This window comes from Esox lucius, chromosome 14 (assembly GCF_011004845.1).
Source record: "Esox lucius isolate fEsoLuc1 chromosome 14, fEsoLuc1.pri, whole genome shotgun sequence".
Classification (NCBI taxonomy): domain Eukaryota; kingdom Metazoa; phylum Chordata; class Actinopteri; order Esociformes; family Esocidae; genus Esox; species Esox lucius.
In genome coordinates, this window is record NC_047582.1 from 27907261 (window position 1) to 28034927 (window position 127667).

General features: G+C 43.5%; 2 protein-coding genes and 2 long non-coding RNA genes across 7 annotated transcripts; 2 read left to right on the plus strand and 2 right to left on the minus strand.

The window, feature by feature from the left end:
* Positions 1 to 543: 543 nt before the first annotated feature.
* Positions 544 to 28364, plus strand: LOC105010158 (probable helicase senataxin). Its single transcript, XM_029124906.2, has 25 exons — positions 544 to 768; positions 2969 to 3145; positions 3482 to 3692; positions 3775 to 3881; positions 4027 to 4246; positions 7387 to 7506; positions 9447 to 9615; positions 12151 to 12238; positions 12655 to 15831; positions 18225 to 18333; positions 18444 to 18596; positions 19788 to 20011; positions 20302 to 20454; positions 20584 to 20710; positions 22437 to 22538; positions 22629 to 22741; positions 23115 to 23186; positions 23393 to 23542; positions 24575 to 24682; positions 24973 to 25157; positions 25307 to 25399; positions 25771 to 25917; positions 26037 to 26147; positions 26279 to 26366; positions 26557 to 28364. The coding sequence occupies exons 1-25, from the start codon at positions 700 to 702 to the stop codon at positions 27238 to 27240; spliced, it is 6957 nt and encodes a 2318-aa protein (XP_028980739.2). The 5' UTR covers positions 544 to 699; the 3' UTR covers positions 27241 to 28364.
* Positions 28365 to 29893: 1529 nt separating this feature from the next.
* Positions 29894 to 46471, plus strand: LOC109616557. Its single transcript, XR_002197750.2, has 4 exons — positions 29894 to 29974; positions 30780 to 30846; positions 31483 to 31559; positions 46387 to 46471. It is a non-coding gene; the product is annotated as an uncharacterized LOC109616557 (long non-coding RNA).
* On the minus strand, positions 32303 to 91345 carry LOC105028392 (netrin-G2). 4 transcript variants are annotated; one of them, XM_029124908.2, is made up of 17 exons: positions 90890 to 91345; positions 88798 to 89605; positions 78145 to 78788; positions 53277 to 53449; positions 50217 to 50252; positions 45424 to 45501; positions 44338 to 44688; positions 41525 to 41656; positions 41280 to 41408; positions 39889 to 40014; positions 39653 to 39739; positions 39278 to 39370; positions 38951 to 39073; positions 38504 to 38581; positions 36301 to 36468; positions 34570 to 34704; positions 32303 to 33155 (listed from the first exon to the last, which is right to left on the minus strand). In XM_029124908.2, exons 2-17 carry the CDS (start codon positions 89014 to 89016, stop codon positions 32929 to 32931), a joined length of 2799 nt encoding a protein of 932 aa, XP_028980741.2. In that variant the 5' UTR covers positions 89017 to 89605; positions 90890 to 91345; the 3' UTR covers positions 32303 to 32928. The 4 variants fall into 4 exon arrangements, with proteins under 4 accessions (XP_028980741.2, XP_010899409.2, XP_010899408.2 ...); XM_010901107.4 differs by having other exon boundaries at positions 41280 to 41399; positions 41525 to 41659; XM_010901106.4 differs by having other exon boundaries at positions 41525 to 41659.
* Positions 91346 to 116726: 25381 nt separating this feature from the next.
* LOC105028394 lies at positions 116727 to 118220 on the minus strand. The gene is made up of 3 exons (XR_829383.4): positions 117925 to 118220; positions 117488 to 117619; positions 116727 to 117026 (listed from the first exon to the last, which is right to left on the minus strand). It is a non-coding gene; the product is annotated as an uncharacterized LOC105028394 (long non-coding RNA).
* Between the last annotated feature and the right edge of the window lie 9447 nt (positions 118221 to 127667).

Below are 127667 nucleotides of genomic sequence, written 5' to 3' on the forward strand. Positions count from 1 at the left end.
GGTCCAAAACTCAGCAGCCAGACTTCTCACCCAGACCAAGTCCTGGCAGCACATCACACCTATCCTCCCGGAACTCCACTGGTTCCCTGTCCCTCAGCGCACTGAATACAAAATTATTCTGCTCACCTATAAAGCCCTTCATTTGCTTGCTCAAATGTACCTATCCAATCTTATTCCCCAATACCAAACCTCTCAGTCACTCCACTATATAAGTTTAATGTAATATTATTATTATTATTTTAGCTTTCAGGGAAGCACTTCTGTTGTTGTGTTATAGCCTACAACAGAGTATAGCCAGAAGTTGAAGCTTGCATTTTTCTGCGTTGGTTAAGCCTCTGTCGGGGTGGCAAGGTAACATTTTTTTAAGCGGCATGGTTGATGCTTAGATTCATACGAATATCTATGATGTAATTATTTTCAGCATTTTTTGTCTTGGGGCGGCAGAACGTCCTGGGCCAGCCCTGCACACCTGCACACACACTCACTAATGAAAATATTGGAGGAGGGGTTTAGTGCGTAGAAAAATAACAACAAAAACAGTAGCTAGATTAAACAAACGCACGAGACGAAAGGAACGCGACCCTAAACGTCACCTGTTTGCGACTGTCTGGCTCAAGTAGTTCGGAGAGGACGTTTGCGGTGTTAACTTTCTAGCTAGCTTGCTTACATGGAAACAAGCAACATGGTTACGATACATTTATGTATGTGATTGTCTATCAGGATGAATTAACTTACCGCGCCGTTTGGATCAAGCACTTGTGTGACACGGTGAGTTTTCGGTAGACGCAAACTGGTAATGTATGTACCCTGATTGACTTCTACTCATGCCACCGCGTTTACATTATTTCACGAGCCAAGATAATGAACGTCTTCGTGTAATTAATTTTAATTGGCTAAAGTACCTACGTATCTACTGTTGCATATGTTTGATTTCAAATGTGAGGGGACAAATAGTTTTAGCAAATGACCATGGTTTTGGAATGGGATGGCCAACAAGCTCATATAGGTGTGATGATCTAGGGTCCACATACTTTTGGCCATATGGGGAATGTTCACTGGTGGACACCATACATCTTTGATTCTGCTAGAATAAACATGAAAAATACTGCTTTCAGCCATTTGAGGTAAACAACTTAGTTAAGATATTGTCTGTGGTGTGGGCTCTTAGTGAAGAGCTACTATAAACCACTGTGTTTCAATGAGTGTGGCTGATATGTGATTTACTTGTACATTTTGTCTGTACTGTACTTGAATTTCACAAATTACTCTGGCATGACTAGACTGCACATCCTTCAGGTTCTGCTAAGGGATGTGAACATTTAAGGTATGGGCTACACATTTTAAACAAATAATTTTAAGATATCCACTTGTTTGAAAGACAATTGCTATGCAGCAATATTTCACCTTAGCCTCACAGTTGGCTTTTCCTCCCTGGCTGTCTGATCCTGCTGTCACTGTCCGATCCTGATAAAATTCTGGACAGAATATGACATGAACAGCTTGATCTCCATTGACCCCTGCAGAACCTGATGGTAGTGTTTGAGCTATAAGTTTGAAATGTCAAATGCCGTTACCTATGTAGGGAATTACATGTAATTTGGGGTTGGGAATGCATGCGTATAATGTGAATATTATCAGCGAAGTGAGCTCCTTTACGTTGGCGATATTACGACATCGTAGTGGGCTTTTCTGTGGAGCGGATAGGCCATTTATAGTAAGTGAGTCTGATGCAATGTGAGTAGTGGGTACAGAAGAAGTTAATGTTATCTGTCAGCGATGTGGTAGCAGCATGCAGTGCTCCTTGGTCACGATGACCGAAGTCTAATGATCTTTGTTGCTGTTCTGTGGCACTGTGTGAATAAGTTCCTGCAGGACAGCCAGTGTAATCTCGTTACAAGCCACTCCCACCGCAATTAGCTGAAGGTTTGGATGGAACATGTTCACCAACTTGGCCTTCCTTTTCCATAACAAAGCAGTGAAAAATTCTCTGTGGCGATAGGCTTTACTTTTATCAGATAAGTCTACCGAACAATCATCTCCCTCAACACATTACCCAGTGGTTTTGGTGCACCAAAGGGCGTAGGAGCCGCGGGGACAGAGGGGGCATGCCCTCCCCTATGTTAGAATCAATCAATCAAATGTATTTACAAAGCCCTTTTTACATCAGCTGTTGTTACAAAGTGCTTTCACAAATCACCCTGCCTGAAACCTCAAGAGGCAAACAACAACAGTGTTGAATTTCAGTGGCTAGGAAAAACTCCCTAAGAAGGCTGAAATTTAGGAAGGAACCTGGAGAAGAACCAGGCTAAGAGGGATGACCAGTCCTCTTCTGGCTGTGCCGGGTGAACATTAAGCGCACAAGTTATAATAATTAAATGTAGGCTGAGTCCAGAGTCTATTAAACCTAGTCCAGGTCCGAAGCAAGACCAGATGGACAGGGACAAAACCTGGGGGGCGGGGTCAACAGAGTGGCAGCTGGAATAGTCGGGTATCATCTTGATCTGCAACACAACCAGGAGGACTCTGGACAGGGATAGCGATGCGTCTTTCAAGCCTGGTACTCCGGAGGTGTGGGCCAAGGCCTGATGTCCTCCTAAATTTAAACAAGACGAGACAGTGTATGCCTTAGATCTACAGGGATATACAGTGGAGACGGAGAACTGAGTGGAGAAGGAGAACTGACCCCACCCCTTCCCCGGCACAATAATAGAGCAATGTAAAACCTTGGGGCTAAAAAACATTGTAGAGAATGTAAATCCCCCCCATATCAAACACAAGGCTTCTATGTGTACCCAAGGCCAAACTGCCACATTGTAATGTTAGTGCAGGAAAGCTGTTATTAAATACAGCTCGGCTGTCGTGATAGCGCCGACTTGCAGGCATAACAAGGCAGTTCTTGCTCTGTTTAAAAAGCAGTGTAGGCTGTTGGCCGGTATTTTGTCGCCATATTGACCTGTACCTTTTTTAGATGAGCACCTGCCGTTGGTGCCTATCGGTGAATGGTGGTGTTCCAGAGCTGCTCCAGGAATACTGTGCGGGGTCACGGTCAGCAAAGGATGAAAAAGTCACTGCGGACTTCAAGTTGTGTACGGATTGTGTGGAGGCATACCACAGGGAAAAGGAAAACGTACCTGGACTGCACAGGGTAAATGGGAACCATTCAGTTTCTGGTGTAGTATCCCACATTGCTGAGTTGAGCTCAGCAATATGACAGAAGAAAACTGTTTATTCCCAAAATGTCAGTGAATCAAACTATATACTCAAAATTTGCATTTCCAGTGAATTCTAGTAGAATTAGATATATTTTTTTATATATTTAAATATAATCCACGTCAGGAGGTCATTATTTAGGTCTAGGAAATGAACACATGCCTGTCATTTAATTAGTGTGTGTGGAAAAAAAATTCACTTAAATTGTAATCACTGCAATCGCTTGCCCTGTCTTATCCAACCCGTCCTGCTACCCATCCCCTCCACACAGAGACTATGGAAGTTAGACACATCAAGGCTTTTGAGAGCCTTCTCTGAGGCAGAGAAGGGTGCACTGCCAGCTAACGACCTTTTCTGTGTGGAAAAAGACGGCCGTGAGGCTGGTGTGCCTGATCTCAATCCTGCCCAGTATGCATACGAACTGAAGGTTCCCATGTTTGAGGTCCTCAAATTCCCCTACCTCCTCGCACACCCCAAATTAAGTGAGTGCTGAATATTTCTTTTTAAATGACATGTAATGAGCTCTTGTTGGGTTTAAATTGATCAGATTTCTTGTTTTTCTAGGTGAAATGTGTGTTCGGGCTATCTGTATGATGGCGGAATATGACTCCTTTGAGGTTTATGAAAAATCTGCAGGGATTTATCTCCTGCTTGTTCACCCTAATGAGACGGTACTACCATACATCTAGGCTTGTTACCAAAACAATCAAAATTTTGGTTTGATGGTGTAAATTTTTATCTCAAATGTTTATGTTGGTTAATAAAAGTGTTAAGGCTGATGTCTGTCTGGTGTGTCTCCTGTTACTCCTCTCTCAGGTAAGGCGGTGGGCAATTGAAGCTGCTAAGTCTTTAGGGAAGGTGGACCGAGATGACTTTTATGATTTTCAGGACATCTTCTCCTGTATGTTCTACATTGTTGAACTGGGAATCCCCCAGAACTTGGCAGACATGGATATGCCCTATAATCCCATGACCAAGATGACATGGCTGCCACCGCACCTTTACGATTCCAGTAATGCTAAACACTACTGGCTGGGTACGTTTAATGGCACTGTAATGCATTTTTTGACCATTTACCAAGGGAACTTAATTTGAATTGGCACCCCTCTGCTACAAATGCTTTACCTGTTATCTGAACCAGGGCTACATTTATCAGATTTTTTAATTCTCAAACTGCTAAAATACAAATTAGTATAAAAATATCTGGAGGAAAACTGGGAGGTGATTAATGGGACATTTTTCCATATCCAATTACTCAACCTGCAGACATTCTGTAGGTTATTTTAATTGAAAATCAAATACAGAATTATTCAGTGCTTTTTAATTTAGTCCTGGAAATACAATGGCTGTTTTCACTTTTTACAGTTTTACTTTTTGCAGGTGATTTGTTAGCTAAACAAAGAGTATGTAGGGCTAGCATGCTAGCATGCGGTTGCTCTATGCTAGTAACAAACTGTACGCCTTCTAAACATACTGTGTATCTCAGTGGTTGGACATAACACAGCTCTGTGGTGCAATCTTTAAGATCATTAGGTCCATGAACTAACACAGGTGGAAATGAATCATTGTTATGACATTTTACAAGGTGCTTTGTGCATCAACGATCACTATTCAGGAAGTTTGGCTACATCACGAAAGCCAGCATAATAAATGTTACGTTTGCTAGCATATTACAGGGATTGTGTCCGCCTTCCCAAAATCTCCCACCACCTCGGTGTCTGCATGGTAAAACATAATCTTGCGTTCATACGCTTAGATAGCTGAAATGAAACACTGCAGCGAATGTGACCGTAGGAGGACACCTTTTTCATATTGGCCGTGTTGCCAGATGGGTAGATTTCCCCCTTAACTGTGCCATTTATTTATAGATATATTGCTTGTACTTTGGTTGCTACTTGGGGGGATTTTGTAGCGTGCATTAACTGCTCAAATTGACATGGACAACAGGGCATATTTACACTATAATAGTTAAATTTTTTCAAGCTTGTTGCCAGCCATCACAGAGGGGCGTCCGGTGGAGCACGGGGTTGCGGGGGTTGGTGTAGCACCTTTGCCTTATTTTGTGCCAGGACAAACCCTGGTGTTAGCTATGCCTGCAACTTATTCATAGCTCCTTCATATAAAATGAAAGGGATTCAGCTAACAGTTGCAGCACATGCAAAGACAAACATTCCGCCATAGCTAGTTGGCTGCTATTTATAAGTACCTCTTAGCTGACTGTGTTTTCTTGAAGCCAACTTTCTGCAACACTTTCAATACGACTGTAATGCCGGTAGACTCCTGTGTCTGTTGCTGGTATAAACAGCTGATCGAATGCATTGCAGATATGTTGATCTACAAACTGATTTGCAATAATACTAGCTCTATATTGAGGGGCAACATATCAAAAATGTTATGGTGATAAAAAATAGCTAAGCATAATAAGAATTAGCTAACCAGGTGGTCTCTCCGGTAGCTCGTTTTGTCAGTAACATCATTATCTTCAGATGGCTCGCTAGGGAGGGAATGCCTTCTTACAAAAGAGGCTGGCAAATCATGCTGGGACCGGGATATTGTTAACTGTTAGCTGTTGCACTAGCAAGGTAGCAAGTTTATTTACATAAAGAATAGAAGCAATTCAATGTGCTTTACAAATGAAAATACAATATAAACCAATACTGTAATAATAACATCAAACAGGCAATTCAATGTGCTTTACATAGTATAGGAAAATAGAAATAGAATAAAAGCAATAAAATCTAATAAATACAATAACTAGTAGATTCCATGAGGAAGCTATAAAAGCTGTAAGGCTAACACTCTGGTTAAGTTTAAGTGCTTAGTCACAGGTGTGTGAAAAATGTTTTTAACCTGGATTTAAAAATACATTTGCGGCACATCTAAGATCTTCTGGTAGTTTATTCCAGTGGTATGCTAAATGCAGCTTCGCCCTGTTTAGTTTGTACTCTGTTCTCTACTAGCTGCCCTAGTGGGTTTATAATTTTCAAACATATCAGCAATGTATTTGGGGCCTTAATCATTCAGTGATTTATAGACTAAAAGCACCACTTTAAAATCGATTCTGGAAATGACTGGAAGCAAGTGCAAAGATTTAAGAACTGGAGTGATGTGCTCTGTTTACCCTATTGGAGATAAAAGCATGGATGAGCTTCTCCTGGTCTTTTTGGCCCTTGATTCTGGTTATATTTTTAAGATGATAGTATGCTGTTTTGGTGACCGCTTTCATGACTGGTGAATGTGGGAACTGAGTCTATCAAAACACCAGTATTATGTACTTCGTCCCTGGTTTGAGGCCCAAAAATTTAGAACAGTGTTTCAAGGATAACCTCGATGCCAATATGTTTGATGTAACACATTCGGCTGATTTTTTTTTTTAACGTAAAAGCCCTAGGTATGTTGTTGTTTTTTTAAATGGTGGTCCCATTTAGATGGCGTAGTAAATGTTTGTTTGTGGGCTGTTAATAATGGCTCTGTCACCAATCCTTCCTTTTAATTAATAAATATGTCGCTTTATTTTGTGTGAAAAGGGCATGTGATGGAAATTCCATGTATCGACACTCTTAAAGGAGTAAGAAACAGAGACAAAGTTCTCTTGGCACATTCTAACAGTTTTATTAACTATTATGCAAATATGAGAGACGCGTCAACCGCTTACCAACATAATCGTCTGAGGAGTCTCATACATGAACAATCCGTATTTATTACATAGAAAAAGGGGTGTGGTAAGTCGTCGCCCATCGGTCTCATGTCAATCAAACACATGCCCTTTGTTCTATCACATGTCCTGGGCTTGACACAAGGGACATGGTGTCTTCCCCCATCTGGTTAACTTTCTCAATCCTTGAGGGAAATTTAAAGCATCTAGACAACCTACAGGTCGGCAGATGATTAACCCTACAACCTACTGTGACCAATCAAGAATGACCCCTAAGACATATACCAGATTCCCTCTCCTACATTCCTAAGGAACAGAAAGGACTGACACCTTCTTTGTCTAGGCAGGAGGACATGGCCCAAATACCTAATAATCCTCTGATATTATGCAGACATGTGTGTCACAATCAAAGTAAAGATTTACATACCAGCCAATAGAAAGACAGACATTTCTCAAATGTACCTTAGTTCAAAATTTCCATAACCGGCAACACTTACTAAATGTGCCCTCTCCCCCGACAGGAATCTGTATGCTCCTCACTCAGTTTGACGCCCAGGCTATGGACTCCCTGTTCCTTGGGCCAAACAAACAAGCCAACATACTAAACTGCATTCTGAACACCATAGAGAAAGGCACGGAAGGTAATACAATAGATACATCTGTCTCTGTTTTTCTATTTCTGTCATGTAAGCTGAATATCATGCAATTCACAAGTATTAAGTTTAGTGTATGTTATAAGTGGAATGTATAGATGTGCAATGAAGGAAAATACAGTGCAAATGGCAATTCTAAATGAGCAATGAAAGCAAATGGGGAGGACAGAAAATGTACAAGTATTAAGTATATGTATGTTACAAGTGGGAAATAGTTGTGAGATGAGACAAATGCAAGTACAAATGGCAATTCTGACTGCAATTGAGCAAGTTGGAGGTGTTCGTCAGAATTCATGATCGGAGGTCATGTTCAGCAGTTCTTGTCGGATGTATAGAGTGTATACTAGGCTGTACTGAGTGAATAAACTAAGAACTATTTATATTACTGCTAATTTGCAAAAGCTGTATAGACGCTGGGCCTCACAAAGTACACAAGCTGCCATCTTGGTCTAAGAGTGTAGAATAGGAATATGTACAATATGGGTAGAAGTATTGAAAATTATAAATGTAGTAAGTGTAATATGCCTATGAATGGTACATAAGAAATGTTCTAATGTACTTTGAATGTACATAGAAAGATATCAGAGCATTTGGCATGTTCATGTGATCAATATGATCATCAATGTTGCTGGCTGAAATGCCTTATGGCCTGAGAGAACTTTTTATATGTGTGGAAGTGTGTGCCCTGATGCTCCGGTCGTGTCTAAAAGACAGCAACAGTGTGAACAGACCATAGCCTGAGTGGATGTAGTCTTTAATGATGTTCCGTGCTTTCCTAAGGCATTATGAATGGTATATGCCTTGCACGGAGAGGAGATGGCAGTCGATGACACGCTCCGCAGACTTCACTACCCTCTGGAGGGCCTTGCAATCTGCAGCGAAGGAGCTGCCGTACCAGGCAGTAATGCAACCTCAGAGGATGCTGTCAATGATGCACCTGTAGAAGTTTATGAGAGTTTTTGCAGACATGCCAAACTTCTTGGGATGCTGCAGATATGGTTGTCCTTCTGGCAGGTTCTCCCATCTTTGCAGATAATATCTGAAGTTCTGATTGAGTAATCATTGCGTTCTTGGTCATGTCCCTGACCAATGCCCATTTTGCTTTGTTACTTAATTAAGCCAGACAGTTTGCTCTAGGAAGAGAGTGGAAACCTTTTCCATTTCAAAATGATGGAGCCCACTCTAGTCCTTTATATATTTTTAGAAAGAAAATGTACATCCTTTGCCAGATTTATGCTGTAACAAAATTCTTTGAGGTCTGTGGAAAGTTCCTTGGACATCATGGCTTGGTTTTTGCTTTGATATCCACTGTGAATTGTAAGACCTTATATAGACAAGGGTGTGCCTCTAAATCATGGGCAATCAACTGGGCTCATTGCAAAAGATTTTACTTTTATATTTTCAATATGAATTGGCATAAGTTACTAGAAATGTGTTTTTTTTTATTGTTATTGTTTTGTGTGTGTAGATTGATGGCAAAATAGTAATACATTCTAAAGTTAGTGTATAACACAACAGAATGTGGAGAAAATTAATGGTACACATTCTGTACTAAGTCCTTGAATGTGTACCACAGGCAGCAGTTTAGGCTGTTGGACCACCATAGGTCACTAGAGCCTTGGCTCTTCTTAATCCTACACCATGCTCTCCATCTGGGAACACTTCAACATTATAGCTTGTGCCTTTCCTTTATACAGCTCCGGAAACAATTAAGAGACCACTGCACCTTTTTTTGAGTGAGGAACAGAAGGAACAGAAGTGTACTGTTCTCCTAATTTTAACCCTTCTGTTCCTCACTCAAAACTTTCCTTTTCGTGTTTTTTGGAAAGGAAGGAAAAGGTGCAGCGGCCTCTTAATTTTTTTCTGGAGCTGTATCTGTATGATGTTAAAATGTAATGTGTGAAACACGTCTTCATCACACTCCCCAGACGAAGAGATGGATCCCTTTTGGCCAGCCTTACGGTGTTTCATGGTGATCTTGGATTGTTTGGGCTCCAGGATCTGGGGTCAGATTGAACCATCCCAAGCCTTCCAGGCCATCACAGGAAGTCCGTCCTACATTGCAGCGATTGAGAGAATCAAAGAGCAAACCAGGATGTATGTGTTGTTCTACTTGCATCATTCTTAATTCCTAACTTAGTAACTTAAACTACTTGTTTAATGAAGTTAGAAATACAGTTGTGCTCCTAAGTTTGCATGCCCTGGCAGAAATTGTAACATTCTGACATTGATTTTGAAAATATGACTGATCATGCAAAGAAATATTTTATTTAGTGATCATATGAAGACATTTATTATCACATAGTTGTGTGGCTCCTTTTTAAATCATAATGATAACAGAAATCACCCAAATGGCCCTGATCAAAAGTTTACATACCCTTGAATTTTTGGCCGTGTTACAGACTCACAAGGTGACACACACAGGTGAAAGTGGCAATTAAAGGTGAATTTCCCACACTTGTGGCTTTTTAAATGGCAATTAGTGTTTATGTATGAATAGTCAATGAGTTTCTCTCACATGGATGCACTGTGCAGGCAAGATACTGAGCAATGGGGAGCAGGAAATAACTGTCAAAAGACCTGCGTAACAAGGTAATGGAACTTTATAAAGTTATAAAGGATACAAAAATATATCCAAAGCCTTGCAAATGCCAGACAGCACTGTTCAATCACTTATTAAGAAGTGGAAAATATGGGGTCAGGTAGGCCAAGATAGATTTCAGCCAAAACTGACAGAAGAATTGTTCAGGATACAAAGAAAAACCCACAGGCTGTTCTGGAAAAAAGACGGTGTGGTTGTTTCAAGGAGCACAATACCCACGATACTTGAACAAAAATGAGCTGCATGGTCGAGTTGCCAGAAAGAAGCCTTTACTGCACCAATGCCACAAAAAAGCCTGGTTACATTATGCCTGACAACACCTTGACACGCATCACAGCTTCTGGCACACTGCAGTTTGGAGTAACGAGATCAAAATAGAGTTTATGGTCACAGCCATGAGCGCTATGTTTGGAGAGAGGTCAACAAGACCTATAGTGAACATAATACCATCCCCAATGTGAAGCATGGTGCTGGCTCACTGATGTTTTGGGAGTGTGTGAGCTCTAAAAGCACGGGAATATTGTGAAAATTGATGGCAAGATGAATGCAGCATGTTATCAGAAAATACTGGCAGACAATTTGCATTCTTCTGCACATGGGACGCTCTTGGACATTCCAGCATGACAATGACCCCAAGCACCAAGTTGACAAGTTGACCCTACATTGGTTACAGCAGAAAAAGGTGAAGGTTCTGGAGTGGCCATTACAGTCTTCTGACCTTAATGTCATCGAGCCACTCTGAGGGGATCTCAAACGTGCGGTTCATGCAAGACGACCAGAGACTTTGCATGACCTGTAAGAATTTTGCCAGGACAAATGGACAGCTATAACACCTGCAACCAATCACATGGCAGTTGCTTCAATGCATTTAGGGCTGTGGTCCTGGTCAAGACAATCTCCTGAACTCCAAACTGAATTTCAGAACGGGGAAAGAAAGGTGATTTAAGCAATTTTGTGCGTGGCATGGTTGTTGGTGCCAAACGGGCCGGTCTGAGTATTTCACAATCTGCTCAGTTACTGGGATTTCTAGGGTTTCCAAAGAATGGTGTGAAAAGGGAAAAACATCCAGTATGCGGCAGTCCTGTGGGCGAAAATGCCTTGTTGATGCTAGAGGTCAGAGGAGAATGGGCCGACTGATTCAAGCTGATAGAAGAGCAACTTTGACTGAAATAACCACTCGTTACAACCGAGGTATGCAGCAAAGCATTTGTGAAGCCACAATACGCACAATCTTGAGGCGGATGGGCTACAACAGCAGAAGACCCCACCGGGTACCACTCATCTCCACTACAAATAGGAAAAAGAGGCTACAATTTGCACAAGCTCACCAAAATTGGACAGTTGAAGACTGGAAGAATGTTGCCTGGTCTGATGAGTCTCGATTTCTGAGACATTCAGATGGTAGATTCAGAATTTGGCGTAAACAGAATGAGAACATGGATCCATCATGCCTTGTTACCACTGTGCAGGCTGGTGGTGGTGGTGGAATGGTGTGGGGGATGTTTTCTAGGCCCCTTAGTGCCAATTGGGCATCGTTTAAATGCCCAACCTACCTGAGCATTGTTTCTGACCATGTCCATCCCTTTATGACCAGCATGTACCCATCCTCTGATGGCTACTTCCAGCAGGATAATACACCATGTCACAAAGCTCGAATCATTTCAAATTGGTTTCTTGAACATGACAATGAGTTCACTGTACTGAAATGGCCCCCACAGTCACCAGATCTCAACCCAATAGAGCATCTTTGAGATGTGGTGGAACGGGAGCTTCGTGCCTTGGATGTGCATCCCACAAATCTCCATCAACTGCAAGATGCTATCCTATCAATATGGGCCAACATTTCTAAAGAATGCTTTCAGCACCTTGTTGAATCAATGCCATGTAGAATTAAGGCAGTTCTGAAGGCAAAAGGGGGTCAAACACAGTATTAGTATGGTGTTCCTAATCATCCTTTAGGTGAGTGTATATTACTTATTTTCCAAGGGTGTGCAAACCTTTGAGCACAACTGTGTTTGTTTTCTCTATAGACCACAGATTAAAACCGAATCTGTGAATGATGACGACATGGTGACCTGCAGTCAGATGGTTTACAACAGTAGCACCAACGTCAGCCAGGTAATAATTAGTAACCCTGTGCATTTTAAGTGCACTCTTAAAGCTTTCTGAAACAGGCCCTTGAGTGTAAACAACACAGTTTACAGTGTTTATGAAAGTCTGCACAAACGTTTTCATATTGTGTAGTTTCAGTTAAACACACCAGATTACATCCTTGCCGCTAGCATGAAAGCAATGTCACAATGAAATATTGCTATCCCCTCCGATAGAACTTTGTTGAATAATGAAAAACATTTAGTTATACATTTCTATTACTTGGTAGCGGAGTAGTGTGAGCATATCTCAAACATCACAAAGTGAGACAATAAGATGATTTTGCCCTGAAACCAGCTGATTAGTTTAGTTTTAACTCTGAATTCTAACTAGCAACCTTTCTAGTACTGACCGTTCTACTATTGCTGTTTTTTTTCTTATAGGACAAGCGAAGCAAAAGCTCACGTAGTATAGATAGCAGTGTGGTGTATGAAGAAATGAATTCTCTGGTCAACATCATGAATTCAGATATAGGCCAGCCATTCTCTGTGAAAGAAAGCACATTCCTCTGGTTAATCCCCTTTGTGAAATCCGTTATGGATCTCGATGACCGCAGCGTCATCTACATTGGTGAGGTTGTCCACTTCCTGTGTGGGGAGATCAGCACAGATATCCTGAATCGCAATGTTTGCATATCTGACAAGGTCACGGAGTTCTTCGCCCTTATACTCGTCCATGTCATTGAGTTGCACCTGGTGAGTGGCCGCATGAATATGCTCTATTACTGTGCTCCCAAGTGGGTGGGTGTTTTGGTGAAATGTGCCACATTGCCTGTTGAGGCTTTTGTCCACACCTCTGAAGGTTCAGCCTCTCACACTGTGTCTTCCACAACCTCAAGAGTTAGGGCACCCCGAAAGGTGTCTACCAGTGGGACTGTCCCACAGGCATGCATGAAAATCATCCGGTCTCTGCTCAAGGAAGGAAGTAGGATCAACCCCAACAGCAAGTGCAACGGGTTCCTGAATCTTGTGAACAAGCAGCTCAGGGAAGGTCCCCAGAAGGAGTGGAGGCTTAAGAGGTCTGAAATTCTGGAGCTGCAGATCTGTCTTAAGAACTATGTCAAGATGATAATTAACAGGCCAACCACAAATACCCCTCCACCTGTACCTCTAAAGATTGAGGTGGGACCAACAACCACACCACTTCAGTCAAGCGATGAAGACTCAGGATCTAGTGGCATAGCAGAATTGAAACATACTTTGAAACATGAAGGTCCCTGGGATTACAATGGAGGTATAACTTCAAGTCTTATGGATTCTAATGGAGTATGGACAGGAAGGGACCTGAAAGATGAGCCCGAAACGGAGGGGTTTGTTGAGCTGAACAGTGATCCAAGACCAACTCAGGCAATAGTATCTTCCTTAGTGGAAGATCTGTGTAAAATCCAGGAGATTAAATCCATACTTGGGTCACCAATGATCAAGAAGTCTAACTCTGAGAGAGATGGGCCTGGTACTACATTTGCTCAAGATAAACCTCAAAGTGTTTTGAGCAGTGGTAGAGATGAGGTTGAAATGCCTGCAGACCCTTCATGCGCTCAAGAAGAATCTTTTGACAATGAGGAGCTGGATGATGTGCCCCGTTCTATTTTAAGAAATCAATTCATAAGAAACAAAGTTTCCAAATCTGGTATAAGGCACACAGAACACATTGACCAATCACCACCACAGTCTCCCTCTGGCATTATTGTTATATCTGATGAGGACGATGATGCTGTTCAAACAGGATTGTGTTTTTCTGATACTTCCAAAATAAAAGATGAACATGAACCTATTGATGCCTCTGGCCAGAATCACAGTCCCTTGCGTGATTATGATGGAGATATGAGTGAATCTCAGGTGTTTGAGTTTGAAAAACCGGAAGATATGGTTCCTGCCTGGTGTGTCCAAGGTATGGAAAGTAAAATCCTTCCAGAAAGACCCCAAAAAGATAGCCCTGTCAGACCTACCGTTTCAATAGTAAGTACAACTTCAGGAGAGCTTGATACCGAACCAGTCTCTGATAAAGAAATTGAAAGAGTCTGTGTTTTGGATTGTGTTGATGCAAAACCATTGCACTCAAAGTTCCTGAGCAAAAAGTCTAAACTAGTAAACAAACAAGCTGGAGAGGTTGGGAAAGACGCTGTCCAACCTGTCATACCAGAATTGAGAAAAAGCAATTCAAGTTTAAATAGACTGGAAACCAAGATGCCATCTTCCTTAACCACATCATTGCCATCAGCCATCTCACACAAAACATCAACTCCGGTCATTGTCCCTCCTAAAAAAGTCAGAAAAGCCATAGAGCATGCATCAACAGCAGAGAGACTTGGCTTAAACAAAGTGAAAAAAGCCTTTGATCTCTCCATGCAATCGCTTGACCCTGTTGATGCTTCAGTCAATGTCCCACAGACCAAGACGTCTACCAGACAGACCAAGAGCTCAAAGGTGACCTCACCTCAAAAGAGAGTTGTCAGTGTGAGTAACAAGAAGCTCCTAGCCTCCCAGGAATGTCAGTTTTTTAGACAGAGCAAACAGGCATCCGGGGGAAGATCCTCTGTGAAGGTTCCAAAAAAGAGAGATCCTATAAACAGTGAGGAGAATTTGAGGCCCAGTTTTGTTACAGCAGAGGAGGATGAAGATGAGGACCTGCCTTGTTCCCATCCAGATCCGGTGTGCCAGGTAGAACAGCTGAATGCCATTTGCAGATTGCCAATAAATGACCAACCAGCAGATTTTCCTCGAGTGAGTAGTGTGTCATCTAGCATGAACAGCTGTGTGTCTCCATACTTTCAGAGAAGTGAAATAGAAGGGCTTTCAGACTGGACACGTCCTGTACAGGCAGACAACGGGCCAGAAACTCCACTTGTCCCACAGAGTTTTAAGAAACCTACTACATCGCCACCGTCAGTCACCAGGTTTGATCCGGGGGATGATCACTTGTTCCTGAAACCGGGAATGTCCTCTATATCACTTAAAAAGGCCAAGCCCTCCACCACCAAGATCTATGCAACCTCAAAATCGAGGAATGCCTCCTTGGCCCAAGAGATGGAGAACACTGCAAATGCAAAATGTTTGTCTGCTTCCACTCCTGCTGGAAGAGGCAGGCCTGCTCGGTCAGTTGGGTGTGCACAAAATGTACCCGAACCATCCAAAGAACGTTTATATAAACCGATTGCTCCCCAAAAACCACTGCCTATAAACATTCCACCCCCACCACAACAACCACCCCGCAGACCCCCACAAAACGTACCCCATCCACCTGGCCAGCCCATCCTCCCTATCCAGCACTGCACCATCGGTTCCACCCCCCAACCCTCCACCTCTAAGACTTGCCCCAGGCCTGATGCACTTGTCCATAGACAGATACCCAACCAAGATGTTGGCTTCAGATATGATCCCAACTACCTGATTCAAGGCATTCTGAGTTGGACCTTTGATATGTTCAGCAACTACAAGGAGTTTGGTTTGCCCTCTGAGATATGCGAGTTACAGTTGGAAACCGTAGGCCTCAACTTCAACTCCTACGATGAATACTACAATACGTTTTACCCCGTACTTCTCACCAACGCTTTTGAGGAGGTGAGTGTTCCATTTGTTTTACAAAATTTATTGTGAAACTTTTTGGCGTAAATGTACTTATTAGGGTGCATCAACTGTTGGCGACTGAATAATATGATACAGGGGTTAAAAGAACAGCTGAGTATATTGTTTGTTTTTGGTTCATATTGATTTAAGTAAGGATATGTGTAAGCAGGATTTGCTAGCAACACCAAAAGCCGCTACTTAAAGTTGCATTTATAAGATTTCCACCATTCTAAAGCATAAACATGCTAATTTATATGTAAATGTTATCAATGAATTATCATTTTTAAATGGAGTACTTCGTAAGTGTTTTGTTATAGTTTATATCTTGTGCGCAGTAAGTTAGTCATCTTCCCAATTATATTGTCTTGTTTTGGTCAGGTCGTTGTTGCCAGTCCAAAGAAATGGGGACATGTAACCTATACATCAAAACCGCACGAGGACTTTAATTTAGAAAGCAAAACTAGAATTTCACTATTCTGGCTAGCACCTATTGTAGCTAGTTTCTTAAACTTGTCCTACACCACTAGCCGAGGACATGTAAACAAAAAAACATTTAGTTATAGTTACACCACGGACAGGGTATGCTTTAAAAATGGTGTGTAGAATGTTAGAATCCCAATCCATCTAACTGATACCTAGTTAGGTGCTAAGGATAAACTGAGGAACTTTCTCTGTCATCACCACTAGCCCAGGACACGTATGCAAAGTGTTTGCTCGCTTGGTTAAACAGTGCCTATATCACTCTCCCTATATTTTGTTGTATATTTTTCACAGTTTTTAGACATTTATGCCATGTTATTTAATATAAATAACTGAATTATCTGTGTCCTCTGATCACCATTGAGATGTATGTAGAACTTGACATGAGTTAGAAAGGCACACACAAAGTCCAAGGAACTCTCCATAGTCCCGAGATTCTGTTGAGACTTAACACACTTATTTGTTATAGTTGCACTTTTTTTGTGTATAGGCTATCCTTTTTTTTCTATATTATCTTTTGTGTGAAAATACAAGGAACACACCGTAGACTTCTGAGATTCTGTCATGGCATTGATCTGGGGAAGGTTATAAAACCTTGTTAAAGCATTGAAAGTGTCCAGGAGCACAGTGGACTCTATCATTGTTGAAAGGAAGGAGTTTGGTTAAATGTAAATTGTTAAATGGAACCACCAAGACTCTTCCAAACTAAGTAACCTGGCAAGGGCCTTGTTCAGGTATATGACCAAGAATCTCATGGCCTCAAACAGAGCTTCAGCACTTCATCAAACCGGCCTTCCTTCTGTCTAGCCAAGCTACTGTGAACTCCTGAGTAAAGGGTAATGACATGACATGAGATTAAGGAAGATTCTCAGACTGGCGTGAGATTGTCTTTCAGTACAACAACGACCAAAGTCACACAGCCAATACCAATTCTTGAATGGCTTTAGAATACATCTTTGAATGTCCTTGAGTAGCCCAGACTTGGACCCCTTTGAGCATCTTTGGGTTGACCTGAAGATGGCAGCACCGAATAACACAGCATCATCCTGCTCAATGAAATTCTTATGACATGGCACATGACATCTACATAGTAAGAAATATATAAAGCAAAAATATAGCAATTATATACATAAGTGTAAACTAGCTATGTATTGTGTCTATAGGAAATAGTTTGCTAGTGCCAGTTTGAATTCAGCCAATTCCACTGGCCGTTTCATCAGTGAACAGTTTAAAAAATCGATTATACCGCAACAGATTACTGAATGTTGTTTGAAGTGTTTTGGAGTAGATTTCCGATTACAATGCGGCTTTGCGGTAAGAAACGTTTCCTTTTATGAATTTGGACGATGCTAATAATGCTAATTACAGACTGGGACAGAGCTGAATAATGGATTGTTTGACAAAAAAACTTCTGGAATATCTTTTGGTGAGTGAACTTTGAGAAAAATATGAATTTTGGACAAACTCTCTAAATGTCCACCTCTTAGAAGAAGTGATACTCCAGTCTAAATAATTTGTCCTCTAGAATTATGGAAAAGTTTGGTAAAAATGATTTCACAGATGACTGTTCATAATGACTGGGATTAACTACAAAATAGTTAATATCAGCTGAAAGAAACTTCTATTACGTTTGGTTCATATTAACTTCTAGGGGAGCTAAATTGAAGATAAACAAACACATATAGAATATTTGTTTCTTAAGAATTCTTTCTTTGAATTGTATCATAATGAAAGCTTAGTATGCCTTACAATATCAAGCTGATCAGAACAAAAAAAGTTATTCGTCTTATTTTGTATGTCCTATCATTTGGTATTTACTGTATTTCAACTTGGAATATAGAATTTTACCATTTATAGTAAAATAAATTGTCTATTTGAAGTTGTGAAATTCCTTTCTCTCATTAAAGCTTGCAAGTGAATGGCTTAAGAACAAGGAATCAGGAAAAGTGATGTCTCACAATTTGAAGATTGTTGCGAATGACAAATGCAACAGTTTTTGGAGTGTCAGCTGTACAGGTAAAGCTAGTAAAGTTACATCTTAATTTAATTTACTGTTAGAAGTGTAAATACTGTAAACATTTTTATTATGCAAAAAATAATCCACTTACCTTACATGTTTTTGTCAGCAAGTATTACTGCCATTGAAGAATGCTATCAGCTGTACCCAAAGGAGGAAGACCTGGTTATCCTTTGGCAGCCCCAGAATACAAGTTCTTACTTTGATCACCAGGAACGTTTTGGCTATGTGCAGAGATCCAGTGTCTTTAACCAAACTGCCGGTGAGTATATGTTTTGTTTGTAAAAGGTCAAGGTGGGTTTGGCTAAATCTCGAGGAAAATGGTTTGGTTTCCATGACAGTTTTGTGAAAAACCATTTGCCCTGTCAGAGTTTCAATATTTTAGCAATTTTCCTAAAATATAAATGCAGAACTTTTTGTTGGGTGTTATTGTGTAGAGGCAGTCAAAGTAAAATGTGCCTAGTTACTTTTGTTTGGTGTGCTAATCAAATATGCAAACGCCCAGTGACGATTTAATTGATTTCCCTGTTTCCTATGTCCATCCAAATCCAGCACCTTCGCAAATAAGCATTTTGTTTTTGTAAAGCTTTTCTATTGTCTAAACAGCTAAAAGTGATTTTCAAGGTTGATACTTTGTTGACCTTGAGAAGTAACTAGTGTTGATACTGTCCAGTTTCAGCTAGTGTAATCACAGAGTACTCTGCAATTGTGACATTCTTTTTGAGCAAAGGGGAAATATCTACCATTGTTAACTATCCTTGTGTTTTGTACAGGGAGGAGGCAATATTCAAATCTTTCTTGTCTTTCTATTCGCCTGAAATGTTCACACAAAAATAAAATAAAAAAGTCAAACAATGAATAGGCTATACATCCGTGTTTCTCAACCCTGCTCCTGGACACCCCCCTGCCCTGCATGTGTAAGATCTCTCCCTGTCCTAACATACCTGATGTAGATCATGAAGTACTTGATAATGAGCTGATCATTTGAATCAGGTGTGACAGAGCAGGAAGACATCTAAAACATGCAGGGCAGTGTTTTAGATGTCTAAAATGTATGCTACAGTAGTGAGCAATAGAAAGAACAATGTTAGCCCATTCAAGTTGGTTAATCAGCAACTAATCAGAGATTTTTAGAAAAGGTAAGAACAAAATATCGGTCAGAGACATTCTAATATTCAAATGTATTGCTTTTCTAAATTAGAATTTTAATGTTAAATGAATTTGACAGCACCAATGTTTAGTGTAACATGCCAACTGGCAACCCCTATCAAAAAAAAAAAAAGGAATGACAAAAATAAAGGTGTTTCCTCTGTTTTTTACAGATCAGAATGTATAAAACAAATTTCACATTGTTACAAAATAGACAGTGATTATGTTTATGCTCTCTGACTATTTAAATAGCACTTAATCTAGAATTTGGTGTGACGTTTTTTTTTTGTGTGTCGTCGTGCAGGCCAGTCCCCCACTCTAAACCTGACGATCAGGATTCTGGGGAACGTCTCATTGGTTAATCAGCAGACGGTGCGTTGTGATGTGGTGGGCTCCCTGGTCAGCACCATGAGGGAGTTCAAGGCCATCTGTAGGCTCAGAAATGGCTCCATGCTCCGACCACTGCTCAGCCCCCAGGCCCCCTTCTTCCAGTCTGGGCCGGAGATCATCCCCAGTCTCAATCTGCCCGTGAGAATCTGTTCTTATAAAATAAATCAATATGGACTTGAATCAGGAATGTTGGGTGTTTTATGTGAAGTTATTCCTTTTTAGAATGATTTAGTGACCAACTACCGAGAAATTATGTAACCTCAGGTAGTAATTTATTGACGTTTAGTGATTTGGAAATTGTTTTGTACCTGTACTTGTGTGTGACATAGCCAATTTGAAATCCATCTACAATATTGCATCATACATTATCATGAATATTGGTTTCTCAGCAGTATGTAAACAGTGTGTCTGTATTTTATTTGTCCAAGGGTTATAATTCAGACCAGGTGAGAGCAGTGAGAACTGCTATGTCCATCATTAGGAATCGGCTAAAGAACCCCAAAATCTGCCTGATACATGGACCCCCAGGAACAGGGAAAAGCAAAACCATTGTTGGTCTGCTGCAAAATCTGTTCCATGAGGTATGTGTTTTGTTTTGTGACATTCTGTCCCCAATCCTAAAGTCCTTGGCTGCTGTCATCTTACTCTAGTCTTCTGTAGTCTTCTAAATTTGTGCTACCGATCTGTATTTTTCATGTAAACATCCCCAGGGAGTAAACATGCAAGCTAAAAGCCGCCAAATGCGAGTCCTGGTGTGCGCCCCATCCAATGCCGCCATTGACAGTCTGATGAAGAAAATCATCGTCGTCTTCAAGGAGAAATGCAAGAACGTCCAGGGTAGGCTACGTCAGCCCTGCTGAACTAGTTAGGTCCGGAAATATTTGGACACTGACACAAGCGTTTTTATTTTGGCTGTTTACCAAGGTATCTTTAAGTTACAGTTAAATAATTAATATTATTTAACTGTAAAGTTTAGTCTCTCACCTTTAATTTGAGGATATTCCCATCCGAAAGGGACCAAGAGTAATTGCATTAATTGACTAAAAAGCTGTTTCATGGACAGCTGTGGGCTATTCCTTCATTATTCCTTCACCAGTTAAGCAGGTAAAAGGTCTGGAGTTAATTCCAGGTGTGGCATTTGGATTTGGAAGCTGTTGCTGTGAACCCACAACATTCGGTCAAAGGAGCTCTCAATTCAAGTGAAACAGGCCATCCTTAGGCTTAAAAAAACATCCATCAGAGAGAGAGCAGGAACATTAGGAGTGGCCAAATCAGTTTGGTACATTCCGAGAAAAAAAGAAAACACTGGTGAGCTCTGCAACACAAAAAGGCCTAGAAGTCCACGGAAGACAACAATGGTGGATGGTTGTAGGATCCATTCTATGGTAAAGATAAAGCCCTTCAACATCCAGCCAAGTGAAGAACACTCTCCAGGAGGTAGGCATTTCATTATCCAAGTCTACCATGAAGAGAAGACTCCTCAAGAGCAAAGACAGAGGGTTCACCACAAGGTGCAAACCATCCATAAGCCTCCAGCAAACCATTCATAAGCCTCAAGAATAGACTTTGCCAAAAAACATCTAAACAAAGCCAGCCTAGTTCTGGAACAGCATTCTTTGGACAGATGAAACTAGGACCAACCTGTATCAGACTGATAGGAAGAAAAAAGTACGGAGATGGCTTTGAATTGCTCATGATCCGAAGCATACTACATCTTCTGTAAACACAATGGAGGCAGTGTGATGGCATGGGCATGCATGGCTTCCAATTGCGCTGGATCACTAGTGTTTATTGATGATGTGACAGAAGCAACTGGATGAATTCTGAAGTGTATATGGATTTGTCTGCTCAGATTCAGCCAAATTGATTGGGTGGGGCTTCACTTTACAGATGGACAATGAACCAAAACATACTGCGAAAGCAACCCAGGAGTTCTTTATGGCAAAGAAGTTGAATATTCTGCAATAGCTGAGTCAATCCCCTGACCTCAGCATGCATTTCACGTGCTAAAGACAACTTAAGGCAGAAAGAACCATGAACAAACAACTGAAGACAGCTACAGTAAAGGCCTGGCAGAGCATCACAAAGGAGGAACCCCAGCGTGTGGTGATGTCCATGCGTTCTAGACTTCACGCAGTCATTGCCTGCAAAGGATTCTCAACAAAGTATTAAAAATGAAAATTTCATTTATGATTGTGTTAATTTCTTCAATTACATTTGTGCCCCTAAAATAAGAGGACTGGGTATGAAAATTATTGCAATTCCTAAATGTTTCATACAATATTTTTGTTCAACCCCTTGATTTAAAGCTGAAAGTCTGCGTTTTAATTGCATCTTGGGTTGTTTCATTTCAAATCCATTGTGGTGGTGTACAGAACCAAAATAATTCTGGACTTAACTGGATTTAATTAATTGGTGAAATGTGAACTGAGTAATGGATTGCACAAAATGTGAACTGATTAATGGAAAATTTTAATGTGAATTGATCCAACGCAACTCAACCATTATATTGTTTTGAAGAACTGACAGTGATGTTTTAATTGTCCCGTATGGCTCTCTTCAGGTAACTGTGGATACATCAATCTAGTAAGGCTCGGGAATGACAGGACCATCTCCGAAAGTATGAAACCATTCAGCCTGGACAATCAGGTGAAATCGCGAATAGGTAAGTCTGGAGAGCGTTCGTAGGCATTCGCAAATACACGTGGGCGCACATCAACACCGTCACACGCCTTTCCTCCCTTTTCACTTGCAGAAAAATACCAGGCGGGACACCACAAGGATGTCCACCGACATGGGCTACAGCTGGATGAGGAAATCGACAGGATCTCCAATTTGCTGCCCAAACTGAAGAAGAAAGACAGAGAGGTACATTAGGGTTTCCCCCAGCAGAGGACGCCAGAGAGCTGGACACGCTGTTACCCAAATCCCCTTGAAAGTTGTGTTCATACACTGTGCTCTTGCCCATTATTGAGGCTTTTACATTATTTAATCAATTATAAATGAAGTCTATAACACCACAACATTATCAGAAAGTGAAGGGGACCTAATATTTACAAAGGCACTGTGTGTGTTATGGAAAAGTGGTCTGTTTCTTGATGATGACTGGGCGGTGCATGTTACTGTGTGATTCAGGGGAGGGTGTAACTGACTCGATTGGTTTACCGCAGTTGATCTTAATGGAACTCTGTTAATGTCTTTAATGGTTTACCTTTCTCTTCTCTTGGGTTGTGGCATTTAGTACGAAGAGATGGCGGCGCAAAAGTCTAAACTGCTCAAAGAGAGACAGGCGCTCAGCTTTGAGCTCAGAAAGGTAAGGCCCGGTCATTTCTGGCACGTTACCAAATGACTGGAGGTATTGCAACTCAGTCTTTGCGGCTACTTCGTAGTTGTGTTGGATGAGAGAGCAGATATTATTTGGGGTTAAATGAAGGGGTTTTAAAAAGTCCTTGGGGAGAGGGGCGGGATCTCGCCTTGGGTTTACTTGATCTTCCTCCGTGCATCCATCTCCTGCTACAGACTCGCAGTGCGAAGCAGGTGACCCAGACCCAGGTGCTGATAGATGCCCATGTGATCTGCTGCACGTTGAGCACCAGTGGCAGCTCCCTCCTGGAGTCGGCCTTCCGGCACCTGGGACATGAGCCCTTCGGCTGCGTCATCGTGGACGAGGTCAGAACTTTGTTTCCCATTCCTTTGGCTGGACATAATGTTTTTTTTTTTATTATTATATATTTTTTTTAAAGCATTATTTACCAGTGGTCTTGGGCCCAGGTTATCTGGAAGTTCAATTAATTCTATTTCTGTGTTATTATTCCTTTCCAATAGGTCATGGAAATCCTCTAAAAATAAAAAAGGCTAAAGGTCCATGATGTAGGGGATTTTCACAAAATTCTTAGGACAGTGGGGGAATTATTGTTGAAAGGAATATGCCATTAATATTTCAAAGCATGATGTGCTGATAATGTCTAAAAGTGGTCTGATTTAAGACATTACCCAGGCATCCAAAATATTTTTTATGCAATTCTGCAGAAGATTGACCCCTTGCTCTGTAACAGCAGTAGTTCTTATGTATTCAGATTTGAAACGGAGCAACTCTCCTCTTTGGCTGATCTGTGACCAGCCAGCCACACGCCCTCGATCAGACGCTCACTTGGTAATGAGTATTAAGAACAGAGTGAATGTGAAAACGCATTCAAAATTGTCTCCATCTGCTGGTGAGCTAAAATGTTTTATAGACATGGTTTTGTGTGTCATAGGAACGAAAGGCTTACTGACCGCTTCCCATAAGAGAGTGCAACAATACAATTATTAAGGGTGCCGTGTATATTTACTTCGGCCTAGGGGCGCACGTTGTCCATCTGCTTGCTAAGTTGAGGCTTGTCATTATGGTTGACAGACTCAAATCGCCTGTCGTTCGATATCGGTTCAGTACCACCACGCTCTTATTCATTATGAGCACCCCCTGATCAAAACATGTTCCACTATCATTGTCCCAAAGAACATTGTGTGATGTTTGGATGGCTAAAGTCCATGATGATTTTCTTGGCCTTCCCACCGCACTGCGTGGGGGAACTCCAGATGGATAACTTCTAAGAATCTAGGCTAGACAAAGTGTTAGGGTTGTTCAAAAAATGCTCTGCAATAAACTGTTTGGAATAAGAGCTTGCATGTGAGAACCAACATTGTTATTTCATTGTGCAGGCAGGGCAGGCCACAGAGACTGAGACCCTCATCCCCATGCTCTATCGCTGTAACGCCCTTGTCCTGGTGGGAGACCCCAATCAGCTGCCCCCTACTGTCATTTCCCAGGTATTACACCTCATGGAAATACACCTGCAACACGTCCTTACTCATGTGGATCTCAGTTAAACTGTTCTGACAGTGAAACAGGGTTTTTCTCTGAGTATAAACAGTCGCTGTCAAATGAATTCAACCCTCCTTGGTATTTTATGAAATAATTACAAATTATGAAATAATTACAAATATAAAATGGAAAACAGACTGGATAATTCTTTTGAGAACCACTAGATAGATAATAGATACCATGAAGTGTTTCATGTACATTTTCCAATTGACTGTTTTCTCCCCCATGATGTCAGAGGGCGAAGGAGTTGAATTATGGCCAGTCCCTCATGGCTCGGCTGGTGACGGTTCTTGACAACTCCTCTAAGGATAACAACATACCCAGCCCAGTGATCTTTCTCAGTAACCAGTACCGCATGCACCCCGACATCTGCAGGTTCCCCTCCAAGCACGTCTACCACAACGCCCTCAAAACCGACAAGTAGGTCACACCAGTTCGTACCATAGATTCAAAATATTAGTTGGTGCATCTGTCCCTGACAGCCCTTTATAATGGAGTGTGGCGGTGTTCAGTGTTGTGTGGTACAATAAGTGTCTGTGGTAAATGAACATGCATGTTCCTGTCCTCAGTGAGACCGCAGAGAGACGGGTTAACTTGAGCTGGCCCTTTCAGCCCTACCAGGTGTTTGACGTGACCGATGGGCAGGAGGTCAAGGAGAGAGAGTAAGTAAAGCTCTGTTTGACGATCCTCTCAGGTCTCCTGTTTGTCGCCCAGTTGTCCTTGAACTTCATCACAACTCTGTTTTTGGATCTGACTGTTTACCGTTGTTGCTGTCAAAGGTTTACATAAGTGTATGAATTTAGATGTACCTCTTTTCTTTTCTAAAGCAGAGCATGAATAAGGTGTGAATTTGGAATCTGTGCTTTGACTTCAAACTAGCCAATGAACAATTACCAACAAAAGCATTTTCTCTCCTGTTCCCTGTGCGGGCCAATATCTCAGTGAACCATTTCCTTTAACAAATGCATCTACATATTAACAAGGGCTTGAGACTGAATCCACATGGAGTGACTAACTGCCTGTGTTCGATCAGTTCATTTAGCAACCCGAAGGAGATACAGCTGGTGAGGTTCCTGCTGGAGTTGATAGCGGAGAAGCAGCAGGTCAGAGTGGGGGTCATCACACCCTACAAAGCCCAGAAGGACCGTATCAACCGTGAGGTTGCCAAGCTGAACCTTGTGTGAGTCAACCGCTGGGCTAGTAACTTGGGACGACAAGAGTGTGCTGACATGCAACTATGACTTTTGACATGACAATTTACACTGCAAATGTTACAAAAATCCTCTTATTTCTAATCAGTCCACTGGGTCCCAGAGTGGAGGTGGACACGGTGGATGGGTTCCAGGGTCGAGAGATGGACTGCATCATTGTCTCCTGTGTCAGGGCCAGCCACGAGCAGGGCAACATCGGGTACGTTTTCCCTGGCAGGTCGCGTGGCTCTGGTATTGGTGGAATGAGTGTAAGCAGGGTCATATTACCAGTGTTGTACTGACCCTTGTCATCTGCATGGACCTCATCTACTGTGGTCATGTCCTCTGCAGATTCCTGGGGAACCGCCAGAGGCTGAATGTGACCATCACCCGGGCCAAGTGTAGCCTGTTCATACTGGGCCATTTAAGGACGCTCCGGGTAAGTAGCCCCGCCCCCTGGGTCACATGGATGCCTTGTTGTGTTTCATGACCTGTGGTGGTTGTATGTTTGTTCCTGTTTTTCTATCTGAAGGAGGACCAAAGGCTTTAGGGTTAGGTAGTTATTTTTAATGGTACTAAATTGCCAGTCCTCACCGTGATCTCAACACCTACGGTTCTGTCTGTTCTAGGAAAACAATGAGTGGGGTGCGCTGATCAAGGACGCTGCTACCCGGGACGTCATCATACAAACCAATGAGATGACCTTCAAGGCGGATGCCATGAAGATCTTCAAGCAGGACCGGCCCAGGAGCCTGTCTCACCTCCCCAGAGAGCCAGTCCCCCCCCGGCCCGCTGCTGGGTCCTGCCGGGCTGCTCCCCCCTCGATGCGACGCTCCACTCACCCAGCCCCGGTCTTCCACGCCAGGGACAATGCCTCGCAGTGGCGCCCCAGCTCCTTATCTCCTCCTCAAGCCACCGAAACCAGAGATCCCCGTCTGATGGTCCAGCATCCACAAGCCCCTCAGCCCAGACCAGAATGGGACTCACGAGCAGAGGTCAGAAGAGATCCACGGCTGGAACGCCTCAGAGACCCTCAATTTGAGAGGGACCCACGAGGACGGAGCAGCCCAGAGCAGTATCCTCAGGCTGGGTACCAAGATAACCGGCGATGGGCTGACAGGGAGAGACGCCATTCACCTGCTTCTACGTCTTACCCCAGAGACAGAGTTGGCAGGCCAACGAGGGACCCCAGACAGACAGACTCTTATCGATACGGTGCTACAGCCTCCTCCAACCACCACACACACACTCAGAAACGACCCACAGACCAACAATGGATCCCTCCCACTGACGCCAAGAGGGCCAAGAGATGAGTGACCGCTCACTCTGTACGTTTTGTTTTTAGTTGCGTTTTTCGTAACAGAATAATTTTATTATTCCACAGAGTACTGTTTCTCCAAAATGGTCCCGTTTATGACCTTGTTACCAAAGTTTTCACAGGAAATTTGTAAAAGTCAAGCAGCAAAATGATTGCTGTTTTAGAATTCACAAGGTACTTCATTTTTGTAATCAACTGGTAATGACTGAGGTCTTGAATGTGTCGATCAGCCCCTGCATTAAACTTCTGTTTATTGGAATAGTGGTGGCAGGGCCTTTTTTGAGAAAGGACACCATAACTATTACACTGGTACGTGACAGTTTGCAGGAATAAACCAATGGTAATCTAACCCGGGTAATTTAGTTTGCCTTCTACTTCATCTTCTTTACAGTCCTTCAATTGTTTTTCAGTTCTTATTCCATTATGTCTCTCATTTACCTCAGTTCTCTGCATTTGTATAAATATTTTCCTGATGAGTGTTGCAGTGCTAGATGCTTGATTACTGAATATTTATTAGTCAAGTATCTTAACGGAAAGCCTACCATATCTTTTTATGTGTACTCTGTGTATTATTTACCCTTAAAAGCATAGTAAGTGCCATGTGTATTTTGCTTCGATTTTATATTTTTGGTTAGCACCAGGACACTGGTTAATTGAGGCAAATGTTACCTTTTGTGATTTGCATTTTCAAATGATATTGCTTGAATCTTTAACACCCCTTGCATATACTGAGATAGAGTTAATGCTATCTCTGGAGAATGTGGGCCAAAGACATTTTGCATAATTAATGCTGAGACCACATTGTGTGTTCTCTGCCATTTTGTACCCTACAAAACCTTTGAAAGCTCTGGCCACCTCTGACAGTTGACTGTTTTTATTCGTATGATAATGGATGCACTTGTATTTGTTGTTGTGATCCCACACTGGGCATTAGCGCAGACATTTTTAGACAGGAAGAACGAATGTCACTTAACCTTATTTTAGGGTACCTTCCTTTAGGCAGATAGGAGTAAATATAAAATATCTTTCAGTTAAATTAGGGTTCAGGCATGTAGCCAACCTAAGTCCAAGCCGCCAGTGTTGCTTATAAGAAATAAAGGCTTGTATTTTTATATTTCACTGAGACTTTGAACTATCAATACATTGTACAGTGTTCAGACGTTAACACCGTTAATCATGCACACATTCATTTAAATCAGACCAATTGATTTCGGCTCGTTGTTACTGTCACACACATTTTAAGGTGCTAAACATGGTGTCTCTCCAGTGTGGTATGCAAGTTACCGCCCCCGGAATTACGGTTTTAGCCTCGCTCGCTTAACCCGGGTCTCATTCATCTTGTCTTTTCGGAGCCGGCATATGCCTAGGCCACCTACACCCCCGGCCTCCTCGCTACACCCACACCTCTGGCCTCCTCGCTACACCCACACCTCTGGCCTCCTCGCTACACCCACACCTCTGGCCTCCTCGCTACGCCAACACCTCACATCGAGGTCACTCTTTGACAACAGTGGTTGAACTGTTCTACCTTTGAAGTTCTGCCATATTGGTGCACATATACTGCTGCAGCACAGGTTGCATTCTGGCCCACCAGAATTTCAGGACCAGCTGCTGAAGCATAAAATGCCCAAAAATGTATCCTCAGTTTAATGGTGAATTGATTCATAACACCAGGGACGTTACATCACCAAACTTGCATTAGACAGAACAGGGGGCAAAATAATCATCTTTTTTAGGTAAACTCTACAGACCAAAAACCCTGCTGATTTTTCTCTAGTTTTGTGTTTTGCTAGTTTACTTTTCACTACAGTTAGCATGTGCCGTAACCAGCAGCCCATTCAGGTTGCACAGGCAGTCCAGCTCCTCCAGGATGACACATCATACGTGCCTTCGCAAGACGGTTGGCTGTTTCTCCCAGTATGATCCCAAGAGCATGGAGGAGATACCAGGAGACGGGCCATAGATGGGCATCAACCCTGCAGCAGGACCGGTATTTGCTCCTTTATGCGAGGAGGAGAAGGAGGAGCACTGCCAGAGCCCTACAAAATGACCTCTAGCATGTTTCTGACCAAACTGGCAGAAACAGACTCCCCGAGGGTGGCTTGAGTTTTAAAAAACAGTAAATTATGATTTTGCATTGACCGTGTGCCCAGCTACAAAAGAAAACTGCTATTTTGTGTGAAATGTTCCAGGTTCCCAAATATCTGCAACTAACGCTTTTGTCTAACCTGTCCTTTACTTCCTGTTTGGGTGTTGTAACACGCAGTATTTATTTGCATGCAATTAACCTTCTATAAAGTGGAACTGATAGCATTTTAACAACATGAAAATATTAAAATAAACATACGGTGACACCCTTTGTAAATAAAATTAATAATTAAAATAAAATAAATAATTGACAAGCGGTTACAGATGTGTTCATTTTCACGTATTCATACATTCATTGGAAGTTGGAGAATGACGTAGAATATAGCGTTTGCAAAAATTAAATAGCAATTTAGTGTGCAAATAGACGCACATTTTGACAAAGTAGACACTACAAAACGTGTTACAGTAGTCTTGAACTCCACACAAACCGTTAACATAGCCAATCAGATACAGCCTACAGTAGCAAGTTAACCATCTCACCCACTGAACTGTATGCAGGCAACCCTGAACGTTATACTGCAAATATGTTAATACGGGAGTACTCTTATTTAGAAACATACCAGTCCTGCTTACCATGACAGGTAAGAACCAGGGCACTGCCTCACTTGGGTACACGAACAACACAATAACCTAAACTAGCCAGAGCGAGGATAATTACAAATCTTACGAGGGAGCCGTAGATTAACGCTAAAAATGTGTTCAGTGTTTAAATAAGGGCTCCTACTTTTGCAGCCTACCTGCGACGAAACGCCCAAAACTGCTCTCAATCCACTCATAGGCCTAACTAGGAATTTGCCTGTCTGACTGCGCCGTGCATTCGTCGATATAAATGAATGTCATTTACAGTACTATGTAAAATGGTAGTTAATTTCAGTAGTAAGTGAAGTGATTCACATTTCTTTCCAGGTTTCAAACCAAATGGCACCTGCAAACAATATTACGCTCTGGGCAATCTGAATTTTGGCTTCGTGAAGAGAAAGAAAGTAGCCCACCCTATCGATATAGGCTCTAGTATTTTTAAGCCGATGATAAATAGCTCCCAAAATAAATTAGCTAGCTAAGCAGGTTTGATATACTTTTCATGTTATGATTATTAGTTTGCTTCAATTAGATCGGCGAAGCATATCAACAGCCAAAAAAACGGTTATGATGCATTGCGAGAACAAGCCTTCACCACTCAAAATCCGTAAAGGTGCGCTTAATATTTGCATATGGTACAATATCCTACTTTACTAAAAATAAGGTGGGGTGTTTTTTAGATCAATGCTGTGGTGTTTGAGGTAGGACTTTACTGCATTACTGAAGATATTTTGTACAAATTCTGAAATCCTTAGTAATTTCTTTCTTTTATCCCATGTTTAACACCTTAAACTCATCTCACCACAGCCCCTCCAGCAGTTGATGGAAACGGTAAAACGTTCCTCTAAGGCAGGCAGAGGTATTCAACTTCAAGGTGCGGATTCTACTGCTTTTCTCTTCAAACTCATAATGATTTATACAGGTCAGTCCCTGGTTAGCGGGTTACAATCGAGGGACAAAAAACTGTTGAAAGGTCCACAGTTCGGTTTGAGGGCTGTAACGCCTTATGGGTTTATCAACTTGATGCTCGGGTTTAGACGTGTGTGGTTAGGGAATCTGTTTTAGACCCAGTTCAGCCAGGACAACTCCTGCCACGAGCTCGCTGATCCGCACCCAGATCGTTTTGTGCCTCATCTAGAGGATCTCCCCCCACACATCTCAATTCACTCATCAGATCTCCGCTCTCCCCTTCATGTTAGCACTGCCATACTACTGATAATGATCCCAGAATAGAGCTGCCTTACAGACAGTATAAGACTAGAATACCTAAGGATTTCTATTTTACTGCTGGCACTGGCTCAGTGTATTTTCTGCCTTTCTTTTCTTGCATGCTGACAACCTCCTTATCCTTCTCAGGTGTTAATACTGCTGCTTTTGTCTAGATGTGTTCTTCCTTTACAGAGTGATGGTGCATTTTCTCCTAGTTCTCTGTTTATGCCCAATGTAGCTGACTCAGCCAAAGCTGGAAACTATTTTCTCGCTGAACTGAATTGCACGTTTTTTTATAAAGTGAAGGACGACCACACAAGGATGACTCCGTAAGCCCCAGGTTTCCACAGCGGAACAGGGGCGCGCCCCCCAAGTCTAGTAAGTATGTTTCTACGCGATAACACTTGTGGCCTTTTAGGAAAATGTATGTACTTTTGTGACAATCGAATATATACTTTTAGGTAATTTTGGTGCAATTATGTTATGTTTTTTCAGTTGGACGTGCATAGGGGTTGTCTGTTCTTAGTAAGTGAATCTCTGTGGTTTGACAGATCAGAATTCCCAGTGGCTCAGTCGCCAACTGATAGTCTGTGTTGGTGTCACTCATCATGTCAGCTAAAACATCTGACCTTAATGAAATTAGGTATTTTTTTCTATCTCCACTTTTCAGCAACCCAGACAGTCTGGTGTAGACAATTGAACGATTCAGTTGAAAGAATGAGCTGAATCAATAATGTACAAGTGAAAGCAAATAACAGTCACATTTACTATAAAGTTTACAGTGCAATAAAATGCTCATCTGGAATAGTTAATTTATTATAACTCCAAACAAAAATAATCTCTACAAAAAATATTCAAATAATGTCATATAATTTGTTTATACTTTGTCAATATCTTTTTCTCTCTCTTTTTAAACTGTTGTTAAATTCTGTTTGATTCCTGAATACTGTGTGAAGATATCATTGCACTAAACTGTGGCAACATACTCATTCCTATAATGACCATATTAGTGACTTAAATCTTAATATTGACAACCCTCTGGATATTGTTTGAACTACATGTATAATCTCAGCATCTGTTGGTGGGCACATAAGATACAGTAATGACAGAAATTGAAAAAAAAAAAAAAAAAGGTGAAAAAAAATCTCAGGTATTTTGCATCGATGACGTCAAACCTGGTTTATATTGTATGTAGGCCTCAGCAGTGAATTCCCTCCCTCCCTGTCACCGCGCCCCCCCCACCAGCCCCGGCACTAACCAAAGTCTAACCAAACACACTTCCCTTCTGTCGGTCCACAGCAGTAAGTGCAGTGAAGAGGGGTGCATTAACTAAATCAATAAAGACAAAGGAAATGTCAGCCATTTCCCCCTCCGTTCCTCCCAGTGATTGAAGTGTTCTTGTTTGCTTGTATAATAATGCTTTTTTGGTATGAGATTGAGCTTTTTCCGGACAGCGCGTCGAGACTGAAAGACAGCGGTTGGTTGTCCGATTTTCCTCTGTCTTCTCCTCTGAAGTCGTACTCTGTGTGTGTGTGTGTGTGCGCGCGTGCGTGCGTGTGGGGGTTCCCCTGAGTCAGTAACAGTCTTGTGAGGTGTATGTTGCTGTGTGTGTGTGTGTGTGCGTGTCTGTGTTCACAAGGTCCCTGGCCAGCTTGCAGGTCTTCCCAATCTTCCCTTTTCAGAGGTTGCCCACATACAGCCCCCCCCCCCCCCCCCCCCCCGGTGTCTGGAGGTAACAGCAAGTGACTCAGTGCGCAGTTAATGTGGCTAGTAGGAGGGGTAGCAGGAGCCAGGGCGCCAGGCGTCCGAGAGGCTCGTGGTGGGTGGTGGAGGCGCTTCTGCAGGCCTTGTCCCCGTCGCATCGGGACTGTTGGCACAGCACGCCCTTGAAATCTGGGGGGCAGATGCACTTCTGGTTCTGGGAGCACGTCCCGCCGTTCTGGCACAGGAGAAGTTCCTCGTCGCACACGTTAGCTGCAGAAGAAAAGAGAGGGATGAGAGGGGGAAAGAAAAGAAGAGAGGGACATGGGGGGGGGAGAAGAGACGGGTGAAAGAAGCGGTAGATAGAGGAGGAGGAAAGTGGGGGGGGGGAGAAAAAGAGAAGGTTGAAAGAGATGTGGTGGCAAAATTATGGGGCTCCATGAAAGATTTATGGGAGATTAAAGAGCAGAAGGAAGCGTAGGGAAGGAGAGAGAGCAATGGGTGAAGATGACCGGAGAAACAACAGGGATGAGCAAGAGAGATGTAGTTGGAACGGAATGATTGAGAGAAAAGACAAAGTAAGGAGGAATTAAAAGATTACCTCTTCAAGCCGCAAGTAACACCTGCCTTCTCAGTTCTGCCTTTTTTTCCCCTGACAGTTTTTTAGGCATGCACTGTCTAGGTCAGATTAATGCACATGAGCTTGTCATAGAGGCTTGTTATGATATGTACCGGATGTCACAGAAGAAAGCAAATATGGCCTCATTGTTCTTTCATTGCATCTTTATTAAAACAAACCCAATCACAGCCTTTTATTCTTACTTTAAATCTAAATTTGAGATTAACTCTGCCCTACTCCTGGCGGCATCGGTTGGCTAACAACCTGCAGTGAAGAGGCCTAACTGTGTTCTATGTTAGAGAGTGGGAGGCTTCCTTAAATAGGGTTAAGGCGTGACAGGGTCATCAATTAAAGGAGCAGGTGATTCTACTAACGAAGTACACACCAAGGAGATATAGATGATGGGATATACACAAAGACCAATTCTTTTTTAGATTTGCTTAACTCCTCCATCCTCTTTACTCCATCCTCTTTACTCAATCCTCTTTGGCCTCCTTTTGAAAAAGGTCATAGGGAATCATGGAGAGGCAGTGAGGAGAGTGCGGATAAAATGAGACGGGCCTTCTCCAGTCGTGTGTTAACTGGCAATATACTTTACAGGGGTAGTTCCCAAAACAAATGTATGAAGTGATAAACAGAAATTTAGAGCAAAACATTAAATTAAAAGTAAAAAAATGTCCTCCATTTCCTAATTTCAGTTTATCCAGTTGTATCTATGGCCGTCTCATGTCAACAACTCCCAAAAGATCCAGATGAGTTGAAGATCATGGAAAGCCCTCCTAGAGGTAATCTGCACTGAGCCATTCTGCTTTTTGTACACTGCTCCTCCAGTCAGGAAGTCACATCGGCCAATGCTTGTGAGGGCATGTTCCATTACCTGACTAAGCTAGCTTGCAGGTGCACGACTTACCAGAGGGAGTCACTAGAGCGAGGATTTCAATTGAATACAGAAATAGAGAGAAACTGGCCTCAAGGTCCAGAGTTTAACATTTCTTCTCTCTCTCTCTCTCTCTCTCTCTCTCTCTCTCTATACCTCCCCTCTCACACCCAAAGGCCCCATATACTCACGGTAACACCCTTGTTTCCAGTAGTACCCGGGTACACAGTCGTCACATTTGGGCCCTGTAGCGCCCTCTTTGCACGAGCAGAAGCCTGTCCCATTACACCGGTCATGGACGGAACCCATCTGGTTGCAGTTGCACTCTAGAGGGAGGACGGGGCAGACGAGGCATGTCTCTTTATTAATTTGGTGTGCAAGGGCATGCATGGATGTGTAAACCTTTTGAATGTGCAGGGAGGGATGGTAAATCAACTACTATGTGTGGGTGTGTGTCTGGGCTCTTATGCACAAACACACACACAATCTTTCCGTCTATCTTCCCATCTCTACAACCCCCCCCCATATTGATTTGGTGCCAGTCTCAGTGTGCCAGTAGCCTGGCAGGAAGGCTAATGGGGGGCCTCATTTGTGCTGACTGGCCCCTGCCTCTCTCCGCTGAGACACGCTCAGAGGATGCTTCAACTGATCTGTGAAGAAGGGAATAGCCCAACGGATACATTATGGTCTGTGCATGCGTTGATACATTATCGAGTACATTACCGTCTGTGCGTGCATTGATACATTATGGGGTACATTGTGGTCTGTGCGTGCGTTGATACATAATGGGGTACATTACGGCCTGTGTGTGCATTGATACATTATGGGGTACATTACGGTCTGTGCGTGCGTTGATACATTATGGGGTACATTACGGTCTGTGCGTGCCTTGATACATTATGGGGTACATTACGGTCTGTGCGTGCCTTGATACATTATGGGGTACATTGTGGTCTGCATGTGTGGATACATTATCTTAAGGCTCCCTGTATACACCTCAGACAGTTCCCTACAGCCTCCCAACACTCAACAAATGGATCAAATTACCATCACAGTCAGCCCCACACAAAATAATGGAGCAACAAGAGTTGTGATTTTGAGTCAGTGTTTTTGTCTGTAATAGGACTCACAGGCTGAAAGACTGGAAACGTTATTTTTGAAACATCTTGACATGGTAAATTGACTGCATATATTGGCAATGTTTTTCATATTTGGCATATTTGGCTGTGAGTAACTTGGTCAAAAAGAATAGCACTGATTGGTCTATAGGTGGCGCTGTTATAGCAGAGTCAGCCATCCTAGAGGCCTGAATATTGGTGTATTTCCTCATGCTGAACATGCCTCAAGGACTCAGAAGGTCTGTCAAGACAGAATATCCTCCATCTTGAACATTTAAAATCTTTTGAAAAGATTTTTCTCTAACGTACCGTAAGTCTGAATTTTAAATGTGATCTGTAGACCTGATGGTAATCTCTTAACTTAGATAAAGCTCAGGATTCATTTAAGATATTTATATTGGTTTATATATAATTCAAGATCAGATTTGTCCGATTTTGACTAACCAGAAACACCTGTCTAGCCAATCGTCCCAATACCTTTGTTTCCCTTAAATACGGAGGACTGACAATCTATATTTTAACCTCATAGTAGTAGTTAGATTTCCAAAACTTTTTTCAGTTTAGAGCCAAAAAGGAAAAGAAAATGTCTTCCCTGTCCCAATAATTAAAGAAAGCACCGTATATTTCAGGAAGTGCTGATCTCGCTAAACAGTATTTTTGATCAATGACGTCTTGGTCAATCAGCACTGCGCACTGTTTAGTTTTTTATTTTAACACACACAATGCTCATTGATTGTCCTCCCAAAAATGTGCGTGCCTGCGCACGCGCACGTAACTCCTTAAGTCGGACACACTTCAACTGACCGATGCAGACGCCCTCGTCGTCCAGTTCGGCGGAGGCGTTCCGGTAGTAGCCCAGCCTGCAGTGTTGGCAGTTCTGTCCCCTGGTGTTGTGCTTACAGCTGACACACGTCACAATGTTCAGGTACTCTATGTAACTGCAGCGGTTGGAGTGGCCATAGCACTCGCAGTCTGAGGGGAGAGACAGGCGGTTAGGGTTAGGGGAGGGTTAGGGTCCCACCCGCCAACACTGGAGATTCGGCGGGCACTGTTGAGGGGATGATTAGGGTGTCATCCAGAGATGCTGAATGTGATCCCACTGACAAGTGGTTCTCCCTGGACTTGTCTATGTTGGGTTAAAAGCCTGTTCGGACTCTGTGGTCCTTATTTTTAGAGAACGTTAAGGAATATTTAGGGCACGAATGGTTCAGAAGCGCTATTTAATGAAGGTTTAATAACGGTCCAGCCGTCATTAAATAGGTGATAAATATGGGACCTTATGTCTTTGTTCTAGAGAGACAGCATTCAGATTCACCCCCCTCGTTTTACTTCATCCACTCCCTCACTCCTAAGACAGGAGAAAGCTGACGGGGCTTTATCGAGCTCTTCTGACAGGAATCTATAGAGGAGTATGTGTGTGTGTTTTTCCAAAGGGGAGGGTGTGTGTCAGTGTTTGCCAGTGTGTGTATTATCCATACAGTATGTGTGTGTGTGTGATTGTGTTGGAGATTATCATGTTTTCCCGTGGTATAACAAGATCCTCATTCCTGACACATTTCTATCTCTCTATCACAACTGTCTTAATCTCTCCTCAATCGGGTTGGTGCTTCCACACTGTCTGTACGCGCTCCAAATGGCATCCTACTCCTTATGTGGTGTAGTTCTGTTGACCAGGAATCAATTAACTCCTATGGTAGTCCAGTAAGTTGTGAATAGGGTACCATTTGGGACAAAAAGTGTCATCACCTGGTTTATTACTGCATTTAACTCTCATTGTGGAGTCCCTAACCCAAAGTTGCAACAAGTAAAAATGAGAAAGAAATTTAGTGTAAAAAAGGCCTTATTTGGATAGCCAGAAAAGACAGTAAGCGAGGCATTGAGGAAAAGAGATTCCTCCTTCCTGCTGTTATCTTGGCTGTTTGTGCCTAATTAGAGTTTTATTAAGCTTCAGAAGTCGGCTGCAGTGTGTGTGTGTGTGTGTGTGTGTGTGTGTGTGTGTGTGTGTGTGTGGGCTGCGTGGCATTGCTGTCCTTAACGAGTCGTTTATCAGGCGTGTTTATGCAAATACATATTTAAATGCACATTAAAAAGTCTAAGTTTAGCTGTTTAATCAGATGTCATTATTATTTTAGTATTGTTTTGTTGATGACTCCCTCTGATATACCTCTGGACTGTTTTGAGGGGGAAGAACCACCAGTGAGGAGCCACATTAAAAGCACAAACACCCACACTCACTCAGACACACAACTACGTGCATATGATCTCACACACAAACACACACACACACACACAGACCATGCGTACACTAGCATGCCTGTATGCATACACACACACAAAATGCAACTCTCAGCAATAAAAGAAGGGTTACAGGAGAAATATTATGCAGTGATTAAATATGAATGCCCAATTACTCTACAGATGGCAGAGAGAGAGCGTTGGGACGTTGTTCCACAAATGAGTCAAGATGTGGCTTTATGGAAGATTGTACAGTAAAAAATAATTAGGGAGAGACTCTTATTTTGAACATTCCTATGTTCAGTTCTTAAATCTGGGTTACAAAATTATATCTGTCACAAATCATTAAGAGTGTTGGACCGGGAGAAAATGGGCCAGTTTGAATGGTGATAGTGATCAGAGATGACAAAATAGTGATGGTGGATAAAAATCCATTTGGATGCTTACCTTATTAGCCACAATACCAAAAACATGACGACAGGGGTGATGATGGAGTCAGACGGGAGGAAGAATGAAAAGTCAGAAAGGGAATAAAACAAATAAAAGTAGAGAAAGGGAATCTTTCCATAGTTCGATCTGGTCAGACAGTAACGATATAAACATTCACTTCCATGTTACTTAACAAACACTCAACTTACTGTCGACTAACCCTCTACTAAAAATATTATGGTCCACACATTAAATCGAATTCCATTCTGGCTCATGTTTTTTTTTTTATCCTGCATACATCCTCAGTCACTCGCCTATTAGCTATTCTCGTGTTGTGTCTTACCTTTGAAATCATCGTATATGATCCCGAACAACTGTTTGGCCTCAGGCTGTTCTCCTGAGATCAAAAGCTTGAGAATCCCTTCAGGAAATGAAGGAGTGTAGTTTTAGGTTTCCTGGATCCAACCTGACTCTGCACTCCAGTGCAATACTCAAACAGCCCCTGTAGTCCTATGGAACCCCTACTACATCTGTTGTAACAACACTGGTCAATAGTCCACTATTTACTTCTTAGGCTGAAGTTCTAGAGCCTCATTGTGCTGGAGTAGGACAGGTTGTTGGACACCTCGCTGGTTAGTTCTAAACCAGCAAGTTGAATCCCAATGGGTTGGTCATGGTCATCTAGTACGTTTCTGAATCCTGTAGACCAGCTCTTGACTTGGGAGAGCTGTTCTACAGGATCCTGGCTTACAGGGTTCATGCTACACACTTGCCAGTACTTCAGTTCTACCTTTCTTTTTGGCAAACTCTCTCTCCTCTTTAGTCTCTTCTTCCTCCCACTGCTCCTTGTTCTCAGGGGTCTCTAAAGTCTCTTGACGCCAGCTTTCCCATTCACGGTTTTCAAGGACTTCCCCTGGATCACCACAGAGGATTGGTAATACCGTAGATCAATTTTTTCTGCAGGTTGATTACTACTGTCTGATTGGTCCCAGTTTACAGCTCTAATTTTTGGTGATCAACACCACTACACAATCTACTGTGCTCCGTAATATATCTGCTTTTGAACCAAACATCTCTATACAAACTGACAAACTACACACTAGTCCTACTCAGATACCTTTGGTCTTTGGTTCTGGGTCCTCTCCCCCCTCCTCTTTATCAAAGGGTCTCCCAGCATCCTCTCTGCCAACCGTCTCTTCCACCTCAGGCACTGGAGGAACGATGAACACCAAATGGTCACATCATTCATGGGTTTTTGTCATTGTTCACCTCTCGATCCGCCTGTTTATCATTCACTAATCCATGTACCCAATGGATCCCCTAATGTACCCAATGGATCCCCTAATGTACCCAATGGATCCCCTAATGTACCCAATGGATCCCCTAATGTACCCAATGGATCCCCTAATGTACCCAATGGATCCCCTAATGTACCCAATGGATCGGGTTTAGTTGGTTAAAACGGCTTCCTTATGCAGTCCTTTCAAAATACCTTCAGCCTCAGCCTCCTTTTCTTTCTTCACCACTCCCTCCTTCTCCCCCTCAGGGAGGGGGACCTCTGCCAAAGTTTGGGGAGGGACTGTGAGGGTGAGAAAGGATCCCAAACACGGACGCCTCATTATTGGTTCACTGGTACTGCCACTACGAACCACAAACTACAGGTCATACTGCAGAAAGGTAGTTGGAAAATTGTAAGAAATTCTTTTTTAACAGCTAGAGAGCTATAACCTTTATTTCTCTCCTTCTCGGTTGTCTTCTCATTCTTTTTCTTTTCCTCCAGTTCCTCCATCTGCTCCACTCTCCCAGAGGGCTTTCCTCTTTTCACAGAGTCTTCTGCTTGAGGCTTTGGGGTGGCTGTGTGCAAGTTTCAGGGAGATGTAAAGACTCTCAGAAAACACTATAGGTTTACCATTAGACAGGGGCCCATAGGGAATACAACAATGATGGCTACTTCATCATACTAGCATCTCAATTAGCTAATGGCATGCTAATATGAACCAAGACGATAACAAGGCTGTTTCACCGATTCTGTGCCTTTTTTCAGGGGGTGTACTTTTTTAAGAGGTGTCATTTTAACATTCCATCATTAAAGAGACATGTTCAAATTTATACATTATTAAAGCTATATTAAGGGCTTACTGAGTGCCAAATAAAGAAACAGGGTTGACCGTAACAGGGCTGACAACTTCATCTTCAATCAGCCATGAATCCCCTTGTGACAAGTGGGATTAAAGCTTTCGTGTGCACAAGCTTCTATTCTTTTTCCATTTAGCACTGACTGAGCTCTGAGCAGAATGTACTCTCTACTATTGGGTTGTGTGGTAGTCTTACCTAACTATCTCAAGAGGAATGCACTTCAATTCTATGTCACTCTGGATGTCTGCTAGATGACAAACTGTTTAATTTAAAATGACCCACCCCGATATCTAGCACAAACCACTATCACCATTGCCAAAAGTAGTAGATCTAGCTCTCCAGATTATAATTGATAATGCTTAGATGTTCTGTGTTTGTTTAGAAAAATAAGAATTATACCTAAACTATATTTAGATATAAACTATATTCGGAAAGAATAGTTTGACCATATTAAAACAAGCATTGGGTTCCCACACCAGAGTAAATCTTTAAATGAGGGACTGTAAATTAATCACTAATCATTTTAAATCCGAAATGACTGCCAAAGCAACAAAATTACCAGGGCTTTACCATGGATAAAAGCATCTGCTAAACTATTAAAATATAAATGTAATGATGGTAGACATTTTGGGATTAAGTCGATAAAAATCTTCCTAAATGTGACAGAAACGATGGGAAGGCCATATTCACAGTAGGACATGTCCAAATTGACACATTAGCAAGCCTTTAATCATAATAAAAAAACAAATTAACTGAATTCCTTACGCAATTTAAATGCTTTTAAAATGCAATATTTGCGCACACTTTCGAAATAAAACAAAAACAACGCTAATGGCACTCAATGGAAACCCCCAACAAACTTTATAGGCCCTGTTTTATTATTGCTGTTCATCCATTACCTTATGATGAGTACTATATAATAACTCTATTGGTTTACAACAACGCAGCAACAAATAAGCAATGTGCAAATGTTAGGCCTATACCTTCTTCAGTCCTTTTCTCTGTCACAAGTACTTCCTCCGTCTCATCTGCTCCATCCTCTAGTTCGATAGTAGGAGAGTCACTCTTCACATCGTCTTCTGCTTTAGTGGTTATGGAGGTGACTGTGAACACTGAGAGATGTAATTCTGTGCGGTCCGATAAGAATGTCTCTTCAAAACACATAGCAATACGGTACTTCCATACTAGACCTCACACTACTGTGACCTCAGCACCCCCAAAGCAATACCTTCTTCGGTCTCTGCACCCTTCTCTTTTTCCGTCATCTCTTCTTCCTTCGCTTTTTCTGAGGCAACATCAGTTTCTGTCCCATCATCTCCCTCTTCACTGTTAGCAGCTGTACAGAATACATTGCAGCCTCCTACTAGAGTACATGCAGCGAGGGGTTAAGAAGAGTGGGGCGTTCAAGGAGCTCTAACAATCTGACCAACACAGAAATTATTAAACAGCCAAGGGAAGCGGGGAGGGCAGCTGTACTCGGGGAACATTCTTTTTGAAACATTCCATTCAAGATGACCAGGCCTCGGATCAATCAATGACCAGGCGTGATTTCTGTATCAATCGCAGTGTATGGCTCCATAGGAAATACAAGATATCTTTCAGAATCTTTAAATGTCTATCCTGGGTTACCTCAGAAGTAATTTGGGGAGCTAGTCCACAGCCACAAAAGCTTTTGGTTGGCTAATTAGTAGTGTGTTTTGTTCTGTACCAATTCACGTAGGTCCCGAAACTTTGAACGAGAATCAGTTGACTGAATACAGCCCTGATGTTTAAGAATCTCCAATAGAGATACTACTTAGCCATCTGCCTATCTATACAATGTGAGCATATGTCTTTTATGTGACTGAGACACACAAGCCCTCTATTCTCCCTATCATGAGGGTCATTTAGCGAACACGCTCCCAAAGGTTCCCCCCCCCCAGGCGGTCCGCCCTCCACATGCACTGATCCTGGTACAGATTTTTGTTGCTGAGCCCCAGAGGGAGGGGACGCTGACAGCTGTTCCCGAGACCCTCCCTCCCCCATCTACTTCACACAGCTGGCTCTCAGCCATCATGCCTCGTAGTGATCCTCCCACACCCACTCAAGCCTGTCTAACGTCCTCCTTCCTCATTTTTCAATTAGGTAGTTAGCCGATGGTTCCTTATGCGTGTACGCACGCAGACTAACGCATGCTTGCACGCACACACACCCACACACAGACACACATGAACAAACACACGCAGGAAAGCTGCACGCTCCCGTTTACACCCACACACACATCCTACCTAGGGGGAGGGTCGGCTGAGCTCTTAGGGACACTGATGTTACACCGGCTGATCTAGCACAACAGAAAGCGTAAATGCATTTAATCTCAGTTACCCACACTGCCTTGGGGGAGTGAGCGCTTCACAGCCCTTCTGGCATTAATCTCAATCAGCTAGTCAGCTCTACATGTTCGGTCTGACACGCACAGAGCTGGGGCTGAATTCGTGAAAGCGTGTGTGTCTGTGTCTGTGTGTGTGTGTGTGTGTGTGTGTGTCTGTGTGTGTCTGTGTGTGCGTGTGTGTGCGTGTGTGTGCGTGTGTGTGTGTGTGTGTGTGTGTGTGCGTGCGCATTGAGGCAGGCTTAGCAGAGAAGAGTGGTGATGGAGCTTTCAGATCGTCTGCTCTGGTCAGTGGCAGAAGTTTGGTTGAGAGCCAGCACAGCAACACTCTCCTGACTCCCCACATGGCACACCTAAAACACACGGCCTCCCCAGGGAAACATGTTCGCAAAGTCTGCCAGCCTGTCATCCTGTCACCAAAACACCCTGACGTCAATCATACAAGTGAAATACAGCTTCCACATTAGAAATTCATGACAGTTTGACTGAATATTTGTCTTCCTGATACGGATGTGACAATAATGTGGCTGTATAAATAGTGAAGGATGAGGTTTGAAGGGTAAAGTGCCGAGGGGAACATGTGAAGGAGAAAGTGGGAGTTACGAAGCAAATTGTGAACGTAGACCGTTGCTGAAAGCAAACCTCACCAAGTAAGGCCTTTGCTCCGTTCGTGAGCAGTGGCAAAGCCATTCTCCAGGGGTACGAATGGGTGAGATTTGTTTTGGCCTACCCACTCTTTCCCTCCCACTCTCTTTCCTTTCTATTTGTCTCGCTCTATCCACAGGGATCCGGGGTGTCTTTGAACCGTGTTGTAATCTTACTAAGTGAACAAGGACCTTTATTATGACTATTGATACTCTCCCACCATCCTTTACTTCTTCCTTCCTTCTCTCTCTTCTCACTGTCTCTTCTCACTTTAGCGATCCCTCTCTCTCCCTCTTAGCTAGCCCACAATAATTACATTTCAGTATCGTTATTTAAAAGAAATGAACTGATTTCACATCAGATGTGATTGTTGAGTAATATAGCAATACGTTTCCACATAAAAAAAAAAAGAAATTTTGTACCAGGCATTTTGAAGCCAGTCATATGACAAATAGATTATATTTCTATGAAGCAATACCACAGAAATCCTTAAAAATAATCAGGAAGTATTTTCTTACACTACGGTTCAAAAGTTTTGAGGTAACTTTTTTGTCCATTAAAATAATATAATTTTTGAACCTGTAATCAAACCCACAAACGCTGATGCTGAAGAAACTGAACTAGTCTAAAGGCCAGTTTTATGGCTACTTCAGTCAGCGCACCAGTTTTCAGCTGTGCTAACAATCGCAAAAGGGTTTTCTAATGATCTATTTGCATTTTAAAATGATTAACTTGGATTAGCAAACATAACGTGCCATTGGATCACGTGACTGATGGTTGCTGATAACAGGCCTCTGTATGCCCATGTAGATATTTCATTGAAAATCATTTTTCAACATTAACCATGTCTACACTGTATTTCTGATCAATTTGATGTTATTTTAATGGACAAAAAAGGTGCTTTTCTTTCGAAAACAAGGACATTTCTATGTGACCCCAAACTTTTGAATGGTGGTCTATCTATTCTAGAAGATTCACTGCAGCAGAATATCTATTCTAAACTACCATTCTAATTTACTACTGTGTCTTACCATCACTTTCGGTAACTACTGGCTCAGGTAGCTCCGTTGGGGGCGGGTTGGTAGTGAGTGGAAGAAGGCTCTTGGTCAGGGCCGGTGACTTAAGCTCCTTCACGAATGGTTGAGGGGGTGCAGACTCCTCGCTGATAGGCTTAGGGATTTTTGAAAAGGGCGTGGCCTCTGTGGCAGTTAGGGGCGTAGTTTTCTTCACTATAAGGGAAGGTGGGGCATCAGTGAGGGTGGGGGTGGTTGTTCGGGGTGGCAGAATGTCAGTGATGGGGGGCTTGGGGTCTGTACTGAGGGGCTTCATGGTGGCGCTTGTGGTGGTGAAGTCAGCTGGGGCCTTGGTTAAAAGTGGTTGCTCTTGAGGAGACAGAGAGAGTGTGCAAGGCCATGAGAGAACTGGTCTGAATGGTACCATAGACTATTCAAAGAATGCCAAGCTTTACTGTACTTATTTTTTTGACTAGCAAACACACACACACACACACACACACACACAGCTAAGTGAAAATGCACAATCAGTTCACACTGCTCAGACAAACTAAAGCCAAAAGCTTGTCTTGTTAACTCTTTCAGTACAGGAAGCAGTGAAATCTCACAGCACTCTGTTCTCCCCACCTGGAGGGGGGGGGTGTGTTACTGCAGAGACCAGTTGTTTTTAGTTTACTGCAGAGGATGCAGTACAGACTGCTGTGCAACACTGAGTCTTCTTCAGCATTTGAATTCAGTATAGTGACTTGAGGAGGTTATCATGCATGCACTGATGCACGGGCCACATTGAAAGCCCAACACCTCCTACACCTGCAATACGTCTTATGGCTTTACTATGCCTGTACAGCCTGTGGATGACAACAGCCTGTGGATGACTACAGTCTTTACTATGCCTGTATAGCCTGTGGATGACTATAGCCTTTACAATGCCTGTACCGCCTGTGGATGACTATAGCCTGTGGATGGCCACAGTCTTTGGATGACTAGAGCCTGTGGATGACTAGAGCCTGTGGATGACTACAGCCTGTGGATGACTACAGCCTGTGGATGACTATGCTATTGGTGCTAGTTGCACTATGCCCTCCACAAGTCTACTCTCCCCACCTGCAGCCTCAGTCAGGGGGTCAGGGGTCAGGAAGCTGAGGTCTGTCTCTCCTGGCCCGGTCGTGGGGCTGGCCGGCTCTAGTCAGAAGAGAGGAGAGAGGGTTAGAACTAACTGCAGCTAATTTTCCAGGCTGTGATTTATTGACGTCCGTCTTGTTTTTAAGGATGGCCAGGGCTAAAATCATTGATGTGTGATAGATGTATAACGGTGATGTTTCTGGACATTCTGCCAACTCAGTGTGGCAGAATGACTCTGACCTGGATAATTACATAACCTGGCTGATGACATGTGTCTGCTCGACAGACTGTCACATGACACACTCCTATATGCAAGCGCTCATGTACATTTATACACGTATCCACAAATTTACATGCGTGCGCACACAAAACACACACAAAACACACTCCTACCCACCAAGTCCAGGATTCTTTCCTTTCGCGCAAAGACATTTGGCATTAATGAGACAATTTGTCACTTGTTTGAGTTAATGTATGCAAGACAAATGATGCCAGTAAACTGTAATGCCACCTGTCAGTCTGGGCGCCCTGTCATCTGTTACCACAGGCCAGTCACTCGTGTGACGTTAACGACGGTACTGTCATTTAGGGAGGGGCCGAGATTACATTCTCACTACGCCTAACGACACCCAAATGAGCGACGGGATGGTTGTTTGAATGTCTGTCCTCCCACGGGCTGTGTTGGTTTTAGCTTACGAGTTCGCTGGGCTTCATACATGGTCAGTCCTATTGGCCTTTCCCTAGGAAACAGACAAGGATACAGGAGACAGTTTCTGAACTAGCGAGCGTATATGAGCCTGTGTTTGTGCGCGCTTGTATGGCATGTAGACATGTGTCTATATGAAAACGTATGCCCATATTAACTTCTGGGGGATTCTGCTGTTTTGAGATGCAAGCTCCGCCCTCTCCACTGAGTCTAACAATTACTTTAACTTCTTCCTTCAGGGCAGATCTGTGAAATTCCAGTGTTTCAGAAATGGCTGTCCTCTTGGGCTTTTCCCTCATGACAGTGTCGAAGGTTAACAGGGAATGGAGCAAAAAACCAAAAACAGGCGGTCAGCGGGGAGTACTGTGCACGAAAAACAACTCGTCGATCAGAGAGGTGGAAGGAGAATTGGCGAGAATCACGCAAGCTAGCAGTTCGGGCCAGAAGCAGGACAATAACTGTTCAGCAGAAACCCGATGCGCAGAACAGCATCTCAAGGAAACAGCCACTGGTCGTGTCCCCGGATGGGCTTTAAGCAGCTGAAGACCAGCTTCCGTTACCATCCGGTCTGCAGCAACAACGCTACGCCAACGCACCAGCATGGAGCGGAATCCCTGGTTACGACATGGGTGTACCTAATAGTTTGGCTACTGAGTGTAATCTCAATTAAAGGTAGCCTAAGTCTGGTATGGTACAGCAGGTCATTGTGAAGTACGTCCTTGTTAACATTAGAGAAAGCTGGTGACGCAGTGTGATCTGCTGTAGTTTGCCGGGTTCGGGTCAACTCCACTTACATTCCATTTAATTTAGGAATTATAATTCCAATTTCCAACTGGATGGACTTTCTTAATCAACTGGCAGTGAAATGAAATGTACCCTAACGCTAGTAGTTAGACTATGTTAAACTTCCTTTAACAGCAACATAGCTATCCTTGTAGTGCCTTGTTGAAAATGAAACACAGTACTTACTATGTCATATAAAATGTGCAGTCTGTCCAATAACTAAATCATCTGAAGTCTTTGCAAGGAATGCGACAATGCACATTTGTGTCACTATCTAACCTGGATTCCCACACAGTGGGCTTTGAAGAGTCCCTAAAGGGATTTTGACTGTTTCGTTTTAAAGCTTCAGTCAGCTGCTCCTCAATCACGGCTTATCACTGACTCTATGGAGCTCCTGACGTTGAAAATAAAAAATACCGAAAAGTGCTGCGCTGTTCAAGAAGAGCACTTAAGGGATTTCCTCAAAGACCATTCCAGCAACATCACAGACGACGTTCCCGACATTCCCTTCTCCGGCCTCTCCCTTCTTCCCACATCCTAAGTGCTTTTCCGGAGTAACACAAGCAGCGCTCTGGCTCTCGACATGTCAGGTTTAAATATAGCTGGGATGTTGTCGGTAGGAGCAAGACCTGGATCTGAGGACCACTTTTTATTAACAGTCTTGACAGCTTGTGTGTTTGGTCCTGTCGGATCGGAACTTCTCAAACAGTCAGTCAGAAGGAATGAGCCTAGTACATCTGTAGCACAACGCCCAATCTGCTATAAATGGACTACCCAGTAGCCGCATCTAACACGTTAACCAAGATGATGGCTTGACAACAGATAATGCGCCATTATAAAAATGGTTGTTTGGATCCTGGAGACTGATTGGATGAGCAGCTTTCCATGCTGTACCGACACAGCCTCGCCGGTTTCAGTCCCATCAGAAGGTGAGCGTCCATAAGAACTTCACCATGTTCACACTGGGAGCTTTATTATTTCATGAGCTTCATTTCTGCTCATGAAATAAAATAAAAACGGTATTTATGATTTTGTTGAGTACATGCCAAATAACACGGTTAAAAGAAGTAACAACCAATTTGGTCCGGCTTCAGAACGTATTCCGACACCTTATATTTCTCCATATTTTGTTGTGTTATTGTCATAAAATGTATTGCAGTTATTATTTTTGCCATCAATCTATACACAATAAACCATAATGTCAATACCAAAATATGTTTTTAGACATTTGTACCGATTTCCTCAAAAAAAAAAACGGAAACATTGCATCTACATAAGTATTCCGATTTTTTTTTTTCAGCATATCATAGAAAGCTGTATTTCTGGTAGCTTTGAGTCTTCTTTGGTTACCAGATTTGCACACCAGGTGCCTCATTTATCAAGCGTGCGTACACACACATCCGTGTGTAAACCATGCGTGTAATCATTTCTGTGCGTTTGATTTATTGCTTGATAAAAGAGGCCACTGGATCTGGGCAGTTTCTCCCACTTGTCCTTGCAGATCCTCTGAAGCTCTGTCAAATGGGTAGTGTCAGTGAACTGCGATCTTCAGGTCTCCCCACAGATGTTCATTGGAGTTCAAGGACATTCGCAGACCTGTCCCAAAGTGTAGTTGCATGGTGTGCTATGTGTCGCGCTGAAAAATGAATGTTTGCCTCAGTCTGAGGGTGTGGATCAGGTTCTCAGTAATTTGCTCCATGTTTGTACGTTTTATATAAGCCACAGGGCAAACATTCATCAGACCAGGCAACATCATTTACCCCTAACTGTATCCATGGTTCAGCGCTGCCTCGGTTACAGTAGGGAGGTGCTGAACCTGGGTCGCGTCGGGGAGTCATGTATAAAAGCACCCTCAGCAGGGTCCCCAAGTAGATTTTCCATTTTTCAGAGGAAATGGAAAGAGAAACTGTGACACGATTTATGCAGACAAGATGACCACTCAATCTTAACAGTTTCGGAAATGGTTGAACAACGGAGAGTAGATTGGGGAGAGAGCAGGGCTTTTATTTTATCAGTTGCTACGTTACAGGGAATGTTACCACTAAACCACAGGTCTGCACAACTATCTCTGGATCTGTCACCTTCTTCTGGATCTGTCGTCCCACTACCTTCTTCTGGATCTGTCGTCCCACTACCTTCTTCTGGATCTGTCGTCCCACTACCTTCTTCTGGATCTGTCGTCCCACTACCTTCTTCTGGATCTGTCGTCCCACTACCGTCTTCTGGATCTGTCGTCCCACTACCTTCTGAAGGTACCCACCTTTCTAAGCATTAGAAGGGGAGGCTTTTTGGGTTGAAGTGATGATTGATTCTGCAGTGGTGCAGGGGGTTATATAGGTTCTGGTGTCAGCCGTGATAGAGAAAGCAGATTGAATTAAAAAAAAACAACAACGCATCTCCACACCCCCAAACCATCCACAGAAATAATGATATTAATTATGATCATTTTGCATGTCTGTTTTAACAACAGTCCTGTCGACGTCCTCTTTTCAATCCTACGGGGCGCCACTTATGATATTCAGTATTGTAGGAAAAGCGACGGTGGCCTCGTCCATCCTGGAACCCAGTGACAGCCCGGTGCTGTCTGTCTGGTCTGATGTCGCCACTTTGCCCACTGTTCCCATTTAAGCGCTCCGTGCTTAGAGCGTCTTCACAGAGAGAGTCCCTAATCACATTCCCTTTTATTCATTCCTCTAGGAGCTCCTCACCCAGAATCACGCCACATTACAGCACATTTACACATTCCCCTGCTCCCTCGCTCCCTTTCATACTCACTCCTTTTTTCTTCTCTCTCTCTTTCTCTCAAATATACACACACACACACACACACACACACACACACACACTGCGTTACAGCGCGCCTTCACCCTTGCTCTCCCCTCTTTCTTTTCACATTAATTCTATCTTCCACTCCTTATCTGTCATCTCTATCTCTCTCTCACCTCATCTCTCTCTCACCCCCCCCACACCATATCATTCTCTCTACTTCAATCTAACATAAAGAGAGACTGAACTGTGAAAAGATTCCTCCAGTGGAAGTTAGTATAGGTTGGATGAAAAGGACACTCAGGTGGTGCCGTGGAGACCGCGGAGTGAGGCCAGTCTATAATAAAGTAGACCAGACCGGTGCCATAACCAACAAAACAGGAAGAGAGGGAGCTGGATGAAGGACAAAGAGAAGAAATGATAGAGGTATGTATGGAACGAAGGGAGGAATAAAAGAGAAAAGGGCAGAGCGACGGAGGATGTGGAATCGGCAGCGTCTGCTTGGCTTGCTGTTACTTACTTGAACCACCACCTGTGGGAGCACCAGCGACTGCACCTGGAGAGGAGGAGAAGAGGAGAAGGGGAGAGCGAGTGGGGGAGAGGAGGAGACGGGGAGTGGGAAGGAAAAAAAGAACGTGGATAGGTGTTTATTTATGCATCCGTTTGACAGTCTCCGCTCCCTGTTTATTTGTATATTTTCTTTCTCTCTAGAAAGCGCTAGTGTGTGTTGCCAAAACGGTGTTGCACAGGAGGAGTGTTTCAGTGCAGGTGTGAACTGGGCGGAGGAGTCACACAAGCTTAGCTCCAGCACACCCGCTTCAACCAGTCAACCACTTAATAATTCATCCACTACAAAGTTAAATCGGTAGGGGTTTTTTTTGTTACTGGACTGGAATAAAATGGCGTGCCCTTCGGTGGGACTCGGACAGAGGGACATGGATCCATAAGAAGTGGAGCACAGCTCAGATTTGTGCATCCTGTTCTCTGCTCCCCTCTGCCCACCCTATCTGCTGTGCCTCTGATCCTGGGATGACATGAGGGGCAAAGGAGGATCCTTGCCACCAGGCAGGTGTCAGGGGAGTCGGATTGCCCCCCGGAGCAGGCTTGATCGGCCAGGCAGCTGACAGAAGTGGCTGGGCTGGAGTGCGTGGGGGACACTCGGCGGTGGAGGGACAGCGGGAGGCAGTAGAGGGGGGTGGAGGGGTAACGGCAGGATGAGAGTGGCTGGCCTAGATTATTATTTTATTATCACTAGCTAAAGCTACATTCTCCAACAGGAACCCCCTCCACGCAACACACTGCTCTGCTAGGAGAGGAAAGGAAAATAACTCTGACACTATTTCAGTCCGCTTTATCTTATACCTCTCTTGCTTTCTCTCTCTCTCTTTGTCTCACACTCTCTTTCCGCTGCCCCTAAAGCCACCTCCAAACTGTTAACTAAACAGCTGCAATATACTGCAGCCAAACCTCTGCCTATCTCCCTGTATCTTCACTGATGGAAATACGGGAATCCCACTTATCCAACGTTTATTTATTTTTTTCCCACAAAGAACAAAATGAGAAGGAACCTACCTAAATTTGTTTAACACATTTTGAATAAAACGCTAGTACTTTTTATCTGGCAATATGAATACACAAGTTCCTCTGTGTGTGTGTAAATATATAAATATATATATATATATATATATATATATATATATATATATATATATATATATATGTATATATATATGTATATATATATATATATGTGTATATCACAAAAGTGAGCACACCCCTCACAGTTTTGCAAATATTTGATTATATCTTTTCGTGACAACACCAAAGAAATGACACTTTGCTACAATGTAAAGTAGTGTTTACAGCTTGTATAACAGTGTAAATTTGCTGTCCCCTAAAAATAACTCAATACACAGCCATTCATGTCTAATCCGCTGGCAACATAAGTGAGTACATCTCTAACTGAAAATGTCCAGATTGGGCCCAAAGTGGCAATATTTTGTTTGGCCACCATTATTTTCCAGCACTGCCTTAACCCTCTCGGGCATGGAGTTCACCAGAGCTTCACAGGTTGCCACTGGAGTCCTCTTCCACTGCTCAATAACGACATCACAGAGGTGGTGGAAGGTAGAAACCTTGTGCTCCTCCACCTTCCGTTTGAGGATGCCCCACAGATGCTCAATGAAGTTTAGGTCTGGAGACATGCTTGGCCAGTCCATCACCTATACCCTCAGCTTCTTTAGTAAGGCTGTGGTCGTCTCAGAGGTGGGTTTGGTGTTGTTATCATATTGGAAGAGAGGGGATCATGCTCTGCTTCAGTATGTCACAGTACATGCTGGCATTCATGGTTCCCTCAATGAACTGTAGCTCCCCAGGGCCGGCAGCACTCATGCAGCTCAAGACCATGACACCTCCACCACCATGCTTGACTGTAGGCAAGACACACTTGTCTTTGTACTCCTCACCTGGTTGTTGCCACACACACTTGACACCATCTAAACCAAATAGGTTTATCTTAGTCTCATCAGACCACAGGACATGGTTCTAGTAATCCATGTCCTTAGTCTGCTTGTCTTCAGCAAACTGTTTGCAGGCTTTCTTGTGCATCATCTTTAGAAGAGGCTTCCTTCTGGGATGACAGCCATGCAGACCAATTTGATGCAGTGTGCAGCGTATGGTCTGAGCACTGACAGACTGACCCCCCACCACTTCAACCTTTGCAGCAATGCTGGCAGCACTCATACGTCTATTTCCCAAAGACAACCTCTGGATATGACGCTGAGCACGTGCACTCAACTTCTTTGGTCGACCATGGCGAGGCCTGTTCTGAGTGCAACCTGTCCTGTTAGACAGCTCTATGGTCTTGGCCTCTGTGATGCAGCTCAGTTTCAGGGTCTTGGCAATCTTCTTATAGCCTAGGCCATCTTAATGTAGAGCAACAATTTTTTTTTCTTTGCCATGAGGTGCCATGTTGAACTTCCAGTGACCAGTATGAGGGAGTGTGTGAGTGATAACACCAAATTTAACACACCTGCTCCCCATTCACACCTGAGACCTTGTAACACTAATGAGTCACATGACACCAGGGATGGAAAATGGCAAATTGGGCCCAATTTGGACATTTTCACTTAGGGGTGTACTCACTTTTGTTGCCAGCGGTTTGGACATTGATGGCTGTGTGTTGAGTTATTTTGAGAGGACAGCAAATTTACACTGTTATACAAGCTGTACACTCACTACTTAACATTGTAGCAAAGTGTCATTTCTTCAGTGTTGTCACATGAAATCAAATATTTGCAAAAATGTGAGGTTTTTTTTTTTGCACTTTTGTGAGACTGTATATATAGATATAGATATATAATGTAATTAACACATTGTTCCACACCTCCCTAATTAGAACTCCAAACTGCCCTGGTGGTTGAAAAATGCCATAACATGTTTTCAGCCATACCATTAATCTCTGGTATGGCTGAAAACACTCTGGAATGAAAGGCGACAGTTACGGTTAGGGCTAAACTAAACAACACGGACACACTTCTCTACGTCTGAGGGAGTGTTCAGCGGGTCGAGGGGTACATACAGGTGTTGGGGGATCCGTTGGGCGTGGGCAGGTAGGAGCCGGCCTTCCACGACTTGGCTTTGAAGCCCTTCTTGCAGCGCTGACAGTCCTGCCCTGTGGTGTTGTGTTCACACTGACACTGCAGGCTGCCCTCCTGCAGCAGGCACAGTGACGCGTGCAGGTTGCACTTACACCTGGGGACAGGCAACACGGGGAAGGGTGTGAGTGTGTGTGAAAGAAGAGCTGTGTCTTCGCTGTCGGGCGCGAGCGTGCGTGTTTTAGTGCTTGCGTGTGCCCGTTCTGAGTGTACGTGCATCGGACACTCAGCCCAGCAGATGATGATCTGTGTGTGTGTGTGTGTGTGTGTGTGTGTGTGTGTGTGTGTGTGTGTGTGTGTGTGTGTGTGTGTGTGTGTGTGTGTGTGTGTGTGTGGCAAAGAGACAGGCTGTTGCTACTTACTCCACACCAATCGTGCTTAAGCACCTAGGCACATCGGATCCCATAGAGCTACAGTTTAGGCGTTCAGGACTACATCTCCCCGGCAATGTTTCAAATGGAAACGGCAAGAACGCTGACTTGAACTGAGGCTCACCTCAGAATATGCGGTAGTATACTGTGGGTAGGGTGTAGGTTCTACTGACAGCTGGGTGGAGGCAGCCTCAGCATCTGTAGTGACTGGAAGTGTGTGAACTCAAACTTGGTAACGGTGAAAAATGAAACACTACAGAGGAGAATGTAAAAGGTGTTCAGTTGTTTATCAGTTATTACACTCATTGCCTGCATTGAAAAGAATAGCTACCGTTTGTCTGGTGCCACACCATTCACGCCGTTTGACAGATTGTGTAAACGCATTATTGCCGACTCAAAACACAGTTCTGGTTCGAGAATATTTTTTCTTCATATTTGTTAATAATTTTCGGTAAAACCATGATCTGCATGGTGTGTGTGCGTGTGTGCGTGCGTGCGTGCGTGCAGGTGCCCCATATTTGTGTGTGGGAGTGCTTGTGTGTGACAGAGGGCAGAGCCCAGGTGGATTGGTCCAGCAATGAGAATCATGAAACAGGAAATGAGGATCTCGACTTTAAATTACCACCTTTTCCAGATGAGAGGCTGGATTGCAATCTTATTTGTTCCGCTGGAGTGAACAGCTATCCGTTTGCATCAAATATTCAAAGAATAGACCCTGTACGCCAGCAAAATTACTACTTCAATCTTCCTTCATCACTCTTTGTGTCAGTCTGACTGTCTGTCTATCTCTGTCTGTCTCTAAACCAATTACATTTCAATTTAAAGGCTTTATTAGCATGGGAAATATGTGTTTACGTTACAAACACAACTTGAAAATGAGCAAGATATAATAATGTGAATGAAAGCCAAAATGTATACAACAAACACAAAACCAGATATTCTAATTGCGATTACACGCTACATTTTCAACAGGATAAAGACATGTACCACAGGTAATGTTGCCTGTGGAAAGTGTTGCAACAGTGTTCAAACAGTTCTGCGTGACAAGGGATAATGTATAATAAGTCTGTCTCTGTCTCATTTGTATGTCCTCCTTCATTAGTCCTCTCATGACTACCTCTCATGACTACCTTTCACTTCCATAATGCAGGTGTACCTTAATTGGAGATTAAGGTAATGCATGAACACAAGAAGATGTGTACATTTTTATATGGATAATGAATCAGTCCACAGAAATTCAGCCGCCCATTTAGTGCAGGCAGCTGTAGACTCCATGTTGTCGCTTGTAGATCCGTCAAACACTGACCACTCCTCAACTGGAGATCGTAAAACGAGAAGGAGAATATGTGGAGCACACTCAGCCACCCCATAACCACACCCCCCTTTTGATCAGAGCTGTAGGGTCCCGGTCATAAGTATTGCACTGCATTAATATAATCATTTCAATTTGGACGCCAACCATGATATTGGCGCCGTGTTTCTGCGGTCCTGCACTCCACTCATTTACTGTTAGTGATGTGGCAGAATTGTGTGTTACCAAACTCACAGACATCCCACTGTAGACGAAGCTTCCAACCACTGTTTGACTAAACATCCGCAGTCAGTCACCTGGATGGCCTCTGAAAAACCACCCCCATGACCCTTTAAACAGGTGCAGAATTTGTGCAGACACGCACCTTTCTTTTTCTTTACTTGTAGGGTGCTGAGGTCTTGCCTTAACCTAACCTAACCTTACCCTCAAAATCAAGCTATTAGGCCTGAATGCAAAGTGCTACATACGACGGAAGGATGGTGGTGGGAGCATCTTGCTATGGGGATGCTTCTCAGCGGCAGGGACTGGGAATCAGGTGTGTGATGACGGACGTGTTAGCACAACAGAATACACAGAGGTCCTTGAAGATTTTGAGGTCCTTGAGGACTTGATACAATGTGCACAATATCTCAGACTGGGGTGAAGATTCATCATTCAGCACGGTAAAGGCCCAAAGCACACAAACAAGACAACGCTGCACACAGGCTTCAGGAAAACTCTGTGAATGTCCTTGAGTGGCCCAGCTTGAACTCCGCTATACATCTGTAGGGCAACCTGAAGATCGCAGTTCCCCCCAGAGCTTGAGAGGATCTGCAAGGTATCCAGATATGCAAAGCCGGTAGAAGCATACCGAGGAAGGTTTAGCGTGTTACCCTATGAGTCTTCCGGCTGCCTCTCTCAGGACGTGACAGAAGACCGAGGGTGTGTGAGACAGCAGATCACAGATGTAAGGAGAACTAGGGATGACTAATGCCCAGCCTGACTGACTAGCTGTGTAGAAACACCACAAGCCACCATTACAGCTTATCATTCACTTTAAATGCACAAGTACATTGATCTAGGACAGTGAACTGAATCATCTAGACTCCTCAAATTCTAAATTCGACTTCAAAGCCAGTTCCTCAGCTTTCTGCTGCGTCTTTTCCCTCTAATCAGAGACTGATTCAGACCTGGAACACCTGGTGGGTTCCATTCTTTTTCAGGAAAAACTGCTGACCTCACAGGTTAAGATTAGAATAGCCCTGATTTCGAATCCAAAACATCAGAACCATTGCAAACATGGTCGGCAGGAAGAATTCCATCCTGATTCACTGACTCCCAGTGTAAAATAACAAGTCCCTCTTTTTCTATCGCTCATGTGAACACACCAATCGGTTGAAGCCAAAAACCTTAACCTGCTATCCCACAACTGACATAAAACAGACACCTTCCCAACTAATAATATACAGTACACACCATGTCAACCTCTGGTATACAACAAACACCTTCCCATCTACTGACAAGCAACACACATTCCCCAGGTCCCATCTCTACTCCTGCACTACTTTCACTTTACGGATGAGTGATTGTGGCACTGAGACTTTGAAGAGTGTCTCTCTTTCTCCTCTGTTCTCCTGCTGAGTTTTACTTGCTGCGGGATTTCTCCTTTCTACTCACTGTCCCCCCGCATACAAATAATACATGACCACAATCACATGTTAATGTGCAGGATGTCTGACTGCTGCCTCTCCCCTGCAAAGTCATCAAAGTGAAGGGAGTGTAGCTGGGACGGTGGCGGAGGGGATGGGGGGGGGGGCTCTTAGCTGACGGACGAGAAGACGGGACAGCAAGATCCATCAGAGAGAGAGAGAGAGAAGGGGAATGAAAAAAGAGGCATAGTGAGAGTGCTGGAAATGATTCCCTCTTCCTAATACTTGGATGGATGTACTGGTTGGATGGACAGACAGACAGACAGACGCAAAGACAGAAGCATATTAACTGATCTGTTCATTTCTGTTTGAATGTGATTCCATTATGTGTCTCCTGTCCTGTCTCCTGTCCTGTCTCCTCTCATGTTCTGTCTCCTGTCCTGTCTCCTTTCCTGTCCTGTCTCCTCTCATGTTCTGTCTCCTCTCATGTTCTGTCTCCTGTCCTGTCTCCTCTCATGTTCTATCTCCTGTCCTGTCTCCTTTCCTGTCCTGTCTCCTGTCCTGTCTCCTGTCCTGTCTCCTCTCATGTTCTATCTCCTGTCCTGTCTCCTTTCCTGTCCTGTCTCCTGTCCTGTCTCCTGTCCTGTCTCCTCTCATGTTCTGTCTCCTGTCCTGTCTCCTGTCCTGTCTCCTCTCATGTTCTATCTCCTGTCCTGTCTCCTGTCCTGTCTCCTGTCCTGTCTCCTTTCCTGTCCTGTCTCCTCTCATGTTCTGTCTCCTGTCCTGTCTCCTCTCATGTTCTATCTCCTGTCCTGTCTCCTGTCCTGTCCTGTCTCCTGTCCTGTCTCCTGTCCTGTCTCCTCTCATGTTCTGTCTCCTGTCCTGTCTCCTGTCCTGTCTCCTGTCCTGTCTCCTGTCCTGTCTCCTCTCATGTTCTGTCTCCTGTCCTGTCTCCTGTCCTGTCCTGTCTCCTGTCCTGTCCTGTCCTGTCTCCTTTCCTGTCCTGTCTCCTGTCCTGTCTCCTCTCATGTTCTATCTCCTGTCCTGTCTCCTCTCATGTTCTGTCTCCTGTCCTGTCTCCTTTCCTGTCCTGTCTCCTGTCCTGCCTGTCCGTCTCTTGTTGGCAAGTGAGTACAGCGTCTGGCCGCGGTGTGTGCATGTGGAGAGGACAGCCAGTTGGAGATGCAGCAATTAGAGGAATAAATAAGAAATAAAGATAAACAAACATCAAGGGAGCATCATGTGGTGGAGGTAGTGAGTGAGGGAGGGAGGGAGGGAGGGAGGAGAACGAGGGAGAGACTGGGAAAGCAGCTGGAAGTAGTCATTAATAGTCCTTTATCTCTTGGTGTTCTTTTATGTCTGTTTGTCTTTCTTTCTCACTGGACTCAACCATCAGTTCTTTGCTTGCTCCCTCTTCTTCCCTGAGTAATTCTCTCTCTCTTTCCCTTGATTGTTCTCTTTCGTTCTATCCCTCCTTCAATCTTTCTCTCTGGTGCAATTTAGAGTCATTTAGAGTGACTGGATGCCTCCCCCCCTTATTGTCTTATTGCCCCGGAGAGGGAGGGAGGGGAGGGTGAATCAAAGAGCTGCCAATCAGCCCTGTTCCCTGCCTGCAGGGGAGCACTGGGAGAACGCTCCACATGGACACTTCTCCAACCTGGAGTGACAGATTGCATCAATGCAGTCAAACTCAGCAAGTCTCTCTTCGATCAGTCTCCCTCATCTGGTCTTTCTTTAATCAGTCTCTCACTCAGCAGGTCTCTCCATTCAATCTCACTCAGCAGGTCTCTCTCCATTCAGCCTCACACAGAAGGTCTCTCTCCATTCAGTCTCACTCAGCAGGTCTCTCTCCTTTCAGTCTCACTCAGCAGGTCAATCTCCATTCAGCATCACACAGAAGGTCTCTCTCCATTCAGTCTAACTCAGCAGGTCTCTCTCCTTTCAGTCTCGCTCAGCAGGTCTCTCTCCATTCAGCATCACACAGAAGGTCTCTCTCCATTCAGTTTCACTCAGCATGTCTCTCTCCTTTCAGTCTCACTCAGCAGGTCTCTCTCCATTCAGCCTCTGCATTCAACATCACAGAGGAAGTAGTTGTGTTGGTGTGAAACTTCCCTACAACTTCACAGCACTCTCCCCTAACCGCAAATGATATGGATATGCTGCATTTGCTGTCTGGAAGGATATTACAAGGTTAGTTCTACAGCCTTCACACTTTTTATCCTGAATAACACCCTGTCCGCTATGCAGTGCACTATTTCTGACTTCTACTCAAGTCAAAGGTACTGCATTACATAGGGTAAAGAGGTACCATTTAGGACCAATATTATGGGTCATAAGTGCATCCGATAATGAACCTCATACACAAAGCCAGGCTTGCTACAACAGCTCCTGTCTGCCTCCCAAATCACAACCTATCCCTTATGAAGTGCCCTCTTTTCTACCTGGTGTAAAGTCGGAAAGAGGAAGTCGTTTGGGATGCAACCACTGTGTCTAGTTCTATATAGATGTCCTTTAGAGCATGTTGATATACGGTAGCACTGTAGAATCTCTAGCTGTGCTCAGTAGAACTATAGAACCTCTAGCTGTGCTCAGTAGAACTATAGAACCTCTAGCTGTGCTCAGTAGAACTATAGAACCTTTAGCTGTGCTCAGTAGAACTTTAGAACCTCTAGCTGTGCTCAGTAGAACTGTAGAATCTCTAGCTGTGCTCAGTAGAACTGTAGAACATCTTGCTGTGCTCAGTAGAACTGTAGAACATTTAGCAGTGCTCAGTAGAACTGTAGAAACTTTAGATGTGCTCAATAGGACTGTGGAACCTCTAGTCATGCTCAGTAGAACCTCTAGCTGTGTTGATACATAGTAGAACTGTCTGGCTGGCTGTTCTTCTGGTTCATTGGTGCTAGGCAAACCATGTCTCTGTCTGAGACCACACTAATTTAGACTCTTCTCAGACACAATGCACGTACAGCCACACACACACACACACCCACACACTACACTGTGTGGAGCCGGGTCATTGATCAAGATACTTTATTGGCCTCGCCTGATGTCTTTATCACCGCCCCTTCTTCCTCCCTGTCTGAACTCCTCCTCCCCCCATCGTAAAATCAGCGGAGCTAATTGGACATGACTGCGTTTATGTTCCTGCTTCATAAATTTCTTTGCTCGAAGGAGGAGGATTGATTTTTCTGGAGTGCATTGCAGCCTCCCGGAGCAGAGGTGTGTGCGCGTGTGTGTTTCTCACTTAACTATATAACGCAGTCAAACATTTTGCTAGGTAAATCTGAAAAGGGGAAATATTTGTTATTTATTATTTTTGTTTCTGCATTTTTTTTGGATAAGTGATAGGTTTAGTCCAACATTTACAATTGGTTTTGGAATTAAAATTATGGTTAAGGTTAAGCATTACTGTTTAAGTTTTGGGGTAAGTTAAGAATAGGCATGATGCTACTTTGTTGAGGTTAAGGTTAGAGTTTGGTTGAAGCTAGAGTGAAAATTACTGAAAGTACAAAATTTTATGGGCAATCTACTTTGGTGTACCCGTTTAGATAGTAAGATACTAAATGTGTGTGTGTCTGTGTGTGTCTCTCTTCAAATGACCAATCCTCTTTCACTTTCTCCTTGTCTCTGTCTCTTTCTTTATGAGCTCAGGTATATCAGAACTGCCCTTCAGTGGTCTGCTGACTGTTCAGCCCAGTTTCTCTTTATTCAAACAAAAGAGGGAATCTTGGAATCTCAATCAATATCCCTCAAGGATCTTCTACTTAGAGTAAAAGCTCTATGACAGTAAAGGCCTCAGAATTTTGTAATGGCAGTCTTGTATTTAGTGTTCCAGATAACATCAGTTCACCTCCCATACAGACGTTTACCTCGTTCACCTCCCATACAGACGTTTACCTCGTTCACCTCCCATACAGACGTTTACCTCGTTCACCTCCCATACAGACGTTTACCTCATTTACCTCACACATACAGCTCTGGAAAAAATTAAGAGACCACTGCACCTTTTTCTTTCCTTTCCTAAAAAGTTGAAACAGAAGGGTTAAACAGAATGGTGTGTGTATGTGTGTGTGTGTGTGTGTGTGTGTGTGTGCGCGTAAATAATTCAGACAGGATGCAGTAAATGGCTGGTGCGTGCTTAGGACTGGACTCAGAAAGTGCTGGGCTGGGTGGAGAAAAAGAGAGGAGAAAAAGTGTGAAAATGAGATGAAAAAGAGAGAGAAGAAAAAGAAAGAAGAGAGAAGGGAGAGAGAGGAGGAAAGGGAGAGAGAAGAAAGAAGAGAAGAAAAAGCCAAAGAAGAAAAGGAAAAGACAGAGAGAATAAGAAGAGGGAGAGACAGAAGATCAAAATAACACATTTAGACTCAACTGCATGCTGAGTACATAAAAATAACTGCTTTAACAGAAAAGAATCAACCAAAAACACTGACCAACTGGAAGTTTACCTTGTCCCAACCAAAGCATATGCAGTGTCGGACACAACTGGAGTTACAATGAGCTTACTTACCTGCCTTTAAAAAACTAAGTGATACAAATGGCAAGATAACAATGTATTTAAAGGGTCAATTTCTGGGGGTACCTGTCATCCAGTAGTCTAGTGTGGCTTGTGTGCCTGGGATCATTGACTAGCTTTTGGGCTTTCGCCTTGACACTATTTGCTGTGAAGGTTTTGATATCCAGGATCTGGGCCCTGGGGGAAAACCTGGCAGCTCACACCGCCCTCTGAAGAGCCTTGTAATCCAGGCTGGTCTGGTCACTACAGACCAGTATGATCGCCCGTCACGATACTCTGAATGGTGCAGCTGAAGAACAGTTTGAGGATCTGAGGTCCCATGAGAAATCTATTCAACAGGTTTGGCATTTAGTAGTGCGGACCATGAAGCTCTCCACCCACTCCAGTTGAGCCCCATCACTGAGAGGGTGAGGAAGTTGTGCTGAGCGATTAACCGTCATTTAAGTAATTATCATTAAATAACTAATTGATCGGATGTCTGTTCAACTAGCTGGATTCCATTACAGTCATTTGTTTCCCCAGTGACAAATCAAATAATTAACAAGAGAAAGAGTGGAAAGGAATGAACCAGCGAACTGGGACACTGGGCTTTAGGGAGTTGTGGTTTCATTAGGCAGACACTAAATCTAGTTCAACACAGAAAACGTATTAATTACCTATAGTGACCATAATCCATTGCATGCCTTCACAGGGAGACAGGAGGTAGCTCTACTACAGATTGTAGTTGTAGCCTCATCTACTTCTTAGCTAGCTATCCAATAGTCCACTATCTTGACACCTTCGGAGCTATATCAATAAACCAGGAGAGCACAAAGATAACATTAGAACATTTCTCGGACTAGTGGCTGTCTGGCTTCTAATGTAAGCAAGATTATATTACTGTCTTTAAATGGAAAATAATATACAGTAAAACATATTTAATTAAGGTGAATAAATGATGCTTAAGAAATAAGCACTAACAGACAAAACCTCACCAATTATTTAATTTCATCATTTTGTAATGAACTGAGTGCAAATGCAGTGCATAGAACGAAAGGACTCTAACAGTACTTGGAAGCGGTACGGCGGTTCCTTAAGAATCCAACTGAAACAGAACTGACCTTAAAAGGCACTAATATTTGTGCACCAGGACAGATCTAGAGAGGCCAGTGCAGAGTGTACACACGCCACAGTATTCTCTGATGTATGTGAGCACAGCAGCAGCCGTCTGACTGGAAATATATAAATAATGGCAGTTGCTAGGCCACAGCCTGTTTTAAACTCCTCTTCTCAGAGGACTCTTCTCACGCACAGAAGAGCAGTAGCGTAGAAACTTCCAGTAGACGTTAGAGGAACGCCTGCGGTCGGAAACGCCGCCCTGCTACCCCGCACAGTGCATCAACAATGGCCGAGGGGCCCGTGGGCTGCGCAGGTGACAGGACAATGTCATGTGGCTGCGGTGGTTCATTCGATCAGAACGCGGGAATACTGTAGTGTCCCTGTGATGGTCACCTGCTCCCCCTTTCCTTCACCAAATACCCACCGTGAACCAGCCCGGTCAGTCTGCCACGGCAACGTTACTGCAGGCAACCAGCTGTGTTTCCTTTTTTTATTGCATGCATTATTGAAGGCCACAGTCGGTACTAATGTATTTACACTGATGAGCCAAAACATTGCGACCACTCAGAGGTGAGGCGAGTGATGTTGCTCCTCTCCTGACATGGGCGCTCATGTTGAGGTCTGGGTAGATTAGAAGGTTAGCGAACGATCTGTTCTCATAGTGCACGTGTTGGACGCAGGAGAAATGGGCTGGAGTAAAGACCCGAGAGCCTTTGACAAGGGACAAACTGTTACGGCCAGACGACTGGGTCAGAGCATCTCTGAAACAGCAGGGCTTGTGGGGTGCTCCCTACCGTCAGTGGTCCCGAGGAGGGACAAACCTCAAACCGGCGACGGGGTGTTTGGCGCCCAAGGCTCATTGATGCGCGAGGCCAAGAAAGACAATCCCTTCTGGCCCGAGCCAACAGAAGGTCTACTGTGGCACAAGTGTGTCTCTAAGAACTGATCCCCTCATCCACGCTCCACCCCCACCTGGCCATCCAGCCCCCAGTCTGTAGGTGTTCTAGAACCGCGGGTGACTAGTGCTGTGTAGAACACATTCAGCAGTGGCACCGCGGCGGCCTCTGGAGACCCGCCCATACACAGCGGCCAAAACGGCTGTTCGGTGGAGTTTGCCCGTGTATGGGCCGGCTTCAGAGGCCGCCGCGGTGCCACTGCTGAATGTGTTTTAATGAACGCTGCAAACTAGATGAGGGCCCAGGGAGGAATGGGGGAATGGAAGGAGGGAGGGATGGATGGATGGGGGAGGAGGGACGGGTTGAAGAGAAGGGGGGGGGGCTGTACCCACCTCTAACAGATGTGGGTTGGCTCTGAGAGGAATGAGAAAGTGAATCGGAAAAAAGGTAGGGAGGAGCTGAATGAGTGAGAGCCAAAGAAAAGAGGGAGGAAAGAAGAGAGGGAGGATAGGCAGCGATGGAGGGATGAGAGAGTTTTGGCGGGACGCCGGATCCTCCCTGGCCACGCCCCCCTACTAGGTGGTTGGCCCCCACAGGAGACTGGCACTGGGTTACTGAATATCTGCCTGCTGAGTCTGTGTGTGTGTGTGTGTGTGGGGGGGGGGGGGTCTGTGTGTGTGTGGGGGGGGGGGGGGTGGTGTGTCTGTGTGTGTGTGTGTGTTTGGTGTGTCAATGTGTGTGTGTGTGTGTGGTAGGTCTGTGTCTACTGGTGCATGTGCACGTGCACGTGGGGGAGAGGAGGGGATTGGGGAACATGGGGGCTGCAGATATCTCAGCCTTCTCTTCAAGGCTCTGCGCCCGACCCAACAACTTCACAGACACAGTTGTAACTGAGACAGAATGAAAACACAGATGTTTTGAGGGGATTCACACATACTGTTCATCTAGCAAGACACACACACACACACACAATACTAGACGAAACACCCCCATAATTCATCATATTAACTTACACAGAAAACTCCCCCTAATCCACCCTATTAACCTATGCAGAGGTCCCCCCTAAACTATACATTGTGCATGTTTGAGCCCTTTTGACCCCATTCTCACAACACTGCTGATGGCTTCTTCATTGAGACGAGTATACCTGCTCTTACTGAGATTTCTGGATGTCTCACCTAGCTATTTTAAGAAATATGGATTTGAAATATTCACTTCGACATCATTGACAGATACAGGTAAACAAATGTAACAAATTAAGTTGAGAGATCATACTCTAATCATTTATATAAAGTACACACCTAGCTTCAGGAGCTAGCGTTTCCACCTTTGTTTGAAATAACTTCATGCAACCATTTCTTGTAACTGTTTATTAGTGTCTTACATCGACTGGGAGTTTGTTCCCTCCACTCCACTCTGCAGTACTGCTTCAATCGTGTCCTGTTCCAGGGCATTCTTACATGCACAGCATTTCGATAGGAATAAGATCTGGGCTTTGACTCTTGTCTTTCCTTAACTTTGTTTTTGTTTGTTTGTTTGCTTTTGTGTGTGTGTGTGTGTGTGTGTGTGTGTGTGTATATCTGGGCCAGCATACTTGCAGTATAATTGGGGAGACAAGTTTCAAATGAGTATGCTTATTTGTTCTAATTTTAACTTTGTAAAACAATTTAAATGTGAAGTTTTGGGTGTCTTTTGCCGGTCCTAAGAATAAAACCTATTACATTTAGTGTTAGCTTTAGGGTTAAAGTCAGATGTGGGGTTAAGATTAGCTTTAGGGTTAGCTTGAGGGTTAGAATTAAGTTTATGGATTACGGAGAACAGGATTTTGAATGGAATGTCTGAAAATGTGTGTGTGTGTGTGCGTATAGTTCTGGGTTTGGCTAGTGCTACAAGAAGAGGACCGGGTAAACATAGAGTAAATGGAGTGAGAGGAGAGAGAGTGGAAATAGAGGGGTGAGAGAGACTAGAGTAGAAAGAGAGGAAATGTGTGTGAGGGGAGAGAAATGAGACGAGAGAGAGGGAGGTGAGAGAGAATTGTAAATCCTAAAAGAAAAGGAAAGCACCGGGCTTCACTTACCTAAGACCTAGGACGGAGAGGATGGGAGTGTGTGTGTGTGTGTGTCCTTGTCGCGTGAGTATCGCCTGTTCATGAGTGTGTGTGTAAAACCTGAACAGCTACATATAACTCGGCCACAGTTAAGAAAACAATCTGTGTTAAGCCTAAATCTGGGTTCCTTGACAACAAATGAAGATACTCTGAAACTAGATCTCAGGTTAACATTATAAAGGAAAGGTCTCCTTCTGTAATATTTGTTCATCCTTGCATTTTCACAAGGATCTCTTCTCATCAAATGTTCAGAATTATGATGGATTTAATGTAATACGTTTTAAAATACAAAAGGTGTACCTTTCTTTTGTTGCATTGGGACGTGTGATGGGTATTCTACTGCAAATCAGTATGTTGTACTATGTGTCTAATCAGGGAACCAAATGGGCAATGATGACTTCTTCTGCGTTTGGTCACTGTACAATTAATATTAATAACAATTGCGTAAATGTAAAACCTTTTTGGTCTGTTTAACCTAACCCTAACCACAAACTTTCATTCGAATGTGTGTGTGTTTTGAGAGTGTATGCGTTTGTCGTGGTATGTCTGTGTCTTTACGCATGCATGTGTTCACAGTGTCATTTCACAAACGGATGACAGTAAAGCGTATGTGTGAGAAACAGAAAACATAAAAAAAACATGCCGCTCTGTAATAATATTATGCTAATGAGCGTGGCTTTCAGAGAGAAAACAAGCAGTCTTTCCAAGGACACGCTCCTCTCCTCCTAAGCCCCCCCCCACCACCACCACCACGTTCAATTCCCAGCTTGCGTCTCAGCTTTAAAGGCACGCCTTGTGGCATCAGGAGATCCCCCCCCTTCTCAACAGATGCTGGATGAGGTGCAGTGCAGCGGGATGAGCACGGGCGTTTACATGAGGGGGATGAGAACGGGCGTTTACATGAGGGGGATGAGAACGGGCGTTTACATGAGGGGGATGAGAACGGGCGTTTACATGAGGGGGAGAGAGAATTCTTTATTTATGGAATTTAAAATTTATATTTACGGAAGGAAGTGGAGAGGGTGTGTGGTGTGTGTGTGTGTGTGTGTTTGCTTACGTGAGCTTGCAGAGTGTGTGTGTGTGTGCACGTGTGTGTGTGGAAAGGGGGAAAAAAACAGATTCCCTGAAAGAGGAAAGAATAAACGCAATTGTGAGACAAAAAAAAAAATTAAGAAAACAAAAATTCGCTGACTTCTTACTTTCTTCAGCCTGTGCGGGGAAATAAACAGTGATTATCAAATCAGTTACAACCTTAGTGTCATAAATCACGGCGTATGAGAGGAACAATGACACTTTCCTCATTGCCGCTTCACCGCCCCTCCTTCCTTCTGCTTTTATTCTGCATACCTCTCCTTTCCAGAGAAGCTTCTCATGAATGATTTAAATTGCGATCTGTTTTCTGGAAGTGAGAGACCGTTAACCTCAGAAGGGCGGGGCTTGTGTGAGGTTACCTAAGGGGCGTAGCTGGTGTGGAAAGGGCGTGGTTATTCACAGAGCTACGTCCGATTATGTAACTATAATGTTTGGTCATTTTTGCATATGAATTATCGTCCCGAGACATGTCTCACGCATACCAAACAAAAGGATGGCATTCCTAGTTAGAACACGTTCCCCCCCCGCCCCAATGTCAATAGAAATAAAAACTGATATGATATAAGAACAGGTATACAGAACTGATGGCGGGATGAGTAGAAATGAACTAAAATTGATCACCGTAGATATTTAGTTGGGGGGAACTGCAATGACATATTACATCAATATCAGGTGGAATGCTTCTCCCTCTCAATGAAGCCAGCTGTGTGTTAAATAACGTTTACAGAGCTACACACACACACACACACACACATCATTTTTCATCACAGAATCTCGTAGCCGGGTCCCATGGTACTGGAAGTTCATCGTCTATCATCTCTCTTTGTTGCTCTCTCCATTTCTCTCTATGTCTCTCTCCTTCTCCATCTCTCCCTTTGTCCTTCCCCCTTTCTGTCTCTCTCTCTCTGTGTCTCTCTCTTTATGTCTCTCTGTCTTTCCATCTGCCTCTCACCGTATGTGATTCTATCCCCTCCAACCTTCACAAGGTTAAGGACACCAAAGAAAACTTTGGCATAATTCAAAACTCTGTCAGTGTGGTGGTTTCCAAAGTCAAAGTTTCACTAAGATCGATACTCAGGAGCCTGAAAAAAATTGGTCTGTGAAACAAAAGAGAACAACGAAAGTCATCTGCAATCCTTCAAAACTACCTGGGTCGAAAAAACCTGGGGCTAACTTCCTGGGTCTAACAACCTGGTTCTAACAACCAGGTTCCAACTACCTGGTTCCAACTACCTGGTTCTAACTACCTTGTTCTAACTTCCTGGGTCTAACAACCTGGTTCTAACTACCTGGGTCTAACTACCTGGGTCTAACTACCTGGGTCTAACAACCTGGGTCTAACTACCTGGTTCTAACTACCTGGTTCTAACTACCTGGTTCTAACCACCTTATTCTGACTACCTGGTTCTAACCACCTGGTTCTAACTACCTGGGTCTAACAACCTGGGTCAAACTGCCTATTTCTAACTACCTGGGTCTAACTACCTGGGTCTAACTACCTGATTGTAACTACAAACCCGATTCCAAAAAAGTTGGGACACTGTACAATTGTGAATAAAAACAGAATGCAATGATGTGGAATTTTCAAATTTAAATATTTTATTCAGAATACAACATAGATGACATATCAAAAGTTTAAACTGAGAAAATGTATCACTTTAAGGGAAAAATAAGTTGATTTTAAATTTCATGGCATCAACACATCTCAGAAAAGTTGGGACAAGGCCATGTTAACCACTGTGTGGCATCCCCTCTTCTTTTTATAACAAACTGCAAATGTCTGGGGACTGAGGAGACAAGTTGCTCAAGTTTATGAATAGGAATTTTGTCCCATTCTTGTCTAATACAGGCTTCTAGTTGCTCAACTGTCTTAGGTCTTCTTTGTCGCACCTTCCTCTTTATGATGCGCCAAATGTTTTTTCTATGGGTGAAAGATCTGGACTGCAGGCTGGCCATTTCAGTACCCGGATCCTTCTTCTATGCAGCCATGACATTGTAATTGATGCAGTATGTGGTCTGGCATTGTCATGTTGGAAAATGCAAGGTCTTCCCTGAAAGAGACGACGTCTGGATGGGAGCATATGTTGTTCTAGAACTTGGATATAACTGTCAGCATTGATGGTGCCTTTCCAGATGGTGTAGGCTGCCCATGCCACACGCACTCATGCAACCCCATACCATCAGAGATGCAGGCTTCTGAACTGAGCGCTGGTAACAACTTGGGTTGTCCTTGTCCTCTTTGGTCCGGATGACATGGCGTCCCAGTTTTCTAAAATGAACTTCAAATTTTGATTCGTCTGACCACAGAACACTTTTCCACTTTGCCACAGTCCAATTTAAATGATCCTTGGCCCAGAGAAAATGCCTGCGCTTCTGGATCCAGTTTAGATACGGCTTCTTTTTTGACCTATAGAGTTTTAGCCGGCAACGGCGAATGGCACGGTGGATTGTGTTCTCCGACAATGTTTTCTGGAAGTATTCCTGAGCCCATGTTGTGATTTCCATTACAGTATCATTCCTGTATGTGATGCAGTGCCGTCTGAGGGCTCGAAGATCACGGGCATCTGGTTTTCTGGCCTTGACCCTTACGCACAGAGATTGTTCCAGATTCTCTGAATCTTTGGATGATATTATGCACCGTAGATGATGATAAATCCAAACTCTTTGCAAATTTTCTTTGAGAAACTCCTTTCTGATATTGCTCCACTATTTTTCGCTGCAGCATTGGTGATCCTCTGACCATCTTGACTTCTGAGAGACACTGCCACTCTGAGAGGCTCTTTTTATACCCAATCATGTTGCCAATTGACATAATAAGTTGCAAATTGGTCCTCCAGCTGTTCCTTATCAGTACATTTAACTTTTCCGGCCTCTTATTGCTACCTGTCCCAACTTTTTTGGAATGTATAGCTCTCATGAAATACAAAATGAGCCAATATTTGGCATGACATTACAAAATGTCTCACTTTCAACATTCGATATGTTATCTATATTCTATTGTGAATTAAATATAAGTGTATGAGATTTGTAAATTATTCCATTCCATTTGTAAATTATTCATTTTTTACTCACAATTTGTACAGTGTCCCAAATTTTTTGGAATCAGGTTTGTACCTGGGTCTAATAACCTGGTTCTAACTACCTGGGTCTAGTAACCTGGTTCTAACTACCTGGGTCTAACCGCCTAGGTCTAACCGCCTAGTTCTAACCACCTGGGTCTAACAACCTGGGTCTAATAACCTGGTTCTAACTACCTGGGTCTAACTACCTGGGTCTAACTACATGGGTCTAACTACCTGGGTCTAACTACCTGGGTCTAACTACCTGAGTCTAACTACCTGGGTCTAACTACCTGAGTCTAACAACCTGGGTTTGTCATCATGGGTCTAACTACATGGGTCTAACTACATGGGTCTAACTACATGGGTCTAACATCCTGGGTCTATCCTCTCATTCATTCAAGACGTGTCTGTAAAATGCATTTATACAGATACATCCCAGAGTCACACAAAAAAACCTCAAATGAAACGTCCTATGAAGCCCCCCAGAATAACTTAAATCCATTATACCTTTTATACCCTGGCCCAATGCCCCTGTTCTAATCTAGTCCCCTCCCACCCCCGGTTCCCAAACAGCCCATAATTCTATAGTGCTAGACCCACCCGCTCCAACTCTACTAGCCCAAACAGCTGCCTAGAAGGAGACTGGGGGAGCCAAGAGCTCCCGGCATATTATCTCTCACAGCAGGGGAGCCATGTATCAGTGGTGGGAACACACAGCCACTAGACAAATACAGCAAACAGCAGGACGACACATGTCCCCCTGAAAAGCCCTTCTCCCAGGCTGTGGCGGTCAGTCGTTAGACCCAACATGGTGTGGTCATATGGTTCCCTGTCTCGGACCAGTGTCAGGAACGTGCACGGGGAGAACGGGTTAGGCCAGTGGGGGAAGAGAGGGCCTTTCAAACATTAGTTACCCCAGGACGCTCTGAGGCTTGTATGGAGGTGAGCTGTGCCGAAACACGAGCCAATCAGTCCTGTCAGTCAATGTCTGAAGGGGAACGACAGTCACATGATTGTCTGAAATCTCCTTCCACCTGAAAAGCCCCACCTGGCAAACAGATCACTGGTTTAGAAGTCAGTAAAAATGACAACTGATTCCATGCTATTGAAACAGACAGAGCACCATCTACACCTCCTGAAATTACCTAGTAGCACCTGAACATCGTTCTGATTGGGATTTGTTGTTTTGTCTGAGACAGGGAAAGGTCACGGCGGGAGCATGTTGGTGTCTTCTGTTTCCCTCAGCATCACTTAATTTAGAGGAATTAGGATTAAGTGCCTTGCTCATTGGCAAAACATCCAAATGTTCCTTTTTCACCATCTGTCTGTTTCGGGTCCAACACTAACATTTAGTGTTGTGAATTTGAAAAACACAGTCTATATAACCACATCTCTTTTCATAAGGTGTGATTTGTTTTAATTGGTCCAAAACGTTTTGCTAAGACCTGTCCTATGGGGAACATTTGCACCTGGAACCAACCTTCACTGCTGATTTACTCACTATATGTACATCAGTATGATAATAACATATCATATGTGCAATCAAAATGTGAATTTCCTAGCACGACACAAATACAAGCTTTTCTGCATTTCACTAGTAGAAACAGGTCATCTAAATTTCCTAGTTGTAAGCAAACCACAATTTAAAGAATTCAGCTATTTCGTATTGATTTCATAACGATTTTCAATCAGCACAGCTTCAGAGAATCTGTAAAAACCTGTACCACCCAAATTTTTAAACGCCCAGCTTCGAAAATTGAAAGATTATTTGAGAAAATACAGCTCCCATCAGGCTGTAGTCTTTACAAAGCCAGAGAACATTTGCCAACGTTGTGACCAATAGGATTTTATTTTAGACAAGTTCAGTGGCTCTATTGAACAAGGAATGCCATATCGACCTGCTACTGGAGTGATCAGCAAAACACAAAGACAACAAGAATTGCCACCAAATATGACTCTGGTCACTTTTAGATTGGACAGCAGGCTCAATTAACCAATGATGTCATTGGTTGAACTCTCCCTGTGGGAAATTTCAAAAATACTGCTTCTGTTCATAGATATGTTAAACACCTCAAATCCATAACAATCATCAAGGGAGACTGACAAAACACCACACCACACCACAACACAAAAGCACTATCCATTCTCCTCTGACAGCAGTGGCCTGTATCTGTGGTATTAAACCCTTTTAAGCGACTTTATTAGAATTTTTGCGGACCGCAGTTTTTTCCTGAGGAATTTTTGTTGCTTCACTGTCAGGCAAACTCAATATTCGGAGATCACAGTTATAGTTCATTTTACATTTGCAGTGGCTCAGCTGGCTTTTGCTAAAAAACTGGGTTACGTTTGCCTCTCTAAGATTGACATGCTAAAGTGGCAAGCTGATTCACCCACCGTAAAGAACCACTGCAAGATCAGATCAGATCAGTTCTTCCAGGAAAGACTTTGGTCTGGATCCATTGCCTACAGTGTGGTAGGACTTAACAAGCTACACACACACATACACATATACACACACACACACACACACACACACACACACACACACACACATCCCTGCATATTGCGGTGCAGTGACCTTTCCCATACATCCACTCACTGGGCTAAAATGGGGGATTGTGGGTAAAATTAGAGCAGTGTTTTTTGTTATTGCCTGACAAACCCACTGCAATTCCCACATAACACCAATAGGAGTTGAGACTGTGACCCCGACTTTAAAAATCATTGGCCTACACAGTAATAAAAGATGAGAGGAAAAGAAGGCTCTTTGAGTCCGTCAACACTTCTATAACTCATAAATTTCCGCCAACCAATTAAATCAAGCCCAGGCATCGATGGCAGCAGGGTCCTATTTCTGCCTATAGACTGCCCTATGCTCTCTGCCCTACGACAGATTACCAGGGAGACAAATGTGGGTCTCCATCATCCTCGGCCCCATCCTCGTCTGTCTCTGACCCGGGCACGGCACTCCGTCTTGGGACTGTAATCCACTTAGGCGGCTCTTTCTTCTCTTCCTGTGCGGCTCTAAGCTGGGACAGTGATTCCATTATGAGGACCTACTCTTGCAACCTGCCACCTATTCCATTAGAATGGCCCAATCCACAACCATTGCGTGATCCTGATCCAAATACATTACAGAGTCTGGAATGGTCGCTGGTCGTCACTGATAGCGGTCCTCTGCACTCCTCACTCTCTCCGCCCCGCAGCTCAGAATAGCCAGTGACAGATGGGCCGGAGAGGGAGAGACAGAGGCAGGGCTGAAAGCTCCAGTCATACAGTGAGTGGAGCTTTCCCTCTGAATCAGATTTCACTGATGTTTATGATGATAGAGAGCGTTGGGGCTTTTCTCTCATCGAAACTGAGACGACGCTTCTGTTATTGCGACCCCTCAGCACCCATTGGACGCCACTGTTCTCAGAGTGCCTGATGAGTACATATGGACCCAGGTAGATTAAATGTCCTCATTGGATATAAAATGACCCGGTGTTATCTGTTGGGGTGATATAGGTCTATTTCTGTTAAGTACATCATGTACTAATGTAATAGGGAAAGAAACAGTAGACCGATCCTTCTTCACGTCTGAAGAGGAAATGAAACAATCACATGACACCCCCGCCCTCCGTTCACTAGGTCCCACCTCCCCCTCACTGTCTGTCAGACTTCTCCCCTCTCTTCTCCCCACCCCTTATATCTACCTCTGCTGTCTACTCATCCCTCCATCTCTCTCTTCTCTGTCTCCTCCTCCCCCTCATCCCTCCATCTCTCTCTCCACTGTCTCCTCATCCCTCCATCTCTCTCTTCTCTGTCTCCTCCTCCCCCTCATCTCTCCATCTCTCTCTTCACTGCCTCCTCATCCCCCATCTTTCCATCTCACTCTTCTGTCTCCTCATCCTCCTCATCCGTCCATCTCTCTCTTCTGTCTGCTCATCCCTCCATCCCTCTCTTCTGTCTCCTCATCCTCCTCATCCCTCCATCCCTCTCTTCTGTCTCCTCATCCTCCTCATCCCTCCATCCCTCTCTTCTGTCTCCTCATCCTCCTCATCCCTCCATCCCTCTCTTCTGTCTCCTCATCCCTCCATCCCTCTCTTCTGTCTCCTCATCCTCCTCATCCCTCCATCTCTGACTGTCCTGTATGACCTCCTACCCAGGGTGCTGAGTGATTCCACACTTCCAGCACATTCTCAGATCTAAATGCAGCCCGCTCTTTCCCCCTCTCCTGCGTCGGCACTTAATGGCCTATCGCGTTACCAGTTTATTGATAAAACAGCACTATTCAACTCAGAGAGTACCTGGCTCTTCCCGAATACCTGCCTGCGCCAGCAGCTCTTTAGCGCTACACAGAACTCACCATTCTAACAATGCAGTGTCGTCGGATCAAAGAAGCGGCAAACACAAAGCCGACGTACGCCGTTCGTCAATCAGACGGCCTGTGTGTGGGTGTATGCGCGGCTCGTTCATCGGCCTCATTGGCTTCATTTATGGATCATTGCTTTACACCGTTCCGTCCCTGAGCCCCTGCTGAAGTGGTTTGTGTGTGTGTGTGTGTGTGTGCGTGTGCGTGTGTGTGTGTGTGTGTGTGTGTGTGTGTGGGGGCGTGGTCCTGTAACAGCACGACTCGTGCAACGCTGGGATTGTCGGTTTACGGGGCTCAGCATTGAAAAGTGTGAACATGTATGCACTCACCACCGCGTGTCTCTCTGGGTAAGAGTGCCTGCCAGCTGACCTGAATGTGCATCGAGTGGGGAGTGGGGACTGCAGGGGTCCCGTGAGCATTTCAAGAAGCTCCGCTTCCTCAAACACCCCACCTTCACATGCCGTCGATATCGTCGCCGTACTGCTGCCCGTTACCTGGCCTGAGGAGAATTCCACTCGGTCGTTTTCTGAGTTAAATATAAAACCCATTTCAGCGTGAGCGGTCCCAGCGGAGCCTCCCCAATGGGGGTGAATATTCATTATTCAAATTTCCTCCTGAGCGGTTCACAATCCCAATATGTTCAGTGTCAGATGAGATGGCTCAGCTCGGTCGTCCAGAGGGAACATTGACTAATCGCCTGGCCTCCACAGATCCATATCCAACAGTAAGTATAAGACACCTCCCATTACACGGTATAGCATCAAGGAGACCCCCTAACCAACTGAGCATCCCTCATCACCCAATAAACCCCCCCCCCATCCCCAAATACCCGATCCTCCATCGCCCCCACCCTCCCCATGCCCACTCTTGTCTCCAATCCCTATCCCAGAATAACAGTATTGATCAGTAACTATGTAAAGGATGGGTGGTGTGGATGTTGATGTAGGAAGACATCAGGCTATATTTGAGCTCCCTTGTTACCACATCCATCAGTACAGACAATACCGTTTTGTCATTGCTGTATAGTACAGTATAGGTTTTATGTGTTGTATTAGTATAACAGGATATGGTATAGTTTGTCTGTACTGTATTGTTACAGCAGGATACGGTATAGTTTATCTGTACTGTATTCTTACAGCAGGATATGGTAGTTTGTCTGTACTGTATTCTTACAGCAAGATATGGTAGTTTGTCTGTACTGTATTCTTACAGCAAGATATGGTAGTTTGTCTGTACTGTATTGTTACAGCAGGATATGGTATAGTTTGTCAGTACTGTATTGTTACAGCAGGATATAGTACAGTTTGTACTGTATTGTTACAGCAGGATATAGTGTAGTTTGTCTGTACTGTATTCTTACAGCAAGATATGGTACTTTGTCTGTACTGTATTGTTACAGCAGGATATGGTATAGTTTGTCAGTACTGTATTGTTACAGCAGGATATAGTATAGTTTGTACTGTATTGTTACAGCAGGATATGGTATAGTTTGTCTGTACTGTATTGTTACAGCAAGATATGGTACTTTGTCTGTACTGTATTGTTACAGCAGGATATGGTATAGTTTGTCAGTACTGTATTGTTACAGCAGGATATAGTACAGTTTGTACTGTATTGTTACAGCAGGATATGGTGTAGTTTGTCTATACTGTATTCTTACAGCAGGATATGGTAGTTTGTCTGTACTGTATTGTTACAGCAGGATATGGTAGTTTGTCTGTACTGTATTGTTACAGCACAATATGGTAGTTTGTCTGTGTTCACCCTGTTCCCTCCTTCATGGATTTTATTTTAAGTTACAGCAGGAAAGGGTTTTTTGCCAAGTAAAAAATAAAATCTGCAAATTGTTTTAAATTAGTTACTAAGATTAAACAGAACATTATGGATTGCATAAGTATTCGCCCCCTTTGCTATGAAACACCTACATGAGCTGCAGTGCAACCAACTGTCGCTAGAGGTCAAGTGTTTACACGAATGGACTCCACCTTCAAGATGCTTCACAGAATTTTAGATGCACCTTTGATGCCCCTGTCTCTGGGAGGTCCAACAGGTTCTAACAAATCCGGAATAAGGTTCTTCAAAAGCACCAATCAGGTGTAGGATACAAATATATTTCACAGGCATTGTATATCCCCCTGTGCACAATACAGTCCATTGGTAACAAATGTGAATCTGTCCAGGGCAGGCTGTCCTCAAAAACAGAGTATCCAGATGAGAAGGCCACGAAAAGGCCCATGACAACTCCAAAGGAGTGGCAGTCTTCCACGTCTCAGCTGGGAGGCTGCAACTATAGCCTGGGTGCATCACAAAAATGGCCTTCATGGGAGAATGGCAAAAAGAAAACATCAGAATCTCAGCATGAATTTCCCAGAAGGCATGTGAAAGAGGATTCTATGGTCTGTTGAGACCAAAATAGAGCATTTTGGCCTCAATGCTAAGCGCTATGCTCAGCCTAACACTGCGAATCATCTTGAGAACACCGTCCCAGCTGTGAAGCATGATGGTGGCAGCTACATGCTATGAATGCTTCCCTCAGGGCCGGGAATGCTTGTAAAGATACAGGACAAAATGGATTAAGCTTAGTACAGAGAAATCCTGGAAGAAAACCTGTTGAAGTCCGCAGACGTTCCTCTTTTCACTTTCTCATTTCAACCAGTAATCAGGAGTTAATGCAATGTTGTTGATACCTTTCTATTTCTTGTTTTTCTATATTGATGACAGCATCATGCTATGACTATGCTTGTCATTTATAATCAAAAGAAATATCAAAGGAGCAAAGCCCATGTACAAAGATAGAGAAAAGTCAGCCTCGGTCTTATTAAAACCTAACCCTGGGATACAATTACATTTTTCTGTGGGACAATTTGAAAATGTTTTAATTCCAAAACCACTACAATGGCTTTCTCAAAAACGTAAAGTCGGTTGTGTTGATCTGTGGAAAAGAAATCTAAAGTAAGCCCTTTTTAGAGTTAATTATAAGGCACCAAAATATGAAGACTGCAAGGGATGTGTAGGTTTTCACTAGCAACTCTTTTGTGGGCCCTGCGGGAAATCACTATCCAACAAATTACTGATAAAGGTACTCGCTTTCATTAGAGGGAATTCAAAGCATGTGCAGAGGTCTGCGGGGCGGAGGGCTATGGGGCGGAGGGCTGTGGGGCGGAGGGCTGTGGGGCAGGGGGCTGTGGGGCGGAGGCTTCTGGGGCGGAGGGCTGTGGGGCAGGGGGTCAGGGGCGGAGGGCTGTGGGGCGGAGAGATGTGGGGCGGAGGGCTGTGGGGCATAGATGCTGGGTTTGTGTCATGGCTAAGTCAACCAGGACACTGGGGTCTATGTCCCGGCTATATCAGGTTATCCTTTTCCTCTTTCTTTATCTCTCTCTCGATTTTACACACTCTCTCTCAGTCTATCCATACTAACCCTGAAAAGTGTCTGTGATCAATACCTCCAGGCCTGCTCTTGTTTCTAACCACAAGCCTGGGGGGCTGAACAGCCTGGGGGGCTGAACAGCCTGGGGGGCTGAGAGGGGCCTGTATCAATGCTGCGTAAGCATCCACTCAAGTCCTTGTCAAACCCCCATCTAGTCGCCTCCACACGTTCCTCACTTCTTTTATCCTCACAGTACACACCTCCATCCCTTTCGCTCCAGCCCTCCCCCCACCGCCTGCATCCCCACCCCAATCCCATGACAACGTGGATGTTAAATACCATTCAAATGTCACCCTGCCATATTGATTGGAATAATAATCCTGAGGGGTGGGTTGAGATGGCTTGTTGATGCTAAACAGGCGGTGCGACAGCGAAAGCGATCCCTCACTGTCACAAAGTTGCCGTGTAAGAGTTTTCTGGTTCCCGCCCGCCACTGTGCCACGGTGGACGCAGGTTTACGTTGACACTACAGAGGCTGTGTGCTGGTGCAGTTCATCATCACACCATAGAGAACTGGTGACAGTTGGTGTACCAGGATTCACACACAGGGAACGGGGATGTCAGTGTTAATGCATGTGCGGGGTGAACTTGTGTGTATGAATGAAAGTGTGATTTCTGGCTTTTTTTTTAACTGAACATAAATAAACCACAGAAATAAACATATGTTTCAGGTCCTCATAAGCCTGTATATTCCTCCATTGCTAACAAGCAATCGCTGTAGCGACTTTATCCAAATTTCATTGGACTGGCAACTACACAACAACCAGACCAAAAAGAAACAAGAGTAAATCATCGGGAACGCGGAGAATCAACCGATTGCTAACTCGCCCCAAAATAACAAACAGGGTTAAGATCCCCCTCCCATTCATTTTATAATATGATTTAGCATTTTAATGCTTCTGCGTGGTGGAGATCTTAATCTTTTCTCTTACCTTGCGGGAACCTCAATGTTGGAGATGGCGTAGAAGTATTTGAGGAGGTTGTCCCTCTGGACGTAGGTCCCCCCCAGGGCCGGCCTGAGCAGCCTCAGTCTGAGGTTGGTGAAGGTGAAGAAGTCCCTCAGGCCCTTCATGCTCTCCATACGCGTGTACAGGCCGTCCATGTTGAGCAACCTCGGCCCGGCGAACACCGCAAAACGCTCGCGAACCTCAAACTTCACGTTCTTGTCGTTCTTCGACCCGACCCAGCGCGAGTACTGCTCGGTGCAGATGACCCGGGTGATGTTCGCCGGCGACAGGTCGCGCACGTACTTCGGTGCCATGTTGAAGGCGTCTAGGCAGTCGTCGGCGTAGAACTGGTAGGCCTGCCATGTGCGCCCGTGGTCCGTGGACTTGTCCAGCACCATGACGGTGGGTCGGCCATACTCAAAAGTCACGGCGACGTCGTCGGTCAGCTCCAGGCTCTTGTTCCACGCCAGGGTGATGTTGGCCAGAAGGGGTTCTGGGTAGCGGGACCACGTGACCGTCTGCCAGTAGGTGATCAGGCCGGTGCGCTCGCGGTCATGCATCAGCTGAGGCGGGTGGGCCAGGTCCGGGTTGGAGGCGTCACACTCGTCGCTGCACATGTACGGGTTCTCCTGGGAGGGGAAAAGGAAGACACTTTACAGCAGAGCTCTCGCACATCGGGCAAGCCGGAATTCACTTTGAACTTTGATAAGAAGCCCGCTGCTTCCGAAATAATGGGAGAAAAACACTGCTTTTGTTTCTGTGGTCGGGCAGAAATAGCCCAAGCTTAGACTGAAGTAATCAGAATTTTTAAAAAAGGATACCGCGCAGGACTTTCATCTGAAATTCCTGCGCAGTAAGTATGTGAACTGCACCTGCATAAAAAAAACGAACAAGTCACTCAAAAGTACAAAACCAGCCTAATAATAACTAAATGTTACACTTCTGTGGAGGTCGAGTTTATAAATCATCTGATTTATGGTGACATAAGAGAAAAAAATTACAAGCATAAGCAAAACCTAGGGGAGCCGGCGTGTAAAACCCACTTCTCAGAAGACCCGCTGGGGCAGGGCTTCTCACATCCTAGCCTGAAGATCTGATCTGTTGTCCCACAGCTTTCTCCTCCTCCATAGTCCTTAATTGATTGATTCATGTCATTGCATGGCCCAGGGGTTCCACTTGGCTGAGCTGTGTTCAGGATTAGGGCACTGTGATAAACGGTTCCACAACAGAAATCAAGGTTTTGTATTTGAAGGTTTAAGGTGGTATATCCCTGTTTCACCGTTTTTCTCTATTGAACGCCACCCTGGTGTTCCAGGTCATCAATCCTTTTTAAGTGCAGAATGAAACACCAGCAGTACAAGAGATCTTGAAGCTTGGAATTGAACCGCCCCCCTATAGACGATCTAACTGTGTGGGCGACTATGATGACTTCATTTGGAAACAACTGGGTCTTCTCTCCCAACAACAACAGTAGATAAGATCCTCCCACTCTCACTGGGGAGACATGGCATGCTAGTTTCCCCTCAGATAACCTTATTAACTTCTGCTGATATCTCAGTCTCAGACACACACACACACACGCACAGTCAGAAACACACATAGACAGATGCACACAACACGCAGACAGAAAGACACACAGACAGACGCACAGACACACACACACACACACACACACACACACAACAGACAGAGATACAACATTGTGACACAATAACAGCCTACTACTCCATAATACAGAGTTGCTGTTCTATCCCAAAATTCCAGAAATCCTGCTGGTGAAATTCACAGAATAGGAAGGGAATAAACAAGAAATTTGGATCAAGTTCCTTTAAAACCTGGACATTTCAAGAAAAGTTACCAGAATCTGGCTAAAAAAGACACCTCTCTACTGCCTCAGAAAACAAACGGCGTGGGACAGGATTAGTGGCCTGCACTAAGGAAATGACCACTGATCCAACTGAAGATGATTACACTGTACTGACACTGTACTGACACTGTACTGACACTGTACTGACACTGTACTGACACTGTCCCACTGTCCCAGATCCGGGGGAACACGTGGCTACACAGCCATAATTCCTGGGCCCAGTAAGCATGGCAACCGTCATATGGAAGGGATCTTTAGAGCGTGACGCAATCTGTGTTGTTGTGGATTGTGTTTTGCGCGTGCGCCTGGACGTGGACGCGGTCGTGTGCTGTGTCCGACCGTCGAGTGGTCGGGCTAAATGATGGACTTAAAGCTGCACATGGTGACAGAGCCCAACCTCTCCTGGTCCCTCCTATAATCTGCAGAGGGATGCGTCTCATTGTGTATGGGAGGGTCAGGGTGTGATCAAACCCCTCCCCCTCCAGCCCCTTCCCCTCCCCCGGACCAACCCCTCCCCCTCCAGCCCCTTCCCCTCCCCCATACAAACCCCTCTCCCCTCCCCCCGCAACTCCCCTTGCCCTCTTTCCGTACCCTTCTCTCCTCTTTTCTCTCCTTTTCCCTGCCCCACATAGCGTTTTCCTGCCAGCCGTGTGTACACACACACACACACACACACACACACACACACAGGTCCTGGCCAACTGCTACGGCAGGTGGCCTGCACGGCTAAGCCGCTCCAGCAATTATCCTCACTGGGATCCTGCCGCCACAACGTCAGGCGCTGTGGCGATGGAACTCTGTCGCCGTGTCGACACACCACGGGCCGCGGTGATAAGCGGGTTCCCTTTCTAGGTGGGACATGGCGCAGTTGGAAACAACATTTTGCTCATTCCCTAAAGCTAAGGGACCCAGGTCTGGCTTGGGGCAATCATGACTATTGTGTGAAAACACTCGCATCCTGGTGTGAGGTTCAGTAGGTAAACAGGATTTTATGAGCTGATATGACCTGTCCCAAATGGAACGGAAACTTCCTTGAACCCTTTTTCCATTCATCCGAGGAAGCTACATTTGGATACTCCGACAGTCAATCATCGCGGTCTAAAGACACTAAAACCACCTAGCTGTAATACCCTCAGATGAAATGCATTTTGTGTGATTTGGAGAATTTATGTAGCAGACTGTAACAACAGTAGACACGGGAGCATCCATCTTTATGAGCAGATAACACGGTAACACATTATAGAGACAGCCCAGCACTGCACCACGACGTACCCAACATAACATTCAATTCTATAACTTACACTATTTATTCAATTGTCTGTTTGTCTAAGAAATGGACTCAATCACATTGAAATGATCCACTGAAACATAAAGAGGAGTGATGCTCCTTCCTTCCTTTCTTTCTCTCTCTCTCTCTCTCTCTCTCTCTCTCTCTCTCTCCCTCTCCCTCTCCCTCTCCCTCTCCCTCTCCCTCTCTCCCTCACCCCTCACTCTCTCCCTCCCCACTCTTTCTTTTTTTTCTCTGTAGAGTTATAGTTATAGCTAGGTATTGCCAACAAGGGGAATAAGGTTCAGGAGAGCAAAAGAACACAATGTAGCTAGTGTTGTTTAGAACAATCATCAAATGATATGACCCACCCATTAAAAAGGCCCACAGTGAGTCAGAGACGAGGATATTGCTTTTTGTTTTGTTGTGAGCTTAAGTCACTAGAGGATTGTCCCACTGCCAAACAGCACCGCTCAAACTCACCACCCGACAGCCAGTGATTAGCATTAATACAAGTTGCTTTCATAAATTTAATTAATTGCTTTTGACTTATGTCTTTTGTTCATTTTGTTTTGCTTTAAAATGTACAGTATTTTGTCCCCGTAGATTCAGCCTGTTGCTCCCATTTACACAATTTGGGTGAAGAACAGCACAAAAAAAAATACTCTAAATCTCTGTTTTGGCTGACTTATTATAGAATATTATCCTGTACAGGATGTGCCTATATAACTGGTGTTGGTTCAACCTGTTCCCGTTATTGGTGTTAGGCCTAACTGTCTGTAATTGGTGTTAGGTCTAACTGTATGTAATTGGTGTTAGGCCTAACTGTCTGTAATTGGTGTTAGACCTAACTATCTATAATTGGTGTTAGGCCTGACTGTCTGTAATTGGTGTTAGGTCTACCTTTGTGTCTATTATTGGTGTTAAGCCTACCTGTCTGTAATTGATCTTAGGCCTGACTGTCTGTAATTGGTGTTAGGTCTACCTTTGTGTCTGTTACTGAGGTTAGGTCTACTAAAACAAGTACAGTTCTACTTTGTGGACATTACACCGGTAACCATGAGGAAAACATTTTCAGCTTAGGGTCAACAATAGTAATTGCAATATTGATTATGGTTAATGTTAGGTTGCTGATGTTGGGGTTGAGTTAGTGAAAATAAGTGTTAGGGTTTTGAATGGAAAACATTTTGAGGTCCCGAAAAAGACAGTAAACATCTGTGTGTGTGTGTGTGTGTGTGTGCTCGCTGGTGTGTGAAAGAGAGACTGGCTCTGTGTGTGTCTAAAAGATTACGCTAACCTTGGCTTGGTTAATTACTGTATCCCGGTGGTGTCTCAGTCACAGTAGAGTGTCTGGTGTGTGTGTGTGTGTGTGTGTGTGTGAGTGTGTGTGTGAGTGTGGGTTACGTGTCGAAAGTGTGTTTGTGCACACCAGTGTGCACACATTTTGTACACAAGCAACAGTTCCCAAGCATGACACCTTGTCACAGATCATTCATGAAATTACATCATTTCATTTATAGATCCATGCACAGCCAGGCATATTTCCACTCGTTCATGCAAGTGCATATGCATATGTGCATGCGTGTGTGTGTGCGTGTGTGTGTGTGTGTGTGTGTGTGTGTGTAAACTAAATTTAAATGCAGACAGTAGACAAATCCCAGCTCTGTGGCAGAGGGGAGAGGGGTGACCAGGCCGTGGGGATCTGCCGACTGCCTCCCCCCAGGACAGTCTGCTCAGATTACCAGCAGCCGGCTCTGCTCTGATGCCTCCTTATGTAAGCAGGTGGAGGGAGCATATCCATCAGTGGATGGGAGCTAACGTGACCAGGACAGGGGGACAGGCAGGAGATCCTAGACTGATGTCCAGGTCCCGGTCCTCTGCACGTCACACCCAACACATGCTCTCCCCGTCGGCCTGAAGATCACACAGTACATCTACCACGGTACAGCTGACTGTGGCATGCCTTGCATTGATCTGTCTGGGTACTAATTAAATAACATGTAGGATGGACCAAGAGGTGGCAAGGTTGACTAGGAGTCGGACTGGACCAATAGGTTGCTAGACTGAATCCCCTTTGCCAGCTAGGTGAAACATTGGTTGTTCTGTTCCTGAACAAGGAAATAATTACTAATGGCTCCCAGGTTATTGCTGCAAATGAGAGTTCTTCACCTCAGGCCACATGAGCACTCTTACATTAGACATCCTGTTTTTCCTAACCCTAACATCTAATCCTAACTTTATTGTGTACCTATCATTGAAGTTTTGTCCGCTTATGTAACATACTAATTCCTAGTGGTCCTCATTCTAGCTTTGCATTATTCCAAGGTCACAGTAGAAATAAACAAGAGTTGGATCCAATTTGGGGTGATTATCAGGTATTGGCAGGTTTTCCAGGATATGGGGGAAAAACTGGGTTTGACAAACCCTGAACTCCCCAAGGTGCTACATGAGTTGGTGTAGCCTGGAAAGAAGTAGCCAGAGAACGGGCAACAAGGGAAGCTGGGTTTGAGCCAGAGTTTGTGGTGGTTCAATGAGGGCAGCCAGGGCAAAGGTTGTCTGGAACAGGTTAGCCTATGCAGGGCAGGCAGCATGGCCTCGGGCAAAGTCTGGAATGGCAGTGATCTAATGACTGCTCTCTACAATACCACAACTACCAGCTGCCATCTTCCTCTTCTTTCCAGCATGCTCCCCTTCCCTTGCGCTGCTGCTACTCTCTCTCTAACTCCCTTTTTCTCTCTCACTCTCTCTCATGTCTATTTTTAGAGCTGGCTGATTTCTACCTTCTAAAACGGGCAAAATCTGTTGTGGAACAGGAAGTTTTTGTTTGGTCTTTTTTCACACTTGCAAATACTGTACACTAACTCACATACACACACACACACACACACACACACACGCCCTTTGTTCATCCCCTCATCTGTCACAACGCACCCAATAGATTGGTATGAAGGTACTCTGTTTTAGCTGAGGGACCCGTTAGAAGGTTTTGGTTCCTAAAAGACTTACTATAAGCTAATGGTGTGTCTGTGCGTAAAATGCGTGTTGGCGTGCATTGTGTGTCATGTGTGAGTGTGCTGTGCTAGTCTGATTTCATCTTTCTGCTTAGCTAAGCTGTGATCTTCTTCAACTCTCCCTCATTATTAACACACCCTCTGTTCATCCTTCATCTGCCCGTACACACGCCCGTACACACACAGAGAGGAATCAATTTGTATGAAGGCACTCTGTTTTAGCTGAGGGACTTGACTGACAGTTTTCGTTCATAAAAGACTCAACTGTAAGCTAACGGAATGCTTGGCATGGCTGTGTGGATGTGAGAGTGCTGGTCTGATTTCATCTTCCTGCTTAGCTAAGCTGTGATCTTCCCCACCTTCCCCCCATCATTAACACACACACACACCATCAAAACAGTAAAACTACCATGCAACTCAACTGAATACAGAGAGCTCAATATTGTTCAGTAGCACTGGCCTCAGAGGAAACAGAGGGCCGCCATTTTTAAAAACCTCTTAAACATAGAGTGCCCGGACAAGGTGACCTTGCAGTGGTTCTGGACCAGTTCTGACCAACTGAGTTCAGTTTGCCCTGGGAAAACCTCGGTATGAAAGCCTGGCCCATGGTGGACTCAGCTTGGTCACCCCATTCACCTCAGGCTCTCTGTATGGACCTGGCTTCAAATTAAATCTGTAATACAACTGACATGGGAAGTGCCAGCTCAGATTTCCTGTTCTTTCAGAAGAAAGAATTGATTTATTCTGGCAACATTACAACAGCTTGTTGCGATGTTCCTAGGTAAACTGACAACTCCAAACATATAAAAAAAAAAGGGAAATAATGTTGTCTATTTGAAACAGGAGCACTTTTCTCGGTCACAGAAAAATCTAATCTACGTTATCTTAAAGCTAAATCTGTTGACTGCCTCTTGATTATTTAGATGTACGTACTTAGGAATTTCCCTACTATATAATTGGAATGTATTTACATACATTGTATTCGGAATGTACATACTGTGTACTTATATTAGCAAATAACAATGAACTGAGCTGACCTCACTGAGCTGACCTCACTGAGCTGACCTCAGCTGCCTATAACTTGCAGTAATGTATCCACTTTGAATGCTCTGAAAACTTTTTCTACATTCGTTATCTACATTTAGATTTTACTTATGTTGTTCAATTTATTGTAAAAGCTGTACATTTCAGAGAAACTGGCTATGGGTTGAAACCGGTATTGATTGTTATATAGACATTATAATGGAAGTCTGGAAGATAGATATTTAGGCTTGGCTAAGCTAGCAGGCTTTGGTCTTGCTAATGTTAGTAGTCAGGCTAAATAGATCACTCTTGCTATCTTTATTGGCTCTGATATCTGTATATAATATGAACATTCTTTAACTGTTTAAATAATGTATACAATTTTACCCATTTGAGTTTGACTTGTGGCTGAATTTGTTTTGTATTAGTAGCCTCTGATGGTGGTTTGTCCCAACATAACGCTGATATCACCAATTTATTTCCAATAGCCTAGCTAGGTAAGTTCATGATGTCCTTTGCCACCAAACTAATTTCCAGGGTTATTAAAACAACACGGCCAGCTGATAAAAAGTCACCTTGTCTAAGATATTTGCACAGTTATTAAAACACTGAACTGGGATCGACCAAAACGAAACATAGACATGATTTGAAGTTAACCTAAAATCCCTTAAGGGATAAATGAATGGAGAAAAAAAAATGTATGGGCATATTTGATGTGACAATGGGTCGACTAGCCCAGCTTAATAGGAGTCTAATTTAAAACTCTATCACCCTCGGTGGCTGAGAAAACAGGAAGGTCTTGGCCAGTTTCACTTCACTATTACACCCCTTGGCCAGTATCCCTTCACCAAATTCCACCAAGATGTTTTTTAGTACAATGTTTCCCCTATAATGTTTGCTTTTACAACGTTTGGACATGGACAGTAGCTGGCTATGGATCCGGTGGCAACCAGTGCTGGGCGTCTTTTTGATTTTGCAAGTGACATCAACTCTGGTTAGCTTGCTACATAAATATAAACCGAATGTAGCCTTTTTAACCTAACTGGTTAGACTGCCATTTATGTCGTGTTAGAATGACATAGCTACAGGCTGATACTGTAGCAGACTACTTGTATAGCAATCTTGCATGCAGATTTGGAAAAAATTATTTGCATTAAGTATGTGCTTGCAAGTCAGTATGTTAAATGCTACCTTTCCTTCAATTTTTTTTACAGGAACCATGACCCCTCCTTCCACCCCTAATTATACCCCAATGTAAGGAACTACCAGCTGTGGTCGGTCAAAGAAGTACTCTATCTAGCCTTCCTCCCCAGCAATGTCTTCGTTGCTGCCACTTCTAGATGGGGACCCCTGTTCACACACTCTGCTGCTGTAATGGTCTGACTCCCACCTGACTCCCACCTGACTCCCACCTGACTCCCTCCTGACTCCCACCTGACTCGTTGGACTGTCTAAGTATAATTACCGATGTCTGTACGTCAATTAGGTACCATGCAAAAGTTGGCAGGTCTGCAGGCAGGGAGAACAAATATGCTGCGATTGTTCGGAAGAGATTCTCTGCACTAACCACACCGACCAAAAGCGCTCACAGGTTCCTGGGCGAAAGGGGCACAGGGGGGTAGCCGATTGTGACTAAGCTGTCAACCACTGCCTATAGGCCTCACAGTAATCCCCCGTGTATGGATGTGTTTACGGTGTTTAAGTGAGATCCAACCATTGCATAACGGTAAACCGTACTGAGGGTTATTAATGTCCCTGAACATATTTCACGGTGCCGCGCCACTGTGCTTCACAAATGTTACCACGCCGGCCAATGACACTGAAGCACACGCTGAACTGTCACACACACATACAGCAGTATTCATGCGATGATTTAAACTCTTATAAGTAATACTTGTTACTTCAAGAGGGATAGCGTGGCTGTGTTTATAATCCTATCATCTTCCGTTTGTCCACTCTGAGGGGCGACCTCGTCCCTTCACTCGGGCAGGATGCATCATGGGAAAACACCCCACCTTAGATGAACTGAGAAGCAGGGACCGGTCTGGCCTTAGCCTTTAGAAAATGCTGGCTAAGACAAATCTGCTCTCTCAGGTCCTGCCCACAACCCCTCCCCCATGGCAAATTCCCGGGAGGAGGCCGGGATTTTTAGGGATGGGGAATGGAAGGGAATGTACCATGGGAGATGGGCTCCCAGTGAGGAACAGGCCCATTAAGGACAGCACACATTTTTTATTGCTCAGAAACATAGATGTATCCAGTTGCTGGTTCGAGTGAGTCCAAGCTATTAGAGTGCAAGACTTCAACACAGGACGCTCAAGCTTCTCTGTCTATACCTGTGTCTCTCTCCTTCTAGGGAGCAGTGAATGGAGAAGGATCCATCAGGCTGTCAGCGGTTTCCATTGGTTTTATATGAAACAAATCATTAACTATTTGGTACCTGAGGAAGAAGTATCCACTCTGCTTCACGTTGCTAAAATGACCCCTGAGTTCTGTTATTAGTGTCTGTTAGGTTCTATAACACGGCCGGGTGCGCTTGTGTTTCCGAGACAAACGGTGAATAATGATTGATCCAAATTCTGTCCTTGGTTGTAAGTCATCGCTCATCTGATTATCCACTGACTCCCTGACGGGGCAGATAACAGAGGCTGTGGGACACGGCGCCGGACACATTAAGTAAAAACATCTCCGATTTTGTCAAGTTGTGACATCAAAAGGTAATCAGTATGCTGGCTCATAGAGGCCGGTGTGCTCCGTATGCTTCTAAGAGAAGGCCTACATTGAAATGTCTCAAACCTCTTTTAGAGTTTCATTCCACTCCGCAAAGTGGGAACAACACATTGAGCCTTGCATAGTAATTGCCCAATATTTCCCTCCAACCTCGCCCGCCCTTGAAACGAGAACCCCCCTCCCCCCGCCCGCACCCCCCCACCCCACTCTCGTCTTGATGCCGTTTACCAAGCGAAATTTGAAGTCCTCCCAAAAACCCAATCAAGCCGGATGACAGTCTGCCAACACAATGCGAATGTAAACAACACCTCTATACCAATCTCAGTGAGCTCCAGCCCATTGCCAAGTCATTTCACTGGTGTCATGACTTTTGGAGGCTGCCAAAGTTGTCCAAGACCCGCTCGAGGCCGCGCAAATTCACGGTGCATCAGGAGGTTCTGACCTGACAATGCGTTTTCAAGCTCTGGTTCTGTTGTTCTATAATTTCATTTATTGAGCGAAAACCCATGCTTATCACCTCTTTCCTTAAATTATACCACGCATAATCAACGTATAGTGTGGATTAACAAACAATGTCCCCTTGACAGTGTGTTTATTAGACCAAATACGGCGACTGCACCTATCCATTTGTTAAGTAGCCCATCTATCCACGTTCGTTCTGAAATGGGACTACATTAACAAAAGCAGCGCGTTAAAATATCATATTACATAAAACGAACAACTCCACTCATTCAACTTACCAGAGTGCAGAATCTCTCGGGTGGGTCCCCGCAGGTTATGCCCGGCGGGTCCACCTTGACCCGCATGTAGTCCTTCATGGACTGAGCCTTCGGCTGGCATGCGTACTGCTCCCACATCGCACCATCGTCCGTGCTCACCAGCGACTTGCACTGATCGTACTGGCCCAGCGTCGAGGATACGAAGCAGTGCAGGAGGAGCAACACGGCCTGACGGAGCATGGCAGGCGGGGGTCCACGACAGTGGTCCAAGAAGGAGAGGGATTAGGCAGCAGAGGGTGAGGGGGGGCACGGTATTCAGAGCTGGGGTGAATAGCATGGAATGTGACTGGGGATCATACGGAGGCCAAAAGTAACTTCGATGTCACCATTTTCCGCTTGCTCGCTCACTTGAGCGATACACGGAAGTTTCCGGGATTATGTGAAAATACAAATGAACTGAACAGAAATTAGTGTTCCGGCGAGTTCATTCACAACTGGTAAACAAACGTTGGCCTACAAATAATCAAGGCTTCTTTAGGAAACAATAACTTCTTGTTTCTACGTTGAATTTGTAAAATTGTGTTTTAGGGAGCGTCGAAAGTCACAGAGAAACTTCACATCTACTTCAACCATAGTGATGCCAGTGATGAGGTCGCAGCGTTAAGGGTCTTCTTGATATTAGCAGAACAAATCCATACTTCAGATGTCCTTTTCCGTTGAAAAAGATGGGAGCTGTACACTATGAGGGATGAGTGAACGGTGGCGACGTCTTTAGACACATCCATCGGGTCGTGACGCACCGGTCCGGCGCCTTGCCTCAGTGACGGTCCTGTAGGGACATTTTTAGAAATTAGGAAAATATAATATACTACAGAAATGTGAAGAAAAAGAACAGAGAACATTATTATAAATTACCGAAAAAAGTGAGAGAAAATAGGAGAAGAATGGAGACTTAGGTATAGCACTGCAACTAAATATTTTACACACACTCAGTTATAATTGGGTTATATCTCCAAACAGATACACAACAAATTCAGTTGGCGTAGAGCCTATTTCATCTAGATCATCATGTTTCGTTTATCTCGTTTTCAAAGACAGGGCATTTAACTTTACCCTAATTTATACAGCCTGCATTGCCATTATCTGTATAAAACCCATTTAACTTGTTAAGTATGAGATAGCAAAGTAGAAAACAGATGTTTGTATGTAATGCTGTACGTCATCGTGCATGTGACATTTCAGACATAATCTTTCCAGAGTTATGCACAAGCTTTTGTGTCATAATGACAAGTTGTATAAGTCGCGCTTGTGTAACTGGACGCTGGACGCACGGAGAGCCTGGGTAGATTGGCCATGAAAGAGTTCAAATTGTTCTTCGACTTTCTTCGACTCTCTTCGTGTGCCAAGTTGTGATGCATGATATGCATGGGAAGGGCAGCGAAATAGAAAAGTAAATGTCAATCCGCTACTTAATGCAGTCGTTCCATAAAACATGAAGCATCCTTAACTTCCCCTGCATCACCACGCGTTTGTTTAAATAGCCTTATAGCTTACAGCGCTTAGTAAATTATTACACACCTACACTCTGCTGTCCCCTGCATATCATACACGTGCGTATGCCGTATATGCGTGAGAGAGTTTTAATTGGAATTTTCTCTCAAAATGCTGGAGGACCAAATCGGAAAATAAATTGTGTTTATTGGAATGACCTTGACCCCGTTCACTGTCTGGCTGAAGCTTAATCTTATAGTTTTGAAGTCGCAAAAGCGGCTATCCGGCTCGAAATACCGTATAGGGGTGTGTCTGACTACCGCTTCTGCTCGCTTCAGCAGCGCGAATGGAAAGTATCATCCATGCAGGCTGCAGTTCATTTGGTTATAAATGTTATTTCTAAACATGTTATAAAATTATAAGTTTTGAATTCGTCATAGAATAGGCCAGTGCCTAACAATAAGCTCTTTATAATAGTGAGTGACAATTTAATAGCCTATATCACTCGAAGTGATCGATGCGTTTTAGACTTATTTCAAATAGGTATCGTTATTTCCTCATTATTTATTTCTAGCAGTCAAACATTCTGACGCGGGTCAGATGTATTAGATAAGACACTTACTTATAATGTTCATCCGGGAGAGCCGCTCCGTGTCCCGTTATACGAACGCTCCTCTACCAGAAGCCCTGCTCGGCTCCATTCACTCTACTGAGTTCCGTCGAGGTGTACTGTAGCGTATTGTACACTACGGTTATCTGATGCGGTCTCGTTGTTTGTTTTTTTCTCCTGTCGGTTACTTTTTTATTACACCACGGATGGCTTCACAAGATAGAACGGTGTCCTGGATCTAAAACCAGTCGGTGGGGAAACAAGCGAAAAACTGAATTGTGACGTGAAGTGAAAATAAGTGAAACATTGACTTTGAGGAAGGGCTGGTATCTGTCCTTCTCCTCCCACTTAACAAGCTCGGGTTTACCCGGGATGCTCAAGGGCAGAAAGAAAAAAGCTTGGTGTAAAATACCCCTCCTTTCTCTCCCCTTCTCTCTCTCCCTTTCTCTCGCGCTATCACATGCACGCACCCTCTCTCTATGTATTTCTCTCTCTCTATCTCTCTCTCTGTGTCTCTCTCGCAGTTAATGCCTGGGCTAAATCCTTTTTACCATCACTTGTAATCAGCATCCGGGCTTTTATCTGTTAGCCTGAGCTGGGGCGGCCAGATCAACTTCTTGCGGCTCTCGACGCTTTCTGTTGCGGGCCGACCGGTACCAAACTGATCCATCCCACCGGCCCATCAGTATGTGCTGCTTTAAGGAGCAGCGAAAAAGTGGTGCTATAGCCTACAGTATCGTTCACCTCTCTGTGTCACTTAGTCGTTCTGGGCTTCCTAGTGGATAGGGAGTTATATCAGAGATTTCCAACCACAGATAAGCCAGAGCCGTTTGCTCACGATGAAGGACCAGGGCGGTTTATATACTGCAAATAAACCACCTCTAGAGTTTTGGCAACCATTTCTGGTGGGTATTAATTAAAGCTGTGTGTTTGTGTACAAGAGAAGTCTCGTTCCGGTATTGTACACAGTCTTAGCGCTGTGTATTAACGTTTTGTAATTTGATTCTTGAAACGATATGTAGGCCTATATATATATATATATATATATATATATATATACATATATATATATATATATATATATATATATATATATATACATATATATATATATATATATATATATATATATATATATATATATATATATATATATATATATAGTTATGAGGCTAGACTTATTTGTGTTTTTAGCGTAACCAAATTATAGATTGTGCTGAATTTTAAGTGCTTGATTAACTTTAAATTTATAAATTGAGAATTTATCAAACTCATTGACTCTATTTAAAGTGTTTCAGCGGCATGGAGAAAATCTAATTTCAGGACAACACCCCACCAATCTCGCTTCGCCAGCGGTTCCAAAGTCGCTGTCCATGGTTCTGAAACGGACTGACAGTTTTTCCTGTACGTTCACAACGCAAGTCAACATGAGGGACAGCTGCGTTTCACTCCAAACATTTGAAAGCAATCTCATTCATTAATTAATTTTGCTTAGTTTGATTTTGCTTTGTTTGAAAAACATTTGGAGATATATAAATACACAGGATGCTATATATTGGGGATATATATATATATATATATATATATATACACACACACACATATAAAACAATACATCAGATCTTGTTCATTTTTATCTTCAGCTTTAATAACATCAGGGGTAAATCATTTGGTAACACCCCCAATTCAGAAAAAAATATTAATTGTAAAACAACTATACAAACACGTCAATGATGGAATATATTACACATATATATATATATATATATATAGAGATAGAGAGAGAGAGCGAGAGAGAAGGAGAGAGAAGGAGAGAGCGAGAGAGAGAGAAGGAGAGACGTGTGACTCAGAAGGGGACTCTGAACCTCTATCTGAGAGCATTGACAGTGGGCCTACAGCAAGGAGTCGATCGATGGTTTGTCCTTGCCACGTCTCCTCCCGTACTCACATCTTTCAGACTCATCTTAACCCTTGTATTGCCGAACTGGTTAAGCCCCCTCCACCCGCCAAAGTAATATATCTAGGTTTTAAGTTACATGTTACAGTGGAAAACAGACCAGATTGCTATATCCCAGCTAGCAATTACATGCAAAAACAATGCATTATGCCCTGGCATATATCAAAGTAACAAAAGCTGTCCGTTTGTTCTGAGTCCAGATGTCCTTCTCGAAGGCCCACTTAGGATTTAGCACTGGTCCTTTCAATGCTTTTTTTAGCTGACGCTAGAACACGTCAATGAAATCAGATGGTCAAATTGTATCCAGTTCAATCACTTTAAACGAGACTGGGCATGAAGTGTGTCAGATATAACCTTTAGGATTGTGGACAATTTATTGGACCTTTGTATTGTAATGTTTTTTTTAGCTGACGCTAGAACACGTCAATGATGGAATATTATTTCCATCAGATGAAATCCAAGTGTGTCAAAGTATGTTACATTGGTCTTTTTCTGGTTATTAAAATGGAAGTACCTTTTGATTTGTATCTTAATATGTTTTATTATGCCCTTGCATTTTTTCCATGTCTTTATCTTGTTTTATCTTTACCTGACAAAACAATTTTAGAATTTAGGACAATAAAGCAAGACTCAGATTATTCTACTGTAATACATTAGAATTTATTTTCTAGTCTTTAGTCTGCCTTGTGCTAACTATGCCTAAGCCTAGGCCTATAGGAAAACCATACATCAGATCTTGTTCATTTTTATCTTCAGCTTTAATAACATCAGGGGTAAATCATTTGGTAACACCCCCAATTCAGAAAAAAATATTAATTGTAAAACAACTATACAAAACTCAGGTTGAAAAAGGTAAAGTATCTAATATAGTGTATTCCAATAGTTTTACGCTCTACTAAATCTACTTCAATGTGCATCAATATAACCTGATTTGAATGTCAGCATGATGATGATGACAAATGAGGGGTATGATATTTTGGAATTCAATTATGCCCCCCTTCATCCAGGGCATCAATAACAATGTGAGGCCCTGTCTTACCACACAGCTCGTAGATACCAAACAGCACCCTAATTTCCTCTTTAGTTCATTACATTTGAAGGGAGGCCATATATTCCCTATTCAGAAAGGAGTGCACTAAATGTGGAAGATGGTGTGAGTGCATATGTCTGACAAGGGGGTTGGGGGTGCCTGAGGTAGCCGGCTTGGCAGACCTTGATGAAAAGATATACCCTTCATCTTGATCTCATGCAGAGGTTGGACTGGGTTCAGAACGATGCTCGCACACCAATAAACACATACACGCCCTTTCCCTCGGTTTTACCTTGTCCATTTTACCTTGTCCATTGGTCACTCTTCTTCTGTTGCCCCACCCACCCACCTACACACACACACACACACACACACACACACACCTTTCCCCTTTCAGTTTGCTGAAGTGATGACGCAAAAGTCAATTTGTGTGGTAGTCGCACTCGTGCATAAATCAGTCTGGGCATTTTGGATGGCCCCAAAGAAGTGATGCATGATCTGCAATGTTATGTTGCTGTCCACATCCATCCATGGACACCGTTGTGACCAAACCGACAGAAGACATACACATAAAATTCTAACGTCATGAACTTAAAGGATACATTATTGAATGTGATATTTGATTGTCAATGTCATAAAAAATGCTATAGCTTGTTTTGTGTGTGTAAACTTTTTCACTATACGTTTTTATGGGTTGATGGTGTGTTAAAGCTATATTCAGAAAATGAGCCACTAGGGGGTGTGGTTTGTGTACAGTATTATATTATATATATATATGCAATATTATATTATATATTCATAGGCACAACACAACACAGAGTGCCTGTATCATTTCATTGGCAATGTCACAAAAAACACAACAGCTTTGTTTGTGTGTATAGACTTTCTCATTGGTCCTTTCTATGGGTTGGAGGTGTATTTAAACTATTTTCAGACAATAAGCCACTAGGCGTGTGGTTTGTGTAAAGTATTACACTGCTAAGAACTATTCTTATGCACAAAACACAACACAGAGTGCCTGTATGATTTTATTGTCAATGTCACAAAATACGATAGCTTTGTTTGTGTGTGTAGACTTTTATTAGTCCTCCCTATGGGTTGATGTTATATCCAGACAATATGCCACTAGGGGGTGTGGTTTGTGGTCAATATAACACTGCTACAGTATATCACAGAAATGAGTACACCCCTCACATTTGTGCAAATATTTGATTATATCTTTTCATGTGACAACACTGAGGAACTGACACTTTGCTACAATGCTGAGTGATTGTTCCAAGATATGATCACAGGAGATCTTATGGTTCCATCTATCTGTCATCAATGTTGTCAGCCCATTATCTAGAAGGGCAGGCCTGTAATAACATGGTATACAATGACAGACAGCACTGACTGGGGAATGTGTGTGTGTGTGTATATATGTGTGTATGCGTGTATATATGCATGTATGAATATGTGTGTATATATGTGTTTATATATGTATGTATATATGGGTTTGTATATGTGTGTATATGTGTATGTACAATCCCGATTCCAAAAAAGTTGGGACAATGTACAATAGTGAATAAAAACAGAATGCAATGATGTTTTTGACCTATAGAGTGGCACGGTGGATTGTGTTCACCAACAATGTTTTATGGAAGTATTCCTGAGCCCATGTTGTGATTTCCATTACAGTAACATTCCTGTATGTGATGCAGTGCCGTCTGAGGGCCCAAAGATCACGGGCATCCAGTAATGTTTTCCGGCCTTGACCCTTACAGAGAGATTGTTCCAGATTCTCTGAATCTTTCGATGATATTATGCACTGTAGATGATGATAACTTCAAACTCTTTGCAATTTTTCTCTGAGAAACTCCTTTCTGATATTGCTCCACTATTTTTCGCAGCAGCATTGGGGGAATTGGTGATCCTCTGCCCATCTTGACTTCTGAGAGACACTGCCACTCTGAGAGGCTCTTTTTATACCCAATCATGTTGCCAATTGACATAATAAGTAGCAAATTGGTCCTCCTTATCTGTACATTTAACTTTTCTGGTCTCTTATTGCTACCTGTCCTAACTTTTTTGAAATGTGTAGCTCTCATGAAATACAAAATGAGCCAATACTTGGCATGACATTACAAAATGTCTAACTTTTAACATTCGATATGTTATCTATATTCTATTGTGAATTAAATATAAGTTTATGAAATTTGTAAATTATCCCATTCCTTTTTTACTCACAATTTGTACAATGTCCCAACTTTTTTGGAATCGGGTTTGTATATATCTGTATATATGTATGTATATATGTGTGTATATATGTATGTATATATGGGTGTATATATGTGTGTCTATATGTGTTTATGTCTGTATATACAGTATCTCACAAAAGAGATTTTTGTAAATATTTGATTATATCTTTTCATGTGACAACACTGAAGAAATGACACTTTGCTACAATGTAAAGTAGTGAGTGTACAGCTTGTATAACAGTGTAAATTAGCTGTCCCCTCAAAATAACTCAACACACAGCCATTAATGTCTAAACCACCGGCAACAAAAGTGAGTACACCCCTAAGTGAAAATGTCCAAAATGTCACATGAAAAGATATAATCAAATATTTGCAGAATTGTGAGGGGTGTACTCACCTCTGTGAGATACTGTAAGTACTATTCTCAGGCACAACACAGCACATACCTTCCTTTGACACAGAACATTGTCCATATACAACAAAATACCCTGAGAATGACAATTTGAACAGCAAAACCAATTTTTCTGTTACCCTCTTGTTAGACAACCTTATATATCACAGCTTTCAGCAATTCGGCATTTAAGGTTCAAACCACTGGGTTTCCTCCTGCTCTCTCTGGTACTTTGTTGTATAGTAATTCAGGTCCGTGAAGTAGTTTTTAAGTAGTTTTATTAAACACGCATGAATGATGCAGAATTCAGATGAGTTCCATAAGTGGAATGTATTCAGTTTGTGAACTACAATTATAAATCACCTGTCATTTGGAACATATGGGCTTCCATAAACATGCTTGTGTGTGTGCTCAACCTGGCTGTGTTCTTCAGACTGGACACACACACGTATGCGCTCACGTGCCAGTCTGGCTCTAACTTGTGCCCAAATTACACACAAGCACAAAGGACATTTAGGAGCTCTTCAGACCCCCGATATTGAGAGGAAAATATTGTTTTATTATTTTCTCTCTCTTTTTTTCTCCACTTCTGTTTGCTTTTTACATCTCTTTCTCTGTCCGTGTCAGTAACCAAACAACTGATGTGTTAGAATGTTTGTATGAATAACTTTTGCCACTACAGTATATAGGGTATCTATCTGAAAGCTGTTTTGTCATGGGGATGTTATTGTATTCTGCATTCATATGGATGTATGATCATGTTGGTTAGTTCAGGCCAACAATCTATGCAGACAATTCTATTGACCTACCGAGTTCTCTATGTTATGAGGTTGTATGAAAGTCAGATAGTCAGGTTTATATCTCGTTGATTGTTAAACATTATTCTGCTCTACCGCCACCTCACACACCTATCCTCCTCTACACACACACCCCCCCCACACACACACACCCACACCCCCCCCACACACACACCCACACACTCTTACTGCAACTGGGTCTCTTAGCAACCCATAGTGCATTGTGAATTGGTCCACCTTGGGAGTGGTGCTCCTTTCACCTCCCCGTTCAGGTGTTTGGTTCACTCACCAGGAAAAGGAGAAACACTGCCACGTTCCGCCTACGCCCTGAAACCACAGTGTGTTAACTCTGACCTTTGACCTTTTACCTGGTCAACCCAGATGATTTCATAACCCTCTCTCTTGGATTGTATTTGTTGTTCTCCCACTCCTTTTTCTCTCCGTCACACAGAAAGCAATGCAGTGCCATTTCTCTCAGCTTATTAGCACAGAGTCAGAGAGCAAGAGTGTGGTTAGGTGAAATAAGTGGAGGTAATCCCATGATGCCTCAGGGTTTCATTCCGCTCATCATGTTTAAAAGGATTAAGTTGATTATAATAAAATACAATAATAGTGATGTCTTGGTAGTTACCCCAGAATGTTAAGAGTAGCCTCTTTTCTGGCTAGAGGCTTGAGTGAATCTCCAGGGCAGCCTTGTGTGATCTGCTGATCGGTGTAGATCCTCTGGAGATACCTTTCACACACAGCCTGCTCACTAGACTACTCCACGCCAGTGCCACTGAAGGTCATGCAAAACACACACACACATTTTAAATACTTTCTTTAAATCAATGTATCTAATTTTGGGGATTTTTATTCATTAGGATTCAATTATTGCCCACACAACACACACACACACACACACACAGACAAACACGCACACAGTTCAAACAAAAGGCATCCCTTCTTAGGTCTTTACACAACAGAGGATTAAAAGGTCATTGGTCTCTTTGATCATTTGAGCCTGTGACGTCAGTGAAGTATTACATGTCAAACCCACTGCCAGGGGTTCCAAACCTTTTTTTGTACATGGACAACACCAAAAACCAACGCACCAACCAGCATTTTGAAAGATTTCCAAGACCCCAGCAGCTGTATTAAATGCCACTTCTTTTCATCTGCGCTGCAAAGCTAATTTTAGGCTAAATACATATCAAACCAACGTTCTTAGACCCCTGCTATCCCTGAAATGGCAGGAAAAAGTGGGTTTTGTTCTTAGCAAAGTTAGTTGACCACAGGTTCAATGTTTTAATGCAAATTGAGGTCAGTGAAGGTGCTAAAATGTCTCTTAATATCGCAGATCAATGCAGTCACGCCAGCCTTTAGCTTAGGCGCTCTACTCTATTACTGTTCATTTGGAGGAAGAACTTTTCCCTGACTCCCTGTCTCACTGTGCGTTATTGCATTGGGATTGGGGACAGGGTAAGAATGTCAATGGCACAATGGTCTTTCAGTCGTCCCCCGTTCCATCCTGTCCCGCCCCAAAAATATTTTTCAGGTATTTAGATATGTGCTACTGGCTCACGGACTGGGGAGTGGACTGGGGAGTGGCAGATTTATTACCCATCCAGGGCCCAAGCAAGAAAACTTGTTTTTATGTAAATGTTGGCAGCTTTGTAACAAACTCTCCATTACAATATAAGGTCATCTCTCTTCATTGAAACTTCAGGGTCGTGAATGGTTTAGCTTTGCAAAGATTATAAAAAATAAAAAACTGCATTTATGCACAGAAGAAAGCATAAATAGGGAGAGCGGGCATTTTTATGCTTCATGCATATTTTTCCCAGTCGATTAATGTAAAATATAAATAGCATGGATTGATTAATAAAGACCGGCGAAATGTAACCTATTTAAACGTGTAGCTCATGTTGCAGCAGAACTGTAGCCTACTTTCTCGGCTTTACATTGGAGATTTGCACTTTGTTCGTTGTTCTGGGGTATGTTCAAGCATTTTAAACGAAGAGCCATTTGGGAGCCTAATGAGCAGTCTCCTTTAGGTGAACTGTTCTGTGGTATGTTCAAGCAATTTAAACGAAGAGCCGTCCGGGAGCCTAATGAGCAGTCTCCTTCAGGTGAACTGTTCTGTGGTATGTTCAAGCAATTTAAACGAAGAGCCGTTCGGGAGCCTAATGAGCAGTCTCCTTTAGGTGAACAGAGCCACAATAGTCGGCTCACAGACGAAGACTTGGAATACCCATCACACACAGGATGGTTGGCAAAAGGCCAAGCAAATTTTGCTAACACTAAGCCTGGTTCGCCAAACAAACCATGAGCAGCAGGACTGGTGCCAAGTGGATCCGGGTGGGGGTGCATCTGGACAGTGGGCTTGTCGTTGTTTTTCAGCATACCACTATAAAGCGTACATTCATTTATGTCAAATGTAGTCAAATGAAGTGAAATCAGAAACATTGCTTTACATACTGTGCACGTTCATGTTTGACTAATACAGAATATACTCAAATGTTGACTAATCTAATAATACAGTTGTGCTCATAAGTTTGCGTACCCTGGCAGAAATTGTGAAATTTTGGCATTGATTTAAAGAAATATGACTGATCATGCAAAAAGCTGTCTTTAGAATAATGGCCATTTTCACCTGTGAAAATGTACCAAGGTCAAACATTCAAGGGTATGTAAACATTTGAACAGGGCCATTTGGGTGATTTCTGTTATCATTATGATTTAAAAAGGAGCCAAACAACTATGGGATAATAAATGGCTTCATATGATCGCTATCCTTAAAGGTGAATTTCACCTGTGCCTTTTTAAATTGCAATTAGTGTCTGTGTATAAATAGTCAATGAGTTTGTAAGCTCTCCCGTGGATGCACTGAGCAGGCTAGATACTGAGCCATGGGGAGCAGAAAAGAACTGTCAAAAGATCTGCGTAACAAGGTAATCAAACTTTATCAAGATGGAAAAGGATATAAAAAGATATCAAAAGCCTCGCAAGAGCCAGTAAGTACCGTTCAATCACTTATTAAGAATTGGAAAATTCTTATATCGCTTGATAAATATAGGTAGACCAAGAAGGATTTCATCCAAAACTGCCAGAAGAATTGTTTGGGATACAAAGAAAAACCCACAGGTAACCTCAGGAGAAATACAGGCTGCTCTGGAAAAATATGTGTGGTTGTTTCAAGGAGTACAATACAATGATACTTGAACAAAAATGAGCTGCATGATGGAGTTGCCAGAAAGAAGCCTTTACTGCGCCAATGCCACAAAAAAGTTGGGTTACAATATGCCCAACAACACCTTGACATGCCTGGAGTGACGAGACCAAAATAGAGTATTATGGTCACAACCATAAGCGCTATGTTTGGAAAGGGGTCAACAAAGCCTATAGCGAACAGAATACCATCCCCACTGTGAAGCATGGTGGTGGCTCACTGATGTTTTGTGGGTGTGTTAGCTCTAAAGGCATGTGGAATCTTGTGAAAATGTATGGCAAGATGAATGCAGCATGTTATCAGAAAATACTGGCAGACAATTTGCATTCTTCTGCACAAAAGCTGCGCATGGGACACTCTTGGACTTTCCAGGACAACAATTATCCTAAGTACATGGCCAAGTTGACCTTCCAGTGGTTACAGCAGAAAAAGGTGAAGGTTCTGGAGTGGCCATCACAGTCTCCTGACCTTAATATCATCAAGCCACTCTGGGGAGATATCAAACGTGTGGTTCATGCAAGACGACCAAAGACTTTGCATGACCTGTAGCAAATTTGACAGGAAAAATTGACAGCTATACCACCTGCAAGAATTCGGGGCCTCATAGATAACTATTACAAATGACTGCACGCTGTCATTGATGCAAAAGGGGGCAATACACAGTATTAAGAACTAATGGTATGTAGACTTTTGAACAGGGTTCAGTTCATTTTATTCTTTGTTGCCATGTTTTGTTTTGTGATTGTGCCATTCTGTTATGACCTAAAGTTGAATGTGTATAGAAATGTATTTTGCCTGCTTACTCATGTTTTCTTTACAAATGGTACATCTATTACCAATTCTCCAAGGGGATACACAACTTTATGTTAGGCCCAGCGCCAGCTCTAGCCTTTTTGGGGCTCTAAGCTAAATTTCATTTGGGGGCCCCTGTCCCCTGGCAGTCAGAGGCCCCCTAGTTGTCGGGGGCCGTTTATGCCTGGAGCCGGCCATGATTAGGCCACCCAATTAACATTCACAGTCATTCCTAGTGTCATTCACTAAAACAGTTATTCATTTCTGCTGTCATTTTCTTACCTAATAAGAATCCTTTTTTAAAAGAGAGAGAGATAATGAAAGAGAAAGAGGGAGAGTTTGAATAAAAAGTTTAGTGGTATTCAATAGTTTGTAGTGGATGGTGCCTGCAAGGTCAAGATTATGAGTTTGACATGAAACAAAATATACATTCACAGGCCACAGTCTACCTTTTACACGCGCATACGGAAATACGTACAGAAATACATACAGAAATACATACAGAAAAACGTACATAAATTCAGACATGAATAATAGCGTAGATACAGACAGACAGAGGGTCCTGATTATAGATAATTAAACAATAAAACTTCTTTAGGATCAACCGAACGATTTCCTCCTTTCGATTGTGCGTTCCACTTCGACCCAACCGTCGCCTGCTTCCTTCTGCCCTACTGACCCTCCATTACTGAATCACCCTGCTTCCAGTCTATCAATCCATCTACAGACTGTTCAAAAACAAGCACCTTTTATAACCTTCTGGGGCTAGTGTTTCCCTACTCAACTACTTCCTACTTTTCAGATTTTCTAATGAGATTATCATTGTTGGAGGAAATACAATCCTTGAGGCCCACAACAGTAAAACATCTCAGGTGGCTTCTGCACAACTAAACGATTTTATTTTGTATTCCTTAGTGGAACGGTATGTGTCTGCCAAGGCACCAAATCTTGTCCACTGACATGCTTCTAGCAGCTTGACATGCTCTAGCAGCTTGACTCAGCAAATGGAGCACATAGTTTGGCGCAAATAGAGGGAAATGTAAAGCTAATACTTTCCCTAATCTTGTCAGGCGGTGCTGAGACAACAATAAGGGGCTGCAGATATAGTGAAATTGATTAACTCTGATTTTAGTATAATGATTTTAGTATAATGTTTGCATTGTAAAGCACACAGTGATGGGAAAAGACAAATAATGTGCGAAAGATGCCAGATCCATGGAAAATAGGTGCCAGAATAAACTGAGCAAAATCTGCTAGGTTCCGGATCCGTAAACCTAGCGTTCCTAGGTTTACGCTGCAATAGCTCTGTGCCTGACGCCTCCTGCTGCCACTGCCCACAGACCACCTGGTCGTCGTTCTCCTTGCCCACCTGGTTGTGCAGCTGATCTGGATTCTACCTACAGGTTCCTGGACACAGTCAACCTGTATTTATTGACCTGCCGTTTTTTTGGACATGCAGACACATTGATGTGGACCAAAAGGTCTTGTACTCTTCCGCTGGCACAGCCAGAGGAGGACAAGTCCGCCCTCAGACTCCTCCACTCAAAGGAGGTTTTCCTAGTCGCTGTGCATCAATTTCATGTTACAATAATAATAATACATTGAACGTATATAATGCTTTTCTTGGACCTGAAGATGCTTTACATCAGGTACAAAACAAACAACATCCGAAGAGAGTTGTTGCTTAGTCTTTGGGGTTTTAGGCTGAGTATCTGTAAAAGCCTGTTGTGATGGCATATGTAAAAAGGGCTTTATAAAATACATTAGACTGAGTCAGGAGGTGCCATTGGCCCCTACCCTCTGTGGTGATTATTTATTTTCGTCCATTCTCTGCGTTAAATGAGATGCCGCACAATCACATACAGGAGTCTGGAGTTGAGCTTGTGTCGTTGGAGGCAAGCTCCAAGAGTTCTAATGTTAACGCCAGATGTACTGGGGAAATATATATACCAGAGGGGAAACTGTTCATGTGTGTGTGTCTTCATGTACGTGTGCCCTCTTGTTTCATCTTTGTGTGTGCGCGAGCATCTGTGTGCGCGTGTACATACTCTTCCGTGTGTGTGTTCTCTGGTACATTACAACACAAACACGCTCCTCCCACCCAACCACATAACGTCAGGTAACTAACTGCTGCTCTTGACCCTGACCTGGTGGCCCTCTACACCCAGCGTCTGAGCCACGTGACTGGTGATCTCTAACAGGGAGTCCCTTCCGGGGGCCCGTTCAACAGGCGTTCATTAATGGGATAACCTCAGCGTGGACCGGTGGATTATGCATCTTTAAAAGCATTCTGTTTCGCCTCTCGAATCTCCCTTATTAGTCTGGGAAAAATGCAACCAGTGATTCCCCATGCGGTTACTTCACTGACCACAGATATGGGTGAGCAACAGTATATGAGGGATGAGTTCGTGTATTGGCTTGTGCAGGTGCGTATGTGTGTTTCAGTGTATTCTTTTCCCACAGCGTTCAGGGTAAAGGTGGTGCGGAAGAGGAAAAGTTCCTAGCATGTCCATAGATGGGATGTGGTAGCTCCCAAATCCCTCTGTCTTTCTCTTTCTCCCTCTCCCCACCTTGCCTCCTGTTCTCATGCTCACCAAGGCTTAATCCACTCTTTTTCTTTTACTAACGTATCTCTTCTTCTGTTTCCTGTTGGACACCTTCAACCTATAGTATTCTGCGCCCATGTTATATCTCAGACTTTTCGACTCTAATGTTGTACACAGTCTACTGTAGCTTTCCAAATATCTTGTTTTTTTCTCAATAATCCCAATTGTTTATCACTTCCCTATCTCTTCAAGTCCTGCGCCTCTGTGTCTTTGTCTCTTTCTCGCTTCCCTTTTCCATATGTCTCTGTCTCTTTCCCAAGACTATCTTGCTCGCTGTCTTTTTTCTTTTTCTCTTTTTCTCCATCTTGCTCTCTCGCTCTCTGTGGTGGGGTGAGACGTGTGAAGGCCTTGAACTTGGCAGCTTCTCTCTGCCGTGTCTGCTGGCAAATCCATGAGAAATGCTAATTGAGTTCACTGTGAATGTTCCTTATCTTCAACGACCCTGTTTCTCTCCTCTTCTTCACTCTTCCATCTTCAACAGTCCTGTTTTACTCTTCCTCCATCTGTCTTCAACAGCCCGGTTTCATTACTTTACTTCCTCTTCCATCTTCAACGGACCTGTTGCTTTCTGCTTCCCGCCACCTTCAACGGACCTGTTTCACTCCTCGTCTTCACTCTTCCATCTTCAACGGCCCTGTTTCACTCCTCTACATCACTTCTCTGTAACTCCCTGACAGACTTGTTTTTAACAGATCTGCCTGCATTCACACTGACACACACACACATGCACTAATATACTCTCACACACTCACACACACAAACACTTACACACATACAAAGGTAAAATTTTTGACCTATGAGGATGTTTAAATTTATATTTTGTATGTTTTTAGATGATAGGTCGCTGCATTTGAGGACACAGGGCTTTCTGGCTTAGCTCTTTGAGAAAAGGTCTTTATGTTTTTTTTGTGTATTTTTAGTTTGGTCCCACCAAGGTCATGTTGAAGGTTGTGTGATTAATGTATTTTCTCTCTCTCTACCGCTCTCTTTTTTATGAGAACTGATATTTCCTGAGAATTTCATTTTATTTTTCATGCCCTTGGTAACCTACTTAAGCTTTTGTGAACACGGATTGCAATATTCTGGCATGAAAAACATCATGTTAGTGGAAGAATCTAGAAGTTTGAAGTGTTCAGAGAGTGCTTTTATGTAAGAGCTCCATACAAAAGTATCAGAAGGACACTTTGGAGCCTTGCAGCGTTTTCAGTGACTTCTGTATTCTTTAATTTGTAGCTGGCAGTTAGTGTATGGACTCTGTGTGGGCCTCTCTTTGAGAACAGGGTAAACGAGTATTCTCACCTCTCTATACTACACTAGTTTCTGTTCTCTTATACCCTACGCTGTAACTGCACTGATATCCCTTCCGTTTCATTAAACATTGTGTGTGTGTGTGTGCTCGTGAATGCAATCTGACTTTTCTATCAATATAATTATCGTACATAGCTCGATATCCCGGGTTACTGTACGTGACTCCACTGCATGTTGATACCCTCTTACTTGAATTTACTGACCTACCCCTGAGCCTGACTCCAGGGCAATGCAGTTCTCTTGCATGATTGTCGTGGTCTACAGCAGTGGTTCCCAACCAGGGGTACTAGGACCCCTGAGGGTACTTGGCCTCTCCACAGGGGGTACTTGAGAAACACTCATGGCTCCATAGACTTACTAGTGAAATTAACATGAGGGGGTACTTCAGGGGTACTGAAAGCAGTGCAAAAACATTTTGGGGGTACAGTAACTGAAAAAGGTTGGGAGACACTGGTCTACAGTTTCCTGCACTAGATGGTGTTCCATGGTGGAAACCATCCAGAAACCGGGAGGTATTACCTCTCCTCCTCTATTTATCTATCTATTTATTTAAATGTCAAATCAGTAATGAAATGGATGGATAACAATTAATCAAATACACCTGTAGGCTGATCAGAGAGACAGAAAAACACCCATTCATTTTTAGATTATATTTTATGCTCACTTAGTGACAACTTAAAAGTATCTAATTAGGACGCACATCCCTGTTCTGTTAGTGATGGGGAGCAGTGTGTTTTCAGATGGAATGGTGGCGTTGGAAAACAGCTCTAAGAGTTAAGTATGTTCCTATGAAGATTCTAAAAATAAACGTAGTCTCAGTCCACTTCCTGTAGCTGTCCAGTTATTGTGCAATGATGTGTGTACGACGAATAATCTCTTACTGCACTCTATCACTTTTCTATTGCAAGTCAGAAGCCACGCGCTTATCTCTTAGCCTACCAGATGTGGACCACTACATATGCTGCCGAAATCCCCCTTTACCTGCTACCATGGACAGGGATGGACAAAAGGACTCACCCATGATACAGGGGAGGAAGGGAGGGTGGATGAACTGGGTTGACAGATTATTTATTCACACATCCACCCACCCACCCATCCACCCATCCACCCATCCACCCATCCACCCAGCCACCCAGCCATCCACCCACCCAGCCACCCAGCCACCCAGCCATCCACCCAGCCATCCACCCACCCACCCACCCATTTCTTCAGTGTTGTCACATGAAAAGATATAATCAAATATTTACAAAAATGTGAGGGGTGTACTCACTTTTGTGAGATACTGTATATACAGACATACACACATTCCCCAGTCAGTGCTGTCATTGTATACCATGTTATTACAGGCCTGCCCTTCTAGATAATGGACTGACAACATTGATGACAGATAGATGGAACCATAAGATCTCCTATGATCATATCTTGGAACAATCACTCAGCAGGAAGGTTTTCACACAAATAAACTAGGGAATGTATATACTCACACACACACACACACACACACACACAAACACGCGCACAAACATAAATGTGCATACACAAACTCACACTTATGCTCACATTCATATACATTCAAAAGGATATATGTGCATGCCGACACATATCATCCCCACACACACAGAAGCACATGCAACCATGCATATTTGCAGGCACACAAAAGTCGTATGCATACAAGCACCAAACAACACATTTGCAAACACACACACACTCCAGGGATATTTCCTCCAGTTGTCATCAATGGAGCATTCTTCTATGCTGTATGACTCTCACACTCTATTCACTAGATCACTGTCATATTGCCATTGAGGGGAGCCTCTGTCTGTCTGCCTGTTTGTCTTTCTGTCTGTCTGTCAGCCTGTCAGCCTGTCTGCCTGTCTGTCAGTCTATCAGTCTGTCAGCCTGTCAGCCTGTCTGCCTGTCTGTCAGTCTGTCTGTCAGCCTGTCTGTCTGTCTGCCTGTCTGCATGTGTCTGCGTGTGAGGGTGTCAGCGTGTCAAAGTTTGAAGATGCGTCTTTGTGTGTGTGCGTGTGAGCGTGTGTAATGGCAGGAGAGCCAGTGCTTTCCGCTGTGTCTGGGTAGCGGTTGCCCCCAGCGTTGGCATCACTCGTGGGGGAGCACTGAGCCGTGTAAGCACCTGTTTTACCCCCACCCAGCGAGCAGCCAGGATAAAGCCGTCAAATAGAACACACACACACACACACACACACACACACACTGTCTCTCTATCTCATACACACACCCCGGCTGCTACCGCGGCATCGGAGATATTTAGGCTTCATAACACCATGCCAACCAGAAGGGGAACATCCTTCGGGGCCTCCCTGGACTATATCATTCAGGTCCTCTGTGACCCAAACAGGCTGCTGTGGCTGGTACCTGAAGCTGTTAATGGACCATGAGGTTTAGTCGGGCCAGAACTGGGCCGTAACTCCGGACCGGGGGAAGCCCTGCTCTGGCTCTGTTCTGTTGGACTGGTAACAACGTGGCCCTGGCTTGGGTTTCATCCCATTTTTGGCTTGTCTCACAGTCCTCGGCAGTGCGTTCACTGGTGTGTATTTGTGTCGGTGTGTGCGAGCTCATGTACACGCCTGTGCTTGTGTGTGTTCATTCATGCACTTGTGTGAGAGCACTCCCTTTTGTGTGTGACAAGGCATAATGCACACATCACAGGGTACACACACTGAGACGAAAGGCCTGCTTGTGGCGGCTCTGAACAGGTTTACTGGGGCAGCCGCAATGGCTTCCCGGCTTCCGTCTGTTCCATAGACAGGCTGAACACAACAGATGCAACTGAAAAAGCAGCCACAAAAAAGTCACAAATGGCTCGATATTTACTGCCAACATCTAGTCTAAGATGTAATCCTAAAGGGAGTCGGTCTTTATTTATTCACAATCATTCTGTTGCTTTTGCTTTTGTTTCCTAAATGATCTGCATAGTACTAAAGAGAAGTGTCCATTGATGCCGGGAAAAAACATCAAGAAGTGAACACAGGACATCAGAATCAGAATCAAATTATCCGTGGCATTATTTTCAATTATCTCTTCAGCTCTCCCAACTATTTACTGAGAGCCTGACACCAAAACATTGACACCAAATGCATGCCATCAGCTTCTGGATGAGTCAAACTCAACCATTTTGCTAAAGTCTGCAGACAGGCCTGAACTGACACGCACCATCTGTTCCTCAGTCACCAACCACGACACGCACAGTGTCAGTCCTGGATGAGCACAGTGTCAGTCCTGGATTCGCACAGTGTCAGTCCTGGATGAGCACAGTGTCAGTCCTGGATTCGCACAGTGTCAGTCCTGGATTCGCACAGTGTCAGTCCTGGATGAGCACAGTGTCAGTCCTGGATGAGCACAGTGTCAGTCCTGGATCAGTACAGTGGAATACATGTTCACCGACCAGGTCAGCCACTTGTGGTAGGGTTGCTGGGAATGCTGCCGACACCCTTGTCACAGCCTCGGCACAACCAGATTTACCCGTGTCACCAGCACCCACTGGGTGCCCCTTCCGATGCTCTGCGCTGTGACTGCACCTCCAAAATGGAGGGACTGGTTTAACGACTGCGCTCCAACACCAATGTTACCATCCCGCATCCTTCAGAGGGTCTTTAGCTGGCCCCGTGGCCTGCCTCTGGGGTCTGACAGCCCAGTATGACAGCCCTCTACCTGGATATACTCGTTCACCGCTACACTACTACCTTTATCACCCCTGCTGCTACCGTTGGAGCCGTGCTGTGATCGTCAGACATTAGCAGATGACCCCACTCTCGCCAAGCTTTGTCGGACAAGACTGGCCCAACGCAACACTGGAAGAGCTGTCACCATACTTTGGGGTCAGCGAGGGGCTGTCCTGCTGGAATGGCACCTGTGGTTCCAGGGGCTCTTCACACCTGTGCCTGAAGCAGCAAGACGGAGTCTGTCATGTCCCCATGCCTGGGTTATGTTGTCAACCCACGCTCCGCTCCATTGACATTACTATTAACTGTGACCCTGGTAGTCACTATCTTTCAAATAGAACTGTTGCCTACATTAGACGTGAAGTGGTTTCCGTAATTTCCGGTCAGCGTACCACCCTCTGCATATTGACCTGCGCTAAGTACCTGTGAAGTACAATAACTCCGTCATGTGCATTTAACTAGTAAGCCTACGGTCTCATGAGTCTTTTCATGTTCCCTCTGGGCTCCTAGTACTTCTGGTCGGGCACCACTGGATTCTAGATTCTATAAAATCCTTCATAGACAACATCAAATCGTTGACTCTTACCGGTAAACTCTGAAAGTTTCCTGTAGAAATTCGGACCTTTGTAACCCCGGCTGCTGAAGCTGATCTGAGACTTGGCTAGAATCGCTGACTGACAGTCACCCCCCAGTACTCTCCAGTCACATCCTGAGATCCATGGTATTATGTATCTGATACGGAGAGGATTGCGTCTCTCATGTGTCACTAAATGCTGTCACCACTAAATTTGATACAACCCCCGATGAGTCAACAAACTAAATTGCGCCATTGAAAATGAGTCAATTTGTCAATCAGTCTTATCTGCCCGCTGAATTTCTAACAGTACTCTGATAGATGTTCATCCGTTGACAAAAAGAAGAACAAGAAAAAAAAAGGAGAAAAGGAAGAAAAAGACCCATAGTGAGAGTGTAATACAGTAATAATATGCGTATATAGTCTCTTCAGGAAAGTGGTGAACTAACAAAACCACAAGCAACTCACATAGAGCTTACTTCTTTTATGTAGAGAAGAAACCAAGCAGTACGGAACAACACATGCCACTTTTCTTGTCCTCGTGTTCTCACCCCTCCGTTGTCCTTCACTGCTCCTCTTTTTTTCATCTTTTCATTGTCCTTCACTGCTCCTCTTTTTCTCATCTTTTCATTGTCCTTCACTGCTCCTCTTTTTTTCATCTTTTCATTTTCCTTCACTGCTCCTCTTTTTCTCATCTTTTCATTGTCCTTCACTGCACCTCCTTTTCTCATCTTTTCATTTTCCTTCACTGCACCTCCTTTTCTCATCTTTTCATTGTCCTTCACTGCACCTCTTTTTTTCATCTTTTCATTGTCCTTCACTGCTACTCTTTTTTCATCTTTTCATTGTCCTTCGCTGCTCCTCTTTTTCTCATCTTTTCATTGCCCTTCGCTGCTCCTCTTTTTCTCATCTTTTCATTGTCCTTCACTGCTCCTCTTTTTCTCCTCTTTTCATTGTCCTTCACTTTTCTTTTTCTCATCACTCTGTTGGCCTTCAGATCCCCTGCACATGCCCTGTAGAGCAAGGCATTACAAAATACTTAGAGCAACTATAAACTAACATCTAATTTAGAAATCCAAAATCCAAAATCCAAAATAAATCTGATGAGAATAAATCTCATAATAGTGACAGTAATATAATTAGGATTAGAAATAACATCAACAATAATAGAACATGTTTGAAATGCTTTTCAAAAATCTACATGAATGCTAAAATATACAAAAAGAGATGACTTACTCTAATTTATAAAAGCATTTGTTTTTCACGAATGACCCAACTGAGTGACCTGATTGACCCCAAACAGACAGATTATCAGATTGTTTTTTGACATTCCTTCCTATCCATGACATGACAATTCCACTCTGAGAGGCTTTGATGAAAGGTCTTATTTATCTGTCTGTTTATTTATTTGTCTGTAGATATCACTATATTGGATGATGTGACACCTATCACAGAATCATATTAGAATTCACCTCCCTTTGGCCTAGGGAGTTCCTGCTCTTAGCCCCTGTGTCTGGTTCACACTTAGTGCTGCAGAGCTGGTTTGAGTCCAGTCTACTGCTCTTTCAATAAATACCTCATCCTCAATCTTTCCCCACTTTCCTTCCCAATAAGGCATAGAAATGCTTGAAAAATATCTTTATATATTTATATATAATTCACTTCCCCCTCCTATCAATTACTAATAGTTGCATCAGCGTCATATTTGTGTGGTCGTGAGTGTATGTGTGTGTGTGTTTGAGTTAGGTATAGATCAGTGGTGTTAGAGGCACTGTAGAGCCAGTCTCTCTGCAGATCAGAAGGTCACTTTCCCGCAGGCTGTCCTCTGTCTCCTTCCCGCTTTGAGCTAATATGGCTAATTATCACAAGAAGTGTGTGTGCATGTGTGTGGAGTGGGTGAGTTGGAGGTCTGCACCAGGCACAGTTCATCTACATTCTCGTGTATCCTACGCACATTACGTATGTAACCCCCTACATACTCCTACCCCTTTCTGAACGGTGTGTCAGAAGGCTTTACTTTCCTGTGGACTGTGTGTCGTGTCGACTCGTACAGACTACAGAGTTGCATACAAGTCCACATCTGTCATTGCTTTTTATTTGAGCAAACATGACGGTGGGCAGGATGTGTGCTGTGTCCTGAAACAGGATCAAACAACAAGCCTCACAAATTGAATGGAAAAATATCACTTTTTACACTGTGTTGATTATCTAGTGAGTCCCAGGGTGACTTAAGTTGGAACACATTGAAGGTGATGTTAATGTAGTGATTACAAGAAGTTAAGGGTTAATGTTTTGGATAGGATTAAAACCCAGACAGCTTTACAGTTTAATGTGCATGAGTGTGAGTGAATTGGGAACACAGTATCTGTAAATGTTTCTCTGTGTGTGTGTGGTGTGTGTGTTTGTGTGTGTGTGTATATGTGTGTGTGTGTTTTCAGCTGGCTTTAATCATCTAGTGTGCAAGGCCTAAGGCAGAACCCACTGGTGATACGCTTCTGTAGCACCCCCACACTAATCCCTTTGTGTGTGCATGTAAGTGTATATGTGTGTGTATGTAAGTGTATATGTGTGTGTATGTAAGTCTATATGTGTGTGTATGTAAGTCTATATGTGTGTGTATGTAAGTCTATATGTGTGTGTTTGTGTAAGTGTATATGTGTGTGTGTGTGTGTGTGTAAGTGTATATGTGTGTGTATGTAAGTCTATATGTGTGTGTTTGTGTAAGTGTATATGTGTGTGTGTGTGTGTGTGTGTGTAAGTGTATATGTGTGTATGTGTAAGTGTATATGTGTGTGTGTGTAATTGTATGTGTGTGTAAGTGTATATGTGTGTGTGTGTGTGTGTAATTGTATGTGTGTGTGTGTGTAAGTGTATATGTGTGTGTATGTGTGTGTGTGTGTGTGTGTGTAAGTGTATGTGTGTGTGGAAGTGTAGGTGTGTGTGTGTGTAAGTGTATGTGTGTGTGTGTGTGTGTGTGTTAGTGTATGTGTGTGTGTGTGTGTAAGTGAATGTGTGTGTGTAAGTGTATGTGTGTGTGGGTGTGTGTGTGTAAGTGTATGTGTGTTTGTTTTTGTGACTTGTCAGGACATTTTGTCCCCATAACTATACTAAAACCTGAACAATGTGACTTGTGGGGACATTTTTCATGTCCCCACATTTCAAAAGTCATTTTCTGGCTCAGGGTTTAGTTTTAGGGTCAAACTTACAATTAACTTTAGACTTAGAATTGGGGTTTCTTTAAGGTCCAGGTGTTGTTGGTTAAGTTTAGGGTTAAGGTTAGGCATTATATCTAGGTAAAGTTTAGCCATAAATTTTACTTTATTTAGGTTAAGGTTAGGGTTAGGGTTAGGGTTAGGGTTAGGTAAGGTTAGGGTTAGGTTAAGGTTAGGGTTAGGGTTAGGGGTAAGGTTAGGGTTAAGGTTAGGGCAAGGGAGCATGTAATTTTGTTTTTCTGGTCCCCACATTTCACAAAAACCAGTCTGTGTGTGTGTGTGTATGTGTGTGTGTAAGTGAATGTGTGTGTGTGTGTGTGTATGTGTATGTGTGTAAGTGAATGTGTGTGTGTGTGTAGGTGTATGTGTGTGTGTAAGTGTATGTGTGTGTGTGTGTGTGTGTGTAAGTGTATGTGTGTGTGTATGCTACATCCCCAACAGAAATCAGTCTCCACTCTGACGACAGAGAGCATGTCCTCCCTACTGCTTTCGTCTGCACTAATAACTTGGTCAATCTGGCAAAGAAAAGTAATGTCATTAAAGAAAATCAATGAGAGAAAGTAAAATGTCCATAACATAAACCTTTGGAGAAAAATAAAAACCTCAGAAAGCTCAGCAGTGCAAGAAACTTGGACCGTGAGACTTTTCAGATGTGGGTTTTTCTCTTTTGATGGGGCAGGGGGTCTGTGGAACAACAACGAGAAGCGACTGAACGGCAGAATAGCATTTTTTTTCCCCCTCCATCCATCTGTTAAATGACTAATTCCTCATTAAAACCGGTCTGAGGCGGCGAGAGACCTTTGATAAAAAAGCGGCGTCGTGTTTGCTTAACTTCCCTCACCATGCTGTCTTCTGGCTGCGTCTGTGCAGCTCACTGCTTGTGTTCACTACAGACACCGGGAGACTATTGATTTGGCTTCGAAAACGTCCACCATTTTCATAAAATGATCGCTACTCCCATGAAGGTTTTTTCTTCCAACCCCATTAGAATCCGCAGTATGGAAACATACAGTGCTTTGCTCAGGACCTGACAAGCCCCAAAAAGGTGGGGCGACGTGCTTGATGAACTGGTGCTATGAAACATTACCGGCATCTCCCCTCTGCCCTCTCCTCTCTCACATCAAAAGCTGTTCCCTTTCATGTAATTACTTCACCTTGGCCTGTGTGTTTAAGTGTGTATTTTTGCGTGTGTACTTTTGTGTGTGTGTGTGTGTGTGAGCTCTATTTGCGTAGGCGTGCGGGAGACCAGCGCCGTGGCGCTTCACAGGTTACTTCCCCTCTGCATCGGAACACACCAACCACACCATGTCCATCAGGCTCCTGATTGACTCCAGCTCATTTTTCAACTCCGCTGCCTCTTGTCCTGTTTTCTAATAAAGGCAGTGGAGGGGGAGAATTAGGAGGTGAGGGTGGGGGGAGGGCAGACTCGAGGCCTGACACCACTAATTCCAGTGCCGGCCAGTGTTGGCTTGCAATCTCATTAACGCACTGTTGGACTGTCGCGCGCACACTTCGACTTGTTCAATCACTGGGGGCAACACAGACGGCTTTAAATCCAAAATGAGTTTCTTGACTAGGAACCTGTCCCCTCGCGTCCACGTATCCCGGGGAGCCTGATTTATGAGGCCCCGACCCAGGAAATACCACAGACCTCAATCTTATCGGCCCTTTAAAGTTTGGAGATTGATTTCTTTGTAACTCCATTACTCTAGCTCAAGCCTCCCTCTAATGCTCCTTTCTCTCTTACTTTCTTTCTCCGTCTCCCGCTCTTTCTCTTTCTCTCTCTACCTCTCCCACTCACTCTTCTTTGTTTCCATCTCACTTTCCTGCCACTCTCTATTCATCCCCTGTTTTCATCCATTTCCCTGTTTCTGTGTTTCTTCATCACTCTCCAGATACACTCTTGTACCATCCATCCTTTTCATCATTCTCTCCACTACACCCTCCTCGTCCTCCTTCTCTCCTATCCACTACACCCTCCTCGTCCTCCCCTCTCCCCCGTACTCTCTGCTATTTCATTTCTTCTCTCCCCATCAACTGTGAGCTGCAGTTCGCCAGGGCCCTTATGCCCCTGGGTCACACCTATTGTGCCGATCTCCCAGAATTCTCTCTGATTATTATAATCACTGTGGCATGGGGACCCCCAGGTGGCCAAAGAGTTAGGCAGACTTAATCTGGCAGGGCTGCTGGGTTTTACACCTTCAAAACATTCCCCTACGGTCAAGGCCCTTGAGTAGGGCCCTGGACCTGACAACACGCTCCCCATCCAGGAGCACTGTGCTGGAGCCTGACCCTGTGCTTGTCTCAGCTGGATGTGCAATGTGTGTTTTCTTGTGGACTGAAAACCTAGTACAAGTCTGTAGCATGTGGACAAGTTCTTGATACGGACAAGCTGAGATTCTGCGTTGAGTCTGCCTTGTGTCCAGTAGGTTCTGTCCAAGTCTGGTCCTGGGAATTCAGCCCTTAAAAGAGGCAATCTGCAGTTAAAATGTGTTTAATCTCATGATTCTTCAAGAATATTCCTAAAGAATCAATAGGCATATTTAAATCATAGTAAAGTTCTAACATTTCTGCGGCTCTCACAGTTCACCCCTTTAAACTGTGTCTGTTCAGGTGTAACACCTCATTCTAATACAGTATTCAGTTCAGTGTTCTCCACCCACCTCATTAAGAGTTCACTCTCTCTTCCACCCTGGAGGGTTTGATCATTAGGACATGTACGGACTTGTACAGATTAGATAAATCCTATGAGCTGATTCAAATCACATCCATGGCTTCGATGACCTTGACTTGCCTATCATAGTGGAGATATGATGTGGGTAGCTTGATACAGAGCAGGTGATCTGGGGATGAGGAGTTGCATATTAAATCAGTGTGTTGGGAGACATGGGAGAAAATGAACGTTCAGTCAGGTTAACTAATTCAAAGGTTCAGCAATCAACAGATATTTCCAGGAAGTTTGCACGGCAGGCGCGGCTAACCTTTGCATTTGATAAATAAACTAATCTTAATCATTCCAACCCACCAGAGCAATGTTTAACTAGTGTCTTGTTTAACTAAATTAATCACATTTCTATTTCTTCAAAGAGAAAGTGTATTTGGGGTAACCCTGGTAAGAAGAGATATCTATAGCAAACTGTTTTATGGGCAAGATTCAGCTGGTTGCCCAGCAAACCCTAAATGCTTCGGTGAACATTCCTGAAACATTTCTTTAAGTTTCGGCAAACATTGTTATAATACAAAAACTGCCCAGATGCCATGATAATTATAGATGTTTGATCATTGGTCTGATGTGGCAAAAACATTCCCACAACTAATTTAATCTGTTCTTCCCCTGAGGTCTGATGTCATCACTTTTTGGTTCACGTGATGTTTATGTTATTATTCACTTTAGTTCATTTAAAGATGCCCAGAGTTGATAAGATGTATAATGTAGTGGCGTAATCCTCACATTGAAAAGATTTATCATGTTACATTTCTTATGGTCGTCATAGCCACAGACACAGTACTGCTCTAGAATTTTGGACTGTTGCCTTTAATATATTTTTGTTAATTCTCAGCAAAGTGCAAGCTGTCAACACAACTGAATGAATAAAGGATGTGTATTGGAGCCATGGGGAGGTATACGTTCAGTGTGTTCCCAGAGTTCCAGAGCCATGGGATTCTGAACGAATGACACAGTATTCAAACGTAGGACTTCATCTATCTAAAAAGAGGGAAAAGTACTTTGTTGACAATTACTGGTGAGAGTAGACTCCAGAGGACAGGCATTGGGTGTGGTGTGGGCCTTTGTTTCCTGCAACTTCAGATTTGGTTACTAGTCAAAAACACCCAAAACCAGGCAGTACACTGTAATGAAATACCTGTTTACCTCAGTGGTGCAACCACAATAAAAATAATACTGAGTGAATAAAATAGTGTAAAAAGGGAAAGTTCAATCGATTAAATCACCTAAAATGTTGCCCATATCATAAATTAATTAATGGTAATGTTTATTTATTTACTACATAACATTTACCAGGGAATAGATTTTGTGATAATACATATTTAACAGTTAAAAAATAGTTAATAGTTGAAAATAATGAGCCTTCATGAGCAATCATGTTATTGTGTGTGTTCATGTTTTCATATACTTTTAAAGGCTGACATTTTTTTTAACAAGACAAATTTGATGGCTTGTGGGTAAAAGCTGTCTTTCAGCCTGGAGATCCAAGATGGGTACAGGCGTATGTGGGTTCTTGGTGATGTTGCAGGCCTTGCTCGAAAACAGCTTGGAGGAGATCTGTATGGTGGGTAGCACGGCTCGGGGGAGTCTGGAGAGCTTCACGATTCATCTCCGTCTCCCTCTGTCCTGTCACAACGCGTTTGCGACAAAGACAGGGCGAGAGATGAAAGAAATATGTTTAATCCCAACACAAATGTCACTGTTGCTACTACTGGAGAAAGACAGAGAGAGAGAGAGAGAGAGAGACATATGTACAGGTTTAATGACTTTAATAGAGATGACACATTGTGAGTGGGTTCTTCTCACTTTCTGGGGCCGTCTGTTTCTCATGTGCTTTGTGAGGATCCTGTATGTTGCACTGGCCTCAATGGCACAACACTGTCATAATCACTGTCACATATGCCTTATTGCTTACATGTACAGTGAATATTTGGGGGACGGCCGTCTATGAAATACCAGGTGGAAATGAACGTTTCACCGTTTCTTTTACGTGAGGACCCGGTGAAACGGCACACAAAGTCGAAAATCCATTCAACAAGGCAAAAATACGAACAGAAAAAACACGGGGAGACAAAGCAAAAACACACCAGTGGATGCGCGCCTCGGCGTTCTCCCTTCGTGCCTCCGTCTCTCCTTGGTAGACTGGAGGTGGGACCGGAAGTAGCTTGCTCCTCTCAACCACTTTCGCTCTCTTGGTCTCCTTGAGTGCCCAGCCTGGGCTATTTTAAGGGTAGAGAATAAAGGGTCATTAGAGTTAAAATGGTTGGGATGTCCTCAACCAGGTGGTGTCTTTCAACAACAGAAACACATGTGACTTTCCAGTAATGTAAAATCAATAGATAATGGCCTAATAATTTCCTTCCAGGGCTAAAAGTTTTCATTAGTATTATTATTATTATTATTTTTTTACATATATAATCGCCATATTATAGGCAAAGATTTTGATAATTTGTCGGTTGAGACATGCTACTGTTCATCATTTAAAAATATATGTTTAATAATGTATTTATTCTTATTTATTCACCTTTCAATTAATTGATTAACACATGTTGTTTAAGGAGCATACAAACCATCGCTCCCCAGTCCTAGTGAACACGTGATACGGCAAGATGTCGGCTTATTTTAACTGGGCTCATTAGATGGTGGGAAACTACCCTAGTTAATTAAAATAATTTGCTGTTATCGCGGCTGCTGATGCTTTGGTCAGCCAAACGTTACCGGGGGATTGCTGTGCAGCAGCAGCCCGCTCCCTTCTTTCTCTCTCTCTCCCTCTCTCTCTCTCTCCCGCCTGCCTGGCAAATGCCTCTGTGCGGCTGCAGATTCTTGGGCTAATTAGCAACGGAGGAGGAATATTTTACACCTAAATTAACATGCCGCGCTCCGGCCCGCACTCTAATTGACGAACTCGCTTCTTATGTGGGCGGGAGGAGAAGAAAAAGAAGAGCAAACTGAGAAAAAGTAGAAAGAGAGATGGAGCGCAACGCTTCAGAGTGTGTGTAGAAACATGGGCTGAATTTTGAGTCGTTTCATAATTAGTGAGTATCAAGAAAGCTGCTGGTTTATCGAGTCTAGTTTGGTTGATTTTTATACGGGTTGCGTGGTCACCCGAGGGTATTTACCTCACACTCACTGCATAAAAAATTGGTAGTGTAGGAAGCCATGGTTAAAGCGTATACTGGAGAAAAACATATGTAACTTATGGTTTTGTTTTGGTATAAGTATCAAATGTCACTTTCTCCACATTTTGTTGTATTATTTACTTAATTTATAATTTATTAAATATATTTTTTTGTCATCAATATGCATGCAAAACACGTTTTGCCATGAGCTCCAAATTGAGCTCAGATCTGGTGTCCTTTGATCATCCATGAGATGTCTCTAGAACTTGAGAGTCCATCTTTGGCAAATTAAATTGATTTAAAAAGGCCCACCTGTTTATATATGGCTCCACACTTATCATTGCATGTCAGAGCAAAAACCAAGTCATGAAGTCTACGGAACTCTCTTAAAGACCTATGAGATATAATTGTGCTGACATAGTTCTAGGGAAGGTTGTGAACTCTAACATAGCTCCAGTGTTTGACTGCAGAGATGGAAGATCCAGAAGGAAAACCATCTGCAACACTCCATCATTCAGGCCCTTTTGGTAGAGTGGCTATATGGAAGCCACTACTGAGTAGAAGGCATTTACTGTCTGAAGGACTCTGAGAGCATGAGAAAAATATATTCTCTGGTCTGAAAGGAAGGTTTTGAGTGAGGAACAGAAGTGTTCAATTTGCAGTGGTCTCTTAATTTTAACCCTTCTGTTCCTCACTCAAACCCTTCCTTTTCAACTTTTTTGGAAAGGAAAGAAAAAGGTGCAGTGGTCTCTTATCTGTTTGCTGTATAAGGATTAGATGTGAAGCCATGCTTCTAGCAAAAACAAGTTGACACTTGTCACCTGGCTAATACCATCTATTATCCATACTTTAAAGCATTGTGGTAGAAGCATCTTGCTATGGGGATGCTTCTCAGCGGCAGTGACTGGGAGACTGGTCAAGATTGATGGAAGGATAAATTAAGCAAAATAAAGAGTGGTTCAGACTGCCCAGGACCTTAGACTTGGACAAAGATGACTCTTTAAGCATGACAACTACCAAAACCACACAGCCAAGACATTGCTGAAGACAAGGCTTCAAGACAAGTCTGTTAATTAACCCCAGACTTAAACCCCACTAAGCATCTGTGGGGAGACCTAAAGATCTCAGTTCACGGATGCTCTCTAGCCAATGTGCCAGAGCTTGAGAGGACATGCAAGGTAGATATGGGAGAATGGGAGAACATTTTCAAATATTGGGGTGCAAAGCTGGTTGAAGTATACCTAACAAGACTCAAAGCTATGATTGCTGCCAAATATGCTTCTAGAAATAAAGGGTCTGAATACTGATGCACATGAGATACTATAGTATGATGAGCAACATGCAAAAAGTCTAATTTCTATTCATTCAATCATGTGTATCTGAACTGAGCTCATCTGCTAAACCCCTTGAATGTAGACCTGCAGTCTGGTCCATTGTTTTTGATGCGCAAACGTTGACTTGGAGGCTTTAGCTCAAATCCAGCAGCAGTAGGATTTTAATAACTATTCAGAGTAAGCAATAGTTGATGATCTAAGATGTATTGTTGATAGGATATTGTAGGCTCATGTTTAGCTTCCTTAAACTGAGATAAAAAATATAAATATAAAACTATGGTTATTTATGTGTATGACTTATCTCAATAACATATCCTGTCTGGAACTTTAATGTTTGAATGAGTAAGAACAAAAAATAACTGTAGATTGCAGTAAATTCATGTAAATCACATGAATAATTTCATTTTCCTCATTGACAACAGTCAAATTATGATATTATACCTGTACATATGTTGGCCAATTAACCTAATGATTTAATGGTTAAATGTAAAAAATAAAATGTAAACATATTTTAGTAAGTCCCTGACCTTGACAGTACATATTGCAGACACTCCATTGACCTTGACAGTACATATTGCAGACACTCCATGACCTTGACAGTACATATTGCAGACACTCCATGACCTTGACAGTACATATTGCAGACACTCCATGACCTTGACAGTACATATTGCAGACACCCCCTGACCTTGACAGTACATATTGCAGACACTCCATGACCTTGACAGTACATATTGCAGACACCCCATGACCTTGACAGTACATATTGCAGACAATTCCTGACCTTGACAGTAAATATTACAGGCACTCCATGACATTGACAGTACATATTGCAGGCACTCCATGACCTTGACAGTACATATAGCAGACACTCCATGACCTTGACAGTACATATTGCAGACACTCCATTGACCTTGACAGTACATATTGCAGACACTCCCTGACCTTGACAGTACATATGGCAGACAATCCCTGACCTTGACAGTACATATTGCAGACACTCCATTGACCTTGACAGTACATATTGCAGACACTCCCTGACCTTGACAGTACATATTGCAGACACTCCCTGACCTTGACAGTACATATTACAGACACTCCATGACTTTGACAGTACATATTGCAGACACTCCCTGACCTTGACAGTACATATTGCACACACTCCCTGACCTTGACAGTACATATTGAAGACACTCCCTGACCTTGACAGTACATATTACAGACACTCCCTGACCTTGACAGTACATATTGCAGACACTCCATGACCTTAACAGTACATATTGCAGACACTCCATGACCTTGACAGTACATATTGCAGACACTCCATGACCTTGACAGTACATATTGAAGACACGCCATGACCTTGACAGTACATATTGCAGACACTCCATGACCTTGACAGTACATATTGCAGACACGCCATGACCTTGACAGTACATATTGCAGACACTCCATGACCTTGACAGTACATATTGCAGACACTCCATGACCTTGACAGTACATATTGCACACACTCCTGATCCACTTTGAATCAGGTCACTGCAGCAACAACTGCCAGGACACTGAATCCACAACACCTCATCCGTCCCCACTATGAACCTCTGAGAGAATGAGACTTAAAGACAGTTGAAATGAAAGGCATTGAAAGGTCATAAATGGGGGAAAAGAGATATTGGACTTCAGTGATTATAGCCATGGACCCAAGAGGTGATCTAGATCAATAAGCAGCAATGGTAATATCTACACCCGGAGCAGGGTGCTCTTTCTGGGGTATGAACAGAAGGACCCTGTGGATACAGACGCTGGATGTCCAAAGTCGCATATTCATATAATATGGAGACTGTAGACAGGAAGTCCTGCTGTGTATGACGGAGGAGCCATTCAGTTGGGTGGGTGGGGTGGAGGGTAAGTGTGTTATATCTTCTTGGTATGTGGAAATGACGATGCCGTTATCTAAGGTCAATTTGCAATGCAAAAGCCACCCTCATTAAAAATCTGCAGTGAAACCAAAAGCAGATTTGTCTCTACAACTTGTTAGTTACTGGGCCACATTATTTAATTTTTTTATCTCAGTGTCTTTGTCATCCTCTAGTTGTGTGTCTGTTTGTTCTTTGCCTGTTTCATCCACCAGTCGACACAGTGATGAGGATTCCACCAGTCGACCAGCCCTCCCCCTGTGTGTTTGATCACAGTGCTACTGCCTGCTGAGTCCGTGTTGCCTCTGTGCAATCTACTACTAAGACACACACAATCAGCTAGTAATACAATCTACTACGAAGACACAAAATACTGCTAAGACACACTATAAATCTTAGGCACAAAATTTACTAAGACACATAACATACTACTAAGGCTCAAAATATACTAATAAGACACACACAATCTACTGCTGAAACACAATGTACTGCTGAAACACAATGTACTGCTGAAACACAATCTACTGCTGAAACGCAATCTACTGCTAAGACACAATCTACTACTAAGACACAATCTACTACTAAGACACAATCTACTGCTAAGACACAATCTACTACTAAAATGACACACACAATCAACTAGTAATACAAACAATCTACTACTAAGACACAAAATACTGCTAAGACACAATCTACTACTAAGACACAAAATACTGCTAAGACACAATCTGCTCATCAATCTACGCATTCCGAAAAGAAGGGGGTGTTGGTAATATTTATGACAGTAAATATAAATGTACTCTCAAACACATCACTGATTTTCATTCTTTTAAAGTTTTACTCCTGAAAGTTAACAAGGCCGATTAATCGTTTTACATAGCTACTATTTGTAGGCCCCCCGGGCCATACACAATGTTCCTCAATGAGTTTCCAGAATTCTTGTCTAACCTTGTAGTCATGGCAGATAGTATTCTAATTTTTGGCGATTTCAATATTCATATGGAAAAGTCCAATGATCCTCTTCAAAAAGCCTTTGAAGCCATAATTGACTCAAAGGGTTTCATCCAACCTGTCTCAGGTCCAAAACATTGCCACAATCACACCTTAGATTTAGTCCTGTCACGAGAAATAGATATTGTAGATCTAATAATTTCCCCCCCAAAACCTGGATTATCGGATCACTGTCTTATTACATTTACCGTTAAAACAAGAAATCCACTTGCTCCGCAAACAACGAGTTTCAAAAGCTGTACTATAAATTCTTGGACTACAAATAAATTCCTTGATATTCTTACAAGTTCGCTCATTAATGACAAATCTTCAAATGATCAATTCGAGGATCTAAACTCAACACTGCGAAATACATTAGACACAGTTGCACCACTAAAAACTAAAGAAATACACAACAAGAAACTTGCTCTCTGGTACACAGACAATACTAGAGCACTTAAGCAAGCCTCCAGAAAATTGGAGCGAAAGTGGCGCTCCACCAACTTGGAAGTATTCAGACTAGCCTAGATAGACAGTACACTACAATACCGAAAAGCACTCACATCTGCTCGATCAGCTTATTTCTCCAACCTGATTGAGGTGAACAAAAACAATCAAAAATGTATCCTTGATACAGTTGCAAAGTAAACAAAAAAGCAAAGCTCAACAAGTGAAGTGGGTCTTCACAATAGTTGTAATGAATACATGAACTACTTTGATGAAAAGATCATCACTATTAGAAAACAAATAACTGACTCCTCCTTAAATTGTTATGGTCCTCAAAATCTCAGTTGTCCTAAAAAAGTCCTGAACCTCCCTGACCAGGTGTCAATGGGGACACATACATTTTTTGATACCGTATCGCTCGACACATTCACAAAATTTGTAATGAGTTCTAAACCCACAAACTGTCAGCTAGACCCGATTCCAACAAAATTGGTTAAGTAGCTATTTCCTGTGCTAGCTCAGCCAATGTTGAACATAATAAATGGCTCCCTTTCCTCCGGATGTGTACCAAACTCACAAAAAATTGTGGAAATTAAGCCTCTTCTAAAAAAATCTGATCTGGATCCCGACATATTAAACAATTATAGGCCAATACCTAACCCCCCGTTCCTCTCAAAAATCTTTGAAAGATTGGTTTCCCAACAACTGAATGCCTTCCTGAAGAAAAATAACATTTATGAAATGCTCCAGTCCAGTTTCAGACCCCATCATAGTACTGAAACTGCACTCGTGAGGGTAACAAATGACCTTCTAATGGCCTCAGACAAAGGTTCCGCATCCGTCCTGTTGCTTCTTGATCTTAGTGCTGTTTTGACACTATTGATCACTCCCTTCTCTTAGAGAGACTGGAAACCCATATTGGGCTACGTGGAAATGTTCTAGGCTGGTTTAAATCTTATTTATCTGAAAGATATCAGTTTGTATGTGTGGATGGCTTATCCTCTGACAAATCAAAGGTATGTTTTGGTGTCCCTCAAGGCTCGGTTCTGGGCCCATTATTGTTCTCACTATATATGCTGCTTCTGGGTGATTTAATCCAGAATCCCAATGTAAATTTTCACTGTTATGCTGATGACACACAGTTATATATTTCAATGAACCATGGAGAAGCCCCAAAATTAGCTACTTTGGAAGGATGCGTTTCAGATATTAGGAAGTGGATGACAGAGAACTTCTTGTTCTTATACTCAAGAAAAACTGAAATGCTTGTTTTAGGACCCAAGAAACAAAGAGCGTTGTTAGCATATCTCACTGTGAACCTCGACGGCTGCATGGTCGTATCCCAAAAAACTGTAAGAAACCTCAGCGTTACCCTGGGCAGAAACTGATACAGAAAAACGAATCCATGCTTTCATTACTTCTGGACTAGATTACTGCAATGTTCTTCTTTCCAGGTAACACTGACAAATCAATAAACAAACTTCAGTTAGTGCTGCACACGGCTGCTAGAATCCTAACTAGAACAATTTTTTTTAACACATTACTCCTGTACTACTGTCCTTACACTGGCTGCCTGTTAGGGTTAGGGCTGATTTTAAGGTTTTACTCTTAACCTATAAATCAATACATGGACTTGCTCCTACTTATCTTGCTGAAATGATCCAGCCATACATACCTACACGTAACCTAAAATCGCAAGATGCAGGCCTTTTAATTGTACCTAGAATTTTACTAAACAAACAGCTGGAGGCAGGGCCTTTTTTCATAGAGTTCCACTACTGTGGAATGATCTGCCAATTAAGGTTAGAAATGCAAACATTCAAGTGTCTACTAAAAACTCATCTCTACAGCACGGTTAATGATTAGGGGTAGCCTGGCCCGGGGGCGTGAAGGTGAACAGAAGGCTTGATACTGTCCACCCTTGCTGTCTTGCCAGGTGGGCTCTCGTTGCCACTAGGATGCCCTCCCTCCAATGCCTTTCAGGGGACTCGTCCATCACCCGGGCTGAAGTCACAGAGGTAGTCAAGAAACTCCTCTGTGGCAAGGCACCGGGGGTGGATGAGATCCGCCCTGAGTACCTCAAGTCTCTGGATGTTGTGGGGCTGTCTTGGTTGACACGCCTGTGCAACATCGCGTGGCGGTCGGGGACAGTGCCTCTGGGATGGCAGACCGGGGTGGTGGTCCCTCTTTTTAAGAAGTGCATGTTGGACTCCGGCAGGGCTGCCCTTTGTCGCCGGTTCTGTTCGTAATTTTTATGGACAGAATTTCTAGGCGCAGCCAGGGGCCGGAGGGTGTCAGGTTTGGGGACCACACAATTTTGTCTCTGCTCTTTGCGGATGATGTTGTCGTGTTGGCCCCTTCAAACCAGGACCTTCAGCATGCACTGGGACGGTTTGCAGCCGAGTGTGAAGCGGTGGGGATGAGAATCAGTACCTCCAAATCCGAGGCCATGGTCCTCAGTCGGAAAAGGGAGGCTTGCCCACTTCAGGTTGGTGGAGAGTGCCTGCCTCAAGTGGAGGAGTTTAAGTATCTAGGGGTCTTGTTCACGAGTGAGGGAAGGATGGAACGGGAGATTGACAGACGGATCGGAGGCAGCTTCTGCAGTAATGCGGTCGATGTATCGGTCTGTCGTGGTGAAGAAAGAGCTGAGCCGCAAGGCGAAGCTCTCGATTTACCTGTCAATCTACGTTCCTCCTCTCACCTATGGTCATGAGCTTTGGGTCATGACCAAAAGGACAAGATCCCGGACACAGGCGGCCGAAATGAGCTTTCTCCGCAGGGTAGCTGGGCGATCCCTTAGAGATAGGGTGAAAAACTTGGTCACCCGGGAGGAGCTCAAAGTAGAGCCGCTGCACCTCCACATCGAGAGGGGTCAGCTGAGGTGGCTTGGGCATCTGTTTCGGATGCCTCCGGAACACCTTCCTGGGAAGGTGTTCTGGGCCCATCCCTCCGGGAGGAGACCCCAGGGAAGACCTAGGACACGCTGGAGGGACTATGTCTCCCAGCTGGCCTGGGAACGCCTCGGTGTCCCCCCGGAAGAGCTGGAGGAAGTGTCAAGGGAGAGGGAAGTCTGGGCATCCCTGCTTAGACTGCTGCCCCCGCGACCCGGCCCCGGATAAGCGGAAGAAAATGATAATGATGATGATGACTATTGTTTGCTCCTTGGGGTTTAAGGTTGGGTGTTTCTGTAAAAGCACTTTGTGACAACTGCTGTTGTAGGGGCTTTATAAATTTGATTGATTGACACTACTAAGACACAATCTACTGCTACGACACAATCTACTACTAAGACACTCAATTTACTACTAAGAAGCACATGTGTCTGTATGCACTTGAAGACATTGATGTGGCAAACAGACACATTCCTTCACACTGGCAAACACACACACAACAACTCACAGCGCTTGCGCGCACACAAACACACGTCCTGTAGAGCTCAGTCCCTGACGCAGAGCAGACACACAGAGAGGCTCCTTGGGCCTGGGGAGAACTAATGGTTTTGTACAGTGCAGTCAGGGAGGGTGAAGAGCAGAGCAAGGTGAAGGAATTCAGCTCCCCTAGTTAAACACACAATCCCACACACACAAAGTGCACAAAGTGCACAAACAGACAAACACACACACACACACACACACACATACAGATTGCCACGATAAGGATTAACGCACACTCACAAAACACACACATGAAACCCACACAAACACACCCACACACACACACATACACAAAATGCTCACACACACACACAGCACTCTGAACTACGTACACAAAGTTGCCCATGGACCCATGCCTACACAGACACCCGGGCACTCACACACACCAAGCCATCTCTTCAGTCAGAAGGAACTGTCATTATAAAGTTGCCATGTCTAAAAGGAGCAGAGCATGAATTATGCAGGTCAGTCTTTACATGAGGCTTTTTTCTCCTTTCAACAGCATTCCTCTCAGCCAGCTGTTTTCTCCCTCCTCCATATCTCTCCCACCCTCACTCCCTCTTTCTTTATCTTTCTCTTGTCTTTGTCTCTCCATCTGCCCATCTTCCCTCTGTCTCACTCTCTGTCTGTTTCACTTTGTCTCACTCTCCATCTAAATCTCTGTCTCTCTCACTCACCAGTTAACTCTGTCTCACTCTCCATTTAAATGTCACTCTGTCTAACTCTCACCCTCCATCTCTCTCTATCTCACTCTACATCTCACTCTCCACTTGTCTTTGTCTCCTATTCTTCATCTCACTTTGTGTCTCCCTGTGTTTTTGTCTCTGCATTAACATCTGAACCTGTCTCACTCTCCATCTAACTCTGCCCCTGTCTATACCTGTCTTTCTCTTCGACTCACTCTATTTGTGTCTCCCTGTCTTTTACTATCTGACCCTGTCTCACTCTCCATCTAAATCTCCATCTCTCTCACTCGCCATTTAACTCTGTCTCTCTCACTCTCAATCTAACTCTGTCTTACTCTCCA

Coding starts and splice junctions, on each gene's coding strand:
- LOC105028392 (XM_010901106.4), bottom strand. CDS start 89,016: ATGCTCCGTCAGGCCGTGTTGCTCCTCCTGCACTGCTTCGTATCCTCG. Junction 41,660..44,337: donor AGTAGTTACCGAAAGTGATG/GTAAGACACAGT, acceptor CATGTACTCTAG/TAGGAGGCTGCAATGTATTC. Junction 36,469..38,503: donor CATATACGATGATTTCAAAG/GTAAGACACAAC, acceptor CTCTCCCCTCAG/ACTGCGAGTGCTATGGCCAC.
- LOC105010158 (XM_029124906.2), top strand. CDS start 700: ATGTATGTGATTGTCTATCAGGATGAATTAACTTACCGCGCCGTTTGG. Junction 15,832..18,224: donor TCACCAACGCTTTTGAGGAG/GTGAGTGTTCCA, acceptor CTCTCATTAAAG/CTTGCAAGTGAATGGCTTAA. Junction 22,539..22,628: donor TCAGGTGAAATCGCGAATAG/GTAAGTCTGGAG, acceptor TTTCACTTGCAG/AAAAATACCAGGCGGGACAC.